Genomic DNA, 136,237 nt, shown 5'->3' on the forward strand with positions numbered 1-136,237 from the left:
TCGATGAACATTTCATGGTCCAAGAGGTAGAAACGGACTGCAAAGCTATAACCGACGCACTGTCTCATAATAAGGAAGATTTTTCAGTTTTCGGAGATCTTATATGTCAAATTAAGGAAGCTTTATCTCTCATCCCTAACGCCCGGCTCTCTCATGTCAATCGCGGTGCCAACTACCTTGCTGATAAGCTGGCACATCGGGCTTTGGGGTTAGATGAAGTTGCAATCTGGATAGGCGATGACCCCTGTGATCTTATTGAGTTTCTTTCTCTTTAGCGGGCTCCCTTTCTCTAAAAAAAAAACGTGATATATTTCTCAATTAGAGAAATTTTATTGAATTCTAAGTGTGTTATACATGTTATACAGGAGAACCTCCTATTTATATTAAGCTAGTTATAAGAATAATCTCTATATTGTAATTAGTTATATACTTTTTAAGTCCCGTATTAACAAAATATACTTCTATATAAGAATAGTTACATCTTAAAAAAAATATATACATATATTTTATAATTTTATTTATGTAGAATTAATAATTTTATTCTAAATTTTAATACATGTATAAATATTAATGTACTCAAAAATAATTATAGTATGATATAATATTAAGGATTGTTTATTAGTATTATTATTACATTGATATTTTTTAGTGTTTTGATTTTTTTTTTTCTAGTGTAACTCTATTTAGTTATAACCTCTCAATTAAATTATAATTTTTTTGCTCCCAAATGTATTCTTGGATAGAGATTCTACTGTATATGAATTTTGGTATTTTTATATTTTATGCCTGGTAACAGTATAAATTTAATGTGTTGGCCAATAATGTCACTTTAATACGATTTAGTATCTAAAATTTAGCGGGCAGAGTTATGCGGAGTATTTAAGTATGACTATTTTATCCCTAAGTTTAAAGATTGTTTAGTGGTAAAGTAAAGGTAATTTAGGCTTTTCCCACCCAAGTTTATTCTAGCTAATGGTTATTGGATTTATGATATATTTAGCATATTATTAGTTAGCTAAATTAGAGAAAAATATAGGGTTTTTTTTTTTTATAAATATGAAAAAAATATAGTAGAGTTTACCTTTTTATGACATAAATAAATAAAATAAAAATATAAGAGATTAAAAAATAATTAAAGTTTAAAATATGAGAAAAAATAATAAATAAATTTAATAAAACTTGTAATAATAAAGTTCGCCAGAAAAGTCGTCGGGAAAGTCACCGGTGCCCGAAAAGTCGTCGAAAAAGTTAGTGTTGCCGAAAAAGTTATCATCGCCAGAAAAAGTCACCAAAAGTAAATGTCTCGGATGTAAACAAAAAATAGAACCGGTTCTATAACATAATGAATAAAAACAATTAAGTCAAACCAGTTATAATTGAAATATAACCGGTTCTATAACATAATGAATAAAAACAAGTAATACAAAATAACTCAAATCAGTTATAATTAAAATAGAACCAGTTCTATAACACTGTTATAATGAATAACAATAAATAACACGAAATAACTCAAACCGGTTATAACTAAAATAAAATCGGTTATATAATATAATGAATACAAATAAGTAACACACAATAACTCAAACCGATTATGATTAAAAAATAAAGAGGAAATTAATTCCTAAAATACTGAAACATAAATTAAAAACAAAACTAGTTCCATAACAAAATACCTCATAACACATAATGCCTCATAAAACCGATTATAATTTTTTTAAAAAAATGAGGATCAATTTTTAAAAATATTGATGCATAAATATTAAAAAAAATCGGTTCCATAATAAAATAAATAAATACAAATAGTAACATACAATAACTCAAATATAATAATAAGAATCTGGTTATATTTATCAACTAGTTAAAAATTTGAGACAAAAAAAAATTGGTTTTGTAAAGCAACTAAGATCAAAACTCACACACAAAAACGAGTTAAATAAAATAACTCAAACAAAAACATCTATTCAACATGCTTCAACCCACCAAATAATTACACACATATCATGTCTACCCAAAATACTCATTTATTATGTTATATAACCGGTTTTATTTTAGTTATAATCGGTTTAAGTTATTTCGTACTATTTATTTTTATTCATTATAACATTGTTGTAGAACCGATTCCATTTTAATTATAGCTGGTTTGAATTATTTTGTGTTATTTATTTTTATTCATTATGTTACAGAATCGATTATATTTCAATTATAAACGGCTTGAGTTATTTTGTATTATTTATTTTTATTTATTATATTATAGAACCGATTATTTTTGTTTAAATCTGATACATCTACTTCTGGTGACTTTTTCAGTGACTTTTCCAGGGACTTTTTCTAGTGACGGTGATTTTTTTGATGACTTTTTCAACGACTTTTCCGATGACACTAATTTTTTTAGTGACTTTTCCGGTGAAACTTATTATTGTTATAAAAATTTGGGATTTTCATCTTTAGCATAAAAAATCTCATATAAATGTAAAAAAAAAAAAAAAAAAAAAGAAAAATCCATAAAATCATGGTATTATTTATTTATGTCATAAAAAAGTAAACTCTTATAATTTTTTCATATATTGTGTAATTTCTACAAAAATATAAGATAAACACAAAACATCATTCTCTCTCTCCAAACCCCTTGTACTTTCGGCGCTAGCTCACCTAACGACAAACCAAGTGTTCAAACCAAATTCAAGTTGTTTCAGCAAGATTAACTAAAGAATGAGGAGTTTTGGAATCAATATCATTGTAAAGCCTAGAACTCTTTATTTTTAAGGTTATGAAGTGTTAAGCTTGGTTTTTTTTTTTTTTTTTGTGATTTTGGCTCTGTGAATTTGGGTAAGCTAGAATTTGTTTCTAAGCTTGATTCTTAGTTATTTGTGGTTGGTTTATAAGGCTAGTAGCAGCTGTAAGTTGGTGAATTTGAGTTTTTGAACTCAAATTTAGCTTAACAATTGTAGATTTTATTTCAAAAAGTTTTTGATGCGTTTTAAGTGTTGGAATATGTTTAAAACGTGATTATAGGGTGTTTACACCAAAAGTAGCCCAGATAATGTGGACATTAATATTTAGCACGTGGCAAGAAAGAAAATATCTCAGAGATAAGTAATCCCAAATTATAGTAAGCCGACCTGGGAGGGGTCCCTAGCCTTGTACCCAAGTTGACTTGGGGGACTCCAGAATGGGTGTTTGGATCCCACCAAATTGTATCCAACTCACTATCTTTTAGTATTCTGTATCATGAACACAATACATGAAGCATCCAAGTTCATGCCTCAGGGGCTAAAAATACACAAAACCAGCACCTCATAAATTAACTTGGGCACCTAGGGTTTCACCTAGCTCCCATGTTGACAAACGCAACTAGGGTTTTAGTTTTTAGGCCCGTCTTAGTGCAATATGGTTAAACTTTGCATTGGGACATGAACTAGACGTACCACGAACATATTTGAGGTATCAAAATCAGATTTAGAAAACTTTTATTTTTGAGCAGGGTGTCCAAGCACCCCGGTGCCCAAGGTATAGTATTATAGTCTCATACCTCTCAAGTCTCCCAACAAATTAAAAAGTAAATAAAGATAAAATTAAAAATCGAGAAAAAAAATATCTTTACACTTGTAATTTACAATGATTATCTGTTTACTATCGTCATTAGATCTTCATAATTTAAGTATATGATATATAATTTTGATTATGGATGATTATCAATGATATATATTATATATACATTAAGAATAAAAAGAAACTATATATTGGGGTCCGATATGGTGTGAATAGTATTATTCCCGCCCCTGCCCCATCTCCGCTTCGGGTATTGAAATTGTCCCCCACCACTGCTCCATTAACCACCAAGACAGGAAATCTCCACCCCATTAAGGGTGGGTCCCCACACTTGCTCATTCTCGCAGTATAAATTTCTATCTTTAGTATGGTGTAATCTATAACCTAAATAAAAGTGGCAATAATTTGGGCTTTTCATCATTAAATTACACATATACCCTTTTAGATAATACATGTAGTAACAAATAAATTATTAACTTTAATATTTAAAAATTATTATATATAACTATAACTATATTAGTCAAAAAAAAATACACCACATTATAGTTTAATAATAATATATTTAAGTATTTGACACAAGATTTATTATATTAAATAAACAATCAATTTTACATATTAAATTTTATTACAATCCAATTAAAATATATAATAATAATAATAATAATAATAATAATAATAATATATTAAGTACAATTTTTTTTAAAATAATCAAATCATAAAATTAAAAAAATAATTGTATATATAATATGTACATACTTTAGTTAAAGAATAAGTTCACTATTTTTTTTAGGTAATATTTTTAGAAGCAATAGAACTAAAAATGTTACATTAACAAATGAAAGTGGAGCTATGTGAAACAAGGGTGATACCAGGTGTAGACTAGGTAGAGCAGTCACCTTAGATGAAAATATTAAGACCGGTCTTAAATTATTTGAAGTTTAGGTCTAAATAAATTTTTTTAGGGCTTTATACAAATATATTTGTGGTCAAATAAAATTAAGTAAGGTTGTTTGATGTAGTAGTAAAGATCCTTTTAAAAGTTAAAGAGGTCACAAGTTCAACACTCCACATCTTAATTTTTTTTTTACTATTTTTTTTAAGAATAACTAAAGTATTATTGTTGAGATTTGAACTACCTAGAAACTAGAAACTGTGTAGGATAAAAATATAGAATGTCATTCTATAAAAGTCACTTTAACATAATTAAATACGATTTATAATCTTGTTGGAATTTTGAAGTCTCGACAAGATATAAAATTATGTAATCGTCTCACTTCAATTTTATTTCTAACTTCGTCCTTGATATGAGATAGGAGAGTTCTATTTGTGCTCCACAACATAAAAAATATACTCTAATATTAAAAAAAATAAGTTTAATATACTTTTTTTAAAAAATTATTTTTAATATTTTTGAAATTTTTTCTCATATTATTTTGTGTTAATTTTAGTACTTATTTTCATATTTTTTTTAAAATCGTGTATAATTTTTTTCTAATAAATTTCACATATATTTTTTTAATTTTTTTTATAATATATATAATATAGTTATTTTTGTTTAATAGATATATTTTTTTAAAAAAAATGATTTGGAAAAAAAATTAAAAAAAAAAACTTATATAATTAAAAATATAGGAAAATTCTACAATGCACTCCCTTAAAATGGACTAGGTAAGAGTTACGTGCCGAGGCACGCAAATATTAGTTTTAGGTAAAGCTTAGTTTTTTTTATTTTTTCTTATTTAGTGAAAAACCGTGTTTTTGCAAATGTCAGTTGTATATAAGAAAATATAAAAACTGTAAGCGTTTGCAAAGAAGAAAGTACTCGCTACAAAGAAATCGAACAGCGTAATATAAAATATTTGCAGAAAAATAAATAACTTGACACAAGAGATTTGTACGTGGTATCAGTGTTCTCCCGAACACTCCTAGTCCACGGGGCCACGCCCAGAGAATGAAATCAATTAATAAAGTATCAAAATTACAAAGACAATTGACTTAAACAAGTTTAGACTCCCTCTAAAGTATTGCCGCAATCCTTTGTAATCCACTTTATGAATCTGACTTCTTGAAACACCTTCAAGCCCGAACTCCCTTCGACTTTGAAGTGTGAGTGCTTACTTCCTCCCGAAGTAAGGCTTCAACAGGTCTTCTCCCGAAGACCAAGTGCTTACTTCCTCCCGAAGTAAGGCTTTATCAAGTCTTCTCCCGAAGACCAATCTCTTGTTCAGTCAAGTAGTTCTTCACAACCTCTAGGATAGAGTAAGAACAGAAATAGAACAACTAGAACCTAGGTTAACAACTAGGCTCTCACAAAACAAAGAAACACTCTCTTCTCTCAAAAGATAAATGTAGAAAATGAATAATGGAAGAGGTAATTCGAATGGTTGCTCACTAGGCTCTATTTATAGATCATAGAAACCAAAGAGGCAACCACAAGTCGAATTAGCAGCTGTACAAAAACTTTCCAAAAGAAACACGATCTGCTACATCAGATTCGGTTGCTGACGAAGCAGATCTGCCCAGAAACGGGAAACTTACTAAAATCGGGTCCGATCTTCTTTCAATGCTTGATTCCTGCCAAAAACAGATTAGATATTCTGATTGTATCAAGATACAATCGAAATCAATAGAGAAAAGGCAATAAACAAGGTTTCCCTAAAAAAGACAACTTTCCAAAAGAGAATTCCTTCTCTTTTGAGAAGTTTTCAACAAAGGAAAGTTCAGCTGAAAGTGCAACTTTCCAAACAAGGAAAATGGCAACTAATAACCAAATAAAAGAGGTAAGATTTCGAAACTGAATGCATAGCAATCTTACCATAAAAAGGAAAAATTATTTTGTCACCTAACTTGCCAAAAAAGGACTTTACAATCTCCCCCTTTGACACTTTAGATGAACAAAATAATTTTTACCATAAAGTACCTGCAATGCAAAGTTAGCAAGAGCAAAAGATACTACTCCCCCTGAGTAACATAATCGAATATCACAATAAAAACAAAGAACATGCTAACTTTAAACATTAAGTTCACAAGTACTAACAAACCACAACTCCCCCTGAAAAAAGGGTCCAGAGTTGGGCAACAAACCAAAAAATAAATATCTCTCCCCCTTTTTGTTTATCGGAGTGCCAAAGTAAACAAAGAACAAAAAAATAGACCAAAGTTTAAAGAAACAACCTATAACTCTTTAATTTTTGTAGAGTTTAATCAAAGTGGACAGTTGCCTAGACATGTCATGCTGGACATCAGCCATTGCTTCAAGACGAGTGTACACATTCTGAAGTTCAAACTTGACTTCCAGGAGTACTGCAGCAGCAGAGCCTGAACTTGCACCAGCGAAGAAGAAGACTCAGCCTTTGGCCGTTTTTGAAACACACCATCAAAGTATTCAGAGGGTTAGAATGTAGGGCCAGTGATGGGAGGCTCAAGTGTTTCATGTGCTTGGGCCACATTCTTCTGAGAAGATAAAACCTTATAGATTAGATTTGGAAATACAAGTTTGAAGGTTGGCTTTTTACCTCTTCGGAAGGAGACAATCTGGTTTAGGATATGAGAGGCTAGATCAATAGAAGTTCCAGAAGTGATGCGGTATAGGAGTGTAGCCACTTCTTGAGACACCACGGTCTTGTTAGAATTTGGAACCCAATTGCTTAGTGCAAACCGCATAAGGGAAGCATGAGCAAAAGTGAGGTGAGTAATTCGAAGACTCTCCCCTGGTTTCAATTCTGAACGAGCACCAGTGAGTTCAGAATGCATCAAGTCACGATCCATGGACATCACAGCATTGGATACATTCTCAGGCAATTGCAGAGCCTGAGCAATGTCCTTTTCAGAAAAAGAGAACCAGTGACCCCTAACATACACTCTTCTATACAGTCTAGAGTTCTCATCAAGGAAATCATCAGTAAGATTAGCATAAAACTCTTTAATAATGTTAGCAATGAATCCAATGAAACCAGTAAGAGTGTTTTCCCATTGATGAAATTGAATGAACTTTACAATACCATAAACACGATGGGCATGCAAATCATAATTCCTCTCACTTTCAAACTTACGAGTTGCATATAGATTCCAGTCACGCTCATTGTCTCGATAGTAAAAAGTTGGACAACCAGAGATAGAGGAAGGGATATTACCAGATGGAGGATCTTCCAAGGGCTGCTTGCCTTTGGCAGCAGCAGAGGCCTTTGCAGCAGAAGCAGTTTTTGAGCGAGGAGGCTCTGGTTCGAGTTCTGTGTCCTCACTGTCCTTCTCAGTATGCAGAGATACTGATTTGTCTGAAGAGACTTCCAATGGATCCTCTTCTTCTGAACTGGAACTCGAGGAATCCGAGGGAGGATTAGTCTTGAGTTTCTTCTTGGCTGGAGGAACAGACTTCTCTCGAGATTGAGAGGCCTGAAGTTCTTTCTCAGCCGAGGCTTGCTGGGCTCGAGTTCGAGTGGAAGGGCCTGTTGGAGTGGTGCCAGCCATTGATGCAGCAGGAGGAGGAACAGCCAATGGAGGAGGAGATTCCTTAGAGGATTCAGATGAGGAAGTCCAGGTGCGATAGGGCCTTACCGATTTGCGAGCAACTTGCTTGGGTGGACGTTTTGGCTTCACGGCTTGAGATTCACGCTGGGAAAGCGATGAATCTCCAGGCTTTGCAACAGCAGGAGGAGGAACTGAGGCAGCAGGGGGTGCACTAGAAGGAGTTGGAACGGTTTCTTCTAATTTTTTAGTGTGCCCTAGATTCTTGGTTCTCACCATTTTGGAACTGAAGGAGAAGATGAATAGTGACAGACAAAGAACAATAAAGAAGGTTCGGGTAGGTGGTGAAATAAGTGACACAATTTGGTTTATATAACCTTGGAATCAAAACAAGAAAAAGGAAACCAATTTTGAAAATTCAAATGGTAACCGCCAGCCCATGAACCAAAAAAGGAAACCGCCCACTTCTCAACTCCTTTCCCCTTTTTTTTTAAAAAAAAAATAAAAGGAAACAAGAAATGCCAACAAATTTTTCCAAAAATAAATCAATCTTTCAAGAATAAAGACACATTACCATATAAAGATTAATCTTTACTTGGAAAAATATCATAATAAATCAAAGAAAGAATGAATGTTGATACTTACCATTTATGCACAAGATTTTCCTTAACCCATGAAGCAAGTCACACGCCTCCCTCATTTTATTTTTATTTTTCTTTTTTTTTTAAATAAAAACCGAAAATAAAAGACAAAGTGTACAATAACTATATGTGATTCGAATTAAGCAAGTAAATCAAATATCATTGACAATTGACAAAATAAAATACATGTTATGCTTTTAAGGAAAATAACTAATTAGTATCTCATGGAATAATCATACTTAATTGATGTTGATGAAAAATATATGCATGTTACTGAAAGTTGTGAACCAGGATTTATCAATTTAATTTTAATAGAGGAGACTTACAGATTTGAACACACTTGTCAGGCATAAGTGTGTGCAGTGTAAATAGGATCATTGTCCTTGGCAAGATTTTTTCATTTTCGCCTTTTTCAAATTGATCCCGCAACTGGATGCTTTCACACCATACTGAAGGTAGCCCTTTTCTATGGTAGTGCATCCTCATCATAGTTGCTAATTACAATGTTCCAGCTTACTCATCAGATGGCTTTCACACCTCAGTATGGGTAGCTCTATTCCAGCAAGGGGCCTGACAAGACTGAAACAAAAATTGCTCAACTCTGTAAGAGAACATTATTTAATCCCAGACACAAATGAAGAGTAACATGAATCTTTTAACACAACATCACAAAGTATGATCAGACAGAGATCCTAACTAATTATATTCCAAAAGCATAAACATGATTTGTCAAAGTACAATGATAGAAGATTACGAGCTAGAGAAGAATCACATAACATTATTGTACACGAATTATGAATAGATAAAATTAAACAATGCAAACTCCCAAAGACTTTCTGAGGGAGTCAAAGCGACTTGCATCTAGGGCCTTTGTGAAAATATCAGCTAATTGTTTTTCAGTATCAACATATTCTAATTGCAATGATTTATTTTCAACAAGTTCCCTGATAAAGTGGTGTCTTATATCAATGTGCTTCGTTCTAGAGTGTTGAACAGGATTTTTGGAAATATTTATGGCACTAGTATTGTCACAAAAAATAGTCAAAACACCCAAATCAAACCCATAATCAATCAACATTTGTTTCAACCACAATAGTTGAGTACAACAATCGCCAAGCCTATGTATTCAGCTTCGGCAGTGGATAAGGAGATGGAATTCTGTTTCTTGCTATGCCAAGATACTAGATTATTCCCAAGAAAGAAACACCCTCCACTTGTGCTCTTTCGATCATCAGCATTTCCTGCCCAATCTGCATCACTAAAACAACCAAGATTTGAATTGGTATCTTTCGAGTACCAAATTCCATAATCAGGAGTGCTATTAACATATCTAATAATCCTTTTTACAGCTGATACATGAGATTCCATAGGATTACTTTGATATCTAGCACACACTCCCACACTGTAACAGATATCAGGACGACTAGCAGTTAAATACAAAAGACTTCCAATCATGCTACGATAGAGTGTAGTGTCTACCTTTACTCCATTCTCATCTTTTGTTAATTTCAGTGTGGTGCTCATAGGAGTACTTACCTGCTTAGCCGATTCAAGGCCAAATTTCTTGACAAGGTTCTTAGCATACTTGCTTTGAGATACAAATGTACCTCCTTCCATTTGTCTCACTTGAAGACCCGAAGAAATTAAGCTCACCAACCATGCTCATTTCAAATTCACTTTTCATTTGATCAACAAATACTCGCACTTCATGGTTAGATGTAGAACCAAAAACTATATCATCAACATAAATTTGAGCAATGATAAAATCAGATTTTATATGTTTGATGAAAAGAGTTTTATCCACACTACCTCTGTGATAGCCATGAGAAAGTAAAAATTGAGTCAACCTTTCATACCAAGCTCGAGGAGCTTGTTTCAGACCATACAAAGCTTTTTCAAGTTTGTATACATGATCTGGAAATTGAGGATCTTCGAATCCTTTTGGTTGCTCAACATAAACTTCCTCATTCAAAATACCATTTAGGAAGGCGATTTCACATCCATTTGAAACAATTTAATATTCGTAATACAAGCAATACACAAAAGTAAACGAATTGATTCTAATCTTGCAACAGAGCAAAAGTTTCATCAAAATCAATACCTTCTACCCGTGTGTACCCTTGTGCCACCAAACGAGCCTTGTTTCTCACAATTGTACCGAACTCATCACTTTTATTTTTAAATAACCACTTTGTTCCAATAACATTTATACCTTTTGGTCTTCGGACCAAAATCCATACCTTGTTGCGAACAAATTGGTTGAGTTCCTCTTGCATTGCATTGAGCCATTCCTCAAAGGTCATGGCTTCCTTCACATTTTTCGGTTCATATTGAGAAACAAAGCAAAGAAAGCCGATTAAATTAATATACCTTCTGCGAGTTACCATGCTTTCTTCGGGATTTCCAAGGATGAGATCTTTTGGATGATTCGGTTTGACTCGGTGCTTGGTTCTTTCGAATAGAGTCGGTGATGATGTTTGGATGAGTCAAGATAGACGGTTACGGTTCTCCGGTTTCGATTGCGAAGAGATTCGTCATTTGCGGCATCGGCAATGGGTTCTGCCGCATCGGGATCCGCCGTTACAACTTTTGGAGGAGTATCCATGAGACTATCTATCTTGGCTTCGTGGAAAACTCGAAAAATCTCTAAAATCATCAACAACCACATTAGCCGATTCCAAAACAGTTTGAGTTCTCATGTTATAAACACGATAAGCTCTACTGTTTAAGGAATATCCAATAAACACACCAACATCACTTTTAGCATCAAATTTACCAATATGCTCACGATCTCTATAGACATAACACACACATCCAAAAACATGAAAATGACTTACATTGGGGCGCTTACCTTTCCGCATTTCATAAGATGTTTTTGAGGTACCTGGACGAATAAACACTCTGTTTATTATGTAGCAAGCAGTGTTAATAGCTTCAGCCCATAAGCTCTTTGTCAATTTCTTGCTATTTAACATCACTCTTGCCATTTCCTGCAAAGTTCGATTCTTCCTCTCAACAACTCCATTTTTTTGAGGAGTTTTGGGAGCTGAAAATTCATGAGTTATACCTGTAGACTTGCAAAAATCATCATACACGAATTTTCAAACTCCTTACCATGATCACTTCGAATTCGAACAATTTTCCCAATATTACAACCTTTCTCAACTCTTAATCTCAGACAAAGAGTTTTAAAGGCATCAAAAGTGTCAGATTTTTCTCTTAAGAAATCTACCCAAGTAAAACGAGAGAAATCATCAACACACACAAAGATATATCGTTTACCATTCAAACTTTCAACTTGGATTGGACCCATAAGATCCATGTGAAGCAATTCCAATACCTTTGAGGTATTGATATCGGTTTCACGAGCTTGTGAGTGATTTTTAATTGCTTCCCAAGTTGACACGGTTCACACTTACCTTCACTTTCCTTACCAAGCTTGGGAAGACCTCGAACAATACCTGCATTTGACAATTTTTTCAGGTTTTTAAAATTAATATGCCCAAGCTTGGCATGCCACAGATCTGTGGTGTTGTTGATAGCTGAATGACAAGTAAACACAGGGGTTAGAGTGTAACAGTTATCATTGGATCGAAATCCTTGCAAGATACATTCATTGTCATCATTCATAACATCACAATGATCACTATCAAAAGAAACAAGAAACCCTTGATCACGAGATTTGACCGATGCTAAGTAAATTAGCCCTCAGTCCTTCAACTAACATCACATTTTTCGATAGGTAACCCTTCAAAATTTAGAGTTCCCATACCAACAACTTTTCCAGATAGGCCATTACCAAAGGTGACTTCTCCACATTGCATAGGCCGAATGTTAGTCAAAAAATCCTTGTCACCTGTCATATGTCTAGAGCAACCACTGTCAAAATACCACATTTGAGATGCAGCAGTTTTATCAGAAAAACCAGCTAGACACTTCTTTTTCACCCATATTTGTTTCAAACCTTTATGTTTCTTTTGAGATTTTTTCAAATTATCAAAATAATTTGTTTTAAACAGATTGTTCAACGTGAAACATTTGGGTCTGATATGTCCTTTTCTACCACAAAAATGACAAATGGGAACAAATCTTTTTACCTGAGATCTTACCCTTTTCGAAAATCCTGGAGATTTTGCAGCATCGAAACCGCTTTCTTGCCGTGATGATCGTGAAACTGTTGCAGCAGACTTTGTAGCCTCAGAATGGTTCGTTGGAACACTGGAATTTACAAACTTCGTGACTCCAGAACTCTCCATTCCATTTGAACCAAGACCTGCGGAACCTCTTTGACCTGCATTCTGAGCTTTTTCAAAAATAGAAGATCCAGGGTTAAGCATTTGAACATTTTTCTTAAAATTTTCAAGTTCCTTCTTTAAGAGAGTAATTTTTTCATCTTTATCACAAACACTTGTCTCGTACTCTTTTATTTTCAATTCACACATTTCAATATGATGAGACAATTTTTTATTCAATTTATTCAACTCTCTATTTTTAGAAGCAACCTGAATCCATTTTTCATACATGACTTTGTATGATTCAGCAAGAGACTCTTCACAGATTTCAGACTCATCTGAATCTGATTCCTCTTGTTCGGTGGTATTATTCAGACATACCAATTTAGCTTTCACCTGTAAATCACACAACACATTAGTCATAACAGAGGTTAGAGCAACATTTTCAACATTATCTTCATCACTTTTGATTTCATCATCACTCCAAGTGACATTGAAACTTTTCTTATTCTTTTTCAAAGTGTTTGCACACTCAGCTTGAATATGCCCAAAACCTTCACATTCCCTGCACTGAATTCCCTTTTTGTTAGAGACAGATGGTTTAATGAAAGTATTACCTTTTGAACCTTTCGAAATATTCTTTTTATTTTTCATCTTTTTCATATATTTCTGAAAATTCTTAGTTAATAAAGCAATCTCATCATCACATTCACTATCAGAATTTTCATTATTAGCAACTTTCAAAGCAATACTTTTACCTTTATCAGCAATGGATTTGGGTTTGTCCTTTTGTTTAATCTGTTGATTTAATTCAAAAGTACGTAAGGAACCCATCAATTCTTCCACTTTCATAGTGCTAAAATCTTTAGCTTCCTCCATTGCCAAAAGTTTAGTATCAAACCTTTCTGGAAGAACTCTAACAATTTTTCTCACAAGAACCGAATCATCAAGCTTTTCTCCAAGAGCAAAATATTCATTAGCAATGTCAGACAATTTTTCATAGAATTCAGTTAAAGTTTCATTATCAGACATTCTAAGCTCATCAAATTTAGTTTGAAGCATGATAAATCTAGATCTTTTCACATCAGAAGTTCCTTCAAACTGAGTTTGAAGAATCTCCCAAGCTTCCTTAGCAGAAACACAAGAGGATATAAGTTTAATGAAACCCTCACCTACACCATTAAAGATAGCATGCAAGGCTTTGCTATTGTAGGCAGATAGTTTATCATCTTCAATAGACCATTCCAGTTCAGATTTTATTATAGTATTACCTGAAGTATCTGTCTCAACTGGAGGAGACCAACCTGATAGAACCATTCTCCACGCCTTCTCATCTTGAGATTTGATGAAGGCCCTCATTCTAACTTTCCAATAAGGATAGTTAGAGTCATTAAGCAACGGTGGTCTAGAAATAGAACTTCCTTCTGCAAAAAATGACATTCTAACAAAAACGTTATAGGACCACACTAAGAGTTTAGTGTCCTGCTCTGATACCAAATGAAAAACCGTGTTTTTGCAAATGTCAGTTGTATATAAGAAAATATAAAAACTGTAAGCGTTTGCGAGCGGCGAAAGTAATTCTACAAAGAAACTGAACAGGCGGAATATAAAATATTTGCAGAAAAATAAATAACTTGACACAAGAGATTTGTACGTGGTATCAGTGTTCTCCCGAACACTCCTAGTCCACGGGGCCACGCCCAGAGAATGAAATCAATTAATAAAGTATCAAAACTACAAAGACAATTGACTTAAACAAGTTTAGACTCCCTCTAAAGTATTGCCGCAATCCTTTGTAATCCACTTTATGAATCTGACTTCTTGAAACACCTTCAAGCCCGAACTCCCTTCGACTTTGAAGTGTGAGTGCTTACTTCCTCCCGAAGTAAGGCTTCAATGTGTCTTCTCTCGAAGACCAAGTGCTTACTTCCTCCCGAAGTAAGGCTTTATCAAGTCTTCTCCCGAAGACCAATCTCTTGTTCAGTCAAGTAGTTCTTCACAACCTCTAGGATAGAGTAAGAACAGAAATAGAACAACTAGAACCTAGGTTAACAACTAGGCTCTCACAAAACAAAGAAACACTCTCTTCTCTCAAAAGATAAATGTAGAAAATGAATAATGGAAGAGGTAATTCGAATGGTTGCTCACTAGGCTCTATTTATAGATCATAGAAACCAAAGAGGCAACCACAAGTCGAATTAGGAGCTGTACAAAAACTTTCCAAAAGAAACACGATCTGCTACATCAGATTCGGTTGCTGACGAAGCAGATCTGCCCAGAAACGGGAAACTTACTAAAATCGGGTCCGATCTTCTTTCAATGCTTGATTCCTGCCAAAAACAGATTAGATATTCTGATTGTATCATGATACAATCGAAATCAATAGAGAAAAGGCAATAAACAAGGTTTCCCTAAAAAAGACAACTTTCCAAAAGAGAATTCCTTCTCTTTTGAGAAGTTTTCAACAAAGGAAAGTTCAGCTGAAAGTGCAACTTTCCAAACAAGGAAAATGGCAACTAATAACCGAATAAAAGAGGTAAGATTTCGAAACTGAATGCATAGCAATCTTACCATAAAAAGGAAAAATTATTTTGTCACCTAACTTGCCAAAAAAGGACTTTACAAGATTGTATGTGAAGGTATGATCATACGAATGATTAGTTTTATGAAAGTAATATTTGTGCTATTATTATTGGTTATTCAAATAAATTTGGGTATATATATGTCATAACTAAATAATACTTATTATTTACTTATAGAAATTTGGAGGAACAAGTCATAAGTTTTACAGATTTTAAAGCAAACATTACGTAGCAAACAATGTATCCTTATTCAGAAATCAATGGTAAATCAGAGGCTAAAAACCATAAAAACTTCCACCCAAAAAATTGCATGAAAGCTTGACATAGGGATCGGATTATAAACGTATGCACATAATCTTCAAATTGTTACTGGTAATATATCCTTATTCAGTTGGCGGTATCGAAACTAAAATCTATATCAGCATGGTCAAAATGATTGTTCATGAGGAAAAGGAAGTGTATATCTACCAGTCCATTTATCTTCATTGCCATGACCAAAGGCACTATTTCTTTTACTACTGCAACACAAGACTGAGACTTGGCACAAATAAAACCAGCATGCTGAAGGTGGTGGCGGTCATAGATAAATAGAACACCCTTGTATATGTGTTCAACTGGACCTTGTTTTCCCTGGTATGACAACAACAATTATCAGATTACATGAATTCATCCCAAATCTTGCAAGAAGATAAAGAAACCAAAGATATAGAGATCTCACTCTGCAAGGTCCCTCGATAATCCTAACAACATCATTCACAGATACTGTATTCTTAACCCGATCTTGGACATTATTTTTCCGATCGATCTTGCACTTTATCTCTCTTAATTTGACAAGGGAAACTTCAGGCCTGTCAGTAACTCCCTTGAGCACCTTTATTACAGTACCATAAATAAGAAAGAAAAGAAATATACTAAAAGAGGCTTATAATATGCAAACAGTTACCTGAAATGCTTCACTTTTCACACGTATAATTACACCAAAAGTCATATTACTGCACAAGATTAAACAAATAAAATACTTTACAATTACCATTAGGCAAAATGAATCCTTAATACAAAAAGCAAAAACAAAAACAACTTACTCCAATAACACATGAAGTTCGTAGTCCCCAATTTTGGTAACACCTGTTGTGAAGCTGTCCACAACATCATCAACAAACACACGAATCTGAAAAAAAGAAAAATAGTCGATTGGGAGAATCCAAAACGTTCTTTATGCCTTCAATCGTCGACTCCAACCGAGGGAATAAAATCGAATGACCCCACTCCCAATCACCCCAAATAATCCATAATCCTTTTTCCCCAAGACACTCAAATCAACAAAACCCTAAAATTAAGGATAAATTATCAAATATACTACCCTGATTCAATCCTTGAACAAGTTACTTCAACTAAACAACAACAATAAATAAAACGAGTATATAAAACTCATATGGTAGTTTAGTTAGCAGTGTCATATTTTTCGAACCAACAAAATTCCAGCATTTTACAGAACACGCTTCAATTATTGAAAAATGTATACCAAGAATAAACACAATACATAGAGATATATATATCTAGTGAGAGAGAGAGTACGAGTTTTCTGAGGATGCGATCGTAGTGAGAGAAGGGGTGAGCGAAAGAGAAGAAAATGACAACATTCGAATAGTGAGGGGAGAGAGAGCGCTTGAGGAAATGATGAAGGAGAAAAGCGGCGGTGGTCTCTACTGAGAGTGAAGTCGATTGGTTTCAAATGGAAGAGTAGATTGGTTTAAAAAAAATTTAAAAAAAAGGTGCTCACTGTTATCATAAATTAAGGGGTAAATACCAATTTAGACCCTGTGTTTTGCAAAAGTTACAGATTGGACCCTATATTTTGTTAAATGACAAAATGGACCCTATATTTTCTAAAATAGTAAAAATAGGACCCTGAGCTTAATTTTTGACAATTTTTTTTAATACAACCAACTTGAAGACAATGCTTAATACGAACAGATACAAAAAATATAAACAGTTTTGTCATAGCACTTTTAGATCGGATTATAATTAAACTTTATTTTGACAAAAAAAATCAATTCAGGGTCCTATTTGTACTATTTTAGAAAATACAGGGTCCATTTTGTCATTTAACAAAACACAGGGTCCAATTGGTAACTTTTGTAAAATAGAGGGTCCAAAATGGTATTTACCCTAAATTAAGTAGCATTTTGCAAATAAATAAATAAAAAAAATTATTAATATCCTCCCAAGATAGGTTTGTTAGAGAGATATGTGGCTAAGATGATTTTTTTAATTTAAAAAGAGATTATTAATATTTAAAAGATTGTTTAATTTTTTGGGTTTAATTATTGAGTTTATTTGTTAACGGGAGATCAAACCTAATCGTTAAATTTAACAAAATATTCTGTTAAACCAAGAAATGTCGTTAGATAGGCACTTTTAATATATAAAGATATATTGATACACCCCTATCTGTTTTAGTATCTGAAATAATTTTTTAGTCAATTTTTTTCTCATGGTCATGTACATTATAGTTATTTAAGACATCCTGCAAAATTTTAATAAATTTGGAAAAGTTTAACACGCCGAAAATTATGTTCAAACAGTATGTTGCACGCGTGACTATTTTATTTTATACGCGTGTAAAATAAACTGTTTGAACATTGTTTTCTATATTGTAAATTATTCCGAATTTTTCAAAATTTTGTAAGATATCTTAAATAGCTATAACGTATATGAATATGGAAAAAAAATTAGACTAAAAAATTGTTCTGGATGCCGAAACAAGTTAAGGGTGCATCAGTACTTCCCTTTTAAGGGGGTGCATTGTAAAATCACCCAAAAATATATATTTTATGTAAAAGAAAATTGTTGAAATGAGGTTTATTTATACGTTTTTGAAGTGTAAATAAAACTACCTTATAAGATAAAAATAACATATAAAGTTTAGGGAAATTCTACAATGCACCCCCTTAAAATGGATACATTGATGCACCCTTGTCTGTTTTAGCACCCGAAATAATTTTTTGGTTAAATTTTTTTTCATGGTCATGTACGTTATAGTTATTTAAGACATCCTGTAAAATTTTAAAAAATTTAGAAAAGTTTAACACGCCGAAAACTACGTTCAAACAGTGTGTTGCACGCGTGACTATTTTATTTTATACGCGTGTAAAATTGACTGTTTGAACATTATTTTCTATATTGTAAAATATTCAGAATTTCTCAAAATTTTGTATGTTATCTTAAATAACTATAACGTACATGAATATGAAAAAAAAAATAGACTAAAAATTTTTCTAGATGCCGAAATAAGTCAAGAGTGTTTTAGTACATCCCTTTTAAGAGTGTGCATTGTAGAATCACCCTAAAATTTAAATACACAAAATTATAAATTTTTAACTTATGCAAGGGAAAAAAAATAACTAACTTAGAAACTAATTTAAAGGAGAATTATGTTTATTGCATAAAATATAAATACATACGTTATATTTTTTAAAATAATAAAACTGTTATAAATATTAATAATTATGTGGATGTCCAAATCTTTTATTTATTACAATTAATTGTAATCAATATTCCTCTTTTTCTTAGTTTCCCTTTTTCTTAGTTTCTTAATATCTCACTCTTGTATTTGTATAAATAGGGGTTCACCCCATTGGAATAAAACAACTCAGAAATTCTCATTCACTTTCTCTTTCTCTCTTCATCTTCTTCTTCTTTCCTCTCATATACTTTATATTATTTTATAACACGTTATCAGCACGAGTCTCTGCCCAAGCTTCAAGCATGAGTCTCTGCCCAAGTCCCAATGTAAGTATCTTGTTAAAGTTCTTGAATTGTTTCAAAGTCAAAATACACTAAAGATATATTTATATATATACTCCTCTGACTGAAACAATTTCAAGAATCATTTGGTTTTTTTTTTCTTTTTATCTATATATCTATATATTATATATGTATGTATATATTTTTATATATTTATTATTGATTTTATATATATATAATGTTCTTATCATTCATAATATTTACAATATATGTGTGCCTATGATATGATAGAGAAAATCTATATAAATTATACATATATCCTAAAGATTATGCATCATCGATAAAATATTGCATATATCCTGAAGATTATGCATCATCGATAAAATATTGCATATATCCTGAAGATTATGCATCCTCGATAAAATATTGCATATATCCTGATGATTATGCGTCCTCAATAAAATCTTGCATATATCCTGAAGATTATGCAAACGTAATATTCATTATATAGTTGATGGATATATAATGAAAGAGATGAATACATATTTATATATATGTTCTTGTATTCTTTGAGGACAATGAAAAGTAATCTAATATCGATATACATTTTGACAAACATTTCCTGAAGTAAATGTTTTATATTTGTAAAAAAAAATGATTGTATTTATGTGAATACAACTAAAGAATCATTAAAAATGATTATTATTGATGCAATTTTATAGTGGATTTTGAATACCTAAAAAGAATATTAAGAAAATTGCATTGAAACATCAAAGTATAAGAATAACAGTGAGCATGACTAATATTATTTAAATACATGAGACATGTATTTATTGTTCATCATTCCCTGCAGAGAATGATACGAATTGAATTCAACTACTTTTAAAGATTGTTTGTATTAGTCATGTTACTATACATTGTTATTACTTGCAATGTTAGAAATTATTGCATGTGACACATATTAAAGATCAAATTTTGCATACATCTTGCAGATTATGCAAAAATTGTATTCATATATTCTTTGAAATATTGTTAAAGAAATTGTTGAGTAATTTCTTTTTATATATGAACAAGTAATAAATTTTTAAGAAATTTATAATAATGTTCTACTTGTTCAACGTCATTCCCCGAAGTGAATGTAATGATTTTAAATAATCAATGGCATTGTTTGCTACTCAAATATTTCCAGAAGAAATTGGAAACAACCAAAAGATGAAATACCACACACAATCAAAGTGCATGAAATCTATATATCATGTGTGGGATTGAATAATAGTAGTCGCGTACCTGTAGTACGGACACACTTATAATCAAGATAAAAGTATATTTGATTATTGAATAAGTGTGAATTGTACAAATTGATTGTACATTTAGAATATTTAAATATCATTCCCTGAAGAGAATGAATAGACAGGAAATTCTATTTCAAAGAATATAAATTTCACATATATTGGTAATGCCAGAAGCAAATTAATATATGCATATTTTATTATTTCTTGAAATCAATAGTTTCAAACTATTGTTAGTACAGGATATGTATATATATAGTTACTATATAATTCAGTTTGCATATTCCCGAAAGTGGATATATAATTTACTAATATTTGTTAGTGATCCAATATAATCAAAGTGATAAAGAATCACAAAATGATTATTTGAAAAGCTTCCTGAAGAAGTACTCTTACATACAATTGCTACTTTGAGTAGCAAAATATCTTTGTATGTACCTAGATGTATAACTTTTATCTAGTTGTGAAAGTAATAAGAGATGACTTATTATATGTACTGGTTGTACATTTAAATATATAATATATCAAGTCATGATAATTAGACTGATGAATAGTCTAAATAAATTAGACGACTTGTTAAAAAGATACCAGGAAAAATGAATGATATATTATGGTTATATCTATTTGACCATTATAACAACATGATGAAGTTGTTATGTACATTTTATATAATACACATCATTAAATTGATGATAGTGATTCCTGAAGAAATATAAAATTTGATAAACATAATAGTGACTCCTGAAGAGTGTATATGTTTTGGAGAATAATATAATTATATTATTCGTGTATATAAAAATGAAACTTATAATGATTATGTTGTAATAAATTTACATTACCTTTGAAAGTTTCATTGAAATACAAATTATAGTGAACCTGAAGTTCATTAATTGAATTATTTTGACATGATAAATCATATGCAATAAATTGTCAAAGGATTTGACTAAATTTTGTTGAAGAACCAAAATATTCTTCTCATTGTTAATTTATAAGGCTCAAAAGAAGAATGTGCATATATTTGCACATAGAAAATATTTAAATTATATTTCTTTAACAATCTTGAGCCATTGTTAGATTTTTATTGCATAGTTTCTTATCGATGTGATAAGATTATATGATCATGCATTTACAAAATGTGTAAATTTATGTATTTCTAATTATACACGTATGACTCATTCTTAGAAATGAATTAAGTTCATAAGTATTGAACTTGAAATCGAAGTTATTGAACACGAAGTTCAATGTCATATAATATATATGAGTTTAAATAGATATTGATTCATTGTGATATATTGAAATCCCTACAGGTGTATTAATATTATTAGATATCACAATTTCTTAAAATTCTCTCGATCAGGGGGAGAGAAGCAGTTGGGATCGATGATAATTTTTAACAAATGATCCTTGCACAAAGTATATAAGAACGATATAGTTCAAAATGATATATACCAACTGCAAATCAATATTACTCAAAGTTGAGATAGAATGAGTTGAAAACGCCTGAAGCGTAAATGAACAATATAGAAATTATTAGTAAATGTTCATTTGATTTGCCCTGAAGTTGTTAAATCTAGTGGTACTCATGGAGATACCTTAATGTTATAAAGTATTAAAATGATAACCGTGATGAAAACGGTACTCGAAGAGACTCCCAAGAGAAGTTAGACATAACACATTTAATCATAATTGAATCCACCGAAGTGATTCGTTATAGGTACCTATAAATGATAAACATATTTGAAAATATGTAATTTAAAGAGATCTCTATAAGTTATGTCAATATGGGAGGAAATTATCATTTATTGAAATTTTTGTCGACAATAAATATTGAATGTGTGCATATGCAATAAACTAACATGAGATAGCAAGGATCATTGTATTAGATTTGTCGAGAATTATCGACATACATTTTGATTTTTGGCCAAAATATTATGACGCAGTCCAGGCAAATTTACTCACATAAAGTGAAGTAAGACCTGTAGGGTGTGCAAATAAATATTTCTAATGAGAAATTTGCATATATGTATTTGTACATAATGAATTGTTGTACAAAGTTTGCATAGACATGAGATTGATTGAAGTAAGGCTTAAATATTGAGAAAATATAATCATGATTTGATTATAGCCTGGAATATATTTTATGAGGATTTATAAGCGTCACATAAAAGTTGCAACAAAAGATTATTTATTTGGAGCTCCTAATATAGTGAGAATTTGAAATAAGCCTTATCTAAAAATTCTAGAAGAATTTAATACATGTCTTAAGTGATATAAATTCTAAGTCGCGCGCACTATATGACAAAGATCTTTGTATGAAATAAAGACATGTAAGTAAATTATTGTTTGAAAAATACGTATGGTTGTCTATGCAGTATAAATACGTAAATTATACGTTGTCATAGACTCTTGAAGAGTTTTTGATTAATTGCAAAACAAACTTTTATTTCTTTTGTATATCGAGAAATATTAAATGTATAAAGTTTGTTCATTAGTATTGAAGTCCTGAAGTACTTCATATGTATTAAGAATTATAGATATATGATCATTTGATATGAAAATTAAGATCATACAACAAGATGGAACAAATATATGGTCTTGGAGTACCATCATTGTCACAAACGAAAATTTATATTATCATTAATGTGTTATGTTCATATCTACTTGAAATGTTAAATTTTAGTATGAACAAGATTGTATATACACATGAATGATACAATTAGTTGGATAAAGATTAATGTTCCACGAACCCCTCATCTATAATTTAGAAATCCATACATACTCTGTAAGAGTTATAGAAAATATATGATCAAAGATTGTATATTGTGATATTTTAAAAGTGATAACAATAATCTTATGAGATTTATTATCACCAAAAGAATTATGGATCATATGTGCATGAGGGGGAGACATATTCATGTTGCACTCTTTTTCCCTTAGCTCAGGTTTTGTCCCACTGGGTTTTCCTGGCAAGGTTTTTAACGAGGCAACTTGCAAATAGTTATGAATATGAAATATATATTGTACTCTTTTTTCCCTTAGCTCAGATTTTGTCCCACTGGGTTTTTCTGGCAAGGTTTTTAACGAGGCAACTATAAATCATGTTAACATACTTGCATTTTATGAAGCAAGTAGAGAATGTGTGTGAGTGAGATCATTGGCATAGCATATTTGGGAAACATATGAATTGCACTCAATAAAGAAGTATCAACCCAAGCAATTCTCTATGGATAATACTGCTTGCATTGCTCAACTAAAAGGATGGTACATTGAAGGAGATAGAGTTAGAACACATTTCACGAAATTCTTCTTTATACGCTTCAAGAAAATACATATTGGTGTTCAACATATTTAATTAAGTGTCAATCTTGTAAACTTATTCACAAAGTTATTACCAACATCAACATTTGAGAAGACGGCAGATAAGATCGAAATTCGTCGATTAGAAGATCTCCACAAATGCCTAAATGAGGGGGAGTTAGTTTACATTATACTCTTTTTCCTTTAATCAAGTTTTCAGCAAGATTTTTAATAAGGCACTTATTATGGACATCCAAGGGGGAGTGTTATAAATATTAATAATTATGTGGATGTCCAAATCTTTTATTTATTACCATTAATTGTAATCAATATTCCTTTTTTTCTTAGTTTCCCTTTTTCTTAGTTTCTTAATATCTCACTCTTGTATTTGTATAAATAAGGGTTCACCCCATTGGAATAAAACAACTCAGAAATTCTCATTCACTTTCTCTTTCTCTCTTCATCTTCTTCTTCTTTCCTCTCATCTACTTTATATTATTTTATAACAAAAACAAAAATTATTTGACTTATTTAGGCCTTAAGTTTTTGAAAGATTTTTAAAAAGGAATTTTTTTTATATTTTTATACTTCAAATATTGTTTTGTATTTTTAAGAAATTCTACATACAGAAATATTTATAGCAATTAACGGAGCAACTTAATTCGCAACTAAAATCCGTATAACAACCACTAAAGAAACTACCAAAGCAACCCAAACTGTAAATTAAAAAAAAAATTAAAAAATAATATATGAAATAATTCTCCACTCAAAAATCACTAATTGATAAAACGTATAACCTGTAGAATAAAAGATGTTGGATGTAATGCAAAAATTTACTATTCATCCACTTAAATCAGAGTTTATAAAAATTAAAAACCCTAAATTGCACCTATTGTTTAAGAAAAGTGTTCGATACCTCACTCACACACATTTTGCTAGTTATCTTTATCAGCTTACGAGTCTCTTCATCCAACTGAACATTGTCTTTCTCCATCCTTTCTTCAACTAAGAGTGGCATTTTACCAGCTTTGGCATAAGTTCTTAGGAGTGAGTTATATATCCCTGTACTAACATAATGACTGTTCCTTAGAATTTCCAATAGGTGTTCGGCTCCTTCAACATTACCTTCCTCCTCAATCATCTTGAATACTTCTCTAACCAACTTTTCATCATGATCCCATTTTTTCACACTCGTCACAGCCTTTTCAAAGTAATCTAGTACTTTTCCCATGTGTTTTTCTTTCAAATAACCCCATGTGAGAAGCTCCCAAGTTGTGTAACAAGGAGATATCCCTTCCTTGACCATTCTATCGTGGAACGTTTCAGCCATTCCCATTTGGTTTCTGTTGATGTATGATGCAAGCAGTAAATTTGAAATTCTAACATCACCAGTTCCAGAAACTGATCGCCACTCGGTATAGAGATCCTCAGCTTCCTTCAACTCCTCGAGTTTTAGAAGAGAAGATATCATGCAATTATACTCGGCATCATTCATTTTACGAAATAATGATTTCATCTTTTTCCAAGTTCGTTGAACACCCTCCTTATCTCCCAAATTCGTATGCAGACTGAGGAGAGATGAATATGCAACTCGATTTTTCCGGGTTGCCATTTTCTCCATCTCTTTCAAAGTAGATGCAGCTTTTTCAGTGAACCCAGTTTTGATATACAAGTTGGTTAAAGTGCTATATGTTACCCAGTCGGGATCTAACTTTGCCTTCTTTAACTCAAGAAGAGTTTTTTCTGCAGATTCAACATCATTTTGTGAAGCACAAACAGTAAGCCACAGATTGTGAGTAACAACATCTGGAGTAGTATTCCTTTTTAGCTCCTGAATTATTCCTGGAACCTTCTCTAGTTGCCCATTTGAGATGTAAAGAGACATCATGTGGTTATAAGGAAGAGGATTATTTAGTAAACCGCATTCCGACATTCTTTCCATAAGAGCCTCAGCTTTGTCATACAAGTTGTTCTTCACATATGTATGGAGAAGAGCTGTACAGGTAAAGTGGTCTGACATTCCTTCAGGCAGATCCTCAAAAAATTTCTCTGCACTATCTATACCTCGAACTTTTGCAATCAAGTCCAAGTGAACAGCATAATCACCCGCAAGCAACTTGATATCTTTCTGTTCTCTCATCCATTCACATATCTGGTTTACAATAAAATTGAAACTGTAAACGCATGGGACTATCAGCAGAGTTTGCAATATTCATGCAACGGTTCAAAACCAATGAAACATAAAACTTAATCTGCCAAACAAGTTTACTTGCAGTATTACCATAATGCTTAAACATGATCAAAATCAAGAAAAACTGAATAAACTTGAGTTCTATATGTTAGATCGAAGGTTTACAAACACCTAAGAGTCAAAATTCCACATTTCAATCTCAAGAAATTCTTAATTCCCTCAACATACAGGTAATAGTAAGACACATTGTATAGAGCGTCTAACTAGTTAAATGCTTAACGAGAAACTTACAATCTCACTCTAAAACGGAATCGTCTAACACATATTCATTTTCATGTTTTTCAGCTGGGATTTTTGTCAAACACAATACTGACGAGACATTAGAGGAAAATCTATCGCACAACCTCATACATCATCCAAGAAGAAATCGCAGATAACATTGACAACCACATAATGCAGAATATACGTCTCCAGTTTGTTGAAAAAGGAAAAAGAGAGTAGGGAGAAGAAGAAGAAACCTCGAGGGCATGTTTATATCGCCTGAGCTTACGAAGCTCGCGAACAACACGATTGAGCTCGTATTTTCGGACTGAGTTACCTTCCTCTTTCCATTTGCTAATAGCAATCACAGCACTGCGTTTTGGGAAGACCAGGCTCAGAAGCCTTTTACCCAAGGTGTCTCGGCCACCGCCGCTGGTGTTGGTTTTTGTCACAGCTCCAGTCTTTGAGACTTTATTTGGCGCCGATACGACCGCGGAGAAACTGCGGGCGGCGGCGATGGACCTCCGAAATTGACGAAGTAGCATGGTCTACTCTTGATTGAACTTGCCTCTGCTACTAAACCCAAAGAGCAACTCTCGACTCCGAAGCTACGTTTTTATACTTCAAAAATTAAATATTATACAAGGAGACTTGCTCCCCTATATTTTAATGCCATTTTAAAAAAAATAAAATAATAATAAAAAATAAGAATTCATGATTTAAGCCCTCTCAATTGTATAATCATATACCTACACACTCTCAAAATTACCACACTAATTTATTCAGACAATGTGGAATTTCACAGCTTAACTGTTATTTCTCCTTATAGACTGAAAGACTATTAACGGTCACAATCAGCCCCTTACGGAGTCCGACAATCTGTGATTAATCTGGAAGATCGAGGTGTGAGTTTCATCACTGTTCCCTAGAAACAACTTATGAAAAAAATAGCAATGACACTTGATAGATCATCAAAAGGTAAATATTTTTCCATTCATCTTTTGTTTTTCTGATTTAATCTATATGCATATGGATTCTAGAGTGCAGTACAGTGATAATTACTAAAATATTTATGTTGCATACTTGATTTAGTACTACATAACCAATAAGAAGATCCCTTAACTTTTGTTTTATATATTCTAGCAATAGAAATCCTTTCTCGTATGATATTTGAGGAGGAAAAGAGAAAAACGAATTCAAGGTTTCTGTATTTCCGAGGGTGGCCTAGTGATTTCTCACATTCTTTCTACTAACGACATCATGCTATTTGGCCAAGCCATGATTCAAGAAGCTTCTCGAATTCTTCATTACCTTGACTTTGTACTGCCAATGATATTGACTTTAACAATAAGTTTATAATATTTTTTTTACTTTTAATATCGGTGCAGTTTAATGTAAATTTATACATTCGATACAAGTTTATTTACCAATATCCTGGAAAAGACATACCACTTGTCATAGTATAAGTAGACCAAATCGTCGATTATCACGTCAGTGTAAATTTGATGCACGGATTTATCTCAAGAATAAATAAGTTTGAAGCATATAATCATAATTATTTTCTAATATGATGACATCACTATATGTTAGAATTTAATAGAATTTATATATTAAACATATAATAATGTAAATATATATATGAACCAAATGATTGATAAAGTAAAAATATAATTTCTCTACTTTATTTGATTATAATCAAATTAAATTAAAATTAGATTTTATATAATACATAAAACTCAACACATATATTGTAATCTAAGGAAAAGTATTGTCATGATTGATTACTGTTAGACTATAATATAGTATAAGTAATATAGCATATACAAATGATATGAAATGCGAAAAATAAACTGTAATCATATCAATAATATATGCGATGAAAGGATCGATATACCTCCAGCCATTGATCTTTGAGCTTCAATCCCTGCGATAGCTTCGATATTAGAGTTCGGGCTTCCTCGCTCTCTCAACTCTCTTTAGATGGAATTTGCTGAATGAATTCAGAATGAGTGAGGAGCTCGGGGACCGAGACCCTATATTTATAGGTGAGATACTCAATCAGTATCTGCGCCACATTAATTGTCAGAATATTTTGAAAATTAATTCAGGAAATCAAATCAGGTAATGAATATAGAAATCTGATCATATATAGAATATTACATAATTGATTTTGTCCAGATTCAATGAATATAAAATATTCATTTATCAGAAAATCAATTATTTATTTATTTCCTTAAATAGAAAATCATTTCCTTAATTAGAAAATAACTTCTATATATAAAATATTCTAATATTCTCCCACTTGGTCAGCATTTAAACTAAAATATTCAAACCCAACGTTCCTCATTATATAATAAACATACGAATCATAGTGACATGTCCTCATTATGAATCGAGTATTATCTTCCATGTATTACAATACATTTATTATATAACAATGTACTTTATGTGGCAATGTACTTAAGTGAATAAACCCTAAACCTTATGTTTATTCAGGTCCTCTGAAATTTTTCTCAAATGTAAAATTAAGATGCGCATAAATATGAGAAAAATCAAAATAAGAGTTTCATTGATAATAACTTTATTTGTACAAATTACATAAGGGAACCAAGTCCCATGTTCTCTACATGATCCTTGAATTTATGAGGTGGTAAGCCTTTTGTCATAGGATCGGCAATCATCAATTCAGTGCTAATGTGTTGAATGACCACTTTATTTTCCTTAACACGTTCTCTAATAGCTAAGTACTTAATGTCGATGTGCTTGCTTCGACTTCCACTTTTGTTGTTCTTAGCCATGAAAACAAAGAATGAATTGTCACAGAACATCTTTAGCGGCCTTGCAATGGAATCAACCACTCTAAGGCCTGAAATGAAACTCTTTAGCCATACACCATGTGATGTAGCCTCAAAACAAGAAACGAACTCAGCCTCCATAGTAGAAGTAGCAGTCAAAGTTTGTTTGTTACTCCTCTAGGACACAGCTCCACCGAAGAAACATAAACACGTAACCGGATGTAGATTTACGTGAATCAAGGCAACCACGAAATGCGAGTCCGAGTAGCCAACTACTTCTAGATTGTCGGATTCGTTTGAACATCGGTTTGTAATCCTTAGTACCACGAAGATACCTCATTACTTTCTTTGCGGCTTTCCGGTGGTCTATCCCGGGTTACTCTGAAATCTTCCTAACATTCCGACAGAATAAGCAATGTCGGGTCTTGTGCACACCTGAGCATACATTAGGCTTTCGACAGCAGAAGCATAAGGAATGTTCTTCATTTGTTCTCTTTCAAAATCATTCTTTGGGCACTGGCTCAAATTTAATTTATCACCCTTCACAATTGGAGCAACGCTCGGTGAACAATCTTTCATATGAAATCTTTCTAAAACTCTGTTGATGTAGGCTTCTTGAGATAAACCTAAGATACCTCGGTATCTATCTCTATGAATCTTAATGCCTATGACATAGGATGCTTCACCCATGTCTTTCATCTCAAAGTTCTTTGAAAGAAATTGTTTCACTTCAAGTAGCAACCCTTTATCATTGGATGCAAGAAGAATATCGTCCACATATAAAACAAGAAAACAGATCTTACTCCCACTTTCCTTCAGGTATATGCATTGATCCATGACATTCTCTTCAAATCCAAAGGAAGAGATGACATCATGAAACTTTAAATACCATTGACGGGATGCTTGTTTTAATCCATAGATGGACTTCTTAAGCTTGCATACCAAATCCTGACCTTCACTAGAGGAGAATCCTTCTGGTTGTTTCATGTATACCTCCTCCTCTAGATCACCATTCAGAAAAGCAGTTTTTACATCCATCTGCTCCAGCTCTAAATCAAAATGAGCAACTAATGCCAAGATGACTCTGAGGAAATCTTTCTTTGATACAGGAGAAAAAGTCTCTGTATAGTCAATTCCTTCCTCTTGAGTGAATCCTTTAGCAACAAGTCTCGCTTTGTACCTCTCAGTGTTGCCTAATGAGTCTTTCTTAGTTTTATAGACCCATTTACAACCAATGGCTCTCGCCCCATTAGGCAACTTTACAAGTTCCCAGACTCTGTTGCACCTCATAGAATTCATTTCATCATCCATAGCATTGTACCACAATTTTGATTCTCTACTGTTCATAGCTTGTAAAAACGAATCTGGATCATTTCCAATTCCAATATCAGATTCTAATAAATACACAACATAGTCTTTGTAAATCTTTGGTTTGATAGGTCTAGTAGATCTTCTTAAGACTTCACCAACAGGCTCTTGGGGAGCAAGAAATGTTCAAGCGGGTTCAACAGGTTGTTCAACAGTTGCAGGCAACTCTTGAACATTTTGATCTATTGGATTATCATTACCAACTTGTGGATCTTCAGTGATTGGTAATGGTTGTTCAACATTCGTTTGAACTACAGGAGTGTTAACCATTATCAATCTTGCTTTTGAAGTGGAAGGTTCTGAAGGATCTTTCTCAGGACCTAAGTCCTTTGATTGATCACTCCCACTGATCAAGGCATTCTCAAGAAATTTTGCATTCCTTGATTCCACAATTCTTATGCTATGAGATGGACAATAAAACTTGTAACCTTTAGACTTTTCAGCGTACCCTATAAAGAATCCGCTTATGGTCCTTGGGTCCAATTTCTTCTCTTGTGGATTATATATTCTGACTTCAGATGGACATCCCCAAATGCGTACATGATTCAAAATTGGTTTCCAACCTTTCCATAATTCAAAAGGAGTTTTTGAGACTGCCTTTGTTGGAACTCAGTTTAATATGTACACGGATGTCTTTAATGCTTCAGTCCACAAGGATTTAGGAAGGTTAGAGTTGCTACTAAGCATACTCCGCACCATGTCCATTAATGTTCGGTTTCTTCTTTCTGCAACACCATTTTGCTCGGGTGTACCGGGCAAGGTGTAATGGGCAACAATCCCATTTTCTTCAAGAAACTTCGCAAATGCACCAGGTGCTTGTCCATCTTCTGTGTATCTACCATAATACTCACCTCCTCTATCTGATCTCACTATCTTAATTTGCTTGTTGCATTGTTTCTCTACTTCAGCTTTAAATATCTTAAAGACATCTAATGCTTCACTTTTATTATGAAGTAAGTAGATATACATGTAGCGTGAGTAATCATCTATGAATGAGATGAAGTATTTCTGACCATGTGACTCCATATCTGGACTACATATATCAGTATGTATGATTTCTAATATTTCAGAACTCCTATGAACACCAGTTTTGACAGACTTGGAGGTTTGCTTTCCCTTAATGCAATCCACACAAGTATCAAAGTCAGTAAAATCTAAGGTATTGAGTACCCCATCTTTTACCAACCTTTTAATTCTATCAATGGAGATATGTCCCAATCTCCGGTGCCACAATGTACAGGAATCCTCTTTCATAACACATCTTTTAGTGCCAGCGTGAACATGCATAATATTATTAGTGGTATTATTTTGTAAATTAAGGCAGTAAAGACCATAAGACAAAATACCATTTCCAACACATTCAGATTTATAATATAAATTGAAATATTTGTCTGAAAATGTAAAGGAAAAACCAAAGGGTATAAGTCTTGAAACTGAAATCAAGTTTCTAGAGAAACTTGGTACATAAAAGGTCTTTTCTAACTTTAAAATAAAACCATTACTTAAAACTAAATTGCATGTTCCAATAGCTTCCACATGTGAGCCCATCTTGTTTCCAGATAAGATGTTTTGCTCACTTGCCACTGGCTTCCTTAGATTTTGAATATCCTGCAAGGAATTTGTTATATGAATTGTTGAACCGGAATCAATCCACCATGTGTTAAGATTAACATTAGCCATATTAGATTCATAACTGTTAGGCTAAAATTAGTCTAAGTTTCGGGTCATATTTTCGGTTAGTTTTCACTCTTTTTTTTTTCTAGTTTTAGGGCTATATTACGCTTGATTCTTTGGTTTCAGGTCCTCGGGCATTTAAAGAAAGTATGTACAAGAAACGAGGAACAGTGGTGAAAGAATCGAGAAGAAAAACCAAGATTGGTGTCGCTGCCTGTTCCAGTCGCGCCGGGGAATTTTCCAGTCGCGACGGGAACTGGCAGAGAGATTTTCAAGAAGTCAAAGTTTAACTCCCGTCGCGACGGGGGCTTTGCCAGTCGCGACGGGGACCCAGTGACGGGATTTTTGGGCAGTTTCGTAATTTCACGAATTTTAAAGATGAGAATTGGTTTAAATAGAGGGAGTTCGTGAAAATTAGGGTTCATTCAGAATTGGAGCCCTAGAAACAAAGGAGGAGGCTAGAAGAGCGGCTTGTGGCGACCCGGATCAATTGCTTCAACTAGTTCTTTCTCTTCTCTTTAATTTTTCTATGTTATTTTCTGTTTCAATGTTAATTATGGATTTGATTATGGATGTTTTGAACTAAACTCCTATTTAGGGAGAATGATGAATGTTGTTTAAGTTTTCCTAGTTAATGAATAATTGTCATTCCTTCATCTTGATTGTGAACACTATTCATATTTGTGTTTAATTTCCATGTGCAAGATTGATCACCTTTTACATGTTTTATGATCTCAATTCGAAATCTGAAAAGTGAGAATTGAGAATGCTAAAATTGGATAGTCTAGGTTTTGATGTGAAACGAAAGTATTTACATAGCCTTTGTGACATTTAGATTATTGCTTAATGATGATTTCATGTTAGTTTAATTAAGAGATTAATTAGAGAGCATGAGATTTAGAACCTAGAAGATCTGAAAAGAGCTAGGTTAATTTATAATCTGTCATTCACTTCAAGAGAAGGATAGCAATTAGACATTAACATTGGTAACTTAACAACAGGATTCGTCTCCCTATTCTCTCATCTTGATTAATATTCACTTGTTTCTTTAAGTTTCTTGAATTTCTTTCTTCCTTTTTCAATCATAAATACTTTTGATTTGCCAAATAGAATTATAAGTATAGTTTAGTAGTAATTAATCCAATTCCCTGTGGTTCGACCTCACTTGCGTGAGTATACTACTTGATTGCGTGCACTTGCGTAGTAATTAATAATTTTCGCAACAAGTTTTTGGCGCCGTTGCCGGGGAATTGTATAAAGATTGATATTACATAAAATTATACTAACTTCTACTTTGGTTAATTCTTTTTGCTTATTTCTAATCTGTTTCTTTTAGATTAAATTTTGTAATATTATTAAAAATTAAATTTTGTTCTAATTTGGTTTTTCTTTTTAGTTTTAGTATTAATTTTGTTGTTTCAAATTTTTATCTTTTTAGTACTAATTTAGTTTTTTTTTTTTTTTTTAATTTTACTACTGTTGTACTTATGAGTTTGACCTGCAAGATAAATCCAGATGCTATATCTTGAGGATTTTGCCCAACAACACAATGAACCATTCTATTCTGCTTGGAGGAGATTTAAAGAGCTTGGAGAGAGATGTTATCCCACTTTCTCAAGTGGATGTTTTACGTGGCTCTTTTATAATGGACTTGATGATGAAACAAAAAGTTGGGTGGATTATGGAGCAGAGGTTACTGGAGGGCCTTTGTTAAGGAGAGGCCGTGAAACAATAAATCTGTTGAATGATATGGCAGATTTTGATTATGATTGGCATTGGAATCCATCACTTCAAGGTTGGAGTCATCAATACCCTCCTTATTTTCCAAACTCACCCCAACCAATTGAAGAAGAGGAGGATATACTATCACTTCCAAAAGAGATTAATCGATTGGCGGACATGGTAAAAGCTCTATGTGATAATTTAATGGCGCAGGATTCAGAGAGTTTTAAGGATAATAACTCAAATAACGAAAGTTATGAGAGTTGTTTGAATATAATAGAAGCACCATCAGATGAATACATAGAAGAGACTGAGCCTAGAATTGAAGAGAAAGAATCCTTTAAAGTGGTTGAAAATTTAGATACATTGGAAGCTTGCTCAACAAATGATGAACTCAATTTGGTGAATGAAGAAACATCCATCCTCAATGATGAAATTATTGAAGATCAAATCATAGTCAAGGATGTGGATGGTCATGAGGAAACTGAACAACCAATTGAGAGGTTATTTGAGAAAAGCAAGAAAGAGGTGCCATTGGTGGTAGAAGAATCACTTGTAGTTGTTGATTTGAGGTTGTCAACACCACTATATTATGAACCACCAATGGACCCTTATTTTCCACTAATGCCGCATTCTCCATATTGTATTCTCTTCGAGTTACCAAAGGCTTCTCCCCAAGCACATCATCCAAAGTCTTATGTTGTTGGTGCTGACTTTTGTTCATACTCATCGCTTGCCAAGCTTGAAGGCAAGTATAACAATACTTTTCAAGTTTTCTTGCATGACGCTTATTACGGGCGTCAACCGCTTGTTGATGTGGCGCGCAGGTAAGTATCTCTCAACCACAATTTTATTTTAACACATTGGGGACAATGTCATATTTAGTTTGGGGGGAGAGATTTAAAAATTTTATTTTCTACACTTTAATTTTCTGTGTTAGTTTTTTTTCTATTTTAGTTAAGGATGGCAATAAGCTAAAAGATAATTGTGTGTTGCTGATTAGTGTGACGTGATCTGAAATTGTAAAATAACTGTGTGCTTGATTTTGTTAACTCTTTGGATTAGTTTGGATGCTTAGAAACCTGTGTTTATCTGCAAATACTCAATCTGTGAAAATTGTTTTACTATAGTTTGTGGTAAGATTGACAGGATAGCTTAGAACTTGCATGTCTTATTCTTTTGAGGCGAAATCCTTGACAATATTCAATAGGAATATGATTTAGGCATTTGTTGGATAGTTCGAGCCTTTCAAGCCTACCATGAAATGATTATCCTTAGTTAACCCTCTTGAGCCTAAACTTGTTTTGTTCTTCACCTGTCGCACCGAAATATGTATCCACACTGTTAATTTTGTCCTCACTATTTAATCAATGATATCATAAGCTATACAATTAGTTTGGGGGAGCAAAATACATGGTGTGAGAGAAGATGGAAAAAAAAAAAAGAAAGAAAACTTGCAAGATTGAGAAAAAAGAGATATTTGTTAAGATCAATATCACTGGAAAAAAAAAACAAGAAAAAAATAATGAGAAAAAAAAGAAAAAAAACATGATTCAAAATAAAAAAATTCAGTGATGTTGGGAAGAAAAAAACAAAAAAAGAAAGAAAATTTTCTTTTTCTCAATCATGGTTAGTTGTGGTAACACTTTGGGAAATTTGAAATTAGAAGAAGCTTGTGGGTTATTTTTGTGCTTATGATATCTTTAGCTAAAATTGTTTTTCATTTTCCAAATATCTAAGCCATACTTTCATTACCTCAGAAAGCCCTATTGATTCCGAAAGGATGTTGTCAACATTAGTGGAGAGAGGTAAGCATGCAAGGATATGAGTTATCAGGTAGTGGAATGGTTGGAAAGAGTAAAACCATTATAACATTATTTCGATTGTGAAGTCATCTTGTGTTTATGCAGTATGTGACAAACTGAGCATCTAAATTAATTGTTAGAGTTGGTGGAATTGAAATTCTAGTTTGGGCAATGGAAGAGAACAGAACATGAGCAGTAGTATTGTGATTATCTCTTAGCGTAGTTAGTAGATTAGTAGTTAGTAGTATTTGTCTTACTCGAGGGCGAGTAAGAATCTAGTTTGGGGGAATTTGTTAGGCTAAAATTAGTCTAAGTTTCGGGTCATATTTTCGGTTAGTTTTCACTCTTTTTTTTTTTTCTAGTTTTAGGGCTATATTACGCTTGATTCTTTGGTTTCAGGTCCTCGGGCATTTAAAGAAAGTATGTACAAGAAACGAGGAAAAGTGGTGAAAGAATCGAGAAGAAAAACCAAGATTGGTGTCGCTGCCTGTTCCAGTCGCGACGGGAGCTGGCAGAGAGATTTTCAAGAAGTCAAAGTTTAACTCCCGTCGCGACGGGGGCTTTGCCAGTCGCGACGGGGACCCAGTGACGGGATTTTTGGGCAGTTTCGTAATTTCACAAATTTTAAAGATGAGAATTGGTTTAAATAAGGGAGTTCGTGAAAATTAGGGTTCATTCAGAATTGGAGCCCTAGAAACAAAGGAGGAGGCTAGAAGAGCGGCTTGTGGCGACCCAGATCAATTGCTTCAACTAGTTCTTTCTCTTCTCTTTAATTTTTCTATGCTATTTTCTGTTTCAATGTTAATTATGGATTTGATTATGGATGTTTTGAACTAAACTCCTATTTAGGGAGAATGATGAATGTTGTTTAAGTTTTCCTAGTTAATGAATAATTGTCATTCCTTCATCTTGATTGTGAACACTATTCATATTTGTGTTTAATTTCCATGTGCAAGATTGATCACCTTTTACATGTTTTATGATCTCAATCCGAAATCTGAAAAGTGAGAATTGAGAATGCTAAAATTGGATAGTCTAGGTTTTGATGTGAAACGAAAGTATTTACATAGCCTTTGTGACATTTAGATTATTGCTTAATGCTGATTTCATGTTAGTTTAATTAAGAGATTAATTAGAGAGCATGAGATTTAGAACCTAGAAGATCTGAAAAGAGCTAGGTTAATTTATAATCTGTCATTCACTTCAAGAGAAGGATAGCAATTAGACATTAACATTGGTAACTTAACAACAGGATTCGTCTCCCTATTCTCTCATCTTGATTAATATTCACTTGTTTCTTTAAGTTTCTTGAATTTCTTTCTTCCTTTTTCAATCATAAATACTTTTGATTTGCCAAATAGAATTATAAGTATAGTTTAGTAGTAATTAATCCAATTCCCTGTGGTTCGACCTCACTTGCGTGAGTATACTACTTGATTGCGTGCACTTGCGTAGTAATTAATAATTTTCGCAACAATAACATACTAAGGAAATTGGATTACCTTTGTCATCCATCCATTTCTTGAACTGGCTGCACTCCTTTTTCGCATGTCCCTTTTGTTTACAAAAGAAACATTTGATGGAATCTTTCTTTATGGCAGCCTTGGGAGCCATGGGCTTTTTCCCTTTGTTCTTCTTGAATGGCTTGCGTTTCTTAGGTTGAGTGGTCAGGTGAACACTTTCTCCTTGCTCTTGTAGGAGCCTGGCTTCCTCTTGAACACACATGGTCATCAATTCATTGATAGTCCATTTTTCTTTATGTGTGTTGTAGGAAATTTTGAAAGGCCCATACTGTGGAGGAAGATTGTGAAGGATGTAATGAACCAGGAAGGTATCAGGAATGATAACGTCGAGTTTCTTCAAATGAGCAGTGATGTCCCTCATTTTAGAAATGTGTTCTCGAACTCCTTTAACACCGGTGAGTTTTGTGGACGAGAACTCTTGGATGAGGTTGATGAACAAAGATTTATCTGAAGTGTCAAACTGCTCATCCATAACTTTGATAAAGTCTTTCACCTTCTCAGGTGGCTCCACCAATCCACGCATTCCCATAGGAATTCTGGACATGATGAACATGATGCAAAGACGATTAGATTGCTCCCACTTTTCACGTAGTGCAATCTCAGCAGCAGTGCTAGTATCAGTGATAGCAGCTGGTTCATCTTTCCTTATTGCATAATCCATGTCAGTGCAAGCTAGGTGGAGAAGAACTCGTTCCTTCCAGATTTTGAAGTTGTCACTCCTAAGCTCAGGGATTTCACTAGTGATTTCAGCATATTTAGAGGTGGATGAAATAGCTGCAAGAATAGGATTACAAAAATTTAGATGTTAAGAGAATTGAGGCTTTAATGAATTCATGTTTTACCAATGTAGAAACATGATGAAGATGAAAATTTTATTAAATCTAAAATTGCCTTTGGGCTAAATTTTAAATCTAATAAAATTATATGAACTTTATGATAGATTTAATGAAGTATTTAATTTAGAAATAATGGAGGAATGAAATCTATCTTTAATTAAAATTTGTGATAACACTATTAAATCAAATCCTCATAACTCCATGTGGGGTAAATTAAGAGAATTTAACTTAATATATTATCCTAATTAATTATAAAAATATAATAAAATCCCTGTGGGGTAAAATTATTATATTCAAATAATTAATTACAAGTTTTGTCCATTAAGGTGAATTTTAATTAATATATAATTTTATATAATTAAAGATGCTATGGCTACTCCCTAATTATTTAAAATTATATTTTCACTTAGACATTAGGTATTGGGCTCTACCTAAAAGTAATTTCGTTATTAACATAATAGACAATCACTGAGATTAGTGCTCCTAGTGTGGTCAACCGAAGATCATTAAAAACCGTTCTAGATATGAGCATTTGTCCCAGGTTCATGTTTTCTTATGTCAAACACAAAACTACTTACGTTTTATTCATATTTTATTCATTTTATAAAGTTTTATGAATATTTTATGAATAATTTTATGAAGTTTTATGAAACTTAATTGCTAAATAAAATATTCAACTTATCTTAATGTTTGAATATTTCCAAAAATATCTAGCACTATAAAAGGAATTTATGTATAGCATTTAAATCATACAAATCTAAATTAATTGCATTAAACATAAATTTGTCAAATAAATACAAAATAATACAATTAATGTATGATCATTAATTAAATGCTAATTCCTTAATATGAAATTAATGACAGATTTTTCAAAATTAGTTTAGACAATAAATTGCATAAATTTGGTAATATATAATTAAATGCACAAATTAGCACAATTTTTACATGCCTAAATAAATCATGTAATAAATTACCAAATTTAAACAAATTTCCATTTTCAATTTATACAATATATATGTATTAAACAAAAATAGAAAATTAACTAAATGTAATTTATTGACTAAATTAACACAAAAAATAGGAAAATAATTAATATTCCAAATAAATAAAAATTTATAGAAAATTCGGAATTTTTCCTTTTTTTTTTTTTTTGAAAAAACCACACTGCCAAACGACATGTCGTTTTTGAAAAAACGACACGTCGTTTTTTCCAAATTTGAAGGGTGTAGAACACATACAAAAAACGACACGTCGTTTCATTCACCAAAGGGCTGCCTCAGAATACGAAAAACGACATGTCATTTTTCACAATGTGAAAACGACATGTCGTTTTTCAACAACGACAAGTGTAACGTGGTTTCAAACGACACGTCGTTTTTGACAAACGACACGTCGTTTTTGACAAACGACATGTCGTTTTTTGGCAAACGACACGTCGTTTTTTGACAAACGACATGTCGTTTGCGTCGTCTTCTTCAGCCAAACCGGGTCGATTTTGACCCGTTTTTCTGCACGCGGGTTCGTCGAACCCGACCCAAACCCGATCGAAAATTGCGTTTCCGACGACCAAATTGCGTGTTTTCAAATCTAAAATGTTCTAAATCAAATAATAAAGAGATCCACATAGATTTTATGCACGAAAACACGAAAAAAAATATATACTTTAATATCACGAAATTAATCGGGTCCGAAAAAGTTTTAACCGGAAAAAATTTCCATCCTTAAGTTTTTCAATAGATTTTCAATGCTTAGATCGATCTATAATACTATACGAATATAGTAATATATTTAGAATTCGAAATAAACACCGAAAAAATGAAAAATAGAAAAAACCAAACAATGGACCGATCGTGTTTATATATATATATGCATGTATATATATGCATGTATATATCCCATAAATGAAAATAAATATTATGAATGCATTATGCGGTAAAGCATATATATAATATACAATATATATATAAACATATATATATACGTGAAAAATGAAAATATATATATATACAGTACGTGTATAAATCTGTATGAGTATATAATATATATATATATGAATATATATTGATGAAAATGTATATATAATATAAATGGTATGAATATAAATATATATATACACACGAACTGAACCGAAAACAAATATATATATGAACAGTATATATGTGTATATATATGAAACTCAACTAAAATCAAGGCAGAGATAAAACCACTCTGATACCAATTGTTAGACTATAATATAGTATATGTAATATAGCATATACAAATGATATGAAATGCGGAAAATAAATTGTAATCATATCAATAATATATGCGATGAAAGGATCGATATACCTCCAGCCATTGATCTTTGAGCTTCAATCCCTGCGATAGCTTCGATATTGGAGTTCGGGCTTCCTCGCTCTCTCAACTCTCTTTAGATGGAATTTGCTGAATGAATTCAGAATGAGTGAGGAGCTCGGGGACCGAGACCCTATATTTATAGGTGAGATGCTCCATCAGTATCTGCGCCACATTAATTGTCAGAATATTTTGACAATTAATTCAGGAAATCAAATCAGGTAATGAATATAGAAATCTGACCATATATAGAATATTACATAATTGATTTTGTCCAGATTCAATGAATATAAAATATTCATTTATCAGAAAATCAATTATTTATTTATTTCCTTAAATAGAAAATCATTTCCTTAATTAGAAAATAATTTCCATATATAAAATATTCTAATATTTACTAGATAAAGAAGTTTGGTTGAAAATTAAAAGTGTATAACCACAGCATGAATTTTATTTATTTTGAACGTAAGATTTTATTAAACATAAAACACTATAAACTAGTAGAAACAAATGGTTTTACCTCCCTAATAAATAAGAAACCAATCCGATTTAAAGAAACAATCCAAGCAACAAGATTATGAGTTGCTCAATCTTGGCTCTCGGCAGCCAGACAATACTAAAATCCACATAATCAACGAGGTTAAGCAAATTCATAAATATAAATTTGTACTCTCAGTAAGGTGTTTATCTGTTGTGGGTGCCATCCACCAGTTGCTTACAGTCCGTGACCAAAATAAGGTGAAGCCATCTCCTAATACCACATAGACTTACTGCATAGAGCAAATATTAGAGTCTAGGACTCAAACACAAAAGTCACCTGGTGTTTAATAGTAAGTCCCTCAGCAATCAATATCATTTCCTTCTAAATCAAGTACAATGATGGTGTCTATATTATTTTGGAAGTCAAGAGGACCCTGTAAGCACCATTGCTCGACGTTAAAGATATCCTTCAGCCACATCACATTTTTCAGCCATCTGCCAATTTCAGCACAGGCTTTCTTAGAGTAAACACAATCAATGAAGAGGTAATTATGCGTTTCTATATCAGAATTGCACACCAGGCAAAGATCAGAGGGGAGGCTCATGAATTTGTATAAACGATCTCGAGTAAGGAGCTGTTGATTGCAAACATGCCAAAATATGAATTTATGTTTTGGAATAATAAGCTTATTCCAAATAATTCTATTGTACTTCACATCTTGAGCTTCAATAAGCGAGTTATAGAAATGTTTAGCATGAAATTTACCTCCCTTTTCAGCTTGAAATAAGGTTGTCTTATTAGTACTCGTTTTATTATTATTAATTAATTAATAGTTTTAAAAAGTATAGATTTTTAAATTATTTTTAGAAGAATTTTAGATTGACATGTCATCATTTTATACTTCTTATATGTATATATTGATTGATTGATATATATTAGATATTAGTAACATGCAATATATGTTTGCTTAGAATTATTAGAGTTACTATTATTTAATTATTAATTTAAATAATAATAATAATAATAAAATTAAATATAATAAGTCAATTCAATTATTTTTTTTTCAAATATATAAAATTTAATTCAATTTTAAATTTATTTATAAATAAATATATTTAGTTAATTTATTGAATAATAAAATAATTAAATAAGTTTCGATATTTTAAATAATGTAACTAATAAATTTGTTATAAAGTATAATTAATTAATTGAATTAACATCTAATTCAAATTTAAATTTATATAAAATAATAATTATCTAAATTTTTCGATACTTTTAAATTAAATTTAAATATTTAAAATATTTTTTTTAAAAAAATAATTAATTAATTGATTTAATAGTGTTAGTTTTAACTGTTAACTTTAACGAAAAAAGTAGAAAAAAAACTATTAAACCAACGATTTCCGTTAAACAACCACATTTAATATATGAGTGCTATATTTTGTAGCCACATTCTAAAAATATTAAGATAAAGAAAATTAAAAGAGAAATATATACTAAATTTTATTTAAGTAAAAAAAATACATTATTTAAAAATATTATGATAATTAGATAAATTTTTATTAAAATTAATTGAGGTTGTAAAAAGAATATTTTGAAAAATATTGTTTAATTTTTTAAAATTAATTTAGTTTAGGTTTAAGTAATTTTAAAATGATTTTCTTCTTAAAGAAAAAGGATTTTTTATTTTTTACACTTTAAAATAGTTTTTTTTTATGTATTTTTATTAAATTCTACATAGAAATCCCTATTACAAATAACACTGTAACTTAAATTGCAACAAAAAATTGTATAAAAATCCTTATTACAACTAGCGAGCGTTGTAACCACTTTATAAAAAAAAAAAAAAAAAATAGTATATGAAATAATTTTTTAAAAAATATATATATAAATATACTAAATCGATTTAAAAGAACAAAATAAAATAAAAAATATTGCGGTGTCCACCATAAATTATGTTGGGTTAGAAACATTGGGTCAAATAAAGCCATATTATAAATCCGATTGGGGTTTCGATTATTCGAAGGAAAGGAAAACTTTTCTTCAACAAATTCTTCCTGCGATTATTGGAGAAAGAGAAGAAGAAGAAGAAGAAGAAGAAGAAGAAGAAGAAGAAGAAGAAGGCTCCAATTAGTATTACTAGGGCTGCTAAAGCGAGAGAGGTAAACATGAAAACAACGAAGGGAGGTAAGGTCATGAATCCTACGGATGCTTATCGGAAGGAGCTTCGCAAAAAGGAATTAAAAAGGGTATTCTTTCAACTCCTACTTATTATTATTATTATTATTCTCATTTGATAGTGGAATTTTATTCTCAATTACTGTCAATTTTTTCTCTATTTGAATCCCTGCCTTAAATTAATCGCGATTTGGTCTACTGATGAGATATTCACTCCCTTTTCGATTTGTTTACTGGAAAACTTCTGAAGAGCAGATTTTATTTTAAAATAAGTTGATAAGAGAAAGATAGGATTATACTTTCTCATGTATGTATCCAACTACCAAATTGATGCACATATAATAGAATGGTATGATACAGCATTGAGAACTTATTATAGCTTAACTTAACGAAGTCCCTTTTCGTATGTGTATCTAATGATACCCAAATTGAAATTTGCACGTATGTATATTTTTGAAAAACTTATTGCCTACAAATAATTAACTCATCCTCATTTTTTTTACCTTCTTATTTTTCTTCTAGGTCTCACTAAAATTTGAAAGCATTTGTTATTTTGCTAGTTGTTTCTTCATTTCTTTCTTTCCTTTTAAAATTGAAGTTTTGCAATTTTTTTGCTCACTAATTTTTCCAACTTAAAATTTTCATGGTTAAAGAATTGCCCACTATGTTGGCAGTGTTACTTGTTGATGGTTTAGTTTTTAAAGCTGTTATCATGCTGCTTGATTCAATACAGACAAATAGGCTGAAAAAGTTGAAAAAGATTATCATTATTATTCGTATCAGTCTATCACTTGTGAACAAAAAGGCAAACAACACTGCATTAATATCTGTAATTGTATCATCTTTTCCCCAATGTTCCTCTGATTTTTCCCTTCAGCTGTTAAATAAGAAGTGAGAATGTTTGAATTTAAATTGATCATGTTAAAGGTAGTTATTAATTGGCAGGCTGGCAGCATTGAGCCGCGTTCTGGCATTTTAAGTACTTTGGGCTCACATTTTCTTGTTAATGGTTTCATTTTAAGGGTGTAGTAGATTATAATAATTATTACATTTAGGGTCCATTTGGTTCACCGTATTAAATCGTATTGTATTGTATGGCATTATATTGAATTGTGTTATATGTTATTTTTTTATATAGTATAATGTTTGGTATTGACTTCTATATATACAATATTTTGATATAAAAAAAATTTAAGGTAGTATTATATAAAAATATGATAAACAATTTTATATTATACTATAGAATGCAATACATCTAATACGGCGTACCAATCGAACCCATTTCACTCACTCACTGACCCACACAGAGCTATTGCTTTGTTCATGCAGAATATGCTCTTAATCTACTTGCCTTATACTAATTTTCTCACTTACAATTCTATTTGTATTACAATGAGTTCATTGTTTGGTTTGAAATTTGATCCATATGCTGATGTCGTAAGTTGTTTTATCTGTGACTAACAGAATAAGAAAGAAAGGAAGAAGGTGAGGGAGGTGGGAATTTTGAAGAAGGACCCTGAATCACTAAAGGAGCAGATTGACAAGTTGAATATGATGAGTAAGTCATGGTCTCAGTATATTTCTTATATACACTTCATCTTTATTTTCCTGTTATAAGTGAACTATATTGAAAATCAGTCGTTTAACCTTTTGTTTAAAACTCAGGTTTTAGGGAGGAAAAAAAATGATTTCCAAAGAATTCATTTTCTTCTGTTTGGAATATTTAGAAAAATGAAAATGTATTGCATAATCTTTTCCCATATGCTCTCTGTCAACGTTATTACTCACTTCTTCAATTAATCTCTTTCTTTCCTCTTTTTATTTTCTTAGCCATAGCTCCCAAAGTAATGCCAACACTGCAGGAACCCATGAAACCTTCTTACCCTATTTATGAACACTAAATTGCTAGAAGTAATTTGTTGTATTTACTTACATTTTTCTTTTTTAAAAAAAGAAGTCAGTTAGCCTTTGCCTTTATTTTTGACAGTTCACTTTTTTACCACCCTCTTGGCTTCTATTGTTCATGTAATTTCGTATTAATTGCTGTAGAGGCTGATGGTGCTTTGGACAAGGCAAGGAAACACAAGAAGAGACAACTAGAGGACACACTGAACCTTGTTCTAAAGAAGAGGAAGGTAATGGCGTATATATATGGCTTTTACTCTTTTTTTTTAAAAAAATTTCTGCTCCTGTACTATTTTTCATGTAATCTTATCCACTATTCTCCTTCATAACACTGAAAGAAAAGGGATAGAAAACAAATGCATTGTTTTTCAGATAGCAGTGAAACTCAAAGAACATCTCAATTTAACTTCTGCACTGAAGAGTGTTTTCTAGATTGTTGTTCAGGTGTTCTATTGGTGGATTGCAGTTGTAGTTCTTGGTTTCATCACGTTTTACATACTGTGAGAAGTGGTCTTCCTTTCTAGCCTTTCAAAGCATAGTAACACGTGTCTTTTATTTAGTATGTATATAATCCTGGATGTTGATTTATTTTATGTTTTATTTGTAAGTTATATATATATATATATATATATATAAAAGTCTGGATCGTGATTATACATAACAATACAAAAGCTTTAACAAATTTCTCCTGGAGCTTATAGGGTTTATTTTTTCTATGTGATTATAAATTCATAAGTTTTATTTGCTCTTTGGGATAGGAATATGAAGAGAAAATGAAGGAGAAGGGTGAGGCCCCAGTGATGTTCAGGTGCGTAAAATTCTTTCTTCCTGGTTCATTGTGCTGCTGTTGAATAGTTTTTCTATATTTTCTGTTTAGTTTGAGTTTCTGACTATAGCTTCTTTTTTTCTTAGTCATTTGGGACCTCCTCGGAGACGAACAACTGCAGAGGAGGAGGATAGAGTCAAGAATCCTTTGCCTGAAGTAAGATATGGAATAATGTTTTAGAGGTTATTTAATTAAAACCCTTTACTTTTTCCACTTATGAGCTCTGTCTTCTTTTGCTGCAGGATTCTGTATACTACCACGCAACCCTTAATCCAACTGGGGCCCCTCCCCCTGGAAAACCTCCAATGTATAAATCATCAATAGGTATGTTTAGTTATTTTATTTGTCTTGCTTGGCGGATGATGTTGGTTTGTTTCTCTCTCCCTCATTTTCTATGTAATGTGAAATACAGGACCTAGAATTCCTTTATCTGATGCTTCAACCAGTGGTGCTGCATCATCATCACAAACAGACTTAGATGAGGGTGCTTTGCCTGCACCTCCTCCACCTCCTCCTCTTCCAGATGCTGCTAACAATGGATCTGGTGATGGCTCTGTTTTGCCTGAGTCTTTGCCATTACCTCCTCCACCCCCATTGCCGCCATTGCCTGCAGGAACAAACATGTCATTACCTCCACTACCTTTTCCACCCCCACCCCCACCTCCGGGCCCCCCACCTAGAGAACAAATTGCAAGTCGCCCTCCACTTCCCCCTCCTCCACCTCTTCAACAGTCCACACAGCCTCCTCCTCCTGGTACTGCTGGAAATGAAAGGGAGAGAAATCAGCCTCTGTCCGATGAATCTACTGCCCAGGAGGTTATGCAGGTAAGGCTTTTCTCTATTCAACCTATTGTGATTTGTGATTATCCGTGTTTAAAGAATATGAAGAAACTATGAAATTGACACCTCTCTTTGTGGCGTTCTTTCCTCTAGGGGCATAATGTACTTCCTCCACCTCCCCCTCTGCCTAGGATGCCTCCCAAGCCTGCAAGTAATCTTTCTGAAGGTTCAGTATCTGATGCTGAAAACAATAATCCTTCACTGGCAAAGGATCTTTTAAAAATTCCACCCCCACCTCCACCTAGGCAACATTCTGCTGTGCCTGGACCTGCCATGATCTCAACTTTGTCGCCTGATGTATTACCCCCTGGAATATCGCGTTTTCCACCTCCACCACCTCCCCCAGATATGCGGCCACCAATGGCTGCCCCTGGACTTACAAACCGGCCCACTCCCCCAGGAATGATGGCCCCTCTTATCAGCAGGCCACCATACGGTGGTCCTCCCCCTGGTCCTCCCATGATGAGGCCGCCCCTTCCACCTGGTCCTCCTCCCTCTTTTCAGGATGATGATCATGTTTTTAACAGGCCTACTGTACCCCAGAAGCCATCATATATTAAGTCTGCAGCACCTACCGTTGTTAAGAGACCGCTAGCTCAGCACACACCAGAACTTACATCGATGGTGAGTTGTTTGCTCTGCTACTGGATGCATATTCCAGTTATGTCTTTTGCTTGTTTACATTAAATGGTATCTTTTGTGGTCATAAAAGCAGTATAATATGCATTTGTTTGTGTGTGTGACCAAAATGATGGCGAATTGTTGGTGATGGTGCTGTGAAACACTACAAAAATTGTTAGTGTTGTGAAAAACAATTGATAGCGACCGTTTATGTCTTTTGCTTGTTTACATTAAATGGTATCTTTTGGGGTTATAAAAGGAGTATAATATGCAATTGTTTGCGTCTGTGACCAAAATGATGGTGAATTGTTGGTGATAGTGTTGTAAAAAAGGATGAAAAATCAGTTTAAGCTTTATTTTATCAGCTTTTCAATTGTTTACATGCTGTGCTATAATTGTACATTTCATTCTGAACTTTGACAAGACAGTCCGTCTCCCTTGACTAAAGTAGTTTTCTGGATTGCAATTCAGGTTCCTGCATCTGTTCGAGTAAGAAGAGAGATGACTGCCCCCAAAACAAAACCTAAACAATCACTATCGGCCACAGTGGTAGCCTCGAAACCAGCAGCACCCTTTGCAAAGACAGATGCAACAAATTCATCATCAGCTCCAAAGCCACAGAGCATTGATGACTCATATATGGCTTTCCTGGAGGACATGAAGGCGCTTGGTGCACTTGAAAGTTAGATAATGGGTAGCTTAATTGGAGGAGGCACTAGGAAAGAGAGTTCATGCTCTTAAAAGAGGAAACACATGTTAATCATTTACAAGTGGGACGGGGGATTGACCAAAGATATTATGGTCGTCAATACCTTAATTTCTCTGGCATTTGGACACTTTGTTGTACTAGGGTCTAGTTTACAATGACAACATTTTAAACTAACTCAATTTATGAATCATGAGAAATGTGTAACTTAGGCTATTGCTCTTGATCTCTCTTAGATTTGTCAGCAAAGTTGGAGATGTACATTGGAAGAGATTTATGAAACTGTACTTGTCTTTTCTATAGTTTTTATGGCATTAATTTTTAGTTTTCATGTATTTTTCATTCCTTTAAAAGGATGTAATTACAAGTACTTTACCAGGAAAGAGGGATTGTTCTTTCCCTCTTCCTGTACCGCTGTTGTTTCAGGACAAGTATTTGTAAGCTGTTTAATACTATCTAATCTTGGCTTAATATTTGACCCTTTTGAAATGATATATATAAGGTGGAAGAATGTTCGATGCAATTTTGTATACATTAGTCATTAGGCCACTTCAAAATATATCCTCACTTGAATTTAAGACCTCATCAACCAAGACCTAAATGTTCTGAACAAAAGTTAAGAATTTGTTGAAAGAAGTATTAGATAAGTCACCAAACTCTACACTCACGCCTACACATGCAGATAAGAAGGAAAATGGACTAGTGCTGTGGAAAAGCAGACAACAGCCTCGAGTAATCAACCTCTGCATAAAGAAATCTAATTTGTTCTCTTCCATCACCAAAATTTAAGTGAACTCTACTTGATATGGCTGCATGCTCAATATTAAATTATTCTCCTAGACCCTTTGCCTTCTTGAATACCGTGGTTTGGGAACTACACTACACAGTAATTGGTATGAAATCAATAAAGTGTTTGTATGAGAGTTACTGTAATGAAAACGAGTGGTTTTCATTTGCTTTTTAAGTGCATTGAAATGAATGGTTTTCTTGGTTTTCCTTTACTATTTTTCTCACCATTGATTCTTTATTGTTTTCCACTAAACAAAGTAGAAGCTATTTCACCTCCAGAGCCAGAGGGTTTGTGCCTTGAGAGGATTGGAAATGGGACTTATCTTAACATGGTTCCTCATCCTGATGGCTCCCAGAAAGCTTTCTTTTCTAACCAGGAGGGTAAGGTATGGTTGGCAACTATTCCTGATGAAGGATTTTGCAATGGGATTTTGGAGCTGAATGAATCCACACCTTTTCTTGACATTACTGATGAAGTGCTTTTGGGCCCTGAGCATGGTCTAATGGGCATGGCATTTCATCCGAACTTTGTGCAAAATGGTCGTTTCTTCATCTCCTACAACTGTGATAAAATGACAAATCCAGGATGTTCAGGGAGGTGTTCTTGCAATACAGATGTGAATTGTGATCCCTCAAAACTTGGTACAGAAGGGGGAATTCAGCCATGCCAATATCACAACGTTGTGGCTGAGTATACTGCCAATCAGACCGAGGTGGAGCCTTTCTTGTTCTTACTCATTAATTTTCAGTCATTTTGTATTTCTTATCACAGTTGTTGATCAATCTTATTGTTCAAGAGCAGAGTTATAAAGAAGTGAGAAGGATATTTACATTAGCCATTCCTGACAAGGATGGGCATGCTGGTCAAATTATTTTTGGACCCGAAGATGGCTATCTTTACCTCATGACAAGCGATGGTTATCATCGAGATGATCCTTATAATTTTGCACAGAACAAGAAGTCTTTGCTTGGAAAAGTCCTGAGGATTGACATAGACAATATACCAAGTAAGGCCTGTGTATATGTGTGGTCACTGATCAGCCTACTTATTTGTAAGACACTCATTATGGTTCTGCTGTTTACTTATCAGGTACAAAGGAAATACAAGAACAAGTCTTATGGGGAAACTATTCCATACCAAGAGATAATCCATACATTGATGACAAGGACTTGGAGCCTGAGATTTGGGCATTGGGTTTTAGTAATCCTTGGCGCTGTAGCTTTGATTCAGAACGGCCTTCATATTTTCTTTGCGGGGATAGTGGCCAGGTTTGTAGATTACAGTTGTTCCAATAGCTATTCTACTGGAAATTTTGTTTATTTTGTCTACACTATTTCTTGCAGCCTTAGAACTTTTGCTCCATCATACTTAAGATCAGTCAACTTCTCTCATTGTTAAATATTCCCCAATTGTTCATTTCTAGAGTTCTTGCCAAATATTTCTGTAAACTAACTATAGTTTCCAGACAAATTATGTGACTTTGTTCACTTCAGATTCTAAAGCTCTTGATAGGTTGCATGTCTTATTAACTTCAGTTTGGCACAATAGGACATAATTAAGATCTTATGAAATTGCCATTTTCTTGTTTTATGCAGAAGTTGTTTTAGCCTGCTGATGTTAAAATTTCCTTTACAGGATCAGTATGAAGAGGTTGATATAGTAAAAAAGGGTGGGAACTATGGTTGGAGAGTTTATGAAGGCTCTTTTTTGTTCCACCCAACAAAGTCCCCTGGAGGAAACACTTCTGCCAAATCCATAAAGCCCATATTTCCTGTCATGGGTTATACTCACTCTCAGTTAAACTCTAGTGTTAAATCTGCCTCTATCATAGGTGGCTATTTCTACAGGTCAATGACTGATCCATGCTTCTATGGAAGGTTTGAATTTTCTCCTATTCAATCTAAATTCTCACACTTACTTTTAACCAACTTACATTACAAATGTTTTCCTCTACAATTTTCTTCATTCTTTGTTTTGAAGGTACTTGTTCTCAGATTTGTATGCTGGGGCTGTTTGGGTTGGCACTGAAAGTCCTGAAAACAGTGGAAACTTCACCACTGCCACTGTCCCTTTTCGATGTGCTTACGATTCTCCGATTCAATGTGAGACTTTGACTGCCAGTGTTTCTCATTCTGTGTTGGGATATGTCTTTTCTTGGGGAGAAGATAACAAAAAAGATGTTTATATATTAGCAAGTACTGGTGTTTACAGAGTTACAAGACCAAGCAGATGCAATCTTAAATGTGCCAAAGAAAGTAAAAGAGCAACATGTGAGACTAGGAAAGATCATCATTCTATATCCAATGTTTCCATAAAATTGTTTAAGGGATGCAAAGATGTCAACTTTCTTATCTTTTTCCTTCTTTACTTTCTCGGGTTTCATCTTGTCAACTAAAATAAACAATCTTGATGTTAAGGCTTTTAAGGTAAGGAACACTATTTCACTCCATTCCTCACCAAAAAACTTCATTGACTTGTACATAATATTTGGTGGACTGCAAATCTTACAGATGTTGTACTTAACAAGAAACCATATCTTAAAAGATGGTGAAGAATCGTAGTTAGTGGCAAAGCAGTAAAGCTTAATTTGTTTCGACACATGAACACAAGACAAAATCATGCCCATATTATTTGGTCAATGTTTGTTAAGAAGTCAGTGATTTAGTGCATGTTTAGCATCATAATTAAAAAATTGCTTTTTGTTTTTAAAAACAGAAAATTGCTATTGAAAACAATTTGACTTGTTTGGCCTTGTTTTTTTGAAAACAGTTTTCAGAAAATAAAGTTACAAAAAATAAGTATTTTGAAAACAACAAAATGTTATTTTCTGTTTTAAAAACTAATTCACTTTTGGTCAATATTATTTTTAAAAAAACACTAACTAAACGTGATTTGTGTTTTAAAAACTTCAAAAACTATTTTTTATTCTTATTTCTAAAAATAATTTTTTGAAAACTAAAAACAGAAAACAATATCAAACATGACTTATGTTTTAATTAACAAATCTTTGGTCTTTCCTCATTTTCAATTACAACGTGCAAGCAAATTTTTAGGATAGAGTTTCAACATAAAGATATAAAAATTAGGAATTATTTAAAAACAATGAAAAAAATTATAAAAATATGCAAATTTTAAACATTTATGTAATTTTATGATTTTATTTATAAAAAATACCGTATTTTGATATATGTATATATATATTTAGATTGTACTAGTCAAATAAATAACCTTATTAAAATGTTTGACATAATGTTTTTTTTACAGTGGGGTGAAAAAAGTTACACCAATGATGTAGCATATGCTGTATTGAAGTCTCTTAATTTTGAAATTCTTTCTTTCCATCAGTTCAAAGGCATAGAAAGGCCAAAGGTACACAGGAGAAAAAATATTTTTATATCTAACTAGGCCTTTGAGTACGAAGTGATAATGATGTTGATTTTATGTTGTATGTAACCTCTATTCTAACCATCATTAACTTTTAAGGATTTTATTTCTATACAAACGATAACAAATCCTTACAATCATGGTGATGACAATATTGCCGATGATGATGATGATGATGATGATGTTGATGTTGAAGATTTGTCATCAATTGTGAGTTGGTAGCTTCCTATAGTAAAGTTGTATTCTTTTGTTCTTTTAAAATCGTTGTCAATTCATTATTGAAAATTTTCCAAACTATTAATTGAGCAGAGTGTACATACACCAATAAACTAGTGTTAGAGTAATTGCTTAATTAGTAAACTCTACCTAAGAAGTACTGTCATGGAATAGATATTAATTATAAACACTAGCACTAGTAGTGTTATGCAAACATTAGTTACATTTTTATATGCTATTTAGCTAAGAAGTGTGTGCCTTGAATGATTTGATTTTGCAAGCTAAAAAAGAGAAACGGAAGGAGAAAAGCAAAGAACGATCTAAGAAGGATGATTCAACTGATAATTATAGTGTTACACTATGAAATAGTGTAGGGGTTTATTAGTAATTTGCAAAGGGTGTGAATCACTATAAATATGTAATTGTATAACTATTATGGGATGTGGAATGAGTAAATAGAACTTTGGTTCAATTGGAGTTTGGCACTGACTCAAAGAGTGCATTTTATGATATTAGTCCTATCTCGAAGAGGACTATTATCTAACATATGGCCATAAAAAGAAAAAAAAAAACAAAGACATGAACCACCGGAAGCAGCAGCATCTAAGTGCTACAGATGATGAGATCAAAGATGATTCTAAGAAATACAAAAAATCAAGAAAAGTACAGTATTTATTTATATGCTAAATTAATTACAATGTCTGTTTGTTTGTTAATCGTAAAGGCTTCTTTATTTCTTTCTTATTATATTTATTATTAAATTTCTTTGATGTTTATTTATTGACAACATGCACATTCACCCCAAATAAACAGTGATCATAGTCGGCATAAAAAGCATAGAAAATATACAACATATGCATAGAAATGGTGGTGGTGGACACAATGAATGTTATATATACTTGGAGCTAACCTTCATATGCGTTGATATTAGGTACATTTTATAGCTAATGCATGACAAGTTTATTTTATTTTATTTGTTTAAGCAAGGGAGAGGAAGAAAATGAGAGTACTGCATGTAATTTTAGTGGATTTTCCAATTTAAATTTTTGAAATCCTCTTCAGGTGAAATGGAAGTGATTTTTCACCTCACTAACCATACATTTGATGCTATGATGATCAACTAACTCTCTGGAGTTTGGAATGGTAGCAATTAAGTAAAGTTGGATTGTTTTTTGTGCATTCAATTGTAAATATATACACATTTTATATTATTCCTGCAAGTTGTGAGGTCCAAAAGCTCAGTCTAATACTGTGGGTGCTCTTAGGGCCCGTTTGGTACGCAGGACTGGATTGGATTAGACAGGCTAATTTGTCCAATCCCGTGTTTGGGCATGTTAGAAGTCTGCATAACTAATCCAGTTAACCTCATCTGTCTGGGATTATTTATCCCATCCAGCAGGGTGGGATAAATAATCCTATGCAGGTGAGTTTTTTTTTTTTTATCGTTTTTTTAATTTTAATTTTATTAGCATATTTTAAATTTAATAAGAATTTAAAGAAAACAATTATCACACATTTATTTATACATTTTTTTTATCAAAAACTTATTCATTAAAATTAGTGAAAATGTATAATTTTGAATTATTATACATAAGTTTTTAAAATTTAGAATATTATTAATTAAATAATAGTTACTTAAATTGATTCTAAGAAAAAAAAAATATGACAATAAATTATATATTATTTTTAAATTACTAAAAAATTTATATAAATATTTTAAAAATTAATATTTATATATATTTTTAAATAAATTAATATTTATATTAAATTAGTGTTTAAGATAAACAATTTTATATTATTCGAGTATTTTTATTTTACTATTTTAATTATTTATTAAATAAAAAATATGATAAAATATTTTATTATATATTTATGATGTATTCTTAATTATATATAATATATATTTTTTTTGCTACGAATTATTTATTTTTATTATATATTTTAATTTTAATTTATTATTATATATTTTTATTTAATTTAAGTTTTTCTTTTTCTAAAAGGTATAAATAAAATAGTCCAGTCCATTCTTAAACCAAACACAAGATTACTTTTAGCATAATCCAATCTTGTCCAGTCCAGTCCAATCCAGTCCAATCCTGCGTACCAAACGGTTAGTGTATATGGTCGACTATTATGATCATCCAATTTTGAACTTTGTCCTCTTTTCTAAACTTGTGGGTACATAATTTACTACGGTTTTAGTATCGTTTACTAGTCAATTATTGATACGAAAAGAAATGGAGATTACCTTGAAAAGACAGGTTGTTCCTCACATCACTAATGCTATCCAAGATTGGATTGAGAGAGCAGCACAGATTCCAGTAGCAAATCATGATGATGATGGTGATGCAAATTTAGCTCCAACTAATATTTATGTGATATAACTCAGTGGAACGATTGGAGATATTGTGTAATATCTTGAAAATTATAATTGCGTTTAATATTATACATTTTATTAAATATGTAGTTATATAAATATTAGAGTAAAATTATAATCTTACTTAAGTTAATTATGAAATAATTAGTGAATTTTTAAATAAATGAATAAATGAGCGTAATTTATTAATTACGGAGATTTTATTAGAACATATGAGTATTATATATATACTATTTTTAAAATAAAATATTTTTGGGTTCAAACTCGATGGTTTAGCCAAAGATGTCACGACGGTAATAGAATGAGTTTTATTGGAATTGTACCAGAATGTTTGTCGTATCGATTTAGATGGAGTAGCTAGTATTGACCAAAGTGCCCCTAGAATATTTATTAACTTAAGTGTATAATTGGGGGGTAAAATAGTCATTTTGTTAAGTTTATTTATTTTGTTTTATTTGATAGTCTAGTAAAGTCCTAAGCTGAAAGTTGGGTTTATTATTGTTTTTTTTTTTTTGGTTAATTAATAGATATAGTTAATCAAGAATTACAAATAAAAAAAATAATATTAAATAAGAAAACCTATCACTCTCTCTCCTCTTCGGCTCGAGGAAACCAGCAAAACCCAAGGAAAAACTCAGGTCAATTTCTATCAATTTCTTCAACCTTAGGTGCCATCTAAACTTGAGGTGTGTTTTTCCTTAGTGTTCTTAAAAATTTTAAGGTTCTAAGGTTAAGTTTTGAAGAGGATTTTAATAATTAGGTTTAGTGTACGCTTACCTTGTTAAAGCTTGTTTTTAGATGATAATTAGGGTTGTTTAAGCTTTAATTTAATGATTTTAGGTTTGTTGTACCAAGAGTTGGGTGAGTTGAGTTCAAGAACTCAAAAACTCACTCAACAATGGTAAGTTTTTAATTTTGAGGCATTTCTAAATTTTGAGTGTTTGGTTATGTTGATTTTATGTTGTTAAACTGTTTTGGAAGGTTTTAATAGGTTTGGAGGAGTTTTGGGTTGGTTTTGGTGCAAAAACCAGATTATATATTTCTACAGTAGAAACTGTTCCACAGGGTACTGTGGAAACAGTCAGCCAATTGACCCAATGGGGAACCTCATTTTTTCTAAAACCGGTTAGCTGTTTGAGGTATTTTTTTACAACTTAGTTTTATGTGTTTTATCAATGTTTAGATTATTTCTAAGCTAGTATCGATTAGGGTTTATCTAGTTTTGAGTTTAAGGCATATTACATGTTTGATTATTTATCAAGTGTCGTTATCGTGACATAGGGCCCGAGGTCGTCAAGCACCATTCCACTCCCGCACACCTGACTTTAGACTTGAGGTAATAAAAGCCAATTGATCTATGTAAGAAATTTAGCTCTGATACATAGATAATCTCTGTAATTCCAGCTTTAATATCACACTTAAACAAACAAATGTTAAATTAAAACAAACAAATCAAGAATAAAAAACCAACAAACACATTAAACCAGAAAAATAACATAGATGAATCTAGATAGCTTTCAGACACAACAACACACGAGATTTATACTGGTTCTGATCCTAAGTTCAATGTGAACTTGGTCATACTCCAGTTTGAAAGCATTGCCACCAATCTTTATTGATAATGAGAATTAGAGATATCAATCTCAAGAGCTACAAGGAAATAATCACAGCAAGTCATCCATGGTGTAATCCCTCAACACTCATTAACTCACTAACCCGAGCCAACATAATCAACAATATTGCTCAATACAATATCCCAATCCCAGCTCCCTCTCTCTCAGATATCTCTCTCAATTTCTTATTCTAAGAACTCTCTCTACTATGTTGTGTCTCTCTTATTCTTGCCCTTATCCTTATTTCTATTCCCTTATGAAATGAGATGAGTAGTTCTCTTTATATAGGCCAAAGGACCCAATATGCAAGTTGTCATATTTGACAATTAAATTAGTTAAAGGATAACTAACTAACCGAATGTTGGTTGGGGGTTTAAGGAAGAATACCACACACTACTTAGCATGTCGAAATAAGATACGATAATTACCGTTGTTAAGAAAGAGTTATTAATCTCTTTTGAAATTGTTGTTAAGTTTCTTACTTATCGGTTGTTTAATTAAACAACGGTAGTGACATAAGAAACTTGTTGTTAACGAGAGTTAAAGATGCTTTATAAAGTATCAAATTCTGTTAGTCTTATAAGGCAGTTAATGGATTATTATCATTTGATAACGCTTTGAATAATTGCTTTATGTGATGATGTATGATGTGCATTTTGGAAATTATTTTACCAGGATCTTAGATCTACTCACAAGTATGTTGATTAACACCCTAAATATGAACTTTCTAAAACGATGAAATAAACACATATAAAGTTAAGTAAACTTTACATTGGGTGCAGCGGAATATAATGACTCCTTCGGTTCAGATATCTAGCCCTTGATTCCTTTCTGTAGCAGAGCATTATCAATATCTGAACCTGGATCTCTTTCTCTGATTCTTTAGTGCTGAAACTCCTTCTTGCTGAAAGTCTTTCTTCACGATCTTCCACACTATGATTGAGGTATCACTTGCTGTGTGTGGGCACTATATTCACACTAATAATTTCGAAATATTGAAGAAGAAAAGAAGAGGGAAGTGGCGGCTAAAGATAGGGAGAGAGAAGGCTCAGGTTTTTCTGAATCAGAAGTGTAATTTTCCTGAAGCCTTCACTATCTATTTATAGCATTCCACTAGGGTTAGGTTTGAATTATTTGACATTAAAATAATGAAAATATCAGTTTAAAAATTCAAACCAAGTGGCCGGCCATGTAGAGTAATGGGCCTTACTTGGATTTTGCAGTTTTCTTAATTCTGCATCTGATTTTCTCAAAAACGCAAATTTTCTAATTCAACCATTTAAATGCCAATTCTAACTATTTAATAACTATAAATAATTATTAAATAATATTGTCATTTATCATATTCATTAATTGAACCATACATAGTATCATTATTAACAAATATGCCCCTAAAACTCTTTCTTTACAATTTTGCCCTTACTTAGTGAAAAATTCACAAATAGACATAGTCTAATTTGAGAATTATAATTGATTAATCAAAACCAATTATATGAGTCTTACAAGCAATATTATCTCAACTAGTGTGGGGACCATGGGTCTATATAACCGAGCTTCCAATAAGTAGATCAAGAATTTATTACTAAAATTCACTAACTTATTAATTCTTCGTTGAATCCACGCATAGAACTTAGAATTGCACTCTCAGTATATAGAATGCTCTATATGTTCCACCATATAGACACATCATTAGTTATCCATTGTTATAATCCTAATTTGATCAATGATCTCTATATGAATGATCTACACTGTAAAGGGATTAGATTACCGTTACACCCTACAATGTATTTAATCCTTAAAACACTTAACCCCGTATAAATGATATTTCAGCTTATGTGAAATGAGATCTCCACCATTTATTTTTGTTTGGTCAAGCTCGAAGGAGATCATACTTTACTTACTATTTGCCAGATAGAAGCTATAGATTCCATGTTTATGTTAACGCTCCCACTCAATTGCACTACCGTGTTCCCAAAATGTACGTATCAGCCTGACCTAAAAGTAGGCTTAACTAACAAATCAAAGAACACGAATAGCCTCCTGAGATTGAGCCTAATCATAACAGGATTAAGATCATTTGATCTAGGATCAACTAGGCGATATTGACTTGAATAGATATTACGGTAAGTTTAATGAATCTAAGTCAAAGTTCAATATTGGTCCCTTCCGATGCATACTCCATGCATCCAACCTGAGCTTTACTTTAACCAATGCTCTGGAAAGAACATAGCAGTTCTCCAAATGCAAGTAAACTCTGTTGTAGATTATCATATCAGTAAAACCCTGTGTCTGATAAATCTAGGAAACTTTATTCACATAGTCATGTTTACTTTCCAATGTGTTGACAGCACAATAAACAGGAGCAAGTATGTGAAAAGGGTTTCAGACGAATTCATACATTATGTACATATAATCATGAAATAAATCATGTGAACCATGCAACATTAAATGTTATTTCTGATCTATATTAATAAGCAAATCTGATTATATTGAAATGAGTTTTATTTAGGGCATAAAACCCAACGAACTCCCACTTGCACTAATATAAAACAAAAAGTGCATTTCAAATAATCTCAACACCTTGATATACAAATCAATTGTAGTAGTAGTAGTAAACTCCTCGTAATAGGATCTGAAAGGTTGAATTAAATACAACATTTTCTCCACCATTAATCTTCCTTAATCACAAAATCATTGATAATGTGAAATTCCTCTCTATATGTCTACTCTCTTGGGATACTGGATTCTATACCTTTTGGCAACTACTTTGGGTTAATCAGGAAATTAACAATAGTAGTTAAGGCAATTTGGAATGGTGCCAAAGATGTATAGAACTTTCCTTAGACTGAATAAGTACCTTTCCTGCAACTTTAACATTCAGTCCCTTTCTGGTAGACCTAGAGACTTCAGATAGGTTTTTACACTTCTCCAAAATCACTATTCCACCCCCAGAGTAATCACCATCTTATCAGAAAGATTTTCTAGCACAAAGACAAATTTCAAAATCTGATGTGGTGTAGTCTAAGAGTTTTAAACACACCCTTATAGACTAACATATAGCTCCTCTTCTTAATCTTAAGATTTACTTGATTGTCTTCCAATGTTCTTCTCCTGGATTAATCTGATACCTACTCATTACTCCCACTCAACAGCAGGTGTCTGGTCTAAGGCATGCTAAAGCATGTCTAAGACCTCTCACTGTTGATATAAGAAATTCTTTCATGGCTTTATCTTTTCTGGAATAGTTGAGGCTTTTCCTTAGATAAATAAAATCTATGCCTAAGAAGTTGTGAAGCTTCTATAGATTGCCATTAGAAAGAAAATGCTTCAGCATCTTACTAAAGTAAGTTGCTTGCATTAGAGTAAGTAATTACCAAGTATACCACAAGCCATAGGTTTAGATAAACTCAAACTTATAATACTAGGAACAGGAAGTTTTGTTAAGTCCATAGAATAGACTTATTAACTAAAATTTCCTTTTATGTCCTTGTAATAGAAAACTTTAGGTTACTCCATGTGAATGGATCAAACTATAGTTATCTTGGCTTTCTTCTTAGTTTCTTATCTTGACAATCCATTACTTGTTTAAACTCACAATGGATTTTAATCACTAGTGTCTCCCAAGTCATGAGAAGGTGAGTTCTTAGAAACTCTCCCACTACGACAAGGTACCGTGAATAATGTCAAAGAAAACTAAATGGTATTAATCTCTTCGGTTGTGACAAGACAACAGAGGCAGTGGGATCATCATATGTCATATAAGATGATAGAACACTTTTGGAATCAAGAAATAAATATCTCCTTTATTTGCTACTTTATTTTCAGACTTAGTCATTATCTTAGAAAAGTAGTATTTGTTTGAACAAACACTTTCTTATGTATTGACTATGGAATGGTCCACCCCTAATCACTTAGAATAGCTAACAAACCATGGTTAACAGTTCTAGCTTTTCTTAAGATTTTGATTAGGTCATCCATGAATCTAGTAATGATTTACATTAAGTATACAACCATTACATCATTCTGAAATTGTATTACCATAGAAGAATTTAGGCAACGACTAGTAATTAATCATCAATATGCAAATCAAAATTTCTGGGGAGGTAAGTTTGGATATAATTCAAAAATCAATTTAATGATCTTTGAACTGCATATCTACTAACTATTTCTCCACCCCTATCAGTTCGCAAGATCTTTAACCACTTACCTTAATGGTTTTAACCATTGCTAGAAATTAATGAAATTTTTCAAACATTTCAAATTTCTTTGCATAAGGTATAATCTAGAGTGATCGTTTTAAAGAATACAACGAAAAACTCATATCCACCCCTGAATGTACATCCATCTGCGAATGAGATGAACTACTTTCTGTGGATATAGGCATATTAACTCTTTGCAGAGATTGATCTTGTCAAATTTACTATGAACAAGATACAAATGCCATAGATTAATAAAAATGTGGTTGTGTCGTTTTGATGACTTAGGTATAGTTACATCAAAGAGTTCTTAGAATAGTGCAAGTGGATCTTGGTCACAGAATACTAAACTCATATTCCATACAGTTTGAATCCATTAATAGAAGATGGATATTAAACACTTGGAAAGTGTAACTGTATTGATTCCTGGAAATAGAAATATAAGAAAATTTCTGTTTGGATTCTAAAATTAAAGTCAAAGACTTAAATTCAACCAAATATAATGAGTAATTCTTTATTGGACCACCACTACTAATATAACTCTAAGTCTGATTTGCCCATACAAGTAGGAGATTTCTAAGATTGAGGATTTATATCAATTGGGAATAGAATTTCGGGATTATAATCATATGCGTCATTTAATTTCTTAAGAGAAAATATAGAATGACATGAAATGATTTATAGACCATTCATCCAATGATATGTTATTGAGCTAATTCGCAATGAATAAGCTAAGAGGAATTAGGATAATTTCGTTGATTAAATAAGAATCCAACGATGCTTCGATTAGCGAAAGTCAAAGTAATCTTATTTATATAATCTTCTTATTTCATATCGTAAAAATACTAGTCTAAGGTGTCATCAATTGATGAACAACTAGATGTCGCATATACAATATTTATCTTTCGAGATCTAACACTATTATGAATGTCTAATGGTGAAAATCCATTAGGGATTTATCTCATTAGAAAAACAAACATGTTGGACCAACAATGAAGATTCGAAATTAAACTACAATTTAATAACAGAAAATAACATGGTTCAATATAAATTCATACACAATTCAGAAATTATTAAACATATAGCAAGTAGGAATGACAAGTGAAAATACTAAAACATACAATCGTAAATAATTTCCAAGGTTTCCAACAAACTGATACAGTGTCCCGGTAGGCGAGAGTCAAAGTATCATTCATTGAATAGAGTTGTCAGCTCATCTAAAATAGAAACCATTCTAGCAACCTTTTATTCGATCAAAATAAGAATACAACGTTGTCCCGGTAGGCGAGAGTCAAGGTTATTCTCATTTTATGAGCTTCCACCATTGTTTCATGTTTTATAAGTTTATCTCTAAGTAGTCACTGTAGGGGAGAGTCTAATAGAGATGAAAACTTACAAAACACTTATCAAATGAGATCTTACGGTGTTAAATGCGTTCAACGAATAGCCATCCATAGGGGGACGAAGTCTAGCGTCTCGAGGTTATATTGAAAACATTTAACTATTGTAAGACCAACAATGGAGATCGAATATCTTAATAATAATAAAGCTCATTATTTAAAGAGAGTTGTATTTTCTTTGATACTTACTTCAATCTATTTATTTTAAATATATATTTATTTAATTAAAATTACCAATTTAGAATGAAAAATTCGAAAATAAATTTTAATTCAATATTTATAAATTTTACTTAGATGGATATGAAAAAATATGAATTTCTTCCATCTTAGTAATAACTTCCAATAAATATTTAGAAAAATATTCAATTTAAGTTGTTAAAAAATTAATTTAAATTAATTTACAACTCAAATTTAATTTTCTATAAATATATATTGCATTTCGAAAAATTAAAGTATTCAAGGATACAATTTTCGAAAATGCATGTTAAAATAAAAAATAAATCCTGGAAAAATTATTCTAATTTAATGTTGGCCCAAAATTAATTAATTTAGAACAAAAAATATAATTTTCCTATTTAATTAAATATATAAGAAAAATTTCAAATATTTAAGTATGATGATGAAAATCAACTTAAATATTAATTTTTTATTTAATTAAATACACTAGAAAAATACTTCAAGCAAAAAAATATCACCTATCTAGATTTTCCTTTGACTAATTAATTCAATTTCTAATAATATACTTTAATTCATTTATTTTAAATTAATCAATAAATGAAAAAATCATTGATTTAAGTTGGTCCAGAAATTAATTAAAATAAATAATTAATTTACAACTTAATCTATTTTTCAAGATAAAATTCAAAATTCCACCATTTAAGAAATGCAATTTCGAAATTTGATTAATAAAATAAAGAAAAAATATATTTTGAAAATTATTTAAATTTAAGTTGAAAAAATAAATTTCAACTTAAAATAATTTTCTATTTAATTAAGTGTCATGAAAAAGAAATATTTAAGTGTCATGATGAAAATCAACTTAGATATTTAATTTTTAAATTAATTAAATGTATTAAATTCAAGAAATAAATAATTAAGTGTAGAGAAGGCTTAATTATTAATCTCTAGTTTAATACAAGGAAAAAATATACTTAAAATAAATTGTACCAAAATTAATTATATAAATAATTAATTTCACAATGTATAATATTTTCCTATTTAATATTAAAAATAATAAGTAGTCTAGAAATAACTATCTATAAAATATCTTATTTGACTAAGTATCTTTTCCACAAAATTTGAAAAAATATCTAATTTAAGTTGTATTAGAAAAAATCTAGAACTTATATTTTCAAATTTAAATTTAATTAAATATCAAAAATTAAGTTGTAACCACTTAATTTAAAAATATTCCATTTTAAGTTAATATTCGAAAAGATATTAACTTAAAAAAATATCTAAAATATTCCATTTTAAGTTAATATTCGAAAAGATATTAACTGAAAAAATATCTAAAGAATCTTAATAACCAATGCCTAAAATTCCACAACTTAATTTTGAAATTTTAAATCCAAAAGATATTCACATTTAAGTTGATATTTAGTTATCTCTAACTAATCAACTTAAATAGGAATATTTAATGAAAAATTTACATTAAGCTTCAGAAAGAATATAGATGGTTATAATTCTATATTTAATTAAATACAAGAAAATACACATAGTTTAGCTTAGAATAAAAAATTCTTTAAACTATGGTTTTCTTAATTTAATTTCAAAATAAATGAAATTAATTATGTTGCTAATCAATTTTATTAGGTTAAACTAGTTTAATTAACCTAGTACAGTTATTCAAATTAGGCAAATGGGCATTCACAATTGGGGTGGTTCATGTGAGGGGGTGCTAGGTTCAGTACCTACTATGGCTCCCAACTCTCACACAAGGCCCAAAAGAGAGGAATTTAACCTTAAAATGAACAACTGTTATTAATTGAATAGGCCCAAAAACTAAATGGGCCTAAATAAAATCTATCAAGAACTATGATATTTTATTTAGCAACAACAACCTATATGCATCTATAATGAAATTAAACACATAGGCTCACACAGGCACACTTTGGATGGGTCCTATCATGTTGCTAGGTCATACACAGATGAAAGAAGATTGTAAATATACCTATTACAAATTATTTACTTGACCAAGGGAGTCATGAGTTAAAATCTGATCATTGGATCTGTCAACAAGTTAACCGTGGCTATTTGCAATCAAGCAATAATAGGTTTTGAAAACTTACACACAAGCTAAAACACATACTCCTGCAACAAGGTTAGCTGGATAGTTGGATGTAGGAATTATTTAATTTTAAATTAAATAATTAATTTCGAAATTAAATAATTAATTAAAAAATATTTTCGAAAATTTAAAAAAAAATTGAAAAAATTCGAAATTTTAAAAAAAAAAATTAAATTTAAAATTAAACCTACAATTTTGAAAAATTAGGTTTCAACCAACCTAAATATTATTTCAAAATTTGCTAACTACTTTTAAAATTTAAATGTTATTTTATAAATAAAAAATTAAAAAAGATAAATGAATATCTTTTTCAGATTTTAAATGTAATTTAAATAAATAAAATAACAAAATTTAAAAGTTAGCAAAATATCTTATATCTATTTAAAATTACATGATTATAGTTATCTTATTTTAAATTTAAATAAGGTCAAATTATTTAAAAAAAAAAAGATTTAATTTAAAATATTTAAAATCTGACCTTAAATTTAAAAATAAGATAAGATATAATCAAATTTAAAAATAAGATAGATAATTAAGCAAAAAAGATAGATATTTACTATTTTCAAATTTAAATTACAGTAATATTATGAATTAAATTTAAAAAATATTAAATTAATTCATAATGATAATTAGAATTGAATTAGGAATAGTAATAGTATAAATACAGAACTACACAAAAAATCGGAAGTTAATTCCATGAAAAAGCATGAAAAATCGAAGAAAAACGAAAAAATTGTGAGCTATACGGACAGTTTTCGCGATCGCAGGAAAATTTCAGCACAACTCCGATTTTTTCGAATCTTCAAAAAATCATAACTAATTCAAATTAAATCGAAATTGAGTTCTGTAAAAAGGTAACTTGCTTAATTTTTTCCATACTATCCAATAAAAATAATTCCAGAAACATATATTCAATTATTTTTAACGAAAATTCACAAACACCAATCAATCATCAAATAACACTTAATACAACATGATACCATCCAAAAACAAACAAACAATCATTTTAAAGTCCAAATTTCTTGCAAGTAAATAAATTACCATGGCTCTGAGGCCAGTTGATGGAATTTATTTTACCAGCATCTTAGATCTACTCAAAAGTATGTTTATTAACACCCTAAATATGAACTTTCTAAAACGATAAAATTAAACACATATAAAGTTAAAGAAACCTTACATTGGGTGCAGCGGAATATAATGACTCTTTCCGTTCAGATATCTAGCCCTTGATTCCTTTCTATAGCAGAGCATTATCAATATCTGAACCTGGATCTCTTTCTCTGAATCTTTGATGCTGAAACTCCTTCTTGCTGAAAGTCTTTCTTCACGATCTTCCTCACTATGATTGAGGTATCACTTGCTGTGTGTGGGCACTACTCATACACTAAGGATTTCGAAATTCAAGAGGAAGAGAGAGAGAGTGGGTTTGGCCAAAGATAGGGAGAGAGAAGACTCAGGTTTTTCTGATTCAGAAAGTGTCAGAAAAAAGTGTAATTTTCCTGAAGCCTTCACTATCTATTTATAGCATTCCACTAGGGTTAGGTTTAAATTATTTAGCATTAAAATAATGAAAATATCAGAGGGAAAACCCTACAAAAGTGGCCGGTCCTATGCTAGTGGATTTGGGCCTCACTTTTTGCAATTTTGCAGTTTTACCTTTTCTGCATCTGATTTTCTCAAAAACGCCAATTTTCAAATTCAACCATTTAAATGCCAATTCTAACTATTTAATAACTATAAATAATTATTAAATAATATTGTCATTTATCATATTTATTAATTGAACCATACAAAGTATCATAATTAACAAATATGCCCCTATAAACTCTTTCTTTACAATTTCGCCCTTACTTAGTGAAAAATTCACAAATAAACATAGTCTAATTTGAGAATTATAATTGATTAATCAAAACCAATTATATGAGTTTTACAAGCAATATTATCTCAACTAGTGCGGGGACCATGGGTCTATATAATCGAGCTTCCAATAAGTAGATCAAGAATTTAGCACTAAAATTCACTAACTTATTAATTCTTCGTTGAATCCACGCATAGAACTTAGAATTGCACTCTCAGTATATAGAATGCTCTATATGTTCCACCATATAGACACATCATTAGTTATCCATTGTTATAATCCTAATTTGATCAATGATCCTCTGTATGAATGATCTACACTGTAAAGGGATTAGATTACCGTTACACCCTACAATGTATTTTATCCTTAAAACACTTGACCCCGTATAAATGATATTTCAGCTTATGTGAAATGAGTACTCCACCATTTATGTTCGTTTGGTCAAGCTCGAAGGAGATCATCATTTGCTTACTATTCGCCAGATAGAAGCTATAGATTCCATGTTTATGATAGCGCTCCCACTCAATTGCACTACCGTGTTCCCAAAATGTACGTATCACCCTGACCTAAAAGTAGGCTTAACTAAAAAATCAAAGAACACGAATAGCCTTTCAAGATTGAGCCTAATCATAACAAGATTAAGAACATTTGATCTAGGATCAACTAGGCGATATTGACTTGAATAGATATTACGGTAAGTTTAATAAATCTAAGTCAAAGTTCAATATCGGTCCCTTCCGATGCATACTCCATGCATCCAACCTGAGCTTTACTTTAACCAATGCTCTGGAAAGAACATAGCATTTCTCCAAATGCAAGTAAACTCTGTTGTAGATTATCATATCAGTAAAACCATATGTCTGATAAATCTAGGAAACTTTATTCACATAGTCATGTTTACTTTCCAATGTGTTGACGGCACAATAAACAGGATCAAGTATGTGAAAAGGGTTTCAGATAAATTTATACATTATGTACATATAATCATGAAATAAATCATGTGAACCATGCAACATTAAATGTTATTTCTGATCTATATTAATAAGTAAATCTGATTATATTGAAATGAGTTTTATTTAGGGCATAAAACCCAACAATAAAATCACTTACTCGTTCCACTTATATATTCTGAAACAAAGAATATATAAATTTGACGAGTGATACCGTCAACATCCTATTACAACTTCTTAGTCAACCTCCACACCCAAAAACACATGTCGAAGTATTTTTTTTAAAAAAAATTCACGAGTGTTCGTTATGCTTACAACATCATCTCTGTAAATTTTTAAAATTTTTTGAATAGTTTATAGTATCAAAAATACGTTTGAAATTTTTTGAACACCCGTGGTAAATTGGAATATTAGTAACTCTGTTTTCAGTACTGTAAACCATTCAGAATTTTTCAAAAATTTACAGGGATGATATAGTAACTATAATGAATACCGCTATAAAAAATATTTCAACATATAATTTCAAATGTAGAGGTTAATTAAGAGATTGTAATTAACACTCCCCTATAAATTTTACCTTTCATATTAATATATAAATTTTAAAAATTTAGTTTAATAATATTGTTATAATTAAATGAAATAATCTATTAGATTATAGAGTGTGACAACTTTGAGTATTGAAGTATTTAATATATATACATAATTGAATTAATTCAGGTACCATTAGTTGGTTTGTAGTACTAGGCTAAATTAAGTAACGGAAAAATTTGATTGCAATTATCATCATACTACACCCAAAGATCTCCAATTAGGACCAAACACTGAGCGAGTTTTTTGGATTTCGGGTTCAAAAAATTGTATCCGGACTCGGCCTGTAAAATAGTTGGGTTGATCGGGTTCATGGGTTGACCTGGTCAACTTTTTTTTTCTAAAGAAAAAATAATCAAATTCTATGGTTTTTTCCATACATTACATTAAGCATATAAGTTATAACCCATTTTGCTTTTACAAAAGGGAAATTTGAATTTATATCCATCTTTTATACCTAAATTAATTTTTTAAACTAATAATTATAACTATTAAAAAAATATGATCACTTTTCACTAAACCCTAAAATACCCCTCTCATTATTCTCAACCATCTCTCTCTTCCCCCTTTCTCTCTCAAAGCAAACCCAAAACCAAACTAAGAAAGCACCACCCAAATCCAACCGAACCACCGGCGTTCCACCCAAAACGCCGATCGAGCACCACCCACGGTTAACCACTGCACCCACCCACGCTAGACCGCACCCACACTCCGCACCCACGGTATTTTTCATTTTTCATGGTATTTTTCATTTTTTAATTGTTGATTTAGGGTGAAAATGCTTTTTCTTGTTAGATTTAAGTTCTGTGATTTTTTGTGTGATTTTTAGAGTGTGATTTAGTGTATTTTCATCAAAGAAGATGAAGGCCCGATGGGGCCCGATGGTAGTGGATGATGTGCCAAAACGGTGAAAATTCCATGTGGTCCGATGGTCGGGCCCGATGGTGTGGCCCGATGCCCTTAATTGGGCAAAAATCTGTTCGTGGGTCCGATGGGCCCGATAGTCGGGCCCGATGGTAGGGCCCGATGCCCTTAATTGGGCAAAATCTGTTCATGGGTCCGATGCCCGATAGTTGGGCCCGATGGTACGGCCCGATGCTCTTGATTGGGCAAATTTGTTCGTGGGTCCGATGGGCCCGATGGTTTTCTTGGTTCGGTGGAGATCGAGATCCCTTCGTGGATCTCCGTGGTGGTCACAACGGGTTCGGTCGGTCAAGAATGGGTGGGGACGGTCAAGAGTGGGTGGGTGCGGTCTAGCGTCGGTGGGTGGGTGCGGTCTAGTGTGGGTGCGGTCTAGCGTGGGTGGGTGCGGTGGTTAACCGTGGGTGGTGCTCAATCGGCGTTTTGGGTGGAACGCCATGGTTCGGTTGGATTTGGGTGGTGCTTTAGTTTTGTTTTGGGTTTGCTTTAAGAGAGAAAGGAGGAAGAGAGAGATGGTTGAGAATAATGAGAGGGGTATTTTAAGATTTATGGAAAAGTGATCATATTTTTTCAATAGTTATAATTATAAGTTTAAAAAATTAATTTAAGTATAAAAGATGGATATAAATTAATTTAAGTATAAAAGATGGATATAAATTCAAATTTCCCTATGAGAAAATTCTGATCAAAATCCAAAACGTTCTTCTCACGTTAAATATCATTTTACACCCATAATATAAAAGATTGCTCCACAAAATATTAAATCAAAAATTTTACAACAGTTTCTAAATTCCAAGGCGACATAACGGATTTTTCTTGATAAGACCAAGATCGATCTGCAATTTAAGAAACAAAACCAAAAAAAAACAAGTTACACAAATTGCAATGTGGAAACACTAACAAACTACATTCTTAAAATATATTTGAATAATAATAATAATAATAATAATAATAATAATAATAATATGGTCTAACCTTGGATCCGAAGAGATCCCGAATGTTGTCAATCCCGTACAAAATCATCGTTGGCCTGGTTAAAATTTGTCACAAGAGCAAACATTCAATTTTGCATTATATAGAATGATGATGATGATGGTGATGAAGGTCTACTCTTTTACCTCTCAAGTGAAAGACCCCACGCAATAACTCGAACATCTTCCGGGAGTCCCATGGGAAGCAACATCTCGGGTCTAAACATACCAGAATTCCCAACCTCTACCCACTTTTTGAAGCCTTCGTGATAACTGAAGAAAAAAAATCATTTCCCCTTCAGATCATCAAATGCAAAAGAGTTATCAGACAGAGATGTACTGATTTATCACCTGAAGATCTCCATGCTGGGTTCGGTATATGGATTATAAGCAGGTTTGAATTTTAGCTTTGACATGCCTGACATCAACATAAGATACAGAAAAAGAATCTTCAAATCGCCATAGGGATATAAATACAAAATAATCAAACAGCGCCTATATGCATACCGAGGCGGGAGAAAAAATCGTGCAATACTCCCAACAAATCACCAAGTGTAAGCCCCCGATCACACACCAAGCCTGAGACAAATAAATGAATTGAGAATGAAAAGTGACTTACAAAACAAAACAAAAACAAAAAAATGAACTGAAAGGTCTTCTTTTAAAGACTAAACTCGAATCCAACTAACGTCTAACATATGAGTTGTGAAATCACCAGTCCACAAAAACCACCGCAAGAAGCAGCGAGAGGTTTACCACCAAACGTTTACATAAAGAAGATAAAGCTTTCACTTGTCATTTTAGAGCTTAATATCTCTAAGTGATAGTTTTCAAAATAATAGAGCATAATTATAAAACAAATGCCCATGACATCCCTGACCATGAATTCATAATCTTATTTTACCTTCTATCTGGTGGAACTCGGCAAGGTGAGTTCGATCTACTGCTTCATTCCTGAAAACACGATCTATAGAGAAGTACTTTTTGGGGACAAATGGTTTCTGTTGACAATGTTGAGAAAAGAAAGCTAATTAAAATGACCAATGTACAATAGAACAGTTTCTATAACAGGAAAGGAATAAAATTACTGAAAAACCAAACAATTGTTGCAACAAAATTGATTACTACTCAGAATTATGAAATAACAGTTGAAAATACTCAAAGGAACTCACAGGTAAGGGAATAACAACTGCTGAAAAAGAAAAAAAAATTGTTATACAACACTAAGAACTATGAAAAAGATTCTCGATAAACTAAATTTGGAATTTTCACTTTTAAAGTCAAGAAATAGAGAAACACAGAACGTTGAAGTACATTTGCAGCCTCCTTGACAGAGAATATAAGCATTATAATAATAAAACAATAATTTTAAAAATTATAAAATCATAAAAACTTTCACATAGTTTTCTTCTTTAGCAAACTGAAGGCAATACCTGTGCTAACGCATACAGCATCCTTGAGGAAACAGCAGTAGTATGTGTCCGCAAAAGGTTTTTGTCTGCTTCCGCTCTTTTCCAATCATATCCATACCTAAGGTGTAGAAAGATGAAAAATTACCTCTCTAGCTTTATATTTGAATACATATGTCTTAAATGAGGAGCATTGCATACGATATCATACCCCCTAGAACCATAACCGCCAGACTCATGAACACATTTCACTCGCTCAACATAATCTTCTGGAAGTTCATTTGTAGTCGAAGGAGCTAAATGATGGAAGTTAAATGACACTATGAGTACGAAGCCAGATCAACAGGGTTAATTAAAAATTAAACAATGAAGTAAAATAACCTTGTAGGAAGAATGTATCATGCGAATCTCGTGCAGGGTGTTGTTGTGGTTGGAAAAGGGCATCGAAATTCCAGAAGCTGCAAAAAAAAAAAGAAAAAACAAATGTAAGCCTTAAATTGCATTAAATATTTCCAACTCTTAAAAGAGACCAATATCCACTATAGCTATAAGTTGTCAATCTACTTTAAGAAACTGCCAATTTATCATTAAAAGAATCAAAGCATAGTCCCTCGAAATGAAAGGCAAGATCATCACCTGCTCTCAACGAAATTGTTTGTAGGCATCTCCTCAAACCTGCAGGCAGCACAAAGAGCCACAATATTAAGTGGAAAACTTGAATATTGTTAAATAATGTTATGTGTGTGTATTGTATGTTTACACACCGTAAAATGTAGTAGCATAAAATAATTATAATTACCCCATTTGTCGAAAGATATCCTTCAATTGCTGTCTCACCTGAAACAAAAAATAATCAAAAGCAATTAATTGTTTGAACAAGAGCACAACATTTTCTACCTTTGTTGTAGTTGTAACTCTCAATGCTAAATTGTATTAGCCTAGATCCATAATGCAACTATGGATCATTTAGGATCATGACTTTTAAAACATTTAAGGGAAAGAAAAACAGTAAAAGTAAAGAAACTTTTATCCTTGCCTTAAGCAATGGATGAAGATGACCACCATCAATAGGTAGACCTTTAGCAGTGAAATTATATTCTTTAAACTCTAATTCCTTCCAATCCCCCCTAAAATTATCGAACAAAACAGAAACCTGTCAGCAAGATAATTTCATTTACAAGAATAATATTAGTGTGTCAAAAGTCATCATGTAGACATTAAAGAATGGATGCTTATATAATACGTAATGATGAACAAACAAGATTTGGTATTATAAACATATGGTAGCCAGACACATACCTCTGTAAGTTTTCTCGAGTCAAATCTGTGGCCACCTTCTTTCTCTCTGGAGCATAGTTAGGGCCCTTACTCACTGAGTAGCCCTTCCATATCCTTGACAATGGACAGTAAAAAAACATAAATATTACTACATGAGCAAATGATATCTATTGCATGACTTTAAAGAAGAGAATTATGTTTACTACCATATATGTTATATGCGCATAAACTGAACGAGAAATTGTCACTAAACACAAACAGACACACACATCACACCCAAAAGGAAACAAAATTGATGATAAGATTTTAGCTAGTGCATCCACATCATATATCCGAAACATGGCAAGCGTAAATTGAGGAAAAATTTCAACTAATGAGTTTCCAAAGCAAATAAATTTTATGCATTTAAGAAGATCGAGATGAAAATTACTGTTGAGCAATAAGTTTTCTTGCTTTGAGAGCCTTGATGTCATCTTGGCTCACAACCTGGATTCACAATATGAAAAATCAGTAATAATTTGAATAAAGAAAAAATCTAATGGCAATTTTTAGTTATTCTTATCAAAACAAGGTGAATTCATAGAAAAACTAAAAACAAGGAATAAAATGCACAGAAATAATACCAATTACCATAGGTGAAATTTATGCAACGAGCAAACTTAGTGAGCTAAACGAACAAGGTGGGAGAGAACAGTAATAGATTAGCTACTCAAATTTGGGTGCAAGGAAAACAGAAGAGTTGGGAGGCCCTTTTAATGGATTAAAATTTATTCTTTTAAGGCATATTTGTTAATAAACGTCCAAACATCATTAACATGTTATGCAGGTAATATGATTATATGACAAAGAGCTCAAGTTTACGCACTTTTCCGTCTTGTATCTGAAGCAGCAAATTTTTAACCTTGTCCTCTACTTGTTGGACCTGCAGCAGGTAAATGGGAAATACATGTAAGAAATATTCTAAAGTAACATCTTATCATATATGGACCTACAAAATCAAACTAAATTAAGACCATAAAAAAGCCTCAGCAGATCATTGTACAAAAGCGATGAAAAAGAAAGCCCCAAGTCCTCAATCAAAAGTAACAAGTGCAAATATACTCTCCAAATGAGAACATAAACACGGCACACATAATATTGACAACTACGATTACAGGGAAATGTATGTACCTTTCTGGTCACTAACTTTCCCAACTCGACCCATTTATTCTTCGCTGCCTGAGAACAACCTATTTTGTATACTGCTGGATCAAGCTTTTTCTGCATCCACACATCAAGAATGAAAACAAAAGTTCACAACACAGCACAGCACATAAAAAGAGAAGAAAAACTCAAAAATTTAATCATTGCATAGAAACTATATGAAACATGGAATCATCAAGGTTCTGAATTAGTTTTGAAATTAAGAGGAAGAGCAAGGAAGTAAGTAAGGACCTGTAGTTCATCTTTGGTGATACCCTGAGGTGGTATGGCGAGGAAGAGTAGCATTTCAGGTGAGGCAGTAGCAGCATACGTTTTTCCCTCGTCAGTAAGCACCCATGTCTCTTTTTTGATGTCCTGCATATTACCATTGTAAGCTTCTTCTTCTTTATTGAATTCAATTCCATATAAGTTCAACCCAATCATTTGAGCAGAGGATTATTGATTAGGTAGGGAAATGGAGTAAAGGAATAAGAGAAGAACCTGGACGTCGACATATCTGAAGCCATGGAGACTCTTGATGACGTTGACAACTTCGTTGTGATCAAAACCTAGCTGGGCTGCGAATTGACCGGAGTCGGAGATTTGAGTATTGTGGTTGAGGAAACCCAGAATCGCCTCCTCCGCCATTGTTGTTTGGTTCTGTGTAATCTGAGAAATGAGAATAATAATAATAAGAGCGTCTTTTTTAAGCCTAAAAACATAAATGTTATCATTACAACCTTACTAGTACCATCACACAAACACATACCCTAATAAAAATGGCGGCGCTGTGAGAGAGACAGAAATCGATTGAGGAGATTGAATCGCAGAGAGAGTTATCGATTGGGATTGGGAGGAGAGTGAGAGTGAGAGAAAAAATCGGAATTAGGGATTTTAAACACTGTAATTAGTCACAACATTAAATAAAAATGGTAACTAAATCTTCAACAAAAAAAGAAATGGTAACTAAATAATAATTAGTTACAAATTTTAGTTGAAAAATTTTATAATTATTATGAAATATTAGTATTATGTAATATTAGTATTTAGAGAAAGAAAATAGAGAAGAGATGAGAATTTTCTGAGTGTTTTATTCCAATAGGTGATCTCCTATTTATACACATACAAGAGTCAAATATTAAGAAACTAAGACAAAGGGAAACTAATGTTGATTACATTAATGGTAATAAATAAAAGATTTGGATATCTACATAATTAATACTATTTATAACACTCCCCCTTGGATGTCCATAATAACTGCCTCATTAAAAACCTCGCCGAGAAAACCCAGTGGGACAAAACTCAGTCAAGAAAAAAAGAGTGCAGTATGAAATTACTCCCCCTCATTTTGGCATTCGTGGAGATCCTTTAATCGACGCATTCCAATCTTGTGAACCATCTTCTTAAAAGTTGATGTTGGTAATGACTTCGTGAATAAGTCTACAAGATTATCGCTTGATCGAATTTGTTGAACATCGATATCACCATTTTCTTGAAGATTGTGTGTAAAGAAGAATTTTGGTGAAATATGTTTAGTTCTGTCTCCTTTAATGTACCCTCCTTTAAGTTGAGCGATGCAAGCAGCATTATCTTCATAGAGAATTGTTGGTACTTCTTTATTAGATGTTAATCCACATGTTCCTCGAATATGTTGTGTCATTGATCTTAACCAAATACATTCTCGACTTGCCTCGTGAATTGCAAGTATCTCAGCATGATTTGAGGAAGTAGCCACCAGAGTTTGCTTTGTTGACCGTCAGGATATAGCAGTGTCACCGCAAGTGAACAAATAGTCAGTTTGGGATCTGGCTTTATGTGGATCAGATAAATATCCCGCATCTGCGTAGCCAATAAGTTGTGACCCACAATTATTAGAATAGAATAATCCTTTATCAATAGTACCCTGGAGATAGCGGAGTATGTGCTTAATCCCTTTCCAATGTCTATATGTTGGAGCAGAACTAAATCTTGCTAATAAATTGACAGAGAAAGCTATATCAGGTCTTGTACAATTAGCAAGATACATCAATGCTCCTATTGCACTAAGATATGGTACTTCTGGACCAAGGAGCTCTTCATGTTCTTCTCTAGGTCGAAAAGGATCTTTTTCTACATCAAGTGACCTAACTACCATTGGGCTACTCAATGGGTGTGAGTTATCCATATAAAATCGTCTCAAAATCTTTTCAGTATAAGTTGACTGATGAATGAAAATTCCACATTTTAAATGCTCAATTTGTAGACCAAGACAAAATTTTGTTTTTCCTAAATCTTTCATTTCGAACTCTTTCTTTAGATATTCCACAAATTTTCCGAAAGTTTTTCGGGGAGTTCCAATAATATTCAAATCATCAACATATACAGCAATGATAACAAACTCAGGACTTGAACTTTTTATAAAAACACATGGGCAAATAGGATCATTTTTATATCCTTCTTTTAATAAATATTCACTAAGTCGATTGTACCACATGCGTCCTGATTGTTTTAATCCATACAATGATCTTTGTAATTTAATTGAGCACATTTCTCGATTGCTTGAATTATATGCATCAGGCATCTTAAATCCTTCAGGGATCTTCATGTAAATATCACTATCTAGTGATCCATATAAATAAGCTGTGACTACATCCATTAATCGCATATCGAGTTTTTCACTCACAGCCAGGCTAACCAAATATCTTAATGTTATTGCATCCACCACAGGAGAATATGTCTCCTCATAATCAATACCTGGCCTTTGAGAAAAACCTTGAGCTACAAGTCTTGCTTTGTATCTCACAACTTCATTTTTCTCATTTCTTTTACGTAAACATACCCATTTGTATCCAACGGGTTTCACACCTTCAGGTGTTTGGAGTATAGGTCCAAATACTTTGCGTTTAGCAAGTGAATTCAATTCTGCTTGAATTGATTCAATTCTGCTTGAATTACTTCTTTCCATTTTGGCCAATCTTTTCTATTTTGACATTCTTTGATAGATTTAGGTTCAAGATCCTCGTTTTCATTCATAATTTCTAGCGCTACATTATAAGCAAAAATATTGTCGACAATTACTTCGAGTCGGTTCCATTCTTTTCCTGTATTGACATAATTTATTGAGATCTCATTATTGCTAATATTTTCGAATTTTGAATCTCTTCAATAGATTTGTTTATGTCAACATCTTCCTCGAAATTTTCAGCCTCTTCATTAGGGCCATCTTGATTATTTGCTCCCTTTCTTTTTCGAGGATTTTTATCTTTGGAACCGACTGGTCTACCACGGTTCAAACGTGCTTTAGAATCATTAATTAATTGTCCTTCTGGGACTTCAATTCGAATTGGAGCATTTTCAGCTGGAATATGTGATTTTGTAATTTTCTTTGGGTCAGTGAATGCATTTGGTAATTGATTTGCAATATTTTGCAAATGAATTATTCTTTGAACTTCAAGTCACATTGATTTGTACGAGGATCAAATTGAGATAATGATTGTGCATTCCATATAATTTCTTTTTCCAGTTGTTTCTTTTCCCCTCCCCCTAAAGCTGGGAAACTTGTCTCATCAAAATGATAATCAGCAAAACGTGCTGTAAATACATCTCCAGTTGTGGGTTCGAGATATTTAATGATAGATGGAGATTCATACCCAACATATATTCCCAGCCTCCTTTGAGGACCCATCTTTGTTCGTTGTGGTGGAGCAATCGGAACATATATTGTACAACCAAAGATTCTTAGATGGGAAATATTTGGCTCCTGACCAAAAGCCAATTGTAGTGGGGAGAATTTGTGATATGATGTTGGCCTAATGCGTACAAGTGCCGCAGCATGTAAAATAGCATGTCCCCAAGCTATAATTAGGAGTTTTGTTCTCATAAGTAATGGTCTTGCGATTAATTGGAGGCGCTTAATAAATGATTCTGCTAGACCATTTTGTGTATGTACATGAGCAACAGGATGTTCAACATTTATCCCTATTGACATATAATAATCATTAAAAGCCTGTGATGTAAATTCACCAGCATTATCAAGGCGGATTGTCTTGATTGCATAGTCTGGGAATTGTGCTCGTAATCGGATTATTTGAGCAAGCAATCTTGCAAATGCTACATTACGAGTAGATAATAAACAAACATGTGACCATCTAGTTGATGCATCTATCAATACCATAAAATATCTGAATGGTCCACATGGTGGGCAAATAGTGTTGGGTTTTATGCCCTAAATAAAACTCATTTCAATATAATCAGATTTACTTATTAATATAGATCAGAAATAACATTTAATGTTGCATGGTTCACATGATTTATTTCATGATTATATGTACATAATGTATAAATTCATCTGAAACCCTTTTCACATACTTGATCCTGTTTATTGTGCCGTCAACACATTGGAAAGTAAACATGACTATGTGAATAAAGTTTCCTAGATTTATCAGACATAGGGTTTTACTGATATGATAATCTACAACAGAGTTTACTTGCATTTGGAGAAGTGCTATGTTCTTTCCAGAGCATTGGTTAAAGTAAAGCTCAGGTTGGATGCATGGAGTATGCATCGGAAGGGACCGATATTGAACTTTGACTTAGATTTATTAAACTTACCGTAATATCTATTCAAGTCAATATCGCCTAGTTGATCCTAGATCAAATGATCTTAATCCTGATATGATTAGGCTCAATCTCGAGAGGCTATTCGTGTTTTTTGATTTGTTAGTTAAGCCTACTTTTAGGTCAGGGTGATACGTACATTTTGGGAACACGGTAGTGCAATTGAGTGGGAGCGCTATCATAAACATGGAATCTATAGCTTCTATCTGGCGAATAGTAAGAAAAGGATGATCTCCTTCGAGCTTGACCAAACGAACATAAATGGTGGAGTACTCATTTCACATAAGCTGAAATATCATTTATACGAGGTCAAGTGTTTTAAGGAATAAATACATTGTAGGGTGTAACGGTAATTTAATCCCTTTACAGTGTAGATCATTCATATAGAGGATTAGTGATCAAATTAGGATTATAACAATGGATAACTAATGATGTGTCTATATGGTGGAACATATAGAGCATTCTATATACTGAGAGTGCAATTCTAAGTTCTATGCGTGGATTCAACGAAGAATTAATAAGTTAGTGAATTTTAGTGCTAAATTCTTGATCTACTTATTGGAAGCTCGGTTATTTAGACCCATGGTCCCCGCACTAGTTGAGATAATATTGCTTGTAAGACTCATATAATTGGTTTTGATTAATCAATTATAATTCTCAAATTAGACTATGTCTATTTGTGAATTTTTCACTAAGTAAGGGTGAAATTGTAAAGAAAGAGTTTATAGGGGCATATTTGTTAATTATGATACTTTGTATGGTTCGATTAATAAATATGATAAATGACAATATTATTTAATAATTATTTATAGTTATTAAATAGTTAGAATTGGCATTTAAATGGTTGAATTAGAAAATTGGCGTTTTTGAGAAAATCAGATGCAGAAAAGGTAAAACTGCAAAATTGCAAAAAGTGAGGCCCAAATCCACTAAGTAGGGCCGGCCACTTTTGTAGGGTTTTTCCCTCTGATATTTTCATTATTTTAATGCCAAATAATTCAAACCTAACCCTAGTGGAATGCTATAAATAGATAGTGAAGGCTTCAGAAAAATTACACTTTTCTTCTGACACTTCTGATTCAGAAAAAACTGAGCCTCTCTCTCTCCCTATCTTTGGCCGAACCCACTCTCTCTCTCTTCCCCTTGAATTTTGAAATCCTTAGTGTATGAGTAGTGCCCACACACAGCAAGTGATACCTCAATCATAGTGAGGAAGATCGTGAAGAAAGACATTCAGCAAAAGGAGGTTTCAGCATCAAAGATTCAGAGAAAGAGATCCAGGTTCAGATATTGATAATGCTCTGCTACAGAAAGGAATCAAGGGCTAGATATCTGAACGGAAGGAGTCATTATATTCCGCTGCACCCAATGTAAGGTTTCCTAAACTTTATATGTGTTTATTTCATCGTTTTAGAAAGTTCATATTTAGGGTGTTAATCAACATACTTGTGAGTAGATCTAAGATCCTGGTAAAATAAATTCCAACAACTGGCCTCAGAGCCATAGTAATTGATTTACTTGCAAGAAATTTGGACTTTAAAACGATTGTTTGTTTGTTTTTGGATGGTATCATGTTGTATTGAGTGTTATTTGATGATTGATTGATGTTTGTAAATTTTCGTGAAAAATAGTTGCGATTCTATTTCTGGAATTATTTTTATTGGATAGTATGGAAAAAATTAAGCAAATTACTTTTTTACAGAACTCAATTTCGATTTAATTTGAATTAGTTATGATTTTTTGAAGATTCGAAAAAATCGGAGCTGTGCTGAAATTTTCCTGCGATCGCGAAAACTGTCCGTACAGCTCACAATTTTTTCGTTTTTCTTTGTTTTTTCATGCTTTTTCATGGAATTAACTTCCGATTTTTTGTGTAGTTCTGTATTTATACTATTACTATTCCTAATTCAATTCTAATTATCATTTTGAATTAATTTAATATTTTTAAAATTTAATTCAAGATATTAGTGTAATTTGAATTTGAAAATAGTTAGTATCTATCTTTTTTGCTTAATAATCTATCTTATTTTTAAATTTGATTATATCTTATCTTATTTTTAAATTTAAGGTCAGATTTTAATATTTTAAATTAATTTTTTTAAAATAATTTGACCTTATTTAAATTTAAAATAACAATAATCATGTAACTTTAAATAGATGTAAGATATTTTGCTAACTTTTAAATTTTGTTATTTTATTTATTTAAGGGATAATTGCGGCAAAAGTCCCCAAAAACTTGAGGTTGATGCCGATTAGTCCTCAACCTCAAAAATTGGCGGTGAAAATACCTAAAGTCCCAATTTTTGTTTGTCTGTTGGTCCCTTTTCTAACGGATCCGTTAAACCCAAATAAAGTGCCACGTGTCAATTTTTTATTGGTCCAAATAATAATTTTATTAAAAAAAATTAAAATAAAATAAAAAACTAAAAAATATATTTTAAAATTATAAATTTATTTTATTTTATTCATTTCTTTATTGGGGTCTTCATCTTCATCTTCATAATCATATCTCTTTCTCTCTCTGTTGTTCTTCATTATTTTCAAGCTTCAACCTTTTAATCTCTCTGACTCTTGTCTCTGCCTCAATTGAAGTTTTGGGGGTTAGGCATTATTTTCGGTTCTGACTCTGTACTGTGATTTTGGATAAAAGAGAAGTTCTGGTTGGCTTTAGTGGAGCCAACCCCAACGGTCTTTTTCTCTATACTGTGGTAATTATAATACATCTTCAAAGCTTTCTAATCATTTCAAATTTAATAGATTTGTTTTGCTTTCTTTTTCACTTTTACATGACAAGAATTCTCTGGTAGATTGATTGGGTTGGTGGGTTCAATTCTGTTTCTGCAAAGATTTTGTCATTCATTTTCATCTCAAACCCCAAAACTCTCTGAAACGTCATTCATTTTCATCTCAAACCACCCCATTTCGCCAAATGTGTAAAACTCACCATTTCTAGACCCAAATCCAAACCCTAGAATGCGGAAACTCAGTTTAGGGAGGGAGATTTGTTTAGTTTTCGAGTTCCCTCACAGATGGCCAAACACTCTGTTGGTTGGGTCGCCTCGCAGAAGCGATGGCTTCTGGCATTCCTTGTCATGCTTTCGGTCTCTACCTTGATTGCCTTCTTTATCAGAGCCGCCTTCGATACTTGCGATCGGAACCTTGATGTCGTCGATATTTAATCTTTCGATTCGTTGGCATTTTGCGTTTTATCTTTATGGGTTTTTCATTTTATGATTTTGTTCTTAGGAAAGGTGACGACTTTCGTATTTATAAATATATATTTATATATGGGTTACTGTTCTTATAGGAGGACCTTTATTGCTAATGGAGTTAGCATTTCTGTTAAGAAGTGGTGGTGCTCCGGTTGAACTTCATGGCTGGTTGGAGAAGATGAATAAAAAAAAAGAAAATATAAAATAAAATAAAATAAATTTATAATTTTAAAATATATTTTTTAGTTTTTTATTTTATTTTAAATTTTTTTAATTAAAATTATTATTTGGACCAATAAAAAATTAACACGTGGCACTTTATTTGGGTTTAACGGATCCGTTAGAAAAAGGACCAACGGACAAACAAAAATTGGGACCTTAGGTATTTTCACCGCCAATTTTTGAGGTTGAGGACTAATCGGCATCAACCTCAAGTTTTTGGGAACTTTTGCCGCAATTATCCCTTTATTTAAATTACATTTAAAATCTGAAAAAGATATTTATTTATCTTTTTTAATTTTTTATTTAATTTTTATTTATAAAATAACATTTAATTTTTAAAAGTAGTTAGCAAATTTTGAAATGATATTTAGGTTAGTTGAAACCTAATTTTTTAAAATTGTAGGTTTAATTTTAAATTTAAATTTTTTTAAAATTTCGAATATTTCAAATTTTATTTTAAATTTTCGAAAATAAATATTTTATTTATTTTATTAATTATTTCGAAATTAATAATTTAATTTAAAATTAAATAAATCATACATCCAACTATCCTGCTAACCTTGTTGCAGGAGTATGTGTTTTAGCTTGTGTGTAAGTTTTCAAAACCTATTATTACTTGATTGCAAATAGCCATGGTTACTTTTTGCCAGATCTAATGATCTGATGGCTCCCTTGGTCAAGTTAATAATTTGTAACAGGTATATTTACAATCTTCTTTCATCTGTGTATGACCTAGCAACATGATAGGACCCATCCAAAGTGTGCCTGTGTGAGCCTATGTGTTTAATTTTATTATAGATGCATATAGGTTGCTGTTGCTAAAATAAATTATCATAGTTCTTGATAGAATTTATTTAAGCCCATTTAGTTTTTGGGCATATTCAATTAATAACAGTTGTTCTTATTAAGGTTAAATTCCTCTCTTTTGGGCCTTGTGTGAGAGTTGGGAGCCATAGTAGTGGGTACGACATACTGAACCCAGCACCCCCTCACATGAACCACCCCAATTGTGAAGGCCCATTTGCCTGATTTGAATAACTGTACTAGGTTAATTAAACTAGTTTAACCTAATAAAATTGATTATCAACATAATTAATTTCATTTATTTTGAAATTAATTTAAGAAAATTATAGTTTAATGAATTTTTTATTCCAAGCTAAACTATATGTATTTTCTTGTATTTAATTAAATATAGAATTATAACCATCTAGATTCTTTCTAGAGCTTAATTTAATTTTTTCATTAAATATTCCTATTTAAGTTGATATTTAGTTATCTACAACTAATCAACTTAAATCTGAATATCTTTTGAATTTCAAATTTCAAAATTAAGTTGAGGAATTTTAGGCATTGGTTATTAAGATTCTTTAGATATTTTTTAAGTTAATCTCTTTTCAAATATTAACTTAAAATGGAATATTTTCAAATTAAGTGGTTACAACTTAATTTTTGATATTTAATTAAATTTAAATTTGAAAAATATTTAGGTTCTAGATTTTTCTAATACAACCTAAATTAGATATTTTTTCAAATTTTGTGGAAAAGATACTTAGTCAAATAAGATATTTTCTAGATAGTTATTTCTAGACTACTTATTATTTCTAATATTTAAAAGGAAAATATTATACATTGTGAAATTAATTATTTATATAATTAATTTTGGTACAATTTATTTTAAGTATATTTTTCCTAGTATTAAACTAGAGATTAATAATTAAGCTTTCTCTACACTTAATTATTTATTTCTTGAATTTAATTAACTTGAAAATTAAATATCTAAGTTGATTCTCATCATGATACTTAAATATTTCTTTTTCATGACACTCAATTAAATAGAAAATTATTTTTAGTTGAAATTTAATTTTTCAACTAAATTTAAATAATTTTCAAAATATATTTTTTCTTTATTTTATTAATCAAATTTCGATATTGCATTTCTTAAATGCTGGAATTTCAAATTTTATCTTGAAAAATAGATTAAGTTGTAAATTAATTATTTATTTTAATTAATTCTTGGATCAACTTAAATCAATGATTTTTTCATTTATTGATTAATTTAAAATAAATTGAATTAAAGTATATTATTAGAAATTGAATTAATTAGTCAAAGGAAAATCTAGATAGATGATATTTTTGCTTGAAGTATTTTTCTAGTGTATTTAATTAAATAGAAAATTAATATTTAAGTTGATTTTCATCATCATACTTAAATATTTAAAATGTTTCTTATATATTTAATTAAATAGGAAAATTATATTTTTTGTTGTAAATTAATTTTATTAATTAATTTTGGGCCAACATTAAATTAGAATAATTTTTCCAAGATTTATTTTTTATTTTAACATGCATTTTTTGAAAATTGTATTCTTAAATACTTTCATTTTTCGAAATGCAATATGTATTTATAGAAAATAAAATTTGAGTTGTAAATTAATTTAAATTAATTTTGTAACAACTTAAATTGAATATTTTTCTAAATATTTATTGGAAATTATTACTAAGATGGAAATAATTCATGTTATTTCATAACCATCTAAGTAAAATTTATAAATATTAAATTAAAATTTATATTTAGAATTTTTCATTCTAAATTGGAAATTTTAATTAAATAAATATATATTTAAAATAAATAGAATAAATAAAGAGAATCAAAGAAAATACAACTCTTTTTAAATAATGAGCTTTATTATTAAGACATTCGATCTCCATTGTGGGTTTTACACCGCGTTTGTTTTAGTGAGTAATCCTCCCTAAGGGAGGAACGTTCATTAGCAATTTCGCACCGTTTAATCTCGAATGATAAGTAGTTTGTAAGTGTTTTGTATGGTATAGATCACCCTAATGGTGGCGACCATACTTGACTTGCAAATTATGAAACAATGGTGGAAGCTCGTAAGATAAAATTGCCTTGACTCTCGCCTAAACGGGACAACGCTAAATTCCAATCTTGATCGAATAAAAGGTTGCTAGAATGGTTATCATTTTAGATGAGCTGACAACTCTATTCAATGGATGATGCTTTGACTCTCGCCTAAACGGGACACTGTATCAGTTTGTTGAAAAACCTTAGAAATTATTTAGTATTGTAAGTTTTAGTATTTTCACTTGTCATTCCTACTTGCTATATGTTTAATAATTTCTGAATTGTGTATGAATTTATATTGAACCATGTTATTTTCTGTTATTAAATTGTAGTTTAATTTCGAATCTTCATTGTTGGTCTAACATGTTTGTTTATCTAATGAGATAAATCCCTAATGGATTTTCACCATTAGACATACATAATAGTGTAAGATCTCGAAAGATAAATATTGTATATGTAACATCTAGCTGTTCATCAATTGATGACACCTTAGACTAGTATTTTTACAATATGAAACAAGAAGATTACATAAATAAGATTAATTTGTCTTTCGCTAATCGAAGCATCGTTGGATTCTTATTTATAAACGAAATTATCCTAATTCCTCTTAGCTTATTCATTTCGAATTAGCTTCAAAACATATCATTGGATGAATGGTCTATAAATCATTTCATGTCATTCTATATTTTCTCTTGAGAAATTTAATGACGCATATGATTATAATCCCGAAATTCTATTCCCAATTGATATAAAACCTCAATCTTAGAAATCTCCTACTTGTATGGGCAAATCTGACTTAGAGTTTGTATTAGTAGTGCTGGTCAAGGATAGAATTACTCATTATATTTGGTATGAATTTAAGTCTTTGACTTTAATTTTAGATTACCAATAGAAATTTTCTTATATTTCTAATTCCAGAATACAATACAGTTACACTTTCTCAAGTGTTTAATATCCATCTTATATTAATGGATTAAAACTGTATGGAATATGAGTTAGGTATTCTGTGACCAGGATCCACTTGCAGTATTCTATGAACTCGTTGATGTAACTATACCTAAGTCATCAAAAGACACTACCACATTTTTTTTAATCTATGGCATTTGTATCTTGTTCATAGTGGATTTGACAAGATCAATCTCTGCAAAGAGTTAATATGCCTATATCCACTGAAAGTAATTCATCTCATTCGCAGATGGATGTACATTCAGGGGTGGATATGAGTTTTTCGTTGTATTCTTAAAACGATAACTCTAGATTATACCTTTTAGCAAGAAATTTGAAATGCTTGAAAATTTTCATTAATTTATAGCAATGGTTAAAACCATTAAGGTAAGTGGTTAAAGATCTTGCGAACTGATAGGGGTGGAGAAATAGTTAGTTGATATGCAGTTCAAAGATCATTAAATTGATTTTTGAATTAAATCCAAACTTACCTCCCTAGATATTTCGAGTTGCATGATGATGATTAGTTACTAGTCGTTGCCTAATTCCTTCTATGGTAATACAATTTCAGAATGATGTAATGATTGTATACTTAATGTAAATCATTACTAGATTCATGGATGACCTAATCAAAATCTTAAGAAAAGCTAGAACTGTTAACCATGGTTTGTTAGCTATTCTAAGTGATTAGGGGTGGACCATCCCATAGTCAATAGATAAGAAAGTGTTTGTTCAAACAAATACTACTTTTCTAAGATAATGACTAAGTCTGAAAAACAAGTAGCAAATAAAGGAGATATTTTTCTTGATTCTAAAAGTGTTCTATCATCTTATATAACATATGATGATCCCACTACCTCTGTTGTCTTGTCACAACCGAAGAGATCAATACCATTTAGTTTTCTTCGACATAATTCACGGTACCTTGTCGTAGTGGGAGAGTTTCTAGGAACTCACCTTCTTATGACTTGGGAGACACTAGTGATTAAAATCCATTGTGAGTTTAAACAAGTAATGGATTGTCAAGATAAGAAACTAAGAAGAAAGCCAATAGAACTATGGTTTAATCCATTCACATGGAATAACCTAAAGTTTTCTATTACAAGGACATAAAAGGAAATTTTAGTTAATAAGTCTATTCAATGGACTTAACAAACTTCCTGTTCCTAGTATTATAGGTTTGAGTTTATCTAAACCTATGGCTTATGGTATACCTGGTAATTACTTACTCTAATGCAAGCAACTTACTTTAGTAAGATGCTGAAGCATTTTCTTTCTAATGGCAATCTATAGAAGCTTCTCGACTTCTAGGCATAGATTTTATTTATCTAAGGAAAAGTCTCAACTATTCCAGAAAAGATAAAGCCATGAAAGAATTTCTTAAATCAACAGTGAGAGGTCTTAGATATGCTTTTGTATGCCTTAGACCAGACACCTGCTGTTGAGTGGGAGTAATGAGTAGGTATTAGATTAATCCAGGAAAAGAACATTGGAAGACAATCAAGTAAATCCTAAGATTAAAAAGAGGAACTATATGTTAGTCTATAAGGGTGTGTTTAAAACTCTTAGACTACACCATATCAGATTTCGAAATTTGCCTTTGTGCTAGTAAATCTTTCTGATAAGATGGTGGTTACTCTGGGGGTGGAATAATGATTTTGGAGAAGTGTAAAAACCTATCTGAAGTCTCTAGGTCTACCAGAGAGAGACTGAATGTTAAAGCTGCAGGAAAGGTACTTATTCAGTCTAAGGAAAGTTCTATACATCTTTGGCACCATTCCAAATTGCCTTAAACTACTAGTGTTAATTTCCTGATTAACCAAAAGTAGTTGCCAAATGTATAGAATCCAGTATCACAAGAGAGTAGACATATAGAGAGGAATTTCACATTATCAATGATTTTGTGATTAAGGAAGAGTAATGGTGGAGAAAAGGTTGTGGTTAATTCAACCTTTCAGATCCTATTACGAGGAGTTTACTACTACTACACTTGATTTGTATATCAAGGTGTTGAGATTATTTGAAACGCACTTTTTGTTTTATATTAGTGCAAGTGGGAGTTTGTTGGGTTTTATGCCCTAAATAAAACTCATTTCAATATAATCAGATTTACTTATTAATATAGATCAGGAATAACATTTAATGTTGCATGGTTCACATGATTTATTTCATGATTATATGTTCATAATGTATAAATTCATCTGAAACCCTTTTCACATACTTGATCCTGTTTATTGTGCCGTCAACACATTGGAAAGTAAACATGACTATGTGAATAAAGTTTCCTAGATTTATCAGACATAGGGTTTTACTGATATGATAATCTACAACAGAGTTTACTTGCATTTGGAGAAGTGGTATGTTCTTTCCAGAGCATTGGTTAAAGTAAAGCTCAGGTTGGATGCATGGAGTATGCATCGGAAGGGACCGATATTGAACTTTGACTTAAATTTATTAAACTTACCGTAATATCTATTCAAGTCAATATCGCCTACTTGATCCTAGATCAAATGATCTTAATCCTGATATGATTAGGCTCAATCTCGAGAGGCTATTCGTGTTCTTTGATTTGTTAGTTAAGCCTACTTTTAGGTCAGGGTGATACGTACATTTTGGGAACACGGTAGTGCAATTGAGTGGGAGCGCTATCATAAACATTGAATCTATAGCTTCTATCTGGCGAATAGTAAGCAAAGGATGATCTCCTTCGAGCTTGACCAAACGAACATAAATGGTGGAGTACTCATTTCACATAAGCTGAAATATCATTTATACGGGGTCAAGTGTTTTAAGGAATAAATACATTGTAGGGTGTAACGGTAATTTAATCTCTTTACAGTGTAGATCATTCATATAGAGGATCAGTGATCAAATTAGGATTATAACAATGGATAACTAATGATGTGTCTATATGGTGGAACATATAGAGCATTCTATATACTGAGAGTGCAATTCTAAGTTCTATGCGTGGATTCAACGAAGAATTAATAAGTTAGTGAATTTTAGTGCTAAATTCTTGATCTACTTATTGGAAGCTCGGTTATATAGACCCATGGTCCCCGCACTAGTTGAGATAATATTGTTTGTAAGACTCATATAATTGGTTTTGATTAATCAATTATAATTCTCAAATTAGACTATGTCTATTTGTGAATTTTTCACTAAGTAAGGGCGAAATTGTAAAGAAAGAGTTTATAGGGGCATATTTGTTAATTATGATACTTTGTATGGTTCAATTAATAAATATGATAAATGACAATATTATTTAATAATTATTTATAGTTATTAAATAGTTAGAATTGGCATTTAAATGGTTGAATTAGAAAATTGGCGTTTTTGAGAAAATCAGATGCAGAAAAGGTAAAACTGTAAAATTGCAAAAAGTGAGGCCCAAATCCACTAAGTAGGGCTGACCACTTTTGTAGGGTTTTTCCCTCTGATATTTTCATTATTTTAATGCCAAATAATTCAAACCTAACCCTAGTGGAATGCTATAAATAGATAGTGAAGGCTTCAGGAAAATTACACTTTTCTTCTGACACTTCTGATTCAGAAAAAATTGAGCCTCTCTCTCTCCCTATCTTTGGCCGAATCCACTCTCTCTCTCTTCCTCTTGAATTTCGAAATCCTTAGTGTATGAGTAGTGCCCACACACACCAAGTGATACCTCAATCATAGTGAGGAAGATTGTGAAGAAAGACATTCAACAAAAGGAGGTTTCAGCATCAAAGATTCAGAGAAAGAGATCCAGGTTCAGATATTGATAATGCTCTGCTACAGAAAGGAATCAAGGGCTAGATATCTGAACGGAAGGAGTCATTATATTCCGCTGCACCCATTGTAAGGTTTCCTAAACTTTATATGTGTTTATTTCATCGTTTTAGAAAGTTCATATTTAGGGTGTTAATCAACATACTTGTGAGTAGATCTAAGATCCTGGTAAAATAAATTCCAACAAATAGGCCCACATATGTCGCCCTGAATTCGTTCAAGAAATGCAGGGGATTCAATTCCAACCTTTACCGGTGAGGGCTTAATGATTAACTTTCCTTGAGAACAAGCAGCACATGAGAACTCAATGGATAAAAGAATCTTTTGGTTCTTCAATGGATGACCATGTGAGTTCTCTATTATTCTACGCATCATAATTGAACCGGGATGGCCTAACTGGTTATGCCAAATAACAAATAAATTTTTCTGGTTTGTGAACTTCTCGTTCACAATAACATGAGTTTCTATTGTACTTATACGTGTAACGTACAAACCTGAAGACAAACCAGGTAATTTTTCTAATATGCATTTTTTTCTTGAAACAATAGATGTAATGCAAAGATATTCAAAATTATTTTCATCTATTGTCTCAATATAATATCCATTACGACGTATATCTTTGAAACTCAACAGATTCCTTTTTGATTTGGTGGATAATAAGGCATCATCTATAATAATTTTTGTTCCTCTAGGCATCAATATAATAGCTCTTCCGGAGCCTTCAATTAAATTTGCAGTGCCTGATATTGTATTAACATTTGCCTTCATTCTTGATAAATTTGAAAAATATTTATCACTTTTAAGTATTGTATGAGTGGTTGCGCTATCCACCAAACACATATCATCACCATTATTTATAGAATCATATATAGAATGACAAATGTCCATTACTTCATTAACAAAAAAAAAACATAATAAGTTCAAAATATAAATGCTTAAATAATAAAAGTTCATTACATAAACATGCCAAATAAAATAAACACCTTAAAGTAAACAAATGATAATAATAAAAAAAACATAACAAAGAAAAGTGACTAATTGTGGACATTCCCATCTTTATTATCGATATTCATGTTGTTATTAATGAGATCTTCATTAAAAAAATCTGCAACATCTAAGTGCGTAATATCCAAAGGCTCTTTGAGAAAACCATCATCTTGATAGGCAAAATTTGCTTCTATTTTCTCCTTTCCTTTCACAGATGCTTGATAAAGATCAGCAAGGTGTTTTGCCGTACGACAGACACGTGCCCAGTGTCCTTTTATTCCACATCTGGAACATAAATTTTCAGAATTTCTATGATTATTATTTTGAGGACCTTTTCCCTTGTTCTCAGTAGTTGTGCTTTTCATTGGAGTATATGAATTTTTATTTTGACCATTACGATGCCAAACATTGCTTCGACCGCGATCGCGACCACGACCGCGACTTTGATTATGGTCACGACCACATCTATTACTTCGATTATGATCACGACTACGACTATGATTATGATTGTCAACAATTGTAGCATTCACTTCAGGGAATGGAGCAGACCCAGTTGGGCGAGATTCATGATTTTTCATCAAAAGTTCATTATTCTGCTCAGCTATTAGAAGACATGAAATCAATTCTGAATATTTTTTAAAATTTCGCTCTCTATATTGCTGCTGCAGGAGCACATTAGAGGCATGAAAAGTAGTATATGTTTTTTCTAACATTTCATAGTCAGTAACTTTTTCTCCACAAACATTAATTTAGAAGTGATATTAAACATTGCAGAGTTATAGTCACTTACTGATTTAAAATCTTGCAACCTCAGGTGCAACCAATCATTCTTAGCTTTTGGCAATATGACAGTTTTTTGATGGTCATATCTTTCTTTCAAATTTTGCCAAAGCACAAGAGGATCTTTTACGGTTAAATATTCCGATTTTAACCCCTCATGAAGATGATGGCGAAGGAAAATCATAGCCTTGGCCTTATTTTGTTGTTTTAGTATTTTGATCTTTGATGGTCTCTCCAAGACCCATAGCATCTAAATGGATTTCAGCATCAAGAATCCATGACAAATAGTTTTTTCCAGAAATATCAAGTGCCACAAAATCAAGTTTTCCAAGGTTTGCCATGGAGAAAACTTGGTTAGAGGCTCGTGCTGATAACGTATTATGAAATATTAGTATTATGTAATATTATAATTTAGAGAAAGAAAATAGAGAAGAGATGAAAATTTTCTGAGTGTTTTATTCCAATAGGTGATCTCCTATTTATACACATACAAGAGTCAAATATTAAGAAACTAAGAGAAAAGGAAACTAAGAAAAAAGGAATGTTGATTACATTACTAGTAATAAATAAAAGATTTGGACATCCACATAATTAATACTATAATTAGTCACAACATTAAAAAAATAATAGTAACTAAATCTTCAACAAAAAAAGAAATGGTAACTAAATAATAATTAGTTACAAATTTTAGTTAAAAAAATTTATAAGTATGATTAAATGTATTTTTTTTTTGAACAAAAATAATTCATTAAATAGCAATATCCGCTATCACAATAGACTGAAGAGTAGAAGAAACATTGCTCTCAGTAAAAAGACGATCAGACCAAAAACAAGCACCGCGAGCAACACAATGTACGGTTTTATTAGCAGATCGTTTAACATGATAAATAGAAACATTATGTAGAAGAAATAATCAATTGACACTCCTGAACAAACAAACTGAAAACTGATCAAATGTATTTTTAGTTGTAATATTTAATTGTAACTTTCTAGAATTATAAAATTTAAAAATTTAAATATAACTAAAATATTTTTTGTTATAGCTTGTGAATTGTGATACATTTTAGTCACAATTTTTTTTTTTTTTGACCAAAACAGTGAAGTAATTAGTATTAGATTCTAAAAATACAATACCCTACTACACTTGGGCTTCCACTTTGGGCCTTTTGGTGTTCTTTTCTTTTTCTTCTTTATTTGTATGGGTTTTAAGATAGTTTGTAAAAAAGAATAATTACATAAGACACCATTTTTTATAAAATATTTACATTTTTACGTTCAAAGAATATTTTTTTTACATTTTTACGGTTTCCCAAAAAATAACACGAAAATAACATAAAATCAACAAGAAAACAACATAAAAGTAACATGAAAATAATATCAAAATAACAACAAAAAAAACAACAAAAAATAACATACATATAACAAAAAATTAACAACAAAAAAAACAACAAAAAATAACATACATATAACAAAAAATTAACAACAAATAAACAAAATTTTAACATAAAAGACCGTATTTTATGTAAATAAAATTAAAAAAATCGTAAAAATGTTTATAATTTCGTAAAACCGTAATTTTATTATTTTTTTGTTGTTTTTGGGCATTTGTGAAATTAACCCTTGTAAAAATATGATTATTATTTTATAAAAAATTTAAGAGTGAAAAAAAAAGTATTTGGTTACCTATTTGATTTAGTTACCGTGGGTTACCCTTACCTTTACACAATAGGAAAATTAACATCTCTGAAAATGACGTGTTTTATTTACCAGGAAAATCAAAACCTAGCTTGGTGAAGCACTAGCCGTTCTCCACTTGTTCCCTTCCTCTTCACTTCACTGAACCAGGTATCTCTCTCTCTCTCTCTCTCATTTTCTGGTTGTGTGAGTTAACTGGGGACGAAAATTTTGGGAAGGGATTGGAGGTTTAGGGCAGGTAGTGTTGGCTTTGAGGAGGTGTTTGTGGAATCGGAATTGGAGTTTCAGACATTACCGGCGGTGTTTGTGGGATTTTTCATCTCATTTGATTTGTCCTCACATCACGACGGAGACCCACCACCGACGTCCGCCGCCTGTTCTCCGAGCCACCACCCACTCTGTTTGTTGGTCGATATGCTTTACAATAGCCAAATTTAGGTTCCTTCTGGGATCAATTTTACGAAACTCGAGTTCGGAACTTTGTTGGGTATTTTATCTTCGTCGTTTTTCTTGATTTTGATGGGTTATTTGTTTTTATTTATAATTTTTCTGGGTTTTGGTTAGGAAAATGGGTTTATTATCTTCAGTATTTGGTAGAGAACATTTGCTTTAGTTCTTTCTTTTTGGGTAATTACTGAATTTATTGGTTCACTGATGTAAAAAGGAAATGGAAAAACAAATGTTAATGCAGTGTTTATTGAATTTAAAAGTTAATGAAGGTTTATTGATGAAATTTAGTTGTAGTTTAAATTAACTCTGCAACTTTTTTTTATAAATTCTTTTTTTTTTTCTTTTGAGTTTATTTCTAATTTTAGTGTTGAAATTGTTTTTACAGTGAAATTATCTCAATTGGGTTGTCCAAGCTTATCAGGTACAATACTTTTCCACTTCTAATTTTACTTGTTTGACTTTGAATTCAATGATAAGTTTATGTGTATGTATGTTATTTGCTTAGTGTTACTTCTTCTGGTTGTGATTGCTATGGTTAATTTCTGTATTGTATAATAAGATATTATGAATGAAACCCGATTCCGATTCCAATTAGCTAAGGTAATACTTTTCCTCTTCAGCTTCAATTTCAACTTTAGTTCAATAAAACTTTTTTCTGTGCGTGTACATGTATTATTTGCTTTTGTCATTCTTTCATAGATATAGATAAATATTTAATTTGGAACTGTTCTTTGCACCTATTGATCATAACACAATGCATTAGATTGTTTGTGTGAAATTCAATGTATAAGTGAATGGGTCTTCTTAAATTTTGATTTCATTAGATTCCATGTTTGAAAAGTTTCTGATTTTTTTTGTAATTGAAGTGATTTGCCTTAGGTGATGCTCTCTATTTTGTATCGTGAATTTCTTAACATTGAAAACTTAATCGAATTATGAAGTCCTTATGAATTGAGGCAATTGTGTTTTAGTTCTTTTTGGGTGGTGGGGGGATGCCAATTGTGTGTGAAGTCCTTATGAATGGAGGCAGTTATATACTGTCAATACATCTGTATTATTTATAAATGTCCCTTATTGTGTCACTGATCAGATCTCCATGTTTGGAGTGTTTCATGGGGTTTAAACACAGTGATATAAAAAAACTGAGCAGTATACAAAACCCATTTGATCGTGAAATGATCATCTGGAGAAGTCCTTGGAAGGAACTTGCTGAAACATATATGCAATTTTAATGCTTAAATAGTTGGACGATTCTATTCCTTAAATTTAGGATTTAAATTATGGCTGTGAAATGCCATTGCCATAGTCTCTTTCCTATTATTATTGTTTATGCTAAGATTAAAATGGTTGGAACTTGGAGAGCTAAATTAAACAAGTTCCATCTTGAACCGGCTTCTATTATCTGCTGTGTATGGAACATTGTCAATTATCTTGAACCATGTGTAATAGTGTTAATTGAAATTATGGTATTTTATAAAATCTTTGAATTATTGTTAGGGCTGCAAGAACTTGGGGGTGCGGTTGATCTATGATCATATCTTGCAATTTGGCCTTCTTATATCGTGTGTTTAGAGTTGTCATTAACATGTTGATCTCATAAGTAAACAAACTAGATATAATAATGTGTCATATTTTGGATTATAAACTCGATACTATGTAAACTTTTAAAATTTAAAATTTTAATCAATATTTGGATTATACTATTATGTGTTAAAGAGCTTTTATTTTTGTTTAAATTATTAATTCTTGAAAAATTATTATCAAATTTGCAATTATTTGTTGTAACAAGTATATATATAGGAATGATAAAAGAGATATCGTGTCGGGTCGGGTCAATGCTGAGTTGAGCTCGACGCGGTCTGATTGACATTCCTATATAATTATATTTTGCTCTTTATAATTATTTATTATTGTTAATTTTTTTTAGAAAATTATATGAAAAATAATAAATAAAAATTATTTTGAACATTTAAAAAGAAAAAAAATATTAAATTATTAATATATTTTTTTAAAAAATAATCATTATTGTAAAAAAAAAAATTGTCACAATCCATTCCTATGTCAACCAAACAAAGTAATCTTCATATTCCTAGGCATCATCATAATATTACTGCACATAACCAAACATACTAATGTTGCTTTCCTAGGTTTATAATTTCCTTCATTACTCTCCCAGCAATGTTAAACCTATTCCCATGAAATGAAACCTACATACCAAACGAAAGTTCAGCAGTAAGGAACAGGATGAAGAGGTAGGAGACAGGGGCGGCTAGGGCTTCACCAAGTTAAGATGTTAATATTCCAGGCAAATAAAACACACAGTTTTGAGGGATGTTAACTTTCCCTCAGTGTAAAGACAAGGGTAACCCACGGTAAACTTAAAACTCCACTCAAAAAAATTAAAAATGCATACCAAACATAGGTTAGACTTAGTGATCCCATTCCCGAGTAAGGAAAACTGTGTACCAAAAATAATTTGGGCTTTACACACATATTTGGGCCTACTACTTTCTTCCCCAACCCCTAACAGCCAACCCTAACCCAGTTTGATTGACTCTCTCTCCCACACGCAACCATTCTCAAGCTCCGGTGGACCATTCAGGCAAACACTACTCTGCTCCGGAGGTAAAGTGTAACCACGGGCCAAGCTTTTTTTTTTTAATGAAATTATTTCTCTCTTCTCACCTTATTCTCATTCAGTGTTACTATTCTTTTTCCTTGGTTTGCTTGAGTATTTCAATCTCCATATATATTATGATTTTTATCTTTATATTAATAAAATTTGATATTGATTTAATGAATAACTGATACTGATTTAGTAATTTTTTTATACTGTTTCAATTTATTCTTATTTGTTTTTTTTGTTTCAATATTTATTCTTATGTTTGATCTCCATATTGTGTTTTTTTTTGTTAGTTATTACTATATATTAATGATTCTTTGAATGAATAATAAAAAAGTAGTTTATATAATCAGTGAATATAGTCTATGATACTAAATTTATAGTATGATTTGGTTTTGTTCATTTACTACTGTTTTGATATTGTAATTTGCTGAGTTTGTATTTTTTTTTTCCTAGTATGATGGACAAGTTCTTTGTAATGTTAATATCTAAGTCTACCTGACATAATGGTATGAATTGGTAAAACTTCCTACTTTACCTAAGACATACAACATCTTGCAATCAAGTAATAGTCTAGACCCTTTTTCTTATATTCTACAAATACTGTTCTTCTTCTCCTTTCACTTTTTAACTAAATTGCTTGAAAATCTTCAATTTTATATATTTCTGTGTTATTTTCCTAAGACCTGTCTTATATACTCTTTGTAAGTGTTAGTTATCATTATTATTTAATTTTTAAGTGGGTTTGATATGATTTACTTTGTTGCAATTTTGTTTGAATCTTAGTTTGGGTACTTGTTGATAAAATCAAAGATTCAAGTCCTATGCTAGTCAATTTTAAAGCATTAGATTTACTTGGTACATTTGTTTTTCAGAAACTGAATCGACTGATATTGATAATATGCATGTATTATAGCTTTGTATTTTGTTATTCATATTGGTGTGTTTTGCAATTTTGTATTTTATATTTTGGATTGAGATTGATGAAAGAGCTTTGTTTTCTCTTCCTTGGTTTGCTTCCTTTATAGTCTCAATTCTACCTTTCTACAAGTGGTAGTAGCAAAGATGTGGAGACTCATACCCAAAAAGTTGTACTGGCTTCCAGCCAGAAGCGCCACGCCCAACCCTACAGCTGATGCTCGCACAAGCATTAAGTATTGCAGTATGCAAACCCAGAGCTCGGTTAAAGAAATTTGCAACATTCTCACGCAGAAGAACTGGAAGTTCCTTATGGACTCATCATACACACCCAATAAGCTAAACCCAGAACTAATTCGCTCCGTTATTCGCCATAATAGGTTGGTTGAGCCGAAACGCCTCCTTGACTTTTTTATATGGTCCGAAACCAAAGTGGGTACTTCACAGGATTTGGAGGTGTTGTCTTTTCTTGCCATTTCCCTTAGCAACTCAGGTTTTTATTTGCCTTCCTGTGATATTATCGATCGTATGATTAAGCAATGGAAGTCCCCTTTTGATATTTTGAGCTGTGTTGCTAGGTGTTTTAGAGAATGTGTTGGCTCTAGACCTGTCATTTTTGATATGTTGGTTGATAGGTATATGAAATTGGGTTTGTTTGATGAAGCTGTGGATGTGTTTTTGGGTTTGAAAAGTGTTGAGTTCTTGCCTAGTTTGCTTTCATGCAATTTATTGCTGAAAGAGTTATTAAGGACTACCAATATGGGATTGTTTTGGAAGGTCCATGATGGGATGTTGAAGATGAAGATATCCTCTGATGTGTTTACTTATTCTAATGTTATTGAGGCTCATTTTAGGGCTGGCGATGTTGATGGGGCTAAAGGGGCCTTGTTGGAAATGGATGAAAAGGGTTGCAGCCCAAATGTGGTTACATACAACGTGATGATTAGCGGTTTATGCAGAGCTGGGCTTGTTGGTGAAGCAGTTGAGATGAAGAAGTCAATGGCTGAAAAGGGTTTAGTTCCTGACAAGTATACTTATGTAACCCTTATTAATGGATATTGCAGGAAAAGGAAACTGGCAGATGCAAGTAAGTTGTTAAGTGAAATGGTTAATGCAGGATTGAAGCCTGATGAAATTGCCTACAATCCTCTAATTGATGGGTTTATGAAAAGTGGTAATGTGGAAGAGGCTTATAGGATTAAAGATGAAATGGTTAAGCATGATATAAGGTTAGGTCTTGTCAATTATAACACTATTCTGAATGGAGTTTGTAAGGCCGGCTTGATGTCCAAGGCTAGAGATATTGTTGATGAGATGATTAGAATGGGTAGCAGACCAGATTCTAGAACTTATACCTCGTTGATTGAGGGCTATCTCCGGGAACGTGATACTGTCAATGCTTTCAAAATATTTGATGAGATGAAGAAGAGAAACTTGGCACCTACAATTGTAACATACGGAATATTAATTAATGGGTTATGTCGTGGTCGAAATCTTGATCAAGCTAATGATTTTCTAAAGGAAATGGTTTCATTTGGGTTGAAACCAAATTCCGTTATCTATAATACTCTTATTTCAGCCCAAGCAAAGGCAGGTAAATTTGAAGAAGCAAGAGAGATTTTAGATAAGATGAAGGAACAAGGGATTTCACCAGATGTATTTTGCTACAATTCTTTAATAATGGGTTTGTGCAAAGAAAATAAGTTGGAAGCAGCTAGGATTTGCTGGGATGAAATGTTGGCAAGAGGATTAAAGCCAAATGCTTTTACTTTTGGAGCTTTTGTTAGGGCATATACTAATGTTGGGGACATGGAGATGGCTGACAAGTATTTTAATGAGATGCTAGCGTATGGTCTGGTGTCTAATGATGAAGTTTACGGAGTCTTAATTGATGGACACTGCAAAAAGGGAAACTTAACTGAAGCTAACTTAGTACTTATGCGTATGCTAGCTCGTGGAATTCTCCCAGTTGTACAAACATATGGGGTTCTTATAAATGGTCTATCAAGGAATGGCAAAGTGCTAGAAGCTCTAAGTATCTTGTCAGAACTTTGTGAAAAAGGACTGAATCCTGATGTGTACATATACAACTCTCTCATCACTGGGTTCTACAAACAAGGTGATGTAGACATGGCTATGCGGCTTCTTGATGAGATGCACATAAAGGGTGTAAATCCTAACATTATGACGTACAATGTTTTGATTAATGGATTATGCAAGGCAGGTGATGTTGAAAAAGCGAAGAACCTATTCATTAGCATTGAGGAAAAGGGATTGATCCCCAATAGTGTGACATACGCTACAATGATAGATGGTTATTGCAAATCCGGAAATGTGGCCGATGCATTCCAACTATTTCATGAGATGCCATCAAAGGGAGTCCCAGCAGATAGTTATGTTTACAATGCTCTTCTTGATGGATGCTGCAAAGAAGGAAAATTGGAGGAAGCACGAGAGCTTTTTCGAGATATGTTGCTTAAAGACTTTGCTTCTACAATGTCTTTCAACTCATTGATTGATGGACTCTGTAAAAGGAACAGACTTGAAGAAGCTAACCTTTTATTGGAAGAAATGTCTGAAAAACACATCTTGCCTGACAATGTAACATATACAACTCTGATCAGCTATTATTGCAATGCCCAAAACATGCAGGAAGCAAAACAACTTTTCTTAAAGATGCAAGCAATGAATCTTACCCCAACTATTGTAACCCTTACATCACTTCTAAATGGTTACAACATTATAGGAGATAGATCTGAAATTCTTTATCTATATGAGGAGATGCTAGCTAATGGGATTGAGCCTGACAAAGTAACCTATTGTGTACTAATTGATGCTCATTGTAAAGAAGGGGACATAAAAGAAGCTTTAAGGCTGAAAGATGAGATGTTAAAGAAGGGTATACCCATGAGCTTTGGCACATGTCATGCTCTAATACAAACCCTCTGTGAAGCAGAAGAGTTTTTACAAGCACTGAACTTCCTTAATGAAATTGGAGAAGCAGGGCTTAGTCTAAGTCTTTCTGCATGTAGCATGATAGCTTCTGGTCTCCAAAGGGCTGGACATATGGATAAAGCTGCAGAGGTATTGGAGCACATGATATCTTTTGGATGGGTGAAGAACTCTGCAAGCCTAGCTGACTTAACTGCTGGCAATGAAGATATTATAAATTCTGAGGACTCCAATAATCTCGTCAAGCAGATTTAGTACTATGTTTGCACAGAGAACCCCAGATAGTATAACTGCATAGAAAAAGGTTTTCTACATTTGCTGTCCTGCCTAAGTATATAGCTTTTGCATTGCCAACAGCCACGTAAACTCTTTTAAAGTGCTTTATGTATTGACTTTGTTGGTACCTTATAATGGTTTGGCATTTTTACTGTCATTGTTTATCTCTATACATGCAATACGTTATAAACTTGGTTTTCAATTATTGGGAATCTTGTGGGTCGTGCTTCAGAAATTGATCCCATTCAATGAAGTGACAAGTGTACAAAGATCAAAGACATTATCTTCCCTAATGCAATAGAAATTTTTGTTGGAAGCATAAAGGTAGTGCTTTTATGTTAATTTTTGTATTGGCCCTGATACAGCCTCTATTTGTCATGCTCTTTCATTTTAGTGTCAGGTTTGATGGTTTGCATAATTCTTTAATTGACAGTATTTCTCTGGTCATTTCTCTTTCGTGATGAAGCTTTCAAGCTTATCATTGATGGGTGGTTGCAACAAAGTAATGGCGCCAAACTAACTACAGATCAGGTGTTTAATTAATTTGAGCTAATTGTTCATTTTTTCTTGTTTTGATGCCGTTTCTCATTGAGTGTGAGCTATATACTCTTTATCCTTCAATTTTGCATTTTTTTAGCTTTATATTTGACGGGGTAGTATATCAAGCAATGTTGAAATTAAATTAATGCCATAGAAATATGTCAGGATTCATTTTTCTTAATAGTGTTTCTTAACCCCAAAAAAAGTATTATTCTGAGCTTGTTGATTTTGGTGGATAAAAGATTTTTACGGATGCTTTTCTTTTTGGCTCTTAGGAATTTGTACCTTTTAGTTTTTGGGTAGACTTTAAAAAATTTCTTGTCCCCTTTTTTTTTTCTTTTCATCTCATTTATAAAAATTTAAATTTCATATATAATAACTATAGCAAAACGAAAATATTATTTTTTGCTGATTTAAAACGAAAACATTATTGTGTGTTCCTATATTATCAGGATTCAATATCTGTAGCCAGAAGCCATGAGAATGGAGTTGTGATTGAGGAAGTCACTAGCATTATTCAGGCAGTTGATGAAGTGGATTCTATCAACAGGTATATTTATGAGATATTAATTTTTTTTTAACCAGAAGAAATATTGATGATAACATATTATTGTTATATATGAGCTAGGAAGCTAGACATCTCAATTGCACAAGATTTTTTTGGCTCCTTCCATTGTTGAAGATGTTGCTGCAAATTGTGGAACAGGATACACTAATAGTTCCGGAAACTAAGTCTTCATATTCAACCACCAGTTCTATATGGAAGCAGAAGGATTGTGAAGCCCCCAAGAGTGAGTTTAGTCTATATTTTGTAACATGGTCATCATATTTGTAACATTTGATATTGATATTATCAACTACTCAACTAAGAAGTAGGGAACCCACAACAAATATGATATTAAATTTCCTTCTTTGTCTGGAGTATGGAGTTAACATTAGGTCGGATTTTTTTGGGCATTATTGTTTAGTGTTTGATTAGCATTTGATTATGTTTTTGATGACAATGAATGATGTGATGAAAACTATTTATTATACATCTTATTTTTGCTGCAGTTGGATATGGCTGCCCCTGCACTTGCTGCTTTGAAGGAACCTATAGTGATAGCTGAAGTAGATGCAGACAAGTTTAGTCGGCTTGCTACGAAATTCGACATTGAGTATAACCTTTTCCCCAACTCCATTTGATTTATTTTCATTTCTCTGTGTTTCTTGTTATCGAATGAAAATGTTATGTTACCATTTACATAAATTAGGGTTCTAGATTCCTTTGTAAGGATTCCTTTGTAAGGACCTAATATGATGTTATTGCATTGATATGTTTTTTTTTTTCATAGAAGATTATTGGGTATCAACTGTATTACATCTTAGTCAAGCCATTTGATATAGCACTTTGAATTTGTAACTAAACAAGTTTAAAGATTTATTTGAATACTGAAGAATTTTGTCTCTGTGACCATGATACAGTGGATTTCCTACTCTGAAGATCTTTATGCATGGTGTCCCAATGGACTACAATGGACCTAGGAAAGAAGATTTACTTGTTCGTTATCTAAAGAAATTTGTGGCACCTGATGTTTCTATACTTGATTCAGACTCTGCTATTAGTAACTTTGTTGAGGCAGCTAGAACTTACTTTCCCATATATATTGGGTTTGGCTTGAATGAATCTGTTATATCAGATATGGCTAAAAAGTAGAAGAAAAAAGCATGGTTTTCTGTGGCAAAGGATTTCTCAGAGAACATGATGGTCTTGCATGATTTTGATAAAGTTCCAGCTTTGGTTGTCCGTCATCCTAGTTACGATGAACAAAGCGTCTTCTATGGCCCTTTTGATGGTTTGTTTTTCTATAATTGTTGTCCTCGTAAATTTTCTTTTTGAATTCAGTTGGTTCTATGACTTTTCCCCCTACCAATTTTGTTTTTCTTTCTACATTCAGAAGATGGAGTTAGTTTTATAATATAATTCTTTGGTTCATACTTGTGCATTTGGAGGCATTGTTGAATGCACTTCTTGCTTCAGAAGCCATTCCCATATATTTTTGAGATCCTTTGAAAGGCATTAGAAACAGATATCACATTTAGCTAATCAAAAGTTCAGAATTGATCACCGTTGGATGCTTTGTTCTGTTTCACATTAAGAAATAACAGTACACATTTACCTGAGAATATAAAAAAACACTGTTTTCTCATTAGGTTGGTGTACTGTTTCCTATTTATTTTATATTTAAAATTCAAAGTGTACATATGTTAGTTTGTGCTATTAGTTGCTATATTTTCATGCAGTTTGTAGTAGTTTATATACTGACTAGCCTATTAGGATGTGACTAGTCTTCAGTTCTGCTTGTTCACAGGTTTTTCTTTTTTTACTGTAGGAGCAAAACAATACGTATAAACAAAGCATAAACAACACTGTATCAAATTTATTGATAAATTGATTAATTCATAAAATAAAATAAAAAATATAAATAACATTAGAGGAACAATATAAAAATCTCAGTTTGAAGAGGAATAAAAATTACAATAGCACAATTAAAGTTACTTTTTTTTTAGGCTAGTGATTAAGAATAACTATGTTAGGCATTTTGTCAAACACATTGAAGGTATGCCCTTATATACACATTAACAAAATATTCAGATTAAAGAAGAAGAAGAAATTTACAAAATTTGAGGGCAAATGAGTAAAATCAATAATAAACAATCACACCACAACAATACTTTTATTAAACTTTCAAATCTAAACTTTTATTAATGTAATTTGAAAAGAAAAAAAAAAGAAGTACAAGAAAAGAACAACTTACAAATCGAAGCTTCAAAAAATATTAATAGCAACAAAAATAAGTTTGAAAAAGAGGGAAATAAATCTGAATAGTCTCTCTTTCTCCCTAGACCACAACATAGAAGGTTGATTAGATGTTTTACATAACATCGAGGGCTGGGACAAGAGAGCTGGAAACGAGAGAGGTTGGATGTGAGATGAAAATGGTGGAGATGGTTGCCTTTTGAAGTGGATCTGTGTGAATAGGAGGAAGAAGAAAAAATAGTATAAACTGTATAATTGTAAAATTTAAACTTTGTAAATAGTATTAAAGAAAAATTTAAAAAGTAAAAAAAGTAAAAAAAAGATAGGGCAAGTATAAATGTTTAATATTGGAAAAAAAAAGCCACTTAGTGTAAATTTCTCCCAAAAAAAAATATAAACTTAAATAATTTTTTTAAAAATTACTCTTAATATTTTTTTTAAAAAAATTTCCTCACATTATTTATGTTAATTTTAAGAAATTTTTACATGAAAAATCTATTTTACACAATTTATTACAAAATTACTCACACATGCCTATTACTACATTTTTACTTACAAAGTTGTTTTTATTACACATTTACCACTTACTCATCATTCCATCCATCATCAATCAAATCCTACTCTCTTCCCTCCCTTTTTTCATTTTCTATCAATCAATCCATCATTTCACTCTCTTTTTTTCTTCTTTTTTTCTTATTTTTAATTTTATTTCAATTTTTAATTTTTTATTTTTAATTTTATTTCAGCTTTTAATTTTTTATATTTAATTTTATTTTCAGTTTTTAATTTTTAATTTTTTTTTCCATAACAATACTTCTTTTATTTTTATTTTTAATTTTTAATTGTAAAGCTAGTTTCTTATATATTGTTGCTTAGGTCTAGGATTGACTTCTATCAATCAATCCATCATTTTACTCTCTTTTTTCTTCTTTCCTTTTTATTTTTAATTTATTTCAGTTTTTAATTAAATCTTTTTAACTTATTAGTTTAACTTTACAACTTCTGAAATACTTTCATGACAAAAGAGAAGACTTTGACTAGGCCATTCAACTGATATAAGCATGTACAAATAAATTCGTACAATTTTAATGTCATTTTCATTCTCGCTGGACTAGCTCAAAGCCACGTCGAAATAATTAGATAACAAAATAAAATAATAAGAAACAATTACCGATGATATTCTATACTTGAAAAGAAAACGATCTAATTCATGCTTATAGTAGTATTGACGTGAGTAGAGTTATAAAATTAATATTAGAAAAGTATTAGGACAAACATGATTAAGATTTATGAGTAAAGGTGGCAAAGCTAATAGATTAGATTAACTCCGTCACTCCCATTTTTATATCATCAATGGGTAACAATGAGATTTATCATGGATGTTGATGTTCAAAGAGTTTTTCCTGTATTTTAGTTTGTATACAGTTGTTTTGTAGTTTTATTATAGTTTTGCTACTTGCATATGTTATTTCACTATAAAATTAATATGCAACTATTTGCACAAAACTTACTATGTATAACTACTATTTCTTAGTCCCCATCAAAATAAATTCTTGCATAATATATAAACTATCATAAAACGATAATGCAACTATAAGGCAACTATTTGCACTTGCATACAGTTGTTTTGTAGTTTTATTATAGTTTTGCTACTTGCATATGTTATTTCACTATAAAATTAATATGCAACTATTTGCACAAAACTTACTATGTATAACTACTATTTCTTAGTCCCCATCAAATTAAATTCTTGCATAATATATAAACTATCATAAAACGATAATGCAACTATAAGGCAACTATTTGCACTTGCATACAGTTGTTTTGTAGTTTTGTTATAGTTTTGCTACTTGCATATGTTATTTCACTATAAAATTAATATGCAACTATTTGCACAAAACTTACTATGTATAACTACTATTTCTTAGTCCCCATCAAATTAAATTCTTGCATAATATATAAACTATCATAAAACGATAATGCAACTATAAGGCAACCAAAACAAAAAATAAATCAAAATGCAACTGTATATAACGTAGATGTATTATTCATGAGGTTTTTTTTTTTTAATTTTTCACATCATACATTGTTTTGGATTTAGTGGGAGCTCCAGATCTGTTTGTTACAGATCTACATTTCATGAATATAGATTTCGATATTAGGGAGAGTTATTTTGATCGAATAAAATAGAAAACAAATGTGTAATTTCAGTTTCTTCACAGTTTTTCTGATTTTTTTTTCGTCATTTTCAGTTTAGATCATTGCAGGTATTCTTTTCCAGTTGATTTTGCCAGAATTAATAGTTGTATTTTTCTCGTTTTGGTTTCATTTTGGTTGTTTTGCGGTTTTGAAACGAGCGCGTATTTTCATCTTCATGGTTCGCTCTGTACAGCTGAAGGCTTAGTGCATGTGGTATTTTTGTAAATATTTGTATGTGGACTGTATAAATGTTTAATGGGCCGGCCCAAAGTATTTTTGTAATTTTTTTTCCTTTTTTGTATTTTTTTGTTTTTTTCCCTAATTTTAATACCTATTTAATTTCATTTTTATAATTTTTTTTAACTCATATATATATATATACTAGATAACTTAACCGCCTATCGTGCAGTATAAAATCAATGTGGTATATAATTTATGTTAATTTATTAATTATATTACAGTTTTAAAAACTAATTTTTTTTTACATTTTAATTTATATCTTGTTAATTCTTCTTCTTATTGTTTTAATAAAAAAATAAAAAAAATGATTTAAATAATTAGTATAACAACAAATCACCATAATTTACTTTATTTTTATTACCTTAGTTCTTCTTCATTTTTTTTTTTTTTTTTGAAGAAATTTCCTTAGTTCTTTTGAATAAGTGATATGAATGATTAAAAATATAAATCATCTACCATAAAAATTAAATCCAAAAGGTATACAATAATTATGGTAAAAAATAAATACCATATTCTTATACTTCTTAAGGTATAAATACAATACACATATGCATATATATATATATATATATATATAATACACATTTGTTTAAGTATTAGAAGTGATAATATATAACAAAGTTTAAGGTGGTGTTTGCTATAATATATCCTATATAATCAAATATATATCATAAATATAATAAAATAGTTTAGTATATTTTTTTATTTAATAAATAATTAAAATAATAAAATAAAAATACTTGAATAATATAAAATTATTTATGTTAAACACTAATTTAATATGAATATTAATTTTTTAAAATATTTTTATTAATTTTTCTAATCATTTAAAAATGTTGACCAAGGTTTTCGGCAACCAGTTAAATAATATATAAGAAGAGCTGTAGAAAGTTTAATGCATGGGATTTTTACGTGGTTGGGGCATTAATGAGCCTTAGTCCACGAGTCTTTGTAATTAATGAGAGTATTTATTACAGAGAATGTTCTTGGTGGATTTCTCTCCTGTTTTCTCTCTTTGATTCCTTTAAACCCAGAATGTTTGACCCTTTTTCAGTCTATTTGCGGGGTATTTATAGTATTTTTCTGGAGTGGTCCCTAGGAATGGATCACTTGTCTTTCTGTGTTAGCTTCATAGGGGCACACATATTATTCCCAACAAATACATGATAGTAAATACATGACCTATACTGTAGGTATCTTAGGAGCTAGGTGGATATAATCTTTTATCCCCTCTTGATTGATGTGATTCCTCATAAAATAGCCGTCACTAGCCTTATTGATTATAGTGTAATAGTATATGTATTATTTTATAAAATACCGTAAAAATATAAAAAAATACTTTAAATGTAAAAATGTAAAAAATTTTAAAAAAATATTGCTTGTTAAAATTTTAAGTAAGATTTGCTTTGTATCAAAATTCTCACTATCTGCACTGCAGTAGTCATACCTCGTTTTGTTTTGGTTCTTTTTTAAAGAAAATAATGGTAATTATTAGTGATAATCTCCAAATATCGTTGTAAAATAAGATCGAAATGGTATCTTCTGGATTTTTTCTTTGCTGCTTTTAGACTGTATTTTCTTCAATAAATATTTGAACAAATTATTAGAATTTGGGGATAAGATGAAAGAGGTTGCATCTCAAAACCAATTGGCTATGGGAGGAGTAGCCCGTTCCTATTATATATTCTATTATCTTTCCACATATTAACAATGTGGGACTCTCTAACATCCCCCCTCAAGATGGTAGCTATTTTATTTGCTCACCATCTGGACAACTCGATCATAAGCGGCTCTTTTTTTTGGCTCACTATCCCTAATCACAAGTGACTCTTTTTGCTCTACTTTTTGGATCAGTACTTTTAGATTTTTGGTGGCTCTTTTTATTTTTGGCTCACTTATCCCCGAATCACAAGTGGTTTTTTTTTTTTTTTTTTTTTTTTTTTGAATTTTTGGTGGCTTTTTTTCGGCTCGATTTCTATCGGTTTTTTTTTTTTTTTGGGTTGGATAGTCACTAGAGATTTTTTTTTTTTGTTTTTGCTCTGTAACCATGTTAGAATTTGTGATAAGGTGAATGCGGTTCCATCTCAATATCAATTGGCAATGGGAGGAGTAGCCTGTTTCTCTTATATATTTTATTATCTTTCCACATATTAGTAATGTGAGACTCTCTAACACAAATCAATTCGGTCAAAAGAATTACCACACTACAGGACAGGCTTTAAGGAAGCTTTTCTTAAGGTCTCTATTAGAGGACCCACTTTTTCTCACAAGGCAAAATCCCATTTTTCTTCCGGCTCAAATTTTCTATTGATTGTTAGAAATTTTAGGATTCTTTATTGAAAATCTATTTTATAATGAAATATAAAATCCCATATTTTCACATTTTTCCCAGTTGACCTAAAAAAAGGGAAGTTATTTTTTTTTTTCTAATAAAAAAAAATTCATTTGTACATTTTCATAAAGCAGAAGTTGTGCAAACATATCTAACCGAGAAGATATTGTGTTAGTTTTCTGTCCTATATGGTCACACCTAATTACAGGCACACAGCCAACTCTTTTATGTAAAATAATAGTACAAGACATTGACCCACTTCTTATTATTTTATCCTTTATATGCATTGATGTTACATGTGGGCATGACCTTTTTATATTTATCCAGAAGAAATCCATGAGCAGACAATTTTTTCCTTCTCAATTGTTTACTATAAAAGATACTTTCTCAACAGAAAAGGCAAAATATATAAAATCTGAGTGTAGTGAATATTACACATCTTATCTTTGTTTTTTTTCAATTTCTGTAATGGTTGGATAAAATTGCCACTAAAGGCCTTTTTGTTAATAGATTTAAATGGTACTTTCAAGTTGGGTCTTTTACACTGCTTTTTACATGCCGTATTGATTTTTGTGCTGGTTTGAACACATTGAACCAACTAATATCTGCACATTGAACCAAGTCCAACCAAGATCTATACATGTTGGTTTTCTAAGGCTAAATAGGGAGTTGGGTCTTCTCAACCACTTCCATTGTCTCTTTTTCAGCAGAGTCAACCATCTGTTAGCTGCTAAAGGTTGTGTTTGTTTCAGTCTTTAATTCTCGAGTTTATTAATTTTAGTCATACTTTCATTAAATTAATAAAGGTTGTGACTTTGTGAGAGTGAGAGGGAGAAAGGGAAAAAATAATTGAAACCATAAATTTTTCTAGCTAAAGTCAGATAGGAAGAGCCAATAGTTATTGTCTGAAGATTTCAAGTGGGGTACTGATAAATAGGTGAAAAGGAAAGAAAGATTTTACAATGATCTCCTTCCAGATGATGATTGGAAAAAAATGGTTTTAATATTAGTATATGAACGTGAGAAGGGCTAAGCCAATAGTGAAGACCAATACAGAAGGATAAATAATAGTTTAACAAGAAGAAGAATGTTCAATTAAATCTTCTCTTTCATTGGACTCTGCTTAAGTGGATTAAGAGAAGAAGGCATGTTCTAGCAAAGTGCTTATCTTCTCTCCAGTTTCAGGTTGTGATGGGAACCGTTTTGGCCACTGCTGGGCTACAACTTTTTGTCTTGTTCCTGCTGTTTAATCTTTCCATTTCACTTCCTCTATGCATCAATTCAAGTGGGTTCTTCTTCTTTAGATCTTTCTTTTTGTCTTTTTTTCCTCTTTGTTTGAAATTTCTGTGCTGCTTGTTAAATTTTCTAATACTATGGTCTAATTAATATAGGGGCACCATTTACTCTGACTACGCCACTGAAATTTTGTCCTTACAATGAGACAACATGCTGTAACTCCAAAGAAGATCTACAGTTACAGAAACAATTTCAAACAATGAACATCTCTGATCTTGGCTGTTCTTCTCTTGTCAAATCAGTACTTTGTTCGGTGAGACTCTTGCTTTCTCTTGTCAAATCAGTATTTTGTTACTTTGTTGTGGAAGCTTTATAATCTTGTTGTCCCTAGCGGCTAGAATTGAGAGATTTATAGTCTAATCATGCTAGTATAATCTGGTCTTATTGTTTGTCAATCTTTCTTCTTGAATATTTGTATGTTTAGAGATATAGAATTGCATAGACAATAAATAGATTTGGATTTCATAAGGAAATTTCTTGGCTTCTTGCTTGCTATTGCTGGAGACCATTTAAAGTTATCATGAACTAAGCTTTCTCCCTTTAAAATTCTCTGTGCTTTTGTTTTATGTGTCAGTTTTCTTAAACTTTTACCATGTGTTTATTTTTTGTTTTTGTAGAAATGTGATCCTTTTTCGGGTGAGCTGTATGTGACTAGTTCTGAAACCCGGCCGGTTCCTCTTCTTTGCAATTCCACTGTTTCAGCAAATTCCTCTCAGTCGAGCCAAGCAGTGAATAATTTTTGCTCCAACTTGTGGGATACCTGTCAAAATGTATCCATATTGAACTCCCCATTTGCTCCTCCATTACAAGTTCAATCTGGATTACCAGTAAAATCCAATGTTACCAAATTGACTGATGTGTGGCAATCAAAAGCTGATTTCTGTACTGCGTTCGGCGGACCTTCTTCTGATGAATCAGTGTGTTTTAATGGTGAACCTGTTACTCTAAATAATTCTGGAACCCCTACACCCCCAAGTGGCTTGTGCCTTGAGAAAATTGGCAATGGGTCTTATCTCAATATGGTTGCTCATCCTGATGGTTCTAACCGGGCATTCTTCTCTAGTCAACAAGGGAAGGTTTGGTTGGCAACCATTCCAGAAGAAGGATCAGGAGGGGCAATGGAGTTTGATGAATCAAGTCCTTTTGTAGATCTAACTGATGAAGTTCATTTTGATACAGTGTTTGGAATGATGGGGATGGCTTTTCATCCAAATTTCGCACAAAATGGCCGATTCTTTGCTTCGTTCAACTGTGATAAGGTTAAGTGGCCAGGATGTACAGGAAGATGCTCATGTAATTCAGATGTCAATTGTGATCCTTCAAAAATAGGTAGTGATAATGGTGCGCAGCCATGTCAATATCAAACCGTTATAGCAGAGTATACAGCAAATGGCACCGCATCTCAGCCTTCCTTGGTACAGCTCTATATTTGTTAATACATTTTTCAGTTGCTTTATCATCTTATTTACCATATTTCAACTAAGTCTTATGTCCTTTCTCCAGGCAAAAAGTGCTAAACCAGTAGAAGTGAGAAGGATATTTACCATGGGCCTTCCCTTTACATCTCATCATGGAGGTCAAATTCTCTTTGGTCCGGAAGATGGGTATTTGTACTTCATGATGGGAGATGGTGGAGGTGTAGGTGATCCTTACAATTTTTCTCAGAACAAGAAGTCATTACTTGGCAAAATCATGAGACTTGATGTTGACAACATACCAAGTAAGTAACAGCAGCAACAGCTTATTCATGAACCATTCATTTTGTGCTGATGGAAAAATGAAGAAAACAAGTGAAAAAAAGTACTTTTAGTTGTAAAACCATGCATGCTGTATACTTTTATCCCTACATTATGCTAGGAAGCTAATGTACTTGAGTAATTACTATTTAGAGTAATTTGCGGCAAAACCCCCCCAACTATTACTTTACTTGCAAAAAACCATCCAACCTCATATTTTGGTGGGAAAACCCTCCAAAGTACTGTTCCGTTAACATTTTTAAGGTGCCGTCTGTCCAACTCCTAATTTTGCCTACGTGGCAATGACATGTCACTAAAAAATTATCCTATGTGGCCATATTTTACAAAATAAAAATAAAATTTTAAGAGTAATTTGTGGCAAAACTCCCCCAACTATCAATTTACTTGCAAAAAACCATCCAAAAAACTTTAAGGTTGGATGGTTTTTGGCAAGTAAATTGATAGTTGAGGGAGTTTTGCCGCAAATTACTCTTAAATTTTTTGTTTTTTATTTTAATTTTTATTTTGTAAAATATGGCCACATAGGATAATTTTTTAGTGACTTGTCATTGCCACGTGGACAAAATTAGGACTTAACGAGGCTGAATAGACGACACCTTAAAAATGTAAACGAAACAGTACTTTGGAGGGTTTTCCCACCAAAATATGAGGTTGGATGGTTTTTTGCAAGTAAATTGATAGTTGAGGGGGTTTTGCCGCAAATTACTCTTCTTTCTTTGTTGTTATCAGGTGCTGCAGAAATTGATAAACTTGGCCTGTGGGGAAATTACTCTGCCCCTAAGGATAACCCTTTCAGTGAAGATAAGGATTTACAGCCTGAAATTTGGGCTCTGGGAGTGAGAAACCCGTGGCGCTGCAGTTTTGATTCAGAAAATCCTTCTTACTTCATTTGCGCTGATGTTGGGGAGGTTAGAACTACTTAAAACAATAGTTCTTTTTTCCCTTTTTTTCTTTTCTGATTGCTGAAAATTTGCTCTTGTGGAGGTAGTAATCAATCAATATGAAACCTATAGCAATTTCACAATTAATGTATCTAAGTTGAAATTTTCCAGATACCATGTTTAACACTCTTTCGAACACTATGATCCACAGGATACATATGAAGAGGTAGATGTCATCACAAAGGGTGGAAACTATGGCTGGCGTCTTTTTGAGGGTCCTTACCCTTACAATCCTCCACAAGCCCCTGGTGGAAATACATCTGTAAAATCCATTAACCCAATTTTCCCTGTATTAGGATACAACCATTCCGAAACTAACAAAAATGAAGGATCAGCTTCAATAACCGGGGGCTATATCTATCGGTCTAAGACCGATCCATGCATGTATGGAAGGTAAATAACTCTTTCTTCCTGCTGTCTCTCTTTTTTCTTTTTAACTTATTTGAAGGTAAATTGCTCTTTGTTCTACTTTCTTAATTCTCTAATGCTTTAAAAAAATCAAATGAACTGGTATTTGTTGTCTGTATAAAATGAAATGTGGAACTCACAACTTATAAACATATGACCAGTGAAGATTACAACAAAATCATTACATCCCAAGTAAGAAAAAGAAAACATGATTACACAAGTGGCCTTAGATTAGAACAGTGATATCTTTTTTCTTCTCAAAACTAATGTTAAACAACCTTCTTTGCAATATGTTTTGATCTATGGCAATATATGAAATCCAATTTTCAGGTACTTGTATGGAGATTTGTATGCAGGCGCCATATGGGCAGCTGAGGAAAAGCCAGATAACAGTGGGACCTTTAACACTAGCAAAATTCCTTTCAGTTGTGCAGCAGACAGTCCTATACAATGTGGAACTGTCCCAGGAAGCACACTCCCGAATTTGGGATACGTTTTCTCATTTGGGGAAGATAACAACAAGGATGTCTTCATTCTAGCCAGCAATGGTGTTTACCGAGTTGTTCGTCCTAGCCGTTGTAAGTACACTTGCTCAATGGAAAATGCAACTGATTCTAGTACAACTCGAAGTCCTCCTCCTTCTCCTGGTTCTTATGCAAGCCGGTTAAGTGACTCATACTGTAGCATTCTAGTGGTGCTAGCTTCTTTTCTCTTAATTCTTTTCATGGGTGTTTTCTAGTAGCATACTGCTGTATCTCAATTTCGTATGGAGAAGAGATTGTGAGAGAGGAAAGTAAGAGTTGTTCTTGTCTCATTGTCATGAGACACTTGTACCATAGTAATTAGCAACTTCACTATTTTTTTTGTTTTTCCTTTTTCCATGTCTCAACTTGCATTTAGCTCAGATTTTTGGCAAAGATTCATTATGGTTTGAACTTCTTTGAATAGTACTCTTCCTAATAAATAGAAAGTTGTGCATTTATCTCATTACAAAACAATCTTGTGTTTTGTAAGGAAAAACTAAAATAAAAAAAGAAGCTGTAAAAATGTGTAGAGGAAGGGACTACAGTTATTCTCATGATACATTAAATGAATATTCCAATGAAAAAAATTGCATGTTTGAATCAGTATAAAGGCTCAAGAGATTTTGATAGTCAACATCATGTAGTTACAGCGATTGATTTGTTAGCTTTAACCAACAATCCATTATCATTTCTATGTCATTCTTGTGTCATTTTCATTACAAAAAAAAAAGAGGACCCGCTTTTAAAAAGCAATAAGAATTTTGTAGGGATAGTTTAGTAATACTTTTGTTGGGATATGATTTTGTCCCGTTATTGTACTTTCACGTATTGTAATCCGTGATGTACGGCAGCCGTCAGATGAGGGAGTTATTTGATCTGACAGCTGAGATTGATCTAGGGGTAATTAGGGTTAAAAAGTAGAAACGTACCCTGACACTCATTTAATGTACCCTGAGACCCATCTAATGTACCACAGAATACATTCCGTGAAAGTACATCACGGGACAAAATCATATCCCTACTTTTGTTTTTTAATTTTTTAATTACAAAAATAAAAATAAAATTTGTATTTTTAAAACAAATATGTGTTCTACAAGGGAAATTTGATTTTATATACTTAAAAAATTAAAAAATTTTATTATTAAACCAAAACTTTTCAAAATAAAAAAACTATGACATTTTTTTCAAAACCCCAAAAACACCCCCCTCACAATTCAAACTCATTCTCTCTCTCTTTCCCTCAAACTCTCTCTACATCATCTCTCTCTCTCTCTCTCTCTCTCTCTCTCTCTCTCTCTCTCTCTCTCTCTCTCGCATCCCACAACCGCCCACCCTCACCACCACCTCCGACCCTCACCACCACCTCCGACCACCCGCACCAACACCCTCGACCCAGCCCCCCTCTCTCGGACCACCCAAACTTCGCACCCCCTCAGCCCCACTCTCTTTTCCTCTCTCTGAAATCGCAAAAAAAAAAAAAAACATACAGGTCCGATGGTTGGACCATGGGGTCCGACCAATCGGACCCATCGGACCCATGTTCCGACCATCGGACCGCATGTTTTTTTTTTTTTTTTGTGATTTCAGAGAGAGGAAGAGAGAGTCCAATCGGACCCCATCGGACCCGATGGTCCGACCATCGGACCTGGGGGAAATTTTTTTTTTTTTTCGATTTCAGACAGAGAAAGAGAGAGAGAGAGAGATGGGGTTGAGTTATGAGAGGGGTATTTTTGGGTTTTAGATAAAAGTGTCATATTTTTCTTAGTTTGAAATGTATTGGTTTAAGAATAAAATATTAAGGTTTTTTAAGTATAGAAAATCAAATTTCCCTTCTACAATCACTTTTATTTTTTAATTTTAAAAACAGAAAATAAAAGTGTAACTTTCATTTTTATTTTTATTTTTTAATTTTATTTTAGTGGGATCCAAGTTTAGGTATGGGGCTGGGGCCGGAGCCGTGGTCCGAGTTTGGGATTGTTACTGGGGCCGAAGTTTGGGTCTCAAGGTCCAAGTTGGGGTCGGAGTCTAAAATATTAATTAAGAAAAAAAACTGTTTAAAAAAATTTTGAAAGTGATTTTTTGTTGTTTTCAAAATTTTAAAAATTTTGATTCTCAATTAAAAAATTGAAAAGTGAAAAACAATTTTATAAAATAAGTTTTTGGAAAATATTTTCATTTTTTTAATTAAAAAAATAAAAAACTAATTAAAAAAGTGTTATCAAACACACTCATAACTTTTTAAAAAATATGAAAACAGAGAAGTACATATGTTTCATTTATGTGTTATTATGTTCGGGAAATTTGAATATCTACGCATTAATTTGGGGATAATTTTTTTCCCTAATTGAATACATATGAAAATTGAAAATATGTGATAATTTTATCTAAAACTTTATACTACCCCTCCCATAACTCAACCCCATCTTTCTCTTCGTCTCTCTCTCTCTCTCTCTCTCTCTCTCTCTCTCTCTCTCTCTCTCTCTCTCTCTCTCTCTCTCTCTCTCTCTCTCTCTCTCTCTCAACCGACCGAACCACAACCCCCAATCCCCCTCACCACCGCCCAAAGCGCCAGCCCCTCACCACCGCCCAAAACGCCGGCCCCTCACCACCGTCCACAACACCGTAAACACGCACCGACGGAAACCCAAAGCACCATCCACGAACCGAACCCACGCCCACTCGACCGAACCCACGCACGCCATCTCGACCGAACCCACGCACGCACGCCGGTCGAACACCACTGGAGAAGAAGAAGGTCCAATGCCGCGCAAAAAATTCAATTTTTTTGGGTTTTTAAGGTCTGGTCCGATGGGCCCATCAGACCCCATTGGACGGGCATCGGGCCCATCGGACGGGGCATCGGGCCCATCGGGCCTCCGACTTCAAAAACCCAAAAAAACCCATCAGACCTCAAAAATTTGGCATCGGGCCCATCGGACCCGACCCCTTAAAAGCCCAGAAAAATTGAAAAAAAAAAGAGTTTTTGAGAGGGGTATTTACGGGGTTTTGGAAAAGTGGTCATATATTTTCAATGTAGAAAAGTATTAGTTTAGGGAAAAAATATTAGGTATATGTAAGTATAGAAAATCAAATTTCCCGATCTATTGTTCTATTGATGAACAAAAACCTACTTAAAAAGAAAAACATAAAATTCCTAGAAGAATATACCATAAAATAGTGCATCAACATAGAATTTACATTTTCACAAAAATGTTCAGTGGGAGAAGTAATATCATGAAACCAGATTGCTCATGAAACTAAAGGGAACCTTCTCTAATAGGAGGTGACGGAGGATGGGATAGCTAGAAAATTCAGAGTTGGTCGGATGTATGAGAGACTCTTGTCCAACTGTCTAAAGTGACTTAATAAATAATTTTTCTCCCAAAAAAAAAAGATACACATCACACCAACCAGCTCAAATCGGTTGGGCGGTGGCGGCTCGTGTGTGGTGTTCAAGTGAACCTTTGTGTGACTAAGGATCTCACATAGCACATTTTCACCAAGTTTTTAATAATTCATAAATAAATATTCTAACAATCTCCCACTTGAATTTTTAAAAATATTTTCATCGAACAGTAATCTAAATAATAGTATTGAGCATAGATAAATGAATCTTTCAATTTAAACCTTTGTGTAGTGAATACAACTTAAAATATACTAGAGTGACTCGTAATCTTGAACTCTGTATCTAACGATGTACCACACACAACCTTTCTAGAGTGTAGTCCAAAAGTTCGTGCTTTAATTGTCATGCTCGTCTATCCCAGTATAGTGAACTCTTTAGAAATTTGCCCATAATTTTATAAGAAGCGACCCCAATACCACATTCACGTATGTGAGTCTATCAAGAGTACTCCTGTAGTTTGGTACTCCACTACATATAGAGTATATATATCTCATTAATAGTTTCTATCATCTAACTTTTTATCGCTTCAAGAATTCATGCTTCACTTTTCTTATAACAATATCATGATCTCATTCTTATAACTTCATAACTTGTTATTACCAATTGAATCTATTTCTTGAGATCTCTGGTCACCATTATGAGTGACTCATCATTCTAAGGGAAATAATCCAATTCCTTTTGATGTTTTAAGGGCTTTCTCTCTAGCTAAACCTTTCGTCAAAGGATTGGTTAAGTTCTCATTAGTGCGTACATGTTCCACTCTTACTGCTCCAATAGAGAGGAGCTCTCTAATAGTACTATGTTTACGAAGAATCTGTCGTCTCTTATCATTATAATAGTAGTTCTAATTTGCAATAGCAGTGCTAATATTACAGTGGATTAAAATAGCTAGTATCGGTCTTTCTCGTAAAAGGGATGTTAGCTAGCAGGCTTCTTAGCCAACCTGCTTCTTCACTAGCAGTAGCTAGTGCTATCAATTGAGACACCATGGTGGATTGTGCCAAAATAGTTTGTTTCTTTGATTTTAAAAAAAAACACCACCTGCTATACTAAAATATAGCCACTAGTTGCTTTGGAGTCATCTGATAATGTGTTCCAATCAACATCGATATATCCATCAAGGACAGCTGGAAACTTCTAATAATATAATCTAAGGTTCATGGTTCTCTTTAGGTATCTGAAGTGTTAGGATTTATGCCCTGAAAAGCCTATAAAAAAAATTCTGATTATTAATAAAAATGTTTTACATTTTGATATATGCTTGAATGTTAAATTATTAATATTTATTATTGAATAATTTATATTAAATATCAAAAAATTTCTTATTCATATATGAGATTATGACTTGTAGCTATACAGACAACTAAGACCACTTAGCTATAAATAAAACAGTCAGCAACATATTAAAGTTATGAAGTCTTTAATGAATAGTTGCTAGTACAATTCACTGATGCCTGTTCTTCAGTGCAAGTAATCTCAATTCAGATTACAGATGTAGTATGACATCAAAGTGAGAGTGTATATAATAGAGATTATATATGAAAATAAATGATATGAATGAAGCTGTCTTTATTAACATGCCATTTATCATAAATATCTAATTCATATCATAACAATGATCAATAGTAGATCGACCTAAATCCTGAGTTATCATGAACTTCTGATCATGTTATTAGTTTCTTCAATTCACTCGTTAAAGTTTCTTAGAGAAGATGATTCTTACAACTTCTGTTTTGGGAAGCTAATAGTTTGGATGGCTGGGAGCATGATTTACAATTATGGAATCTTGACTTTCCTAAGGATCGAATGCTGGTTCCCTTTAAGTGTTAATTTTAGAAATGGAATGTTGTGCACAAATTTAAATGGGATCTAAATTATACTTCCACTAGTGAATTAATGGTACTAAAAGATAAAGAAGTAATTAGAAGGGTAAAACGATAATTTGACCAAAACTAATTACGAATTAAAACATAGAAGACTAATCACTAGAATTGATTATATCAATGGATACTTAGTAAATATAATTCTATAATTACTAAGAGTTCAATTCCATATTTTTAGTGGAGTAACCATGGAATTAATAAACAAGAATTATTTGGTTGATGAGACTCAATAAAAAATCTAGTTTATTGGAGCTTAGAATTTTAGGTCTACGGTCCCGTGAATCGCCACCTTAAAATACTATCAAGGGTAGAGATAAAGGGTAGTATAATATTGTTCGGAAAAATCTATTTTGAATTGGTAAAATAGTAATTATTTATTTTTTGTAATAAATAAGTAATTTTTCAAATAAATTAAATAGGAAAAAGATAAAAATTGTTAAGACAAAATTTGTCAAGACAAGATTTGTTGAGACAAAAATTGTCAAGACAAAAGATGCCATCTTTGTCCTAAATAGACAAGGGAGGCACCTAACATATAACCTATCCCTATGGAGTTTGTCTTTTTGAGTTAATTAATTATTTAATTAATTCAATTTGATAAATATCTAAATTTAAAAAGTAGTTAAAAATATTTTAAAGTTATTGAGATATTCTCTCAAGTAGTTGAGAGATTCCCTCATAAATATCAGTAACCGAATTCAATTATAGATATTTATTTATTTTTTAAAATAATTAAATATAATTTAATTAAAGGGTTTTAACTATAGAAGTTTGATTTGATAAATTAAGAGACTCCTTCTGACATATTAATTTTTGAAATTAAGAGAAAAAAGAAAGAAAGAATTTTTCTCTCAATCGTTCTTGCCCATGTGTTGAGAACTCAATAAGAACAAACATATACACTTTATCCTAATAGCCCAAACTATTCCTTGTGTGTGGTTGAACAATTTGGATGACACTAGTGTGAGTTCAAATTACATTATCTGGATTAAGGGATACAATATACGAGAAGTTTTGAGAATATCCTTAGTCTTCAAGAGGTATATATTCTAAACTTACTATTTTATGTTTTGCTTTAATGTACAGACATCTGGAAATCTATTGGGATATAGTATAATGATAATTAGCAATACGAAACTCTTTTGATGCTTATCTAATTTAGTACCATAAAACCAACAATTGGTATCAAGAGCAGCTCCATGAATGTGTATACATTAAATATTGTGTGGGTTTTATACATTTATATATATGTAATATATGTGCGAATGGATGGTCATATTATTATGAATGTATGAGAGGTGATGAATCGTTAATTATATAGTATAATTGAATGTAGGTTTTGTTGTTATCATTTTTAAAAAATAATATAAGCCAATTTGAGGCATAGAAATTTTTATGTAATTTATTTATGAAATTATTTTTACATAAAAATTATACATTGTAATGTTTGTTGCGCGTGATCTTGGTTCTAAACTTAAAACTCGGCCATGCATGTAAAAAATATCACATACATGTGAGCTCAGGTTCATGGTGGAACCCCGGCCATGCACCACGACACCATTGTCTCTGGTTCCGTGCCCCTTCACCATATTGATGCCGCCAAAGCAAGGGACTTTGGTCCCGGAGGTAAATGTCGATGGTCGACGTTGGTGGTGGTTGGACCACCTTCCTCCTCCATAATCGCATGCATACATGGTGCATGCAAGGACATTTTACGACCGTCCTAAGAGAAGGCCCGACTGGGTCTTAGGCGGGTTCGACCCACCTCTCTCTATGTGCTCCTCGTAGTGCATCACTGTCTTCTCTCCTGGCCTACATGGCCATCGCCGACCACGGTAGTCCATGGTGGTTGGCCGACCCCATCGCTTTGAACTCGTAATTGTATATGTATATATGTATTTGATATTTATATAGTATATACTGTAGAAAATCAAGCTAGTTGTAAATTAATTCTAAATTTATATTTAATGAATTTTTTATTTACCCTTGTATTACTAGGTGTTCACATTGTATTATATATACCATTTTATATACTAAAATAGATCATTAGAAATAAAAACCTTTTTCTCTCATTTGCTTCATGGTATTTGAGCATGTGAAGCTTCTTAAAACATATTATTTTTCTCATCCCTTCCCTTCTTAAAATTAGGGTTTGGAGGCTTTATCCTAGAAAGCTCATTTAAAGGAGTTTTCTATTCTCACCTCCAACCCAGGGAGCTTATCCCACCTCCGATCGACAAAACCTAAAAATTTGGCATCCATCTGAGCTGGGCGTGGGCCTTACGCGCCACCTCCATCCGTCGCGACTCTCTCCATGAACCGGTGCTTGTACATGCGTGGTAATGTCCAGTGGAGTTTTTTCACGTTGTCTCTCTCAAGTTTCTTCATCTCTGGTTCTTCTTTGACTCCAACAACGTTGTTTCAGTGTCCTATCTCTCAGTTTGTCTCCTCTAAGATTCTATACTTATTTTGTCTTGTTGTCTTTCTCCATGGCAGAACAAAACTCATTAAGAGCCATCTCTTTGGATTGCGAATTCTGGTGCTTCTGACCATATGACAAGTGATAAATCACTATTTTCTTTTCTAAGTAAGTACTCTCATGAAAGGACTGTTTGCATAGTAGATGGTTCGTGTTCAAGAATTGATGGAATTGGAACTATAACAATCTCACCAAGTCTTGTCTTAAATTCTATCATTTACGTTCCAAAGCTTGATTGCAATTTACTTTCTGTAAGAAAATTGAGTAGTGGTCTTAATTATGAAGTTAAGTTTACTGCTAAGTTTTATGTTTTTCAGGATGTGGAATCAGGGAAGATGATTGGCTATGATGAGTTCAATAAAGGCTTGTATCTGCTAAAAATTGACAACCCCATGTTTAACCATGGAAATCGTTGTTGTTTCTCCCAAGGTCAATCTCTTTCCTCAGTAATTCAGTCCAATAAAATTAGTACTATCATATTATGGCCTTACCGTCTAGGTCATCCAAATTTTGTATATCTGAAACACTTATCCCCATCCCTATTTGTCAATATAAATCCTCAGTCTCTTAGGTGTGATATTTGTCAATTCTCTAAGCATTCTCGTTACTCTTTTATTCTAAGATCTCATCAACCCTCTCACCCATTCTTACTCATTCACGGGGATATATTGGGACCATCCAAAATTCAAAATATTAGTGGGGTATGTTGGTTTTTATTACTAGTTGATGATTACAGCCACCTAAGTTGGACATTCCTCATGAGAGAAAAATCTGAAACAAGTCATGTAATGACTGCATAGTTAAATCATGGGAATTAGTAGATAAATAAGAGAATTAATCATTTTATGATATATGTGTTTCTTGATAGAAAGTTATGGCTTATTATCAGAAATAGGCCTTAGGAAAATATTTTCTCAATTACGGAGATATATTCGAATTCTATATGTATTATATATACTATGTATGAATTTTATAATTTCATGTTTTGTGCTTGGTAATAGTAGAATGCAATAATTTGGCCAATAGAGTTACTTAGATATGGTAGAGTATCTTAAAATTAGAGGAGCTAGATAGTTAGAAATTTGGAATATCGGTTTTAGGCGGGTTATGGTTTTAGACTATTTTACCCCTAAGCCTAAAGATGACTTAAGCTTTAAGAAAGGGCAATTTTTGTAAATTTTCCCAAGAGGTTAATTTTGCCCTTTATGGACTTTGGTGGAATTAATTAATTAATTCTATGTTAATCCTTTTTAATTATAATAAAGACATATATTATTTAGGGATAAGTTAGAAAAATCATTAGAAAATAAAACTAAAATTCATCCAAACTCTCTCTCTCTCTCTCTCTCTCTCTCTCTCTCCCCCCCCCCCCACTTTGACTCTAAGGAAAGCATAAGAAACCAGGGTTTCTCCATCAGTTTTTAGTGAGTTCTAGCTAAAATTCTAGGGGGATTATCAAAGGTAAGATCCTACTCCTTTTCCTTAAGTTATTTGTAAGTTTTCTTTAGGTTGAACATGTAATTTTTAAGATTTGCTTATATCTGAGTTGGATAAGTGTGGAATTGATTTTCTGGGTTGATTTTGTGTTGTTTAAAGTGTAGTTGTGATGAATTTAAGGTTAAATTGTAGTTTTGAGCAAGTTTGAGTTCAAGACCTCAAACTTGGCTCAACAATGGTGATTTTTGAATTTTTGTGTATTTTGTGGTTCTGTTGTTTGGAAATGGTCTCTTATGATGTGATTAGGTGATCTGGAGCTTGGTTTTAAGTTTGGGATTATTTTGGGCAAGATTTGGGTTTTTGTTGTTTTTTGTAGCAGAAAACGGCAGGTTGTTTCTGTGGAAACGTTCTACCATTTTTTCTAGCAGAGAACCTAGAAAAATGGCTTGCTGTTTTTACAAAAACGGCCTGCCATTTTTCAGGCAATTTTCTCGTATTGTTTTTTAGCGTTTTCTCAATACGTAGGGTTTAGTCATGGTATTTATTGATAGGAAAACTTTAGTTTCAAGTTTAAGTCCCTGAAAGTGATTTAGTAGATCACTTACCAATTTTACGTAAATTGTGACTTAGGGCTTTAAATCAACAAGCAGTAGTTTCCACTCAGAGTTATCGACATGCTTGAATTTAGAATCAAGGTAAGACTAGTATAATAGTTACATATATGCATACATGTTTAGCATGCATGTTAGTTGCCGTCAGAATAACATATTAGGGTATTAGTGAAGTGTACATAGAGTTGCACTAAGATGCCAAGAAATATATGTTAAGCAAATCGGTAGCCATTAGATTAGCATATCAGGATATTAGTGAAGTGTACATAGAGTTGCACTGAGACATCAACAAATATATGCCAGGCTTCCAAATAGTACGAATTAACTGCTACCACATCAATGCGACTAGAATATTGAGTATAGGCTGGATTTATAGTTAGTTAATACTTTGTCGAGAATGTTCCTGACCCAATTATTAGGTCGTGATTAGGTGTATGGACACTTGGTTACAGTCTGGATATATGTTTATGTTTATGATTATGCTTTTCTTACCGAGTCTGTCGACTCACATTTATTACGTGTATGTGCAAGTAAGAGCTAGAACCAAACCAAAATGAGTCTATAGCTAATGGTGAAGATTGTACATATCAAGACGGTTAGACCTGGAGTGTTCAAGATCTTTGGGATACTTTAGGATCACTTTTTGGTAGTCTCTAGACGACAAATTTTGTAGTATAAGTATTTCGTAACTTATGTAACTTTCAACGGGATCCCAGTATTATATAAATCATGTTTATTTATTAAAGTTAGTTATTTAAGAAAATTTTAATTATCCATGTTTTCAATAAACCCTTTGATTAGCAAAGGTATGTACATCAATTAAGAAAATACGGTAACACGCCTAATCTAGTAGGGTATTACAATTTGGTATCACAGCGGCCAGGTTAATTTCTAAAGATTGTCAAGATATGTACAATCATCATCAAGCATAAGCTCGATTCACGGTTCGGTAAGCTTCTACATATTTTAGTAGTTTTAATTATTATGCATGATCAGAAAAGGCATGATAGGGAGCATGTTAGCATATTAATAGCTGAATAGGTGTGCACTAAGTTCCCATGTAAGCGATAAGTAAATTACAATTTCGATCGTTACCTAATCAAGATGACTCATGAATCCATAAGCTTGTCCTATAGATGGATGCTTGGCAAAATACAAAGAGTTGGGATAATTTAGTTGACACTGGTGGCGGATGGAGAGAATGGGATCCCTTAGTTCCCAAGGCCAAGTTTCAGGCCAAGAGAGGACGTATGGAGGTGGTTATGAAGATCCACCGTAGGCTCCACTAGATTTGGAGCAAAGGTTCGCAAAGATGGAAGCTAAGTTTCAATAGTTAGAGTAGGAGATTAAGAGATTGAGGCAACCTGGATCTCCTGTTGTGCCTTCTCCTCAAGTACCGGTTACTTTAGTTTCGGAGTTGCCAGTAGAACAGTTTATGGCTGGTACCTAAATGGGACCATTGTATGGGAAATTTGGATGCAAAAACCTTCAGTCATTTTGGGACATTAAGATATGATGAATACCCCTCGAGCTGCGAGCACTACAGAGCTTGCTTAAGAATCTCGAGGAACTTTGGTTGTTGGTAGGGATACTACTCCTTTTGCTTCCAATCTTGTCAGAGGTGGTTCTAGTTCCTTAAATAGTTAGAAGAGGAAAGCTCCATCTACATCAGTGGGCTTGAGCCAGAAGAAGAGGTTTCGTAGAAAACCAGGTCAGGGTGGCCTTGGAGGTCACTATACTTATCTGAAATGCCCCCGATGTAAGAAGCATCATCTAGGAGAGTGTAACTGTAAGACATGTTTCCAATACAATTTGGTAGGGCACTTTAGGAGAGACTGCCCACAGTTGCAGAAGGAGGAACCATAATAAGAGGCAAAACCAACACCATGTTTAGGTGTTTGCCACTACCCAAACCAGTATTGAAGATAATTCTTTTGTGGTGTCAGGTCAGTTCTTAGTCAACTACTCTATTTGCTCTGTGTTAATTGATTTTGGAGCTACACATTAATATGTGGTAGTTTGGATAATTGAGGAATTAGGTAGGCCTTGAGAAAAATATGAAATAAGGTTTGGAACCTTGTTACCTAGTAGAGAATTAGTTATCTCCAAAATGTAGTTTCGGTCTATGCCGATTAGAGTTGAGGATAGAAAGTTGAACACTAATCTTGTAGCTTTGAGTATAGTATAATTTGAGATATTACTTGGAATGGGAGTAGTGTCCTAGTAAGCCGCTTGTATTGAGTGCAAATAAGAAATGGTAACTTTTCAACTAAAGGTGAAGGACCATTTGTGTTATGGTATTGGCTCAAGGTACTTGAACTCCAAGTATCATGATGATAAAATTTGGAAACCTATTGCAGAATGGATGCATAGAATTCTTTAAAGTGGTATTACATTCCACCTAGTTGAGGTTGTTCAGCCCGTGGATATTAGAGTAGTACAATAGTTCTTAGATGTATTTCTAGAAGAACTTGCAGGATTACCACTACAGCAAAGATATACTTTGTTGTTATTTTGGCATTTGGAGCAGAGGTGGCTTCTAGGGAACCTTACAAAATAGTTCCAACAAAATTTAAGGAATTAAGTTATGATTTCAAGGGATGCTTGATTTAGGGTTTACCCGACCTTGTGTATCGCCCTGGAAAGTTCTGATGTTGTGTTAAGAAGAAATATGGCTCACTTCATTTGTATATTTGTTATTGGGAACTAAAAAAAGTTAATAATAAAGAATAGCTACCCTCTACTTAGGATCGATGGTTGGTTTGATTGACTTCAAAGAAAGATGGTCTTCTCCAAGACTGATCTTCGCTCGGGCTATCATTAGTTGAGAATCTGAGTGGAGAACATCTTAAGGGCTGCCTATCATACTAGGTATGGTCATTATGAATTTCTGGTTAAGTCTTTGGGGACTAACCAATGCTCCAGTAGCTCTTATAGATTTGGTGATCAGGGTACTCAAGGATTTTCTCGATAGACGTGTTTTACTAAATATCGATGATATCATTGTGTACTTTCAATTAGAAGTAGAGTATGAGCGACATCTACATATGGTTTTGTAGCGACTATGGCAGCATAAACTGTATATATCAAATTAAGAAGTATGGATTTTGGTTATTCTGAGTGTCTTTCCTAGGGCACGTTATAGGTAAAGATGGGATCACAATTTATTCGAGAAAGAATTAATCTGAGAAGGATTGGCTAAGGCCAAAGATAGTCATCAAGGTTAGAAGTTTTCTGGATTCAGTTAGTTGTGACCATTACCTTGTGTAAGGATTTCCAAATCTCTATGCCCATATCAAAGTTAACCAAGAAGAATCAGCGGTTAGCGTGGATAGATGGGTGTGAAATTAATTTCAAGGGCTGAAGCAAGTGTTAATTACAATTCTAGTGTTAGCTTGACTTCTAATCAAGAAGAATTTTGGTCTATTGTAAGGCATCCAGAAAAAATATGGAGTGTGTTCTGATGCAAGCTGATAAGGTTATTGCTTATTTCTGTCGTTAATTGAAGGAGTATAAATAACATTACCCAATTTATTACCTAGAACTTGCAACAATGATTTTACTTTTGGATTTGGAAAAACTATCTCTGTGGAGAAAAATGTAGAATATTTTATTACCCAGAAGAGATTGAATACAAAACAAAGGCAGTGGTTGGAGTTAGTTAAAGATTAAGACTGCAAAACTCTTTATTACCCAGAGAAGGCCAATCTAGTGGCGAGAACCCTAGGTAGGAAATGTCTCAAGCAGGTTTGACCATGATTTCTCCTCAATTAATGATTGTCATGGTTAGGTTAAGTTTGGAGTTTGTATGGGTAAACTCAATAAGTTAACACTTCAACCAGATTTATTAGACAAAAATAGAAGTGCTCAATTGGTGGATACAATTTAGTGAAAACTTGACAATAAGTTTTAAGCTGGCTAAGTCAGAGAATTCTTAGTGTCAAATCACAGGATGTTACGTTATTAAACTCAAGTTAGTGTCCCAAGCAGTGTTAAGCTCATAAGAGAGACTCTAGGAAAAGCTTATACCATTCCTTAAATCGTTATATCTTGGTACTATTAAGATGTACCAAGACTTGAAATTCTACTTACTAATGAGGTAGAATACAAAGTAATGTGGTAGATTATGTATTCAGATGCTTAATTTGACAGTGAATTAGGTTTAACCATAAAAAACTGGGAAGGTTATTATGATTTACTAAATTTTCTCAAGTGAAACAGGAAGAGGTTACTAGAAATAGATCGCAAGCATGTTTGCTTTCATATGATTGAATATGAATTAGAGTACTATTTTGGGTATAAGAGCTAGTATGGTAAATTATTTAAGGGAGATAGTATGACCTTATGCGACTTTAAAGTCTATTAAATCTGATAGGAAACTGAAGTTCACCTTTAGGTTTTAACAAAGTCTATAGAGATTCATGAGTACGGAGTGGAAGTTTAGTATAACTTTTAACCCTTAGACAGATGGCCAGCCCGAAGGGACAATTTTAATACGGAATGATATGTTGCAAGCTTACATGATGAATTAAAAGAACTCATAGAACATCTATCTATTTTCAAAAGAAAACATGCAACAAGCAGTTATCAAAGTATGATAGGGATGGTTCCCTATAAGATGCTGAATAATATGAAGTTTTATTTTCAAAACCTAAGGCAGAAAATACTTAGTTTCGGAGTCAGGTTAGCCGACTAGTAAGGCTTTAGAGAAGATTATGGCCAAGGTGCTTGCTTCTAAAAATAAATAGTAGAAGATATGCAGGCCTGAAGCTCATAAACATAAAAATCCAAGTAGGGGAAAATCATGTCTTTTTGTGAATATTATCGGTGAAAGGAATGAATTACTTTGGGGACAAGGGTAAAAATATGTCTAGGTTCCTACGACTTTTAGAGATTCTCGAGAAAATTAGATTAATAATTTCTTGTCTAGCCTTATGATTAGCATTGCTATCACACATGATATTTCTATGTTATATGCTAAGAAAGTATGATTGAGAATTTACTCATATCAAAAGTTATGAAATTTTAGAACTTCAGGCTGAGTTATCTTGTGCAGAGAAGCAATTTGAGATTCTCGATAAGAAAGATAAAGTTCTTTGGAACAAAATTATAGTATTGATCTAGGTACTTAAAAAAATAGCAGGGTGGAAAAGCCACCATAAGGACTCATTGTCTGAAGTTATCCAAATTAGATTTCGAGGACAAAATCCTTTTAACAGAGGGATAATTGTAATGATTGCATAGTTAAATCATGGTAATTAGTAGATAAATAATAGAATCAATCATTTTATGATTTATTTGCTTCTTGATAGAAAGTTATGGCTTATTGTAAGAAATAGGTCTTAGGAAAATATTTCTCAATTACGGAGATATATTCAAATTCTAGATGTATTATATATACTATGTAATTTTCAAAATATATATATATATATATATATATACTATGTATGGATTTTACAATTTTCATGTTTTGTGCTTTGTAACAGTGAAATGTGATGATTTGGCCAATGGAGTTACTTAGATATGGTTAAGTATCTTAAAATTAGGGGGGCAAGATAGTTAGAAATTTAAAATGTAAGTTATAGGCAGGGTTATAGTTTTTGATCATTTTACTCCTAAGCCTGGAGAAACTTAAGCTTGAAGAAAGGGTAATTTTTGGAAATTTGCCCAAGAGGTTAATTTTGTCCTTTTATGGACTTTGGTGGAATTAATTAATTAATTAATTCTATGTTGATCCCTTTTAACTATAATAAAGGCATATTTTATTTACGGATAAATTAGAAAAATCATTAGAAAACAAAACTTAAATTCATCCAAACTCTCTCTCTTTCTCTCTCTCCACTTTGGCTCCAATGAAAGCAGAAGAAACTAGGATTTCTCCATCATTTTTTAGTGAGTTCTAGCTGAAATCCTAGGGGTATTATCAAAGGTAAGATCCTAATCCTTTTTCTTAAGTTATTTGGAAGTTTTCTTTAGGTTGGACATGTAACTTTGAGATTTGTTCTGTCTGAGTTGGATAAGTGTGGAATTGATTTTCTAGGTTGATTTTGTGTTGTTTGAAGTGTAGCTATGATGAATTTAAGGTCAGATTGTAGTTTGGAGCAAGTTTGAGTTCAAGAACTCAAAATTGGCTCAATAAGGGTGATTTTTGAATTTTTGTGTATTTTGTGGTTCTGTTGCTTGAAACTTGTCTCTTATGATGTGATTAGGTGATTTGGAGATTGGTTTTATGTTTAGAATTGTTTTGGCCAAGATTTGGGGTTTTGTTGTTTTCTGTAGCAAAAAAATGGTAGGTTGTTTATGTGGAAACGGTCTACCATTTTTCTGGCAAAGAACTTGAAAAAACAACTTGCCATTTTTATAGAAACGACCTGCCGTTTTCAGGCAGTTTTCTCGTAGTATTGCTTTTTCAGCACTTTCTCGATACGTAGGGATTAGTCATGCTATTTATCAATAGGAAAACTTTTAGTTTCAAGTTTAAGTTTGAATTTCAAACATAAAATCAATTATATTTATTTAATTTAAATATGAATTTGAAAAATAAATATCCCAACAAAACTCTATTATTTTGGTTTAGTTATTAAAAATAATAAAACTATTTTATTATTTATTAATTAATAACTAGGATAGTTATTATTTGAATTTGGAATTTGTTGACCTCAGATTTGGCTAACGAACAGCGAAGTCGAATGTAATACTGATGCTTGCCACGTGTTACACAATAAAAACAATAAAGTGAATGAACACATGATTTATAGAGGTTCGACCCCCTTTGTTGTCCAGTAATGTCCTACTCTACTTTTAGTTGTATTGATACCGAGAGATAATACTATTTAGATTACTATAGAGATGGGATCTGAAGTAGCTCTCTAAAGGTTACAATGTGGGAATCAGAATTGAAAATTCTCAAGTAAGAGTACAACAAGTGGGCGTGTGAGAGAAAGAGAGAGATGAGTTATCAGACTTAGAGTTAGGGTTTGCACTTGCCCTTAATGACTTAGAGCTTAGAGTTTTAGGTTTTGAGTAAGGCTCTTTATATAGGAGAGCTTACACCCTTTAAATCCCTAAGAAATAAGTAAAACAAGTTATAATTTACATATTAAATTAGTAAAATACAAATGACTAAAATGCCCTTCAGGATTAGATATTTTCCCTCTATTTTTGTGGGCTGTTAAGGCTCAATTTGCAGTGTGGCTTGCTATCCACGTGTAAAGTTGTGCACCAAAGTTATGTCAAGCCAATGTCTGGCTAGCCATGCACCTACAGGATGCATGCTGGCTAGCCCTATGATGTCTAGAAGTTGGCTGGCCTATGCTGGCCATAGGGCTGGCCAAGGGTGGTTGGCTAGCCCCCTTGAGGTGGCTGGTTCGTCATTCGTTGTCCTGCTTGAGTCCTCAGACTCCTCGTGGGTTGAAGTGCTAAGTAGATGACTTGACCTTCTTGTTGGCAAGTTGTACTGCCACGTGGCACTGATATTGGTCCCGTAGACATGCCACATCAAGTGGACAGAAATTGGGATAACATTTGCCCCACAAGTCCATGTGCAGACGTCTTTTCGGATAGGATCTTTCTAGCTTGGATGGGATTGATGTAGCCTTAACTGGTTAAATCTTTCTACACATTTAGTCTTTGAAATAACTACTCTTGACTGTCTGATCTCACTTGTTGCAATAAGTTAACAGCATTGCTCATTAGTTGAACACTTGCACAATAAGTAAAAAGGTGGTCCCACAGAAGCTATATAAGCTTATGGAGGGAAACCATTCTTCACTTTCCATTTTTCATTTCCTCTCTAGAAAAATCAACTTTTAAAAGCTCCTCCTTCTCTCTAGAGGCTGACGCTCCACATTGCTTTAACTCCCAGGATTTTTGCACTATTTCAACCATCCAAGCTTCCCACTCTCTTCACCAAAGTTTTCTCGTTATTTACTTGATTTACTTGATTTTGCCATGATTACATGAAGCTTTTCTTCGCTTTGAATGTTTTTCGATTCCCACGTTAGATTGTAATCTTTTTGATATTTTGATCTGCATGATAGTCTTAGGATGTATAATGTGTGATTTTTTGACAAAAAAAGATTTGATTTCGAGCTTCGTTGTGAATCTTGGCTTTTTGAGTCACCAAGAACACGTTCAAGTTCTTGAAAACCATACATTTAGATCCAACATACACCCTGGCCGGCCATGGGTCTGGTTGTTGGAATTAATTTACCAGGATCTTAGATCTACTCACAAGTATGTTGATTTAACAACCTAAATATGAACTTCTAAAACGATAGAAAATTAAACACATAAAAGTAAGAGAAATCTTACATTGGGTGCAGCGGAATATATGTCTCCTCCCACTCAGATCTCTAACCCTTGATTCCTTTCTGTCGCAGAGTATAATCAAGATTTGAGCCCGAATGTCCTTCTTTGTTGACTCTGAATTCTACCCAGCCTTCCTCACTATGATTGAGGTATTACTTGATGTGTGTGGGCACTACTCTATCACTTAGAGGATTTCGAAAAACAGAGAAGGTAGAGAGAGAGAGAGAGTGGCGGCTTCAAGATGAATTTTGAGTGAAAGAAAATAATGTCAAAGTGTCTGTAAAATCTGAAGCCTTTACCTTCTATTTATAGAAGACCACATAGGGTTATGGTTGAATTACTAGGCATTAAAAAATGAAAAATAAATGGGAAAAGTGAAGCAAGGTGGCCGGCCTAGGCAATGTGGAAATGTTGGAATTATTTTACCAGGATCTTAGATCTACTCACAAGTATGTTTATTAACACCCTAAATATGAACTTTCTAAAACGATGAAATAAACACATATAAAGTTTAGGAAACCTTACATTGGGTGCAGCGGAATAATATGACTCCTTCCGTTCAGATATCTAGCCCTTGATTCCTTTCTGTAGCAGAGCATTATCAATATCTGAACCTGGATCTCTTTCTCTGAATCTTTGATGTTGAAACCTCCTTCTTGCTGAAAGTCTTTCTTCACGATCTTCCTCACTATGATTGAGGTATCACTTGCTGTGTGTGGGCACTACTCATACACTAAGGTAATTTCGAAATTTAAGGAAGAAGAAAGAGAGAGTGGGTCGGCCAGAGATAGGGAGAGAGAAGGCTCAGGTTTTTCTGATTCAGAAAGTGTCAGAAAAAAGTGTAATTTTCCTGAAGCCTTCACTATCTATTTATAGCATTCCACTAGGGTTAGGTTTGAATTATTTGGCATTAAAATAATGAAAATATCAGAGGGAAAAACCCTACAAAAGTGGCCGGCCCTACACAGTGGATTTGGGCCTCACTTTTTGCAATTTTGCAGTTTTATCTTTTCTGCATCTGATTTTCTCAAAAATGCCAATTTTCTAATTCAACAATTTAAATGCCAATTCTAACTATTTAATAACTATAAATAATTATTAAATAATATTGTCACTTATCATATTTATTAATTGAACCATACAAAGTATCATAATTAACAAATATGCCCCTATAAACTCTTTCTTTACAATTTCGCCCTTACTTAGTGAAAAATTCACAAATAGACATAGTCTAATTTGAGAATTATAATTGATTAATCAAAATCAATTATATGAGTCTTACAAGCAATATTATCTCAACTAGTGCGGGGACCATGGGTCTATATAACCGAGCTTCCAATAAGTAGATCAAGAATTTAGCACTAAAATTCACTAACTTATTAATTCTTCGTTGAATCCACGCATAGAACTTAGAATTGCACTCTCAGTTATATAGAATGCTCTATATGTTCCACCATATAGACACATCATTAGTTATCCATTGTTATAATCCTAATTTGATCACTGATCCTCTATATGAATGATCTACACTGTAAAGGGATTAAATTACCGTTACACTCTACAATGTATTTATTCCTTAAAACACTTGACCCCGTATAAATGATATTTCAGCTTATGTGAAATGATTACTCCACCATTTATGTTCGTTTGGTCAAGCTCGAAGGAGATCATCCTTTGCTTACTATTCGCCAGATAGAAGCTATAGATTCCATGTTTATGATAGCGCTCCCACTCAATTGCACTACCGTGTTCACAAAATGTACGTGTCACCCTGACCTAAAAGTAGGCTTAACTAACAAATAAAAGAACACGTATAGCCTTTCAAGATTGAGCCTAATCATAACAGGATTAAGATCATTTGATCTAGGATCAACTAGGCGATATTGACTTGAATAGATATTACGGTAAGTTTAATAAATCTAAGTCAAAGTTCAATATCGGTCCTTTCCGATGCATACTCCATGCATCCAACCTGAGCTTTACTTTAACCAATGCTCTAAAAAGAACATAGCACTTCTCCAAATGCAAGTAAACTCTTTTGTAGATTATTATATCAGTAAAACCCTATGTCTGATAAATCTAGGAAACTTTATTCACATAGTCATGTTTACTTTCCAATGTGTTGACGGCACAATAAACAGGATCAAGTATGTGAAAAGGGTTTCAGATGAATTCATACATTATGTACATATAATCATGAAATAAATCATGTGAACCATGCAACATTAAATGTTATTTCTGATCTATATTAATAAGTAATCTGATTATATTGAAATGAGTTTTATTTAGGGCATAAAACGCAACAGGAAACAAGGCCTTCCACTTTTCCAACTTTCCTTTTCCTACATTCCTAGTTTCTCATTTTGTCAAAACTGCCAATTCTCTTATTCAACCACATAAATGTCAAATCTAATTATTTAATAATTATAATTAATTATCAAATAATATATTGTCATTTATTTATTAATAATAAAACTAATCAAAGTTTCCCAATTAATAAATATACCCTTCAAATTCTCTATTTACTGTTTTACCCTTAACAAGTGATAAATTCTCAAATAGACATAGTCTAACTTTGAGAATTATAATTGATTAATCAAAATCAATTAAATGAGTCTTACAAGTAATATTGTCTCAACTAGTGAGGGGACCATGGGTCTATATATCCGAGCTTCCAATAAGCAGATCAAGAATTTACAACTTAAATTCACTGACTTATTAATTCTTCGTTGAATCCACGCATAGAACTTAGAATTGCACTCTCAGTATATAGAACGCTCTATATGTTCCACCATATAGACACGTCATTAGTTATCCATCGTTATAATCCTAATTTGATCAATGATCCTCTATATGGATGATTTACACTGTAAAGGGATTTAATTACCGTAACACCCTACAATGTATTTTATCCTTAAAACACTTAACCCTGTACAAATGATATTTCAGCTAAGTGAAATGAGTACTCCACCATTTATTTTCGTTTGGTTAAGCTCAAAGGAAATCATCCTTTGCTTTCTATTCGCCAGATAGAAGCTATAGATTCCATATTTATATTAGCGCTCCCACTCAATTTCACTACCGTGTTCCCAAAATGTACGTATCACCCTGACCCAAAAGTAGGCTTAACTAACAAATCAAAGAACACGAATAATACTCTTGAGATTGAACCTAATCATATCAGGATTTAGATCATTTGATCTAGGATCAACTTAGTGATATTGAATTGAATAGATATTACGGTAAGTTTAATAAATCTATTTCAAAGTTCAATATCGGTCCATTCCAATGCATACTCCATGCATCCAACCCAAGCTTTACTTTAACCAATGTTCTGGAAAGAACATAGCATTTCTCCAAATGCAAGTAAACTCTGTTGTAGATTGTCATATCAGTAAAACCCAGTGTTCTGATAAATCTAGGAATCTTTATTCACATAGTCATGTTTACTTTCCACTGTGTTGAAAACACAATAAACATGATCAAGTATGTGAAAAGGGTTTGAATGAATATATAAATCAAATAGACAAACAATTGATAAGGTGAACCAAAACATACACAAATGAATGAAAAATACTTCTGTTACTTTATTGATATTGAATAATCTGGATTACATTGAAATAGAGTTTTATTTAGGGCATAAAACCCAACACTGGCCAGCCATAGGGGGATACCCCAAAAGGTTGTTGGCCTATGCCTGGGCATAGGGACCCTGGGCGGCCCTTGGCTAGGTCATGGGACCTGGCCGACCCTCTCTTAGCTTGGGAACCTTGGCTGGCCAAGGCTAAGGTTCTAAGTGGGTGGTTAATTTCTTATCCTCTTTTTACCTCTGCAAGGGGTTAGTGACGACCTTGTAGGCATGTATAACTGTAATCTTATACGTGGTTTCCTTGGGAACTTTGTATAAGACATGATAATGAGTCCATTATAGTCAAGTGCACAAACTTAGGACTCACCATTTGTCTAAGTAGATATACTTGAGATAGTACTTTACTGATACTTAGCCTCGTACAATGTAATTTATCTGGCAAGTACCCTTGGGTAAGATTGGCCAGAACTTTGTCTGTATCTTGTAGCTTTTTTGGGTTGCTCACCTCCCTTTGTCTCTTCTATGTAGGTGATTTCGATTGTTGAGATCTAGGGAGGTGACAGTCGCTGTATCATAGGTCTAGTCACTCTTACTTTTGAGAGATAGCATCCATTCTGTCCCATTGCCACCTTCTGGGTGATTTCTGGACTCATAGTGATATATATAGCCAGAACTAAGTAGTCGTGTTGTAGTGCACCACCATATGATCCTCATGTTGCCAGAGTGGCAATGATGGGTGTCACGGGCTCACCTTTTCAAGCAGCGGTTCACCCGTGCGGCACCTTGACTTCTCTAAGCCAAGGTCAGCCTTCCAACCATCCGAGTAACAATGGGTTCATTTTTCGCACGACCGTGTGCCTCGTGCACACTTCCGTCTCTCGAACAACTCCCGTCGAGTCATGCTCGCAAGCATCCATGAGTGCATCCATGCATCGAGGTTCTCTAGCCAAGATACTCGCACTGTCCATAGGTTCCCACCATGGTAAGACAAATCCCAACACCGACGCTCACCTTGTCACTCGAGACCAAGGTAGCATGTGTGGCAAGATGCCAACACCAAGTCAACGTGCCAACGCTTTTATCATGCCCCATTCGGTACTGTCCGAATATTCTCCCTCGTCGCCCAAGGACTCCCATACGTCCATGGACCAATCCTCAAGGCGCCGTGCCTCCACGCATGTTGGCAGGCCTTTAAGACAAGCCACCAACTAGTTACATACATTAGACCTCTGTCCCTTTCCAAAATGGTGCATCCGTCCCATGCGCGTATGCAAACTAGCCCACGAATGACTTCCCGTGTCATCTCGTGTTGAGACTCGTGGTCAAGGTGCACCACAATGTCTCTTGGAGGATCTAGGCCACGTCCCATGCAAGCGGCATACCAGCAAGCCAAGGGAAACGTACCAGTGAATCTCTGGCAGCTTTCTTCGACGCACTACCGGGTCGGCCCGATAATGTCCATGAGTACTCCAACTCATGGAGACATATGAGTCCCCTCGTGGTCCTCATATGCCCGCCCTACTAGCCCCACTGACTAGTAGTAGCTCACTTAGCACCAAGGTGCAAGGGGTGGTAGAGAGCTTACACCAGGGTACCCCTCTTAAAGAGCATTTCGAGCTTTTAGCCTTCTACCAAGAACATAGATGATTTTTGCTCTATAGACATATGGGCAGAACCATATACCAAATCACCTAGTTTTGCCAGATCGATTGTACCATTCTATTTGTAGACCCAAATAAATGGCGAATACCAAGTCCCGTCCCGATTCAGACAATATTGAAGATATTTACGAAAATGCCACTGCATACAAATTAAGCATCAACATGCCACCAACATGCACCACAACATGCACCACCACTTGACCACCACTTGGATAACTTGTGGGCATCACTTAGCTTGTAACGT

At 32.5% G+C, this 136,237-nt stretch overlaps 8 protein-coding genes and 1 long non-coding RNA gene across 34 annotated transcripts; 5 read left to right on the forward strand and 4 right to left on the reverse strand.

The window, feature by feature from the left end:
- Positions 1–15,855: 15,855 nt before the first annotated feature.
- LOC133036155 (putative transcription elongation factor SPT5 homolog 1) lies at positions 15,856–17,165 on the reverse strand. Its single transcript, XM_061112652.1, has 3 exons — positions 16,412–17,165; positions 16,187–16,339; positions 15,856–16,098 (listed from the first exon to the last, which is right to left on the reverse strand). Exons 1-3 carry the CDS (start codon positions 16,499–16,501, stop codon positions 15,856–15,858), a joined length of 486 nt encoding a protein of 161 aa, XP_060968635.1. The 5' UTR covers positions 16,502–17,165.
- Positions 17,166–24,578: 7,413 nt separating this feature from the next.
- On the reverse strand, positions 24,579–26,844 carry LOC115711505 (pentatricopeptide repeat-containing protein At4g02820, mitochondrial). The gene is made up of 2 exons (XM_030639850.2): positions 26,511–26,844; positions 24,579–25,953 (listed from the first exon to the last, which is right to left on the reverse strand). Exons 1-2 carry the CDS (start codon positions 26,796–26,798, stop codon positions 24,691–24,693), a joined length of 1,551 nt encoding a protein of 516 aa, XP_030495710.2. The 5' UTR covers positions 26,799–26,844; the 3' UTR covers positions 24,579–24,690.
- Positions 26,845–26,943: 99 nt separating this feature from the next.
- Positions 26,944–27,630, forward strand: LOC133035795 (uncharacterized). Its single transcript, XR_009686887.1, has 2 exons — positions 26,944–27,231; positions 27,397–27,630. It is a non-coding gene; the product is annotated as an uncharacterized LOC133035795 (long non-coding RNA).
- Positions 27,631–42,746: 15,116 nt separating this feature from the next.
- On the forward strand, positions 42,747–48,338 carry LOC115711708 (protein EARLY FLOWERING 5). Of its 4 annotated transcripts, XM_030640095.2 has the most exons (9): positions 42,747–43,040; positions 44,434–44,527; positions 45,019–45,104; positions 45,633–45,682; positions 45,787–45,856; positions 45,943–46,024; positions 46,113–46,525; positions 46,634–47,164; positions 47,633–48,338. In XM_030640095.2, exons 1-9 carry the CDS (start codon positions 42,960–42,962, stop codon positions 47,846–47,848), a joined length of 1,623 nt encoding a protein of 540 aa, XP_030495955.2. In that variant the 5' UTR covers positions 42,747–42,959; the 3' UTR covers positions 47,849–48,338. The 4 variants fall into 4 exon arrangements, with proteins under 4 accessions (XP_030495955.2, XP_060968055.1, XP_030495957.2 ...); XM_061112072.1 differs by lacking the exons at positions 42,747–43,040; positions 44,434–44,527 and adding an exon at positions 45,319–45,374 and having other exon boundaries at positions 45,029–45,104; XM_030640097.2 differs by lacking the exons at positions 42,747–43,040; positions 44,434–44,527 and adding an exon at positions 45,307–45,374 and having other exon boundaries at positions 45,042–45,104.
- A 124-nt stretch (positions 48,339–48,462) lies between these two features.
- LOC133035796 (HIPL1 protein-like) lies at positions 48,463–51,312 on the forward strand. The gene is made up of 5 exons (XM_061112073.1): positions 48,463–49,369; positions 49,429–49,663; positions 49,747–49,925; positions 50,293–50,534; positions 50,638–51,312. Exons 1-5 carry the CDS (start codon positions 48,785–48,787, stop codon positions 51,050–51,052), a joined length of 1,656 nt encoding a protein of 551 aa, XP_060968056.1. The 5' UTR covers positions 48,463–48,784; the 3' UTR covers positions 51,053–51,312.
- A 17,817-nt stretch (positions 51,313–69,129) lies between these two features.
- On the reverse strand, positions 69,130–74,219 carry LOC115709781 (phenylalanine--tRNA ligase alpha subunit, cytoplasmic). 2 transcript variants are annotated; one of them, XM_030637990.2, is made up of 19 exons: positions 74,060–74,219; positions 73,792–73,959; positions 73,543–73,665; positions 73,279–73,368; positions 72,974–73,030; positions 72,539–72,594; positions 72,130–72,222; positions 71,867–71,957; positions 71,630–71,667; positions 71,467–71,505; positions 71,212–71,288; positions 71,042–71,126; positions 70,855–70,951; positions 70,326–70,422; positions 69,929–70,000; positions 69,773–69,839; positions 69,569–69,694; positions 69,426–69,480; positions 69,130–69,286 (listed from the first exon to the last, which is right to left on the reverse strand). In XM_030637990.2, the coding sequence occupies exons 2-19, from the start codon at positions 73,936–73,938 to the stop codon at positions 69,236–69,238; spliced, it is 1,461 nt and encodes a 486-aa protein (XP_030493850.1). In that variant the 5' UTR covers positions 73,939–73,959; positions 74,060–74,219; the 3' UTR covers positions 69,130–69,235. The 2 variants fall into 2 exon arrangements, with proteins under 2 accessions (XP_030493850.1, XP_030493849.1); XM_030637989.2 differs by having other exon boundaries at positions 73,792–73,950; positions 74,060–74,213.
- An 827-nt stretch (positions 74,220–75,046) lies between these two features.
- LOC133036156 (secreted RxLR effector protein 161-like) lies at positions 75,047–76,234 on the reverse strand. The gene is made up of 2 exons (XM_061112653.1): positions 76,109–76,234; positions 75,047–75,490 (listed from the first exon to the last, which is right to left on the reverse strand). Exons 1-2 carry the CDS (start codon positions 76,232–76,234, stop codon positions 75,047–75,049), a joined length of 570 nt encoding a protein of 189 aa, XP_060968636.1.
- Positions 76,235–92,375: 16,141 nt separating this feature from the next.
- LOC115709291 (pentatricopeptide repeat-containing protein At5g61990, mitochondrial) lies at positions 92,376–102,361 on the forward strand. 22 transcript variants are annotated; one of them, XM_061112089.1, is made up of 9 exons: positions 92,377–92,511; positions 93,197–93,232; positions 96,463–99,608; positions 99,813–99,904; positions 100,047–100,111; positions 100,573–100,670; positions 100,749–100,911; positions 101,174–101,277; positions 101,585–102,361. In XM_061112089.1, the coding sequence occupies exon 3, from the start codon at positions 96,500–96,502 to the stop codon at positions 99,557–99,559; it is 3,060 nt and encodes a 1,019-aa protein (XP_060968072.1). In that variant the 5' UTR covers positions 92,377–92,511; positions 93,197–93,232; positions 96,463–96,499; the 3' UTR covers positions 99,560–99,608; positions 99,813–99,904; positions 100,047–100,111; positions 100,573–100,670; positions 100,749–100,911; positions 101,174–101,277; positions 101,585–102,361. The 22 variants fall into 22 exon arrangements, 17 of the variants coding, with proteins under 17 accessions (XP_030493220.2, XP_060968072.1, XP_060968065.1 ...); XM_061112077.1 differs by having other exon boundaries at positions 92,386–92,848; positions 100,014–100,111; XM_061112078.1 differs by having other exon boundaries at positions 92,386–92,848; positions 100,014–100,111; positions 100,827–100,911.
- Positions 102,362–108,086: 5,725 nt separating this feature from the next.
- Positions 108,087–113,079, forward strand: LOC115710259 (HIPL1 protein). Its single transcript, XM_030638614.2, has 7 exons — positions 108,087–108,976; positions 109,083–109,240; positions 109,605–110,402; positions 110,491–110,707; positions 111,474–111,652; positions 111,837–112,078; positions 112,424–113,079. The coding sequence occupies exons 1-7, from the start codon at positions 108,883–108,885 to the stop codon at positions 112,830–112,832; spliced, it is 2,097 nt and encodes a 698-aa protein (XP_030494474.2). The 5' UTR covers positions 108,087–108,882; the 3' UTR covers positions 112,833–113,079.
- Positions 113,080–136,237: the final 23,158 nt, after the last annotated feature.

This window comes from Cannabis sativa, chromosome 3 (genome assembly GCF_029168945.1).
Source record: "Cannabis sativa cultivar Pink pepper isolate KNU-18-1 chromosome 3, ASM2916894v1, whole genome shotgun sequence".
Taxonomy (NCBI): domain Eukaryota; kingdom Viridiplantae; phylum Streptophyta; class Magnoliopsida; order Rosales; family Cannabaceae; genus Cannabis; species Cannabis sativa.

What these genes read in the sequence shown, in the direction of transcription:
- LOC133036155 (XM_061112652.1), bottom strand. Translation starts at nt 16,501, where the DNA reads ATGGTAATTGTAAAGTATTTTATTTGTTTAATCTTGTGCAGTAATATG. An exon ending in TGAAAAGTGAAGCATTTCAG is followed by an intron (nt 16,340 to 16,411) that starts GTAACTGTTTGC and finishes ACTGTAATAAAG; the next exon opens with GTGCTCAAGGGAGTTACTGA. An exon ending in TTATCGAGGGACCTTGCAGA is followed by an intron (nt 16,099 to 16,186) that starts GTGAGATCTCTA and finishes TTGTCATACCAG; the next exon opens with GGAAAACAAGGTCCAGTTGA.
- LOC115711505 (XM_030639850.2), bottom strand. Translation starts at nt 26,798, where the DNA reads ATGCTACTTCGTCAATTTCGGAGGTCCATCGCCGCCGCCCGCAGTTTC. An exon ending in GATATAAACATGCCCTCGAG is followed by an intron (nt 25,954 to 26,510) that starts GTTTCTTCTTCT and finishes ATTGTAAACCAG; the next exon opens with ATATGTGAATGGATGAGAGA.
- LOC115711708 (XM_030640095.2), top strand. Translation starts at nt 42,960, where the DNA reads ATGAAAACAACGAAGGGAGGTAAGGTCATGAATCCTACGGATGCTTAT. An exon ending in GCAAAAAGGAATTAAAAAGG is followed by an intron (nt 43,041 to 44,433) that starts GTATTCTTTCAA and finishes TGTGACTAACAG; the next exon opens with AATAAGAAAGAAAGGAAGAA. An exon ending in TCAAGAATCCTTTGCCTGAA is followed by an intron (nt 45,857 to 45,942) that starts GTAAGATATGGA and finishes CTTTTGCTGCAG; the next exon opens with GATTCTGTATACTACCACGC.
- LOC133035796 (XM_061112073.1), top strand. Translation starts at nt 48,785, where the DNA reads ATGAGAGTTACTGTAATGAAAACGAGTGGTTTTCATTTGCTTTTTAAG. An exon ending in ATACTGCCAATCAGACCGAG is followed by an intron (nt 49,370 to 49,428) that starts GTGGAGCCTTTC and finishes TTCTTATCACAG; the next exon opens with TTGTTGATCAATCTTATTGT. An exon ending in TGACATAGACAATATACCAA is followed by an intron (nt 49,664 to 49,746) that starts GTAAGGCCTGTG and finishes TTTACTTATCAG; the next exon opens with GTACAAAGGAAATACAAGAA.
- LOC115709781 (XM_030637990.2), bottom strand. Translation starts at nt 73,938, where the DNA reads ATGGCGGAGGAGGCGATTCTGGGTTTCCTCAACCACAATACTCAAATC. An exon ending in GAAAGTTAGTGACCAGAAAG is followed by an intron (nt 73,031 to 73,278) that starts GTACATACATTT and finishes TACCTGCTGCAG; the next exon opens with GTCCAACAAGTAGAGGACAA. An exon ending in TGATACATTCTTCCTACAAG is followed by an intron (nt 71,127 to 71,211) that starts GTTATTTTACTT and finishes TCCATCATTTAG; the next exon opens with CTCCTTCGACTACAAATGAA.
- LOC133036156 (XM_061112653.1), bottom strand. Translation starts at nt 76,234, where the DNA reads ATGGAAAGAAGTAATTCAAGCAGAATTGAATCAATTCAAGCAGAATTG. An exon ending in AACCCGTTGGATACAAATGG is followed by an intron (nt 75,491 to 76,108) that starts GTATGTTTACGT and finishes TTCATTCATCAG; the next exon opens with TCAACTTATACTGAAAAGAT.
- LOC115709291 (XM_030637360.2), top strand. Translation starts at nt 96,500, where the DNA reads ATGTGGAGACTCATACCCAAAAAGTTGTACTGGCTTCCAGCCAGAAGC.
- LOC115710259 (XM_030638614.2), top strand. Translation starts at nt 108,883, where the DNA reads ATGGGAACCGTTTTGGCCACTGCTGGGCTACAACTTTTTGTCTTGTTC. An exon ending in TCAAATCAGTACTTTGTTCG is followed by an intron (nt 109,241 to 109,604) that starts GTGAGACTCTTG and finishes TTGTTTTTGTAG; the next exon opens with AAATGTGATCCTTTTTCGGG. An exon ending in TGATGTTGACAACATACCAA is followed by an intron (nt 110,708 to 111,473) that starts GTAAGTAACAGC and finishes TGTTGTTATCAG; the next exon opens with GTGCTGCAGAAATTGATAAA.